We start from the raw sequence: 144,179 nt of genomic DNA on the forward strand, positions 1-144,179 counted from the left end.
CACTATCAACAATAGCCAAATTATAGAAAGAGCCCAAATGTCCATCAACTGATGAATGGATAAAGAAGATGTTGTATACATACATACATACATACATACATACATACACACACTCATATACACATACACACACACACACACACACGCATACACACACATACACAATGGAATATTACTGGGCAATCAAAAAGAATAAAACATTGCTATTTGCAACAATGTAGATGGAACCAGAGTCTATTATGCTCAGCAAATCAGTCAGAGAAAGACAAATATCACGTGATTTCACTCATATCTGGAATTTAAGAAGCAAAACAGATGAACATAGGGGACAGGAAGAAAAACTAAAATAAAAACAGAGAGGAAGGAAAACCATAAGAGACTCTTAAATACAGAGAACAAACTGATGGTTGCTGGAGGGGATTGCTGGGAGGGAGATAAGTTAAATGGGTGAAGGGTGTTAAGAAGGGCACTTGTTGGGATGAGCACTGGGTGTTATACGTAAGTGATGAATCAGTGGCGTGGCATCTACTCCTGAAACTAATACTACACTGTATGTTAACTAACTTGAATTTAAATAAATAAATAACAAATAATCTTAAATGAATATTTCTACATGAAAGAAGTCAGTCTGAAAAAGTAATATACTATATGATTTCAATTACAGTTTTTCGTTATTATTCAAAGATTCCCTATTTATGAATTCACCAACTTGCTAAAATTTACTTGTAACTCCAAAATCAACAGTTGTGGTAATTCTGCAGTTATTCAAACATATGTGCATATTCAGTAAAAAACTTAGTCACTCGACATGCATGTTCCCAGCTGATGTTGGATGGGGCCATATTCTGCTTTCCTGTTTAGCTCTAATAAGTATCCTGACCACATCCATTTGGTGCCACTTTATTTTTAAAATATATTTTTGTGCTTTTTGTTCACAATTTTACTATTTAAAATGGCCCTCCAATATAGCACTGATGTGCTGTTTGGTATTAAATAAAGACTCTTTATAAACTGAAATGCACAGAACACAAGGTTATGTATAGACTGGGAGACCAAAGTGTTGTGACAAGGGGCTTGCAAGAATCTAACTCTGCTTGTCCCCTAGGCACAGTGGTCCAGTACTCATAAGTCTACTGTCTCCAGTGATTTATAAAGACATTAACTACCATTAATGTTAAGACTTGACTATATGTGGAAAAGCAAAACTACAGAGAAAGTAAACAAGGGAGTTCTGTCCGTGTCTGTAGGAGGAAAGGAGGGGGTTAAATAGGTGATGCACAGAGGAAGTTTTAGGGCAGTGAAACTTTCTGTATGTTATTGCAATGGTAGATGTATGACACTATGAATTGCCCAAATCCACATAACTTTGTAGCATGAAGAGTTAATCTTAATATGTGCAAATTTAAGGAAAATAATTTCAAGATCAGGAAATTTTAGGAGAGAATGTGGCAAGAAAATATTAAGTGTATTATAAATATATAAAAGTACCTTGTTGAAAACAAAAAGTACCTTGTTGAACAGTGTAGGTGTAAAAGGTAAGTGACTTTGGAAATGAGTGAACTCTACAAGATTAAAGGCAGAGGAACTGGATATAAGTACTGTATTCAAACTGATGAAGTCCGCCCAAGGGCTACATGTTTACAATTCTTAGATCATTATATATGTGTATGGGAACTGGCCAAATAAAGAAATGGACCACTGATAATGGGGTCAAGTATCTCAGTCTTGGAGCAGGAAGTAACACACAATAAGTGGAAAATACTAGAAAAATCCAGTAGTAATGGATTAGAGTTGGAGACATCATTGTGAACTCATGTTTAGCTATATTATATTAACATAGATACAGATGGTTACATACAGAAATATTTATGTGCACATGCATGAGTTAATCCACACCTATTGATTCCCTTACCCGTCAGTTAAGAGGACTTAGAAGGACACTTCAGTAGCAGCAAAGGGCATACCTCACATCCACAGGTTGGTTTCTAAAACTTTTCTTCAATAAAAGGTAATAGAGTCCCTTGGAGAAATGGTTGATTTTAGACTTAGGGCAGGAAAAAGAGAGGAGCTTGGAGCTTCCTGTAGTGCCAATAAAGTATGTACTCAAAAAACAAACTTAAGAAATATTAAGAAAATAAACTTAAGAAAACCCCTAATGAATAGAATATGCCCACAAGACACATGAGCTCCTAGTGGGCAAGGTTGGAATACACTAAGCAATTGAATCAAAGTGATGTTCATTTAAAACCTAAGCCCTTACTGAGATAAACAACTGAGTTAACAAATGCAGAAAAAAAAATCTCATGTGAAAATAAATTCCAAATAATTTATGTAAATTCTCTGCCCTTAAGGACATGGAACATAATTCTCCTTTTAACTGTGTGCTATGCAACAGTGAGTTCCTTCCAAAGAATATAGTATGGAAAGGAAGACAGAAAGAGTCATTTGGAGGGGAGGAAGTTAATAGACTCCTCATGATTAATATGACATGATGCTATGAAATGACACTTTACCTTTGTGGTCTTTCTCCCCAGAACACATCTGCCTTATCCAATAACAGACAAATACTAAGTGAAGGACATCCTCTAAAATACATGACCACTATTACTCAAACCTGTCTAAGTCATCAAAAACAAAGTTGAGTGAAATATTTAAAGTACTGGGGAAAAAGTCCACTAACCTAGAATTATGCACCCTGATAAAATATTCTTCGAAAGTAAAGAAGAAATAGACTTTCTCAGAAAAACAAAAATTGAGGGAATTTGTTGCCAGTGACTTGCCTTATAAGAAATGCTAAAAGAAGTTCTTTAGAGAGAAGAAAAGTAAAAAAGTTAGAAACATGGGTCTACATACAGACAGAAAAAGCAAACGTTATTTTCAATGTATTATCTCTTTACTAAAATCTTCAATGGCTGAATTGACCTCAGGATAAAATAAAAACCTATTACCCTTCAAAGCAAAGTTCTCCAAAATCTGGCTTCCCCCAATTTATTCAATAAAAAGTATCCCTAATAATGGATTGAGTCTGGCTTTGTTGTTCTCACTACTTTTTAAATAAAACAAAACAAACAAAAAGGAAGAATATCTAAGAGGATATAAAAAAATAAAATAAACATTTCTATTTTCTTATTTTTAATTGACCTAACAGATAATAGTTTATTCAAAATAATAGTAACAACAATGTATTAAATTAGGTATACTTATGTGGCTGTGTGTGTATATATCTATTTATACTTATGTATAAGAAAAATGAATGACAGAAATGATACAAGGAGTAAAGAGATAAGAGGGAAAATTAAGGTTATTTTGTAATTATAAGATACTCATACTACCTGTGAAGCAATATAGTATTATTTGATAGTGGACATAGATTATTTGTAAAAGCATATATACTATGAACTCTAGGACAACCACCAAAAAAAATTAAAAAGAAAAATGTACACTGTATATGTTCAAAAAGGAGAAAAAAAATGGACTCACAAAATATTCACTTAAAATCACCAAAGGGAGAAAAGGAGTGGAAGATAAAAACAGACACAAGAACAAAGGCAGAGAAAACAGTAATGAATATTGTAGGCATTAATTCAGTGTATCAATAATCACTTTGAATTTCAATGGTCTAAATGCACTGATTAAAAGACAGAAATTGTCAGCAAGGATTAAGAAATAAGGCCCAACTACATACTGTCTACGAGAAGTCCACTTTAAATATAAAGACACAGGTTAAAAGTAAATGAATGAAAATATACCATGCTAACACAAAAAAAGCAGGAATGGCTATAATAGTTTCAAACAAAGCCAACTTCAAAGCAAGAAGGGCATTACATTATTATTAAGGGGGTCAATTCTCCAGGAACAATAGAGTGTCAAATAACATGAAGCAAAAACTAATAGAAATGCAAGGAGAAAAAGATGAATCCACTATCATAGTTGAAGACTTCTAAACCCTCTGTCAGATATAGACAGATCCAGCTGGCAGAAAATCAATCAGTAAGGACATGGTTGAACTCAACACCACCATCAATCAACTGGATATAATTGACTTAGACTATAATATATAGACTACTTCATCCAACAACAGCAGAATACACATTCTTCTCAAGATCACATGGAGCATTCACTAAGAGAGACCACACTCTAGGCCTTAAAACACCTTAACAAATTAAAAATAATAGCAATCATTTAGGTTTTCCACTTGAGTGGCTGCAGCTCCAATTGTAAGATCTGGCCTACAGAACAAATGATCATGGAGATCTTCATGGATGCTGAGGCTTCCTCACATATTTATTTTTCAAGTATTAGTGAAAGGTGTATCTTCTGGATCCTCCCAGTGTGGGGGTATGAATAGTTCTTAAATGACAAATCCACTTTAATATTCCCGTCTCTCTAAGCCTCTGAATCTCTTCCTCCGTGTTAAACCAAGGGAGATCTGCCATTTCCAATTCTCTCACCTTTCAGTTCACATTGCAACCAACCAGACTGTTAGAGGCCTTTCTATCTCCATAAGCTGCAACACTAAAGAAGAATTTCTGTTTACTGGGCCCATATCAATAAATTCAGTCTAATCCAACTTTATGTTCCTTTCATCAATATCCCACACCCTTAGTATCCATTTCCATACACATTCCTCAGATTTATGTTTGTATAAATTAGAAATTCAAATAGTTCTTTTGGAGTGTGGCAAACCTCAGCTTGTGTCATGCTTTGTTCTTCACCATTAGGGGTCTGCAGGGACCTATGTCTAGTTACAGATCTAGAAGCATAGAGAGGCAGGGGTGGGTCCTGAGAAATATCAGCATTGTGTCACATGGAACTGCCTCTGGAGAGGCCATTATCACTACCTCATGCAATGCAAGGTAAATTCCCTCAGCTGATGTGGAAAGGTCCATACCACTGGGGATGAAGAGGCCAGGTCTACTGGGGTGGGAAGACCTCTTCCATTGGCCAAAAAAAAAAAAAAAAAAAAAAAAAACAACAAAAACAACCAAAAAACCTAATCGGAATTAAGAATGTCAAAGTCCCCTGCTTCATATGAATCTTCCAAAAGTCCCCATCCCAACTCATAGGATCTCATACCTCCCCAAGAAATATCCTCACTTTAACGGCAGACACCTTCTGAGGCTGGGAGCTCAACTTCTGTTGTAATTTAGTCCATTGCAAAATGAAGTACTGAGTTTGATTTTCAGACATTTCAGCCCTGTAGCAAGAAGAGACAAGGCTCTTGTTCAGGGCACAACTAGAAGCTTTTTGTTCATTTATGCAGTGCTTATGCTGGGAAGTGGAATCCTGGAGCACATTTTTTTTTTCTTTTTCCACTTTGTCCAGTGACATTAGAAGCAACCAAGCAACATAATTATGTTTCTTAGTCTTCAAAAAATGTTTGAAACTATCATATACATAGTCACTTAGCTCTTTTTTTCTTACAAATGATTGATTAGGAGGATAAAATGTAGATATTTTGCATATCTTTAACAGTTCACATCATGGACTATCAGTGTTCTCTTTATTACTGGAAATAGAATCATTCACATCTTTTTTTTTTTCAACGTTTATTTATTTTTGGGACAGAGAGAGACAGAGCATGAACGGGCGAGGGGCAGAGAGAGAGGGAGACACAGAATCGGAAACAGGCTCCAGGCTCTGAGCCATCAGCCCAGAGCCCGACGCGGGGCTCGAACTCACGGACCGCGAGATCGTGACCTGGCTGAAGTCGGACGCCCAACCGACTGCGCCACCCAGGCGCCCCTCACATCTTTATATCTAACCAGATTACAGAGCCAATCCCAGGACCTCAGAACAATTCAGAAAACTCTTCCTTAAAATTCTGTTTTCTCTAGAACCACTCTTGGTACTAAAACTGCTTAGCCAGGGTTCTCCAAAGAAAAAGAACCAATAAGATATAGATAGATAAACAGAAGATAGGGAGGAAGTAAGGTGGGAAGAAGGGAGGTTCAGGAGGGATGGATGGAGGAAGGAAGAGGGAATTTATTACAGGAATTGGCTTCTCTGGTTATTGAAGCTGAGAAGTCCCATGATTTGTCCCTGTGAGCAGAACTGCTGGTGAAGATTTGAGAATCAAAGCAATGGTATAATTCCCAGGCAGAGTCTTAAAGCCCAAGAACCAGGAACACTAATGTCTGAGTGGAGGAGAAATGGCCACCTCAGCTTAAACAGAGAGAAGCCTCATCTTCCTTCTGTTTGTTCTATTCAGGAGAACAAGAGAACAAGTTCTTCCTCAAGAGAATGGATGATGCCCACCCACACTGGTGAGGGCTTTCTTCTTTATTCAATCTACCGATTCATATACTAATCTCTTCTAAATACACCTTCACAGACACATCCAAAAAGAGTATTTTACCTGTGACCTAGGTAATCCTTAGCCCAGTCAAGTTGACACATAAAATTAAGCATTGCACCATACCATCTGCCAATGGCATTCCCCACTATTTATCGAAAAAATTAAAAATATGTCCACACAAAACCTGTGCACAGATGCCACAGCAACTTTACTCATAATTGCCAAAACTTGGATGCAACCAAAATGCCCTTCAGTAGGTGAAGAGACAAATAAAATGTGGAATATCCAAACAATGGGATATTATTCAGCACTCAAAAGAATTTAGTTATCAAGTCATGAAAAAACAAGTAAGAAACTTAAATGAATATTATTGAGTAAAAGATGCTTGTCTAAAAAGACTACATAGTGTACAATTTCAATTATATGACATACTGGAAAAAGCAAAACAATGGAGACAGTAAAAAGATCAGTGGTTGCTAGGGGTTGGAGAGAGGAACAGATGAATAGATGTGGCACAGAAGATTTTTAAGGAAGTGAAACTACTTTATGATACTACAATGGTGGATAGATATGTCATAATTCGTTTGTCCAAAACCACAGAATAAACAACACTTCTATATTACATTAGAGTGACGCCTAATGTGAACTATGGACTTTGGGTGATAACAATGCACCAATGTAGGTTCATCAATTGTAACAAATATACAACTCTGGTATATCTAAGGGGACGTTTATGGGGGAGGCTACATGAGTGAGCGGCTGGAGATACAGAGAATCTCTGCACTTTCTGCTGAATTTTACTGTGAACCTAAAACTTTTCTAAAAAGTAAAGCCCATTTAAATAAAAGGTCATGTGAGCCAAATATTTCCAGCATAAACTACAGACAACAGGCTTATCCCTTTGATATGAAGAATCATATTTAATTTATTTTTAAAATAGTTACAAATTGTTCTTTTTGAAAACCAAAATTTTCATTTTGTGTAATTAAGGAGTCTCTTTAATTCAAAAAGAATCTGGTTATTCAATTTGTTAATTATTTTCAAACTCATAATATTATTATAGGGCAAGCCAGCTATTCGAATTTTACTAAACTTCTATATTAATATAATTATATACACTAGTTTATGATAGTTCTATACACTGTAAGAAGAACATTTAGTATAGCTGCTTGAACTCAAGTGATTCTGAGAAATTTTTGGAAATACTAGTAATACTATCTTCCCTTCATTGTTCGTTATTCTTTGTGACAATGTCTCTTTTAAACATTATAGGCATATACATTTGTATTAGTTAACTATTGCACCCTAACAAATTACCCTAAAACCTAATGGCTTAAAATAACAACCTTTATTTCTCACAGCATCTATGGCTCAGAAATTCAGGTTTAAATTTTATTGTTCTTCTTTCTCAGATTCTTCTCCAAGACTGCAACCAAGTTTTGGGGACTTGAGTCTCAAGACTCAACCAGAGAAGAATGTGATTTCAAATCTCACTCATGTGGTTGTTGGCAAGACTCAGTTCCTTGCAGACTGTAAGAGTAATTTAATTCCTCATTGGTCATTGCTGGATAAAACCTTAGTCCCTTGACATGTTGGCTAAGTAGGATCATAGGGCAGTTTATAATATAGCAGTTTGCTTCACTGTAGTGAGCAAGTTGACAAGATCTAGAGAGTACAGGCAAGATCAGAATAATAGTCTATAGTAGCCTTATCTTAGAATTGATTTCCTCTCACTTTGCTTTATTCTGTTTTTAAAAGCATATCAGTAGGTTCAGCCTATGCTTATGGAGAGTAGATAACAAAGGGTGTGAATGCCCGGAAGTGGGAATTTTATAAGCTGCCTACACAATGCTTGTTTTCTTCTATCAAACAATAAAATACTACCATATAATATACATTACTATTGGACAAGTATAAGTTTATTGAGCACCCTATTGTCCCTATATGAAAAATCAGTTTGCATAGTTAGATGTCAAAATTTTTTGAATAAAGAATGAATCCCTAGGCAATCATTTATTTTCACATTGACTATTAAAGGCAACTGCCATATGTCATCACCTAAACTGAAAAGGTCATATTTCATACAAAAATAAATGTATTTGGAAACTTTTCCTTATAAGCTGTAGAGTGACACTTAAAATATTTAAGAAGGGAAATGTAGTCCTAAGAGGAACTGATTCACTCGAGCAGACAATATATCTCTTTCATGAAGCTTTCATTAATTTCCTATCTCAGTTAACAGTGTAGTCAAATTGGAGAACCCTAAGTAGAAGCCGCAATCCCTAGAGGTCTCTACTAATTGTGATCCTAAGGCAAATCGTTAAGGCAAACCTCCCTTAATTAGATATATTTCCCAAGTTGGAGGCAGAATACTCAACAAGTCTCACGACTGTGGTAAGGATCTTAGCATTGATTTCTTTCTCTTCCACACTCAGTCAATGAAGTAGGACTCCAGTTCAATCAGATGCATTTATTTCTCAATATTGTTAAGTATTCTAAGTAGCAGGCATGAGTTATCTTGAACTTTCCATCAAGAACTATAATTTTCAAAATACACTAATATTTTCATTGATTGGTATAACCCTAATTGTTTTCTTGTACCCAAGCAAGACTCTCTGTCATTCCATTTAAATATAGAGTTAAGCCCAGTACATTTCTTTTATTTTACGGCACTGCAGTAAGGACAAAGAAAAGTATGTGCACATATTTTTAAAATGATACTTCTATTAAAAAGGACTATTTTATGCAATCACCTAGGGTGAAATAACTCAATATTGGAGAACAGTTTACCAAAATGCCTCATGATTCAATCTCATATGTTAGGTGCTGAACTAGAGCCAAATTCACACTGCTCTGCAGTCAGTACGTATAAGCAGAAGAATAGTCACTCTTCTGAGATGACAGACTAAATGCCAAATAAACCAGACATGCAACACAGCTAGCTGAATGCAATATCCTCTTACCTTTGTGAAGATGCAATAGCTTGATAATATATGTTTTTCCTAGAGAAACACTAGATTTATTCTCAACATTTAATCCAATTATTTATTTTTTCTCTTAAATCTAGTAGATGTCTTCCTATCTATCCTATACAAATACATTGCTTGTAATCAATCCTATGCTTGTTTACTGTTGGTTAGAGTGTTTTCTCTACCACATTCTAATGTTTCCTTCCAGGTCGACGAAGTCCATCATTATTCCAATTCTTTCCATTTTTTTATCCTTTAAGCTTACTTGAAAAGGAGTAACTTAATCTAACGGATGAGTTTTCAAGGAGAAACTTGGTTCAATTATCTCAGGCTTCTCTCTCCACTGCTTCTTGAGAATGAACTTCCCATAGAGAAAGCACATTCTGCTGAGATCCTGACACTATCTTCTACAGGGACAGGCCACCACATCGGAAAGCCTGCAGAGATCCAGCACTATTATAGGTTTTAAGTCTCTTTAATTCTTGGATTCACTATTAACAAGAAGGCCAACTTCCTGCAGATTCGGCACATTATTTAGCATCAGCTTATCAGTAATAAGGATTATGTTACATCCTCTGTTGACTTAAAGTTCTTGTTTTGTGTCTTGTTTATTAGCAGCTCAGATGGAGAAAATATGGTATTATGTATTAGACCCATTTAAACAACAATAGTTCCTGTGAAGAGTTACTTTTCATTATATTTTTGTAAGTTATTGCCATCATATTGTAAATTATTAAATTATTTTCTGTAATCACAAACTTGATAAAATTCGTGACAGTTTACCAACTGATATCATTTTTGTGCTATACAAATACCACATGAACTTGAGCATATATTGATTTACTTCTAGTATTTATATCTTGGTTTTCTATTTTATTGAATTGATACCAACTTCTAATGATAAAAGATAAATGCCATTCTTCTATTGAACTTAATAGGAATGCCTCTAGAGTTTATTACTCAGTATGATCCGTAGCTTTTTTTTGGTTTGAGACAATTTTTTTAATGTTAAGAATATATTCTCCCGGGGTGCCTGGGTGGCTCAGTCGGTTGAGAGGGTGAGCGTCCTACTTCAGCTCAGGTCATGATTTTGCGGTCTGTGAGTTTGAGCCCCGCATCGGGCTCTGTGCTGACAGCTCAGAGCCTGGAGCCTGCTTCGGATTCTGTGTCTCCCTCTTCTCTGTCCCTCCCCCACTCACACTCCGTCACTCTCTGTCTCTCAAAAATGAATAAATGTTAAAAAAAATTTTAATGTAATTATACATATATATGATTAATTGATTAGTTAAAATATTCACACTTTAACATTTCATTTTTAGGGAACCATCATGGAAATGTTGGTGTAACTTTATATATATATATGTATGTATATATACACACACATATATATATGTATGTATATATACACATATATATACATATATACACACACACACACACACACACACATATATATATATATACACACACACATACATATATTTTATTTATTTTTTGACAGAGAAAGAGCATGAGTGGAGGAGAGAGGCAGAGGAAGAGAGGGAGAGAATATCAAGCAGGCTCCATGCCAAGCAGAGACTGATGCAGGGCTGAATCTCACGACCATGAGATCATGAACTGAGCCAAAATCAAGAGTCAGACATTTAACTGACTGAGCCACCCAGGTGCCCCTTAAAAACTGATATTCAGGACTACCACTCAGTGTATATTTTAAAATAGAAGGCTGAAAACCCTTGAATTTGACATTCATTTCTACAAAATGTGTAACAACATACATGATACAAAATGTGCAAAATGTTTAATTGTGGTTATACTGGATGGTTGCAAGGAAGACATTTCATCCCTATAGACATTAAAAATAAAGTATCATATTAATAGTTTGTAATTATGTTTTATGTGTTTTAATATTTTCAAAGGTAATATATAAGTAATATTATTTTTTATTTGACAAAACAAAAACAACTAAACTGGATAATAACTTATTTTTGCAGCATCGTGCATGCATTATTGTTATTTATCAAAATCAAGTTTCACAGTAGGCAGTTTTAATTCTGTTTTCAGAGAATACAGAGAAAAAATATGGTGGAGCAGAGATCAAACTGTGGGCTCTGATTCCAGAGTTTGTGCCTTTTTTTTTTAATGACATACTTATTCTCATGTATTGCATTGATTCTTTTTCACTCAGGAGAGATGTGATCTCATGTTATCTCATCTGTCTTACTTTCTGATTCTCTGAACTGGCATACAAATGTGAAGCATTTACTATAACTGGCTTGCCATCATTGCCTACAGTTCTTTGTTAATGAGTAATAAAAACATTTCTTTGATAATAGTGACTGCTACCATCCACCCCTGTCCCATTTCTTTCCCTCTTTTTTCTGCATGTTAGAAACACGTGTCAGTTAACAGTCTGGGAGGGAAAGAGACAAACCCTAGACATTAATGGGACAATTATAAGACTTTCTAGCTTGTGCACACCAGGATTCATTGAGTCTGGGGTCAAAGTGAAGAGAATGTTCAAAGTGTCATCCTACCATTTATCAAGCAATCACAATATTATTGAGCAAGTATCATATGGACAAAACTCTGGACAACTGTCTTGTTTCTACTTTAGCTCTACTTGCTGAACTAAAGACAACTTTCCCATGATTCAAAAAGTAATCTATACAACAACTACAGTATGTAAATTATATTTCAATAAGCTGCTCTTAAAAAGAGAAGTAACCTATTATTCAAAATCTTTACTCTTTAACTTTTTTTCTTTTTAAATAACTGTAGATTCATAGAAAGTTCCAATGACAGTACACAAATCCCACATACTCTTCATTCAGTTTCCCCTATGCTTGTATTCTATATAATGATAGCACAATATTTGAGCCAATAACTGACACTGGTATGTGTGTATCTAGTTCTACATCATATACCATATGAGTATGTTTATAACCACCACCACAATCAAGATAACATTGCATCATAAAAACATCTCCTTTATGCTACTCATATAAAGGCATACTTTCCCCTCACGATCCCAAATTCCTGGCAACCACTAATGCATTCTCCATCATTATAGGTTTAAGTTCTTTAGATGTTTATGTAAGTTGAATTATGAAATATGTGATCTTTTGAGATTGATCGTTTTCACTCAATATCATGCCCTTAAGATGAATCCCAGTTCTTTCATGGGCCAATACTTTTATTGCTGAGTAGTAATGCATGGTATGGACGTACCACAGTCTGTTTAACCATTAACCTACTGAAGGTCGTTTAGGGTGTTCCTAGTTTTTGGTTACTACAAATAAAACTGCTATAAACACTTACCTACATAGATTTATGTGAGTATATACTTGCATATCTCTGGGATAAATGTTCAGGACTGTTATTGCTGAATGACATTGTAGCTGCAGGTTTAGTTTTTTAAAAAGACTGTCAATGTTTTCCAGAGTGGTGTACCACTTTACATTCCTACCAAGAATGTATACAGATTTAGCTGTTTTGAGTTCTTATCAGTATAGCAGTTATCATGCTTTATTTTAGATGTCCTAAAAGATGTGTAGTGAGATCTCATTGGGGTCTTTCTTGGCAATTCTCTAATGACCAGAGATGCTGAGTATCTATTCATGTGCTTATTTGCCAATGCTATATCATTTGCAGTGAAATATTTCTTCACATCTTTTTTGCCCATTTCTTTTTTTAATCTCTTTCAATTTCATGTATATCAGTTCTTGCGTATATTGTTTTATTTCTTCTGCTTTCTTTTCCTCTAATTTTCTTTTTTTTTTACTTTCTTGAGATAAAGACTTAGAATAATGACTTTTCCCCTTTTCCAAAGTATTTAATGCTATAAATTTCAATCTCAGCATTATTGTAGCTGTGTCCCCTCTAAATTTTGATGTATTTTCATCTTCATTCTGTTCAATGTATTTTTTAAATGTTTATTTGTTTTTGAAAGAGACAGAGACACAGAGAGAGAGAGAGCATGCATGCACTCAAGCGGGGACAGAGAATCTGAAGCAGGCTCAGTGCTGACAGCAGTGAGCCTGGCATGGGGCTTGAACTCATGAGCAAGATCATGACCTGACCTGACCTGAAGTCGGCCGCTCAACCCACTGAGCCACCCAATCACCTCAGTTCAGTGTATTTTTTTAAATTTCCCTTGAGATTTCCTCTTTGCCCGTGCATTGTCTATAAGTGTCTTTTTCAGATATTTGGAGATTTTCTGAAAACCTTTCAGTTTTTGACTTATAGTTTAATTCCATTGTGGTAAAAGAACAAGTCTGCATGATTTAAATTCTTTAAATGTGTTGAAGAAATGTGTTGTTTTTGAACAATTTTGCTTTATGGTTCAGAATATGATCTATATTCGTATGTTTTCTCATTATTCTCTTTTTCATTTTACTAGTTTATTTTCTAACCTTTTCTATGGGTTAATTCACCATATTTTACCTTTACCATTGCTTTTGAATTACATTACATATGCTTGATTTATCACAGCCTTCTACTATAGACATTTTATCAGTTCACGTGATGTATAAAATGTGCTCTCTCTTTACATGGCTTTACCCATTCCCATTTATAAAAGAATTATTTTAAATTCCCCATACATGGGGCGCCTGGGTGGCGCAGTCGGTTAAGCGTCCGACTTCAGCCAGGTCACGATCTCGCGGTCCATGAGTTCGAGCCCCGTGTCGGGCTCTGGGCTGATGGCTCAGAGCCTGGAGCCTGCTTCCGATTCTGTGTCTCCCTCTCTCTCTGCCCCTCCCCCGTTCATGCTCTGTCTCTCTCTGTCCCAAAAATAAAAAATAATAAAAAAAAAATAAAAAATAAAAAAATAAATAAATAAATTCCCCATACATTTCCTCCAAATGAATATGTTCTCTATATATTTAGAACCACATGAGATATTTTGATTTTTGCTTCAACTGCCAAATAAAATTTTAAAAACTCAAGAAGTAAAGGAAACCAACTGTATGTACTCATATTTTTATTTACTGTGTCATTCAGATAGTGTGCTTTCTATTGTTATACTATCAAGTTCACTCATTCTTTTCCCCTGTCCATTCTGCTTTTGAGACCATTCACTGACTTTTTAAAAATTTAAGTTATTTAACTTTTCCAGGTCTAAAATCCCCGTTTTATTCTTCTATTGTCTGTTTCTTTGCTAAGACTTTCTGTTTTGAATTTATTTAAAAGATGTTTAGAATTTTAACTGAAGCATTCTTATGATGGCTGCTGTTGAAATCCTTCTGTTGACTAGAAGTCTGAGAGACTTCTAGTATCTGTTTATCTCAATGTCAGAATCTGTTGTCTTTTCTCATTAATTTGAGATATTTCCGGTTCTTAGAATAAGGAGTGATCTTTGAGTGAAACACACATTTTAAGTCATCTGTTGTAAGTGATTGTTATTTAAATCTTGTGCCTTAGTGGCTTTTCTCTGACACTGTTCCCACTGGGGGAGGGTGCTGCACTTAGTTACTGCCAAGTGGGGGACTGAGTCCAGGTTCTCCCTTTGGACTTTGTTGATAGTGGCCTCATTATTACTCCTAGACTGGGGATCAGGATACAGGTTCTTCACTGGGCCTTCACTGCTACCTACCAACTTGGCTGTTTGAGTTTTTACTGTTCCTCACGCAGTCTCCATTAATACCCCATAGGAGAAGGGTGGCCTCACTGCTGCCATCCTTAACTCTCCACTGGACCTCCTCTGATGCCTACTCAGGGAGGAGAGTGAGGAGTGTCTCCCCACCTTTTAGGCTGAGGTGGAAGCTCAGGCTCCCCATATAGCCTCTACCTTGACACTATAGGAGAGTCCTTATAACCATCCAGAGGCAATGAGTGTTCTTGATCTCAACTCTTCCTTCTCTGACAATACTCTGGAACTGGCTATAGCCTAGTGAGGGTGGAAGTTTAAGCTCTCTACTCAGTTTCCTTGGTGAGGGGATTGCCATCTTTATTTCAAATTTACTGGAGTAGAAGTCATTTTTTTGAAGATTTGTGTTTCCCAGGCTGCCTCTTTCTTGGTCCTTTGGCTAAAGAGAATAGGCTTTTCCCTTTTGTTTTCTTTTCTTTTTCTTTTCTTTTTTTTTTTCTTTCTTCTTCTTCTTCTCCTTCCCCTTCTTCTTCTCTGCAATTGTTAACATTTCTAGGTCATGGACTTCTCCAGTAACTGCTGTGGGATACATGGAAAAAAAAAAAAAACAAAAGGAAAGAAAATCCAGGGAACTCACCCCCAGGTTATTCTTCAGATCCTGAAATCCTACTTGGTTTTTTTCTTCTTTTTACCTTTCAGATTGTTCTTATGTTTGTTTTATATGTAATTATCAGGCATTTCGGCAGTACACAGCAGAAGGAGAAGGGAAAGATATCTACTTAATATTCCCAGAAGTAGAGTCTTTTAAGTATTTTTTTTCTCTTTGTCTTCATAATAACTACTATTCAGTGGCCACTTTAAAATAGTGATGGAGAAATAATTTCTTTTAAAATTACATTTTCATGTAATGTATGGCTCATTTTCCCCATTCTAAGATATTGCATATAATATCAACATATTTAGTCTCCAACTATGCTGTGAATCCAATTTAGAAAAAAAGAAAGATGCCTTTCTCTCTTGGAGCTAATGAACACCCTATACTTACTATAAAAATACTTTTCAAAACTAAAAAAAACAACAGACATATTGTTTTAGACACAAAATATGTCAGTAGGTACTCAAGAATTTAGCACTAGGCTCTGAGTTGCCAGTGGAATCCATATTTTAAATAACTGTTGAAGAAGCCATAAGATTTAATGTATGCTATAAGTTGATTTTTTATATAAGAACCTAGCAATTGATTAACATGATTACTCTATTTACATTTAAAGTCCACATTTACTTCGAATTCTCTTAATCTGTACTTAACTACTGTCTACAATATTCCTTTCTAAATACCAAAGAAGTATGAAGAGTTCCACATCTCACCTTTTAAAAATCTTTGATTCAAGGTTCTTTCACTTTTTTTTACCAGCATTCTTTCATTGACTGTTTATACAATCAGATTCATAAATGTTTAGTTTTTGTCTTTATCATAGATATTGTATTTCAAAATTCCCGGTTACTTTTTCTCACATCTGTCCTTTGGTAACTACATGGCACTGTGACCAAATACCATATCATCATTATTTGTGGAAAGGCCATGCTTTCCCCCAATGAATACTTGGGCATCTTGTCAAAAATCAACTGGCCTATATGCGTCAGTTTTGTTCTATTTCATTGAACTTTATTATATTTATAATTTATTATACTTTATTATATTTATTACTATTATTTCATAATAAATCTGATAAGTCCATCGACTTAGTTCTTTTCTCAATTTACTTTGACATGTAGGTTATTAGTATTTTCAAATATATTTATAATTAACTTGTCAATTTCTACAAAAAAAATCCACTGAGATTTTGCAATTAGCACTAAATCTATAAATATGAGAATAGTATAATAATAGTGAACCTTCCAATACATGAATATAGTGTAATTCTGCATTTATTTAGCTTTGCTTTAGCTTTGATTTTGTTTTTGTAATTTTCAGAGTACAGGTCTTTCATACATTTTACCAAATTTACTTCTAATTATTTTGATACTTTTGATGCTACTATAAATGAAATTTTTACTTAATTTTATTTTCTAATTATTCATGTTTAGAGTTTAGATATATAATTAGTTTTTATATCATAACTTCAAATTTTCCAACTTTGCTAAAGTCATTTTTTAAATTCTGATATCTTTTTATAAATTCAAAATTTTCTACCTTCAAAATATCATTGCCTATAAATCTTCCTCTTTAATCTTCAGAGTTTTGTTTGTTTGTTTGTTTTGTTGTTTGACTCCAATAACTGGAAACTCTAGTAAAAATTCTTGCCTTGTTCCTGATATTCTTGGGAAACATTCAATCTTTAATAATTATTAATGAGTTTGCTGTGTTTCCCAGATGCCATTTTATAAGTTAAGGACATTCTCTTCTATTACTGGTTTTCTGAGAGTTTATCATGAATAGGTGTAGAATTTTAAGGACAGAATTGAGCAGGTAGTCCTAATTCTAGTGTGACAGCACTGTGCTGTTTCCTTCTACCAAATCAATCTTTGTGTTTCCTTTCTCCCACAGCAAAACCAGTTTCTCAAGAGCATCAACATATTTACCCATTTCTTTAATCTTACAAAAAAAACCCGACAATAAATGCAAAAAAAATGCAACTATTACACATGTAGTATGAACAACAGCAAACTCACTAAAAAATGGCCAAACTTTCTTTGTAGTTCTGTATCCAATTGATGGGGTATAGTCAGGGAATCAAGTTGAAAATTTCCTTGGTTTAATTCTATTTTTCTTCTCTGAGGAAAAACTATCAATTTGATATAGTTAATTTAATATAACTTATTTTTGTATACCCTTTGGTATGTGACCAAATCAACACAAAGTCATTCTAATAATTCAAAGTTTAGTGTTAAAGATATATATTTGTCTGTTAACTCTTTGTCAAATTATTTTCTAATTGTCAGTAATGGAGAATCTATGACACCCTAAAAACATCCTATTTCTTTCTGTGGGTAAATACAAATATCTTTTGTTACAAATTCAAGGTGGCTGATTATTCTGGGTGGGTGTACCATTAAGAGTGGCATCTAGTTTTACGCTTGAAGAAAAAATGCTGGGTTTGTTTGTTTGTTTGTTTGTTTCCTATTGAAGAAGGTAAGCAAGCTAGTCCTAGTTTAAACCACATATATTTGAATTTGTATCTCTAGGATTAGATTTCCCTGACTAGGGCTGGAATAGACTTATTGATGTGGACATAATCAAAAAGATCCATTTTTGTTGCACAAATATCATATTCATATGTGTCTTTTGGATACTATGTAGTTCTACAAATAGCTCTGTGTTCTGTGGAGTTTTATAAATGCCAGAAAGTATCATTATGGTATTCCTGGTTTCCAAATGCATAAACAAACTTGTACCCAGATGCAGCAACATTAAATGCTATTAACAAAGTTCTCTCTAATCTAAAAGGATAGTGGCAAATGTGTTTCTGAAGAGAATGGCTGGTTTTTAATCTGTAGTGGAAATAAATCTCTCACTAAAATTCGAGGATACATTATCATGCTACTGTGTAGGGAGCAATGAAAGTAGATGAGTTGGCAATCAAATTTCATGCTTCAGGGCTTGAACTGTTTTTATAGGGGTTATAATGGGATCTTTTGAAATAAGTGAAGGAATTTTTCTTGCCTTAAAAAGTCTAGAGTTATCTATGTAGATCATGGTCCAATCTGGAGTTTAAAATGTACAGTTAACATAACTATTCAAAAAGAGAATTTGACAAAGTTAATCTGACTCTTGGTTTCCCTCAAGTGACAGAAAAGCATGATATGAAACCTTTTTGGACACAAAAGGATTCCATGAAATTATTCAACTGGCATTATTCCTCATCTCAGAGGGAACTGACATCTCACTCTTCCCTGTACTTGTAACCAAAAGAAACATCTTTATTCACACAATAAGGCTCACCTTCTGCTCTCCAGCTGCATAGATCACAGCTGTATATAGAATAATCCATAGAGAGCAAGATGGAAAAAAAGAAGGTAGTAAAGAACTTGTCACCTATGTACCAAGAATCAGTGTTGGTTCTGTCCCATGAATGGCTAACTTTCTTTCCCTTAAGAAAAATATACACATTTTCTTATAGATTCATGGTCTCTTTAAATCACTTCTTATGTGGAAATAAATAACAATCTTATAAAAATAAATTCTTGATTTATTTGCTCTATATGTCTGCTATAATTTACGGTAACCATGTTATATATTCAATAATCTCATGAAATCTCATGATCTCATGAGATGAATAATCTCATGAAATTACCTTACAAGATAACTGTGTGTCTTACTCCACTCTGATGTCTAAACACCCAAAGTGTCTTTATCCAAATAATATAAATAATAACAATATTTTATTTTTAAGAGACTAAGATTATTTGAAAGAAAAAGACTTTTCAGGAGGTATCCAGCAATTAAAATATATTTGTAAGAGGAATCTTTTTGTAGAGCAGGTATTTAATATTCAATGTGTATTTCTTAGTAATAATTAAAATTTTTGATCAATTTAGCTTGTACTCTACAGTAGCATGTTAAGCTTCACATTAGAGAAACTGAGAAGTAATAATCAGTAAGCTATTTACTCATGGTCACGTTAATGTAGTAATACATGCTACTTCCCAGTATACCAAAATTGAAATTGTTCACCGAAGCTTAACACACAATTCATCAACATTAGAAAGTTATCTGGCCATATTAAGAAAGAGTTCAAATCCAAGGTAAATCATCCATACACCATTTTGTTCTTTTCTGATTAAAATATTGTAATATGTCTACAAGGCTGTTCAAAGAGAACAGACTCTATTTCAAGAACTTTCTAGTGTAAATCGCATAGATCCTGAGTTCATAAGTCTTGTACCTTAAAAGTCATGTCTTAGTTCTGATAAATACATTTAAAAGAAAATAAAACTAAAATAAGTTTATTATTAAAAATTATACGCATTATAAAAAATTAATTTGTCTTGCTAAATTAAAGAAATGTTACTTGTGTTAAACTCCTGTACTAATCAGGAAAAAGTGTTTTCTATTGTAAATTTAATGGTAATGGAGAAAGCTATCAATTATGCTTACTTTTTTTTTTAATTAGTGACGCTTTTTATCTCTACCATAGAATTGCATGTATTAAAAAATACACTTAAATTTGTGATTAATTGTTTTATATATTTGGGTGCTTCTGAATTCGGTGCATAGACATTTATAATGCTGAAAACTATAGAAAGCTTATGAGGGAAATTGAAGAAGATACAAAGAAATGGAAAAACATCCCTTGCTCATGGATTGGAAGAATAAATACTGTTAAAATGCCAATACTACCAAAAGCAATCTACACATTCAGTGCAATCCCAACAAAATTGCACCAACATTCTTCTCGAGGCTAGAACATGCAATCCTAAAATTCATATGGAACCACAAAAGGCCCCGAATAGCCAAAGGAATTTTGAAGAAGAAGACCAAAGCAGGAGGCATCACAATCCCAGACTTTAGCCTCTACTACAAAGCTGTCATCATCAAGACAGCATGGTATTGGCACAAAAACAGACACATCGACCAATGGAATAGAATAGAAACCCAGAATTAGACTCACAAAAGTATGGCCAACTCATCTTTGACAAAGCAGGAAAGAATATCCAGTGGAAAAAAGTCTCTTTAACAAATGGTGCTGGGAGAACTGGACAGCAACATGCAGAAGAATGAAACTAGACCACTTTCTCATACCATTCACAAAAGTAAACTCAAAATGGATGAAGGACCTGAATGTGACACAGAAACCATCAAAACCCTAGAGGAGAAAGCAGGAAAAAAACTCTCTGACCTCAGCCACAGCAATTTCTTACTTGACACATCTCCAAAGGCAAGGGACTTAAAAGCAAAAATGAACTATTGGGACCTCATGAAGATAAAAAGCTTCTGCACTGCAAAGGAAATAACCAACAAAACTAAAAGGCAACCAACGGAATGGGAAAAGATATTTACAAATGACATATCAGATAAAGCGCTAGAATCCAAAACCTATAAAGAACTCACCAAACTCCACACCCGAAAAACAAATAATCCAGTGAAGAAGTGGGCAGAAGACATGAATAGGCACTTCTCTAAAGAAGACATCCAGATGGCAAACAGGCACATGAAAAGATGCTCAATGCCACTCCTCATCAGGGAAATACAAATCAAAACCACACTGAGATACCACCTCACACTGGTCAGAGTGGCTAAAAGGAACAAATCAGGAGACTAGATGCTGGAGAGGATGTGAAGAAACGGGAACTCTCTTGCACTGTTGGTGGGAATGCAAACTGGTGCAGCCACTCTGGAAAATAGTGTGGAGTTTCCTGAAAAAATTAAAAGTAGACCTACCCTATGACCCAGCAATAGCACTTCTAGGAATTTACCCAAGGGATACAGGAGTGCTGATGCATAGAGGTGCTTGTACCCCAATGTTTATAGCAGCACTTTCAACAACAGCCAAATTATGGAAAGAGCCTAAATGTCCATCAACTGATGAATGGATAAAGAAGATGTGGTTTATTTATACAATAGAATACTACTTGGCAATGCAAAAGAATGAAATCTGGCCATTTGTAGCAACGTGGATGGAACTGGAGAGTATTATGCTAAGTGAAATAAGTCAGGCAGAGAAAGACAGATACCATATGTTTTCACTCATATGTGGATCCTGAGAAATTTAACAGAAGACTAGGGGGGAGGGGAATGGAGGAAAAAAAAAAGTTACACAGAGGGAAGGAGGCAAACCATAAGAGACTCCTAAATACTAAGAACAATATGAGGGTTGATGGGCGGTGGGAGGGAGGGGAGGGTGGGTGATGGGTTTGAAGAAGGCACCTGTTAGGATGAGCACTGGGTGTTGTATGGAAACCAATTTGACAATAAAGTACACACACACACACACACACACACACACACACTTAAATCTATACTTTTTACAAAAAAAAAAGTCTGTCCAAAAGTTATTTATCAATACTTTGAAAAAACTGTCATTCTGTATAATCCTCACTATGAGGTGCCACATTTTATCAGGTGTGTGTGTTTTGTTTTGTTTTTTAAGATAGAAGCCCACGCATAACTTGACATGATTTTAGCATCTACTCTTGACATGTGCAAATGATAAGATAAAAATGTCCTATCATATTGTCTGCAAAAGGTTGCTGACATTTTATTTTTCCTGTTCTCTTTTTTCTTTCTTCTCCTCTTCTTCCTCATTCACCTTCTTTAAACACACTAATACCTGGATATTGATAAGATAAATATTTCTAAGCAAATGATGGACTTGCATATATCCTTGGATTCTTTTCCAAAAGGATAATTATTGCTTACCTATTTTTCCATTAAATATGATACTCCCTGAATTGACATTAAAAGTCATTCACGAAGCACACAAATATAAAAAAGGTACACAATTCTATGTAGAGATGACGATTCAGTCTTGGTAAGTTGTATGTTACTCTACAGCAAGCATAAGAAAATAGTCACTGGAAATATTTGTGCACCCAAATAGAATTGTCTCTGTTTTATGTGGTCCCATGGGGACTTGTGAATGCATAGTCCCATGAGTTCTCAGAATTTGGTGATTTGGAAAACAATCCCTGGGTAGTAACCGTAATAGGGTGCTAGAGATGTGGACAAGCTCCTAAACGGGAAAGCTACAGACTTGGTTTCAATGTTGGAATGAGTCAGGTGGAGATGGCAGAGAACTTGCCTACCAGCTCTTTGATGCCCTCAGGGAGATCCTAGTCAGCTCCACAAGAGGGCTTATAAGAAGCAGGAACATCAAGCAGAAGCTGGGGAAATATACAGGAAAATTACTTCCAGGGAGAAAGAGGGAAGAGGGAATTTTTGCCACCAAGCAGGGGATAGGTGGTAGAATAAATACATGTGTTCCAGGTTGGTGACCATAATGCAGTGAAATCCGTAGTAGTGCAGTGGTATCACATTGTTTTAATTTTATCTGATGAAATATGTGGCACATCTTCTCAAATGCTCATTTATTTTTTAAAAAAAAATTAATGTTTTTTTATTTCTGAGAGACAGAGACAGAGTACGAGCAGGGAAAGGGCAGAGAGAGAGGGAGACATAGAATCTGAAACAGGCTTCAGGCTCCAAGCTGTCAGCACATAGCCCCACATAGGGCTCAAACTCATGAACTGCTGGATCATGACCTGTGCCGAAGTCAGATGCTTAACCAACTGTGTCACCCAGGCGCACCTCAAATGCTCATTTAAATCTTAATATCTTCTTTGGTGAGTTATCTGTTAAGGTCTTTAGTCCATTTTTATTTGGGTGATTTGTTTTTTTATTAAGTTTTAAGCATTCTTTGTATATTTTGGATAACAGTTCTTTTTCACGTGTATCTTTTACAAATATTTTCTCTAGGTCAGTGGCTTGTTTTCTTATTCTCTTGATAATATCTTTTAAATGGCAGAAGCTTTTAATTTTAATGAAGTTTTGTTTTTAATTTCTTTCATGGACCAGGTTTTTGGTATTGTATCTAAAAAGGCAACATCATACCAAAGATCATCTAGATTTTTCTCCTATGATATCTTCTAATAGTTTTTAATTTGTTTTAATAATTATTTATTTTTGAAAGAGAGAGAGCATGAGCCGAGAAGGGGCAGAGAGAGGGAGACAGAATCTGAAGCAGGCTCCAGGCTCTGAGCTGTCACCACAGAGCCCGATGAGGGACTCGAACCCATGAACCGTGAGATCATGACCTGAGCCAAAGACTAGTACTTAACCAAATGAGCCATCTAGGCGCCCCTCTTCTAAGAGTTTTTAAAATTTTGTGTTTGACATTTAGGTCTTTGATCTACTTGGAGTTAATTTTTGTGAACAGTGGAAGGTTTACATATATATATGTGTGTATATGTGTGTGTGTGTGTGTGTGTGTGTATACATATATATGTATATATGTATTTTTGCATGTGAATGTCCAGTTGTTTTAGCACCATTTGTTGACAAAGTACCTTTGCTCATCTATCAAAGATCAAGTGACTATATTTATAGAGGTCTATTTCTGGGCCTCTATTCTGTTGCAAAGTCCATTTTTTTCTTTGATTGTGCAAATACCATACACTCTTGATTATTATAGCTATAGTAAGTCTTGAGATTGGGTATTATCAGTCCTCCAAGCTGGTTCTCTTCAATATTATGTTGCCTATTGTGGGTATCTTGCCGGATATAAATTTTAGAATTAGTTTTTTCCTTATCCAAAATATTAACTTACTGGAATTTTTATTGGTATTGAATTAAATTTATAGAACATGAATTGACATTGACAATAATATATCTTCCTTATCCATGAACAGTGAATATCTCTCCATTTATTTTTAATTTGATTTGGTTCATTTGTAATTTTCTTCCTATAAATTTGTATATATTTTGAAAGATTGATCCCTAAGTATTTCATTTTTTTGAGTGCCAATATAAATGGTAATGTGCTTTTAGTTTCAAATTCCTCTTCATTTTTGTTGTTCACATAGGAAAATAACTGGTTTGTATTCTAACCTTGTTTTCTGCAATCTTGCTATTACTCATTAGTTTTAGGAGTTTTGGGGTTTTTCTCTGATTTTTAAGATTTTCTATGTAAATAATTTTGTCATCTGCAAACAAAGCAATCTTATGTGTTCTTTCAAAACTGTGTAACTTTTACTTACTTGTCTTGCCCTACTGCATTAGTAAGGACTCCCAGAACAATGTTAAAAGGAGTGGTAAAGGGGTACATCCTTTCCTTGTACCTGATCTTAGTGGAAAAGTTTTGAGGTTTTCACTATTAAATATGTTAACTGCAGGAATTTTGTAGATAATCTCTATCAATTTAGAGTGTTCCCCTCGATTCCAAGTTTACGGAGAGCTTTTATTAGGAATGGCTGTTGAATTTTTTGTCAAATGCTTTTTCTGCATCTATTGCTATAATCATATTAATTTTTAATTTTTAATTCTATTGGTATAATAAATCATTTCAATTGACTTTCCCATATTGAACATACGTGGGATAAATCTCACTTTAATATATAATATATTTAATTATATATAATTCTTTTATGCACTATTGGATTAAATCTGCTTATATTTTTTGAGAACTTTCAGAAAATATAGCAAGGCCAAAAGCTGTAGGACAGGCTGGCAAGATGAAAACATAGGTTGAAATAAATACTGCAGTTTTGGGGTAGAATTTCTTCTTCTCTGGGATATCTTAGTTTTTACTCTTAAGGTGTACAGCTGATTGGATGAGGCCCATCCACACTATCAACAGTAGTCTCTATTACTTCAAGTCAACTGATTTTACATGTTAATGGTACCTACAAAATACCTTCACATTAATATCTAGTAGATTAGTGTGTTTGACTGAATAACTGGTTACTATCATCTAGTCAAGTTAATACATTAAACTAACCATTATTGTCCACTATTGCAGTCTTATTCTCTGACCCCTATGAAATTTCTGGACGATTTTCTGTTTGATTTCTTGCCCCAACAAGTATCTTATCTTTAGGTGACCTGCAATGTCCACATTCCCTGACTGTCCTCCACTGAAATCACTATGGTTTCCATCAGTGCTCCCAGGCGTGATCTTTCCCAAGCTCCCACCAAATCGAATCAGTTCCTCTGTGAGGGCAGGTCCTCACTGCCTGACCTGCCCTGACAGAAGAACTGCACAAAGGAGCTGGGTGCAGGGAGAACATGTGTGCATCCCAATCTGCAGAATCCCACTGCTCTTACCAAAGGTCTCTTGGAAAAATGTGTCTCAATTTTCCACAACTTAAACATGAGTAGTCAGACAAGGATGACAAGAAAGTTGAGGAAGCCATCTAATAGAAGAAAGGGCTTAAAACAAGTAGATCAAAAATATCTTGGAGAAAGCAGAAGCTATGTAAGAAAAAAAATTAAAAGAAGACTAGCATTTCAAGAAAATCATAAAAGTATAATAAGTAAGCATTCAGGGAACAAATAAAACACACCTATTTTAATTAAATTTAGAGGTAAAAATGAAAAGCTAATACGAACTGTGGAAGATAAAGTTAGAAAATTCCCATAGAAAGATAAGCAAAAAACAGAGAATATAAAGCAGGAAATGACAGTTAAGAAAATTACATAATTGGTCAATTAAAAAAGGTAGAAATTAGAGCACAAAAAATTAAGAAGGAAAAATAATAATAATAAATAATAATTCAACTTCTGTTTTTTGCTCAGAAACACGGAATGCTGGAAAGACATTCGCTTATAAACTAACAACAAGAACAAAACTGGACAGGCTGCAAAGAAACACCTTCTATTTAATCCTTCAGAAAACTTAGTGCTTAGGGGAACCAACTTGAAATGGGGAAGTGGGCTAGAGACCAGAAGGGGAAAAGTAGGCATTCACTTACTTAGAACAAATGTTAATGAATGACATATAAACCAAAGTGTAAGTTCAATTCAAAATTATTGATGAATTGCTAAGAGCCAAGGATGAACTAATGTGAAACTGTAAAGACACCAGGAAAGACAGATTTAGCAGGGTTCCCATACTCTATGTGCAAAAGTGGGGCTTGTCAAATATGAATTTCATTGTAGTGTGATCTGCATGGGCCATTTCATTGGGCATTTTCTGACGTCACTGTTTACAGGTTTAAGCTCTTGGTGTATTTAAGTTTCCCAAAGAAGACTTTTTCCATATTAGATATTGTAAATTCTTAAGCTAAATTGCCAAATTTCTAGGAACTCTGTGGATTAAAACATCCAAGAATCTCAGGGTTCCTGGTTGGCTCAGTCAGTCAAGTGTTCAACTCTTGGTTTTGGCTCAGGTCCTGATGTCAGGGTCTTGAGATAGAGCGCTGCCTCGGGCTCCATGCTGGGGATGGAACCTGCTTAAGATTCTCTCTCCCTCTACCACTCTCTCTCTTTAAAAAAATAACTAAACTAAACTAATATAAAATAAAATAAAATAAAATAAAATAAAATAAAATAAAATAAAATAAAATAAAATAAAATAAAATACCCAAAGACCTCATACTTCAATGTGCAAACTTCACTTACCTCCTTTGTTATCAGCACTGTAGCCTGGCCTGTAATCTGACTGCTGACTGGCTGTTTTACCTTTACCTGATACAAAATTTCTAATCTCCTGCCTAGATGTTGTTCAGGGTGCTGTATGTATCTAACTGCTTTTTAACAGACTTTCAATCATTCACTTTTCAGGCTCATTTTTACTTTTAATTCCACTGATATTCAATACTGACAATATTTGAGATTTTTGTGGATGATAGAGTAACTGGGTCTTAAAATATTTGCTGTTTTCTAGACTAGGAGGGTGTTCTCTATCTACTAACATAATTTTGCTCTTGCCTACACGAACATTTCTTTATTGTTTTAACATTATCTTTATTATTTATAAAATTAAGATCACAAAATGAGTTAACTTTGACTTGAGCCATATATTCATTACATATCTTCTACTAAAGCAACGCTTGTCAGCGTATTTTAAAATTAATATCAAAAACAGGAAAAAAGTTGACAGATTAAACTGAAATACTAGTGCAAGGACATGTGCATAAAAAATATATAAAAAATTGTCTCTTGGACTTGCATTTCTCTAATCCTCAGTATTTTAATATCAAATAAAAGTGTTTATCTAGGTTAGCAGTCCCCAAACTTTTTATTTAAAGTTCTCCAATCTATGAAGCAGAGTAAACAGTACCAGGAATGGTAAAACTTTACCTGGAAGTGGACCACTCCAAATTGAGTAGTAAAACAAATTTTATACTTATTTCGTACTCTATCAATATTGGTTGTAATCTGAAATTACATTACTTCCATATTTTTCTAATGTGATTGTTTTTCAATGATACTATGTCATGTCATTGCATTGTTTCTAGCTGCTGATATTCTAAAACGTAAAATCCAGTGCAAGTACTCGCTTCAGAGTTGATAGCAATTCATATGAGACAGTTGAAACACTGACTGAATTCACGGAACTGACCTCCGGAGCTTGTGTTTTTAGTCTATATAGAACTTTGAGAATTTTGATATGGTGATTCTGTTTCTTCTATAATGACAGACATTCTGTAGCAATTTATCATTAGAGGAAGAGAGAAGGCAAGAGAGAGAGAGAGAGAGAGAGAGAGAGAGAGAGGGGAATATTACCAAAAATTGCTCACAAGCATGAAAATCAAAATGTCATTGATAAATCGTTTAAAGTTAGATCAACAAGAGATGCAATAAACTTGTGTTTTTAAGAAAATGCTTTGTTGTAAAACAATGGCCTAATTGTTTAATAATTATCATGGGCATGTGGGAATGAAGGTCAGACAAGATTCTAACTGCCTGGATATCAGATTTCATTTGATGTTTGTCTGCCAAAGCTTTTTCTAATCTCTAGAGAACACTGAAACCTACATTGGAGACATTTGTTAGAGTGACCACACTTCATTGAAATAGGAGAACCAAATTCCTGAAATTTCAATGGTCAATAATGTGTTCCTTCAGGCAGTAATTTCAAACTGTAATTTCAAATCTTATTTATAAAATCATAAAGAATACTAAAATGAAAGAAATAAATAATAAATGCATGCAATACACTTTTGCTTTTTTAGTAACATGGCTGATAATTTCCAAACCTTAGACATTTTTCCTTTAGAACACAGTGGTTTGTTTAGTCCCTTTACCCCCTGCTATTTCACCTTCCTTTTACACACACACACACACACACACACACACACACACACACACACACACTGTGGTTAATCATTGTATAAGAATCTGTAGGACAAGAAATAATTTTTCTCCCCATTAAAAAAAAAGTTTATGTACTCTTAATTACACATAATTTCCATCAAAGTGCTAATTTAGTGAGCAATGAGAAGTTCAGTCTCCTGATATTGAATGGATATGTTATCAGAGAAAACACAGGAACAGAAATAGGAGACAAGTGAAATTTTCATTTATTTTGAAGATATGACATGTATCAGTCATTTTTCTTTGAAATTATCTTATATTATAAATCCATTTTTTGAAAGGTATGGAGACTGACAGGGATTTTAAACTATGGGTTAAGAAAGAACTGGAAGGACCAACCAGGATCACTACGTCTCATTTTGTGCACTTGACATTTGTTCCTTGATTGAATCTTCAAGGGTGAATATAACTACTGCCTGTTACTACAACTTTCCCAAGACCCTTACCAAAAAGAATATCTCTCCTCACAGCTTTGCAGCACAGTTTCTAAGTATCCACTATTTCCATGAATCTTCCTTATAATTTTCAACTTTCAAACTCAGTGAAATAACTAAGTATAAAAAGTATTGACATACCCAAATATTTTAAATGATTTAGGCAAAGTGATGAAATGATTCACAGTTTTTATCACAGCAATAGAAATTGACATTCAATAAATGAAAACCAAATGTTTTTGGTATACTGCATATCCTTTATAAAATTAATATTATATCCTCAACACAGAGTACCCCTCACATGGATACAGCACTTTGCACATAACTCAAATGTAATATATTCTGACTAAATATTAATTAACTTATGGAACATGGGACATTTGAAATTTAATTACTTAAATATTGGACTTTGACTACATTTCCATAATATTCAATGAATCAATTACAAGAAAGAGGTTTGAATTATTTCCATAAAAATTTGCCAAAAGCTCTCTCAACATATATATTAAAATTATTGCTCTAATATTCAAAATTTTGTATTAATCAAATATTTGTGCTAATGTGAGAAAATATCTTGTAATTTAGATAATGAATGACTATTGTAACATCTTTTGCCAATAAATGACTGAAAAGAATTATTTTTTCATGCCAAATGGTTTTTATAAATGTCACATTTTCAGCTCTATAATCTATTAAAAAGCAAATAAAAGTTATTAGTAACACTAGAAAGTAAAGGGAATAGTTTCAAATATAGAAGTCACATTGTCTTTTAATTGATTACACAAATCTTAATACATATTTTATATAAGAAAAGATTGTTTTAATTAATTTAGTATAAATGAGACATACTTGTATTTAGATGTAGTCTGCCAGCTATGTAATTTTCAGGTTGAATTCTAGTTTTCCCAGAATCTCTCGGGAAAAAATTTTAGTTTCATGATTGGGAAATGTTTTAGCATTCCTCATATTGACTTCACTCTTGGGGCCTAATTTAACAAAAGTGGTAGAGGCATAATCAACATTTTTTGGACTCCATGTTACAACTTGTTTTTCTTTTCATTGTGATTATTTTAATACCAAAGGAATTGTTCATTTGGTCTTTAATTTGATGTTCACATATTGAAGGTCAGAAGGTCAAACAGTGCCCTTTTTTCATTTCAGCTCTTGCCTGATTTCCAAAATAAAGAATATCCATAATTATACTCTTTCTTTTGTAGCCACAATGATTTTTTAAAATTTGTCTTAAATGTTTATATATTTTGAGGCAGAGAGAGACTGAGCATGAGTGGGGGAGGGGCAGAGAGAGAGGGAGACACAGAACTGTCAAGCAGAGCCGGATGTGAGACTTGAACTCATCAACTGTGAGGTCATGACCTGAGCCAAAGTCAGACGCTCAACCAACTGACTGAGCCACCCAGGCGCCCCCACGGTAATATTGTAAAGAAGATTAAGTAAGAGAACCAAAACAAAACAAGACAAAAAAACAAAAAAAAACAAGAATAAAAAAAACAGCCAACTAATTGAAATAAAACAAATAATCTATCTTGAGTCAACTAACTGCATCTACTATATTCTCTACTTGTAAATATCTCCTGGCTTGATCACTATTTCTATGGAAAGAAATACAAAGCCAGATAGGTGAAAACGGAAAAGACAGACACTACCAAGTATTGATAAAGACACAGATCACTTTTAATATTTATATACCATTGATGAGATTGTGAGTTTATGCACCTATTTTAAAGTCTTTTTAGTAAGTCAAAAAATGGAAATGTACATATTTTATTTGGCATTTCCATACACAGAGTTTTCTGCAAAAGGCATGTATAAGCTTCACAAAGGACAAGTATAAGAATGCTCACACTATCTTTAACATTCCCAAGCTGAAAAATAAATATTGACATAAAATGGATAAATAATTTGTATTATATTCATTCAATGGAACCTAACAGCACAGTAAGAATAAATAAATTACAACTACAACTGCACACACTACCTAGATAAATCACACAAATAAAATATTGAGTTAAAGAAAAAAGACACTCAAAAGTACATACTGTATTATTCTAATTGTATAAAATTAAAAACTACACAGGGTTAATCTATGAGGTTAGAAGTAAGGACAGTGGTTACCACTGTGGTACCAGGTTGGTGAATAAAGAATAAGGAAAGGAGCAGGATGAGGCTTAGGGCACACTTTTGCTTTTTGCCCGGATTTTGATTCCCCAGGTGTGGTCAGTGTATGATAATACGTCAAACTGTATATTTATTATTTATGTACTTTATTTTGCATACATTATATAGTAGTACATTTATATAAAAAGGGACATTTAAATGCCTCATTGGAATGAAGCATATATGTATTACTCTAATATAAAAGTTATTAAAATTTTGCTAAAATATATGCATGGTTATGGATACACTAAAATATGCACACTTAATTATATTGTTACAGTGAAGATTATATTGGGATCATAAGTTATTTTCTTCAAAAGTTTTGCCAAAATATAAGAAATTATTAGAAATACAGTATTTCTTAAACTAAACAATATACTTCTCCAGAATGAATACCAATTAATGATTACCTTTATGTAATTAGTGTCAGAATTGACTCTTCGTAAAAGTTTTTGGGGATTAACATTAGTTAAAGAAAACAAGTTTGGGTTTGAGAACATTTTACACTATGGACAAAATTTACTAATTTACAAATATTTATTGTATGAGAGGCTTAATGTCTCTTCATTTTAAAGAGACACATAGTGACCTAGCAGCACCCATCCTTGAATAGCTAGATTATACTTCCCCAGAGAGGGATGAGGAATACATACACTGAAAATACACACACACACACACACACACACACACACACACACACACACACACACACAAAGAAAAAGAAAAATTTGGGCAATGTTTTGTTACAAATGCAAAAACAAAAATACGACATTAAAAAAATCATTGGAATAAAGAAATTAGAAACTTGGGATCTAGTTGGAACACTACCTGTAGAACTCTAATAGTACTTACGTGTCATAACTAGCTATTTATTCATTATTTCAACATACATTTATCAAATATATGCTACATAGTAAGCATCTCTAGGTGTGAGGATTTAAAATAGATTATTCATTTGTTTTTTCATCGATGGACAGACATGAAAATAATTAAATGCAGTGAGATAATAATGAAGGGTATGCAGAAAGATTCATGAGGATGTACATGAAAGAATAATAATGGGGTGAAGGCCAAAGTCCAGGTGTGAGTCTTTCCTCCTTCTAGATCACTTGTCTCATTGTATTATGACTCCTGCTGAGCATCTAAAGGACAGGGCTACTTGAAATATCCTTAAGGAAATATATGATCCTGTCTATATGTTGTCCAATGACTGTTCATGCTGTTTCCAAAGACTCTTGATTTATAGATTTGGTGAGGTTATGGCTTACACTTTAAAAGGACTGAACAGTTAAGATTATTCTCATAAAGTTCACAAAGGAACAAAACATTTACTTCCCAAAATCCATTTTGGAATTATATTCTAAAACAAACAAATACTAAAAGTTGGTTTTGCAAATTTTAAGTGAAGAAATGATAATTTCTAATAAAAAGTTTCAATTAAAATCCAACCTGTGTGTGTAGATGCATGTATATATATGTATATGTTCAATTTTTTAGCTATTTTGCATCCTTTCAATAAATTTTCATTAACTGACACAATTGTTTTTGAACACTTGTCTCTAAATTCCAAACCAGGATAAAATAGCTATCTGATCTCTGAGATACACATCAGGGACCAGTCCACTGTCTTTATAAATTGCTATTCATTGGCTGTCTTTTCTGTTTCAATCCCATCAAATAAAGTATTTGTATCTGACCAGTGTCTGTCAGCAAATGAAACTCAGTATAACTGAAATGAGAAGCTATAATACAGTGAATGTGCCCTTCAAACAAGATTGCAAGAGTCTCTTTTTAATGATTTTTATTCTTTGCCTTCTTCCTCTTTGTTCTCTTCCATTCCTATTTCTTTCTCACAATATTGAGACATACACAGAACGACATTTCAAGAATGGAGAATTCAGTCATGTACCATGTTTGCACATAGCTTTAATGTGATTGTCTATGATTCCGTAGGCAAACATAAGAACACTGAATTGCACACAAAGTCTGTAGTCCTATCATCTGTGGCTACAGATGGAAAACAGCCTGCACAAACAGGAGGTATTGCTAACCAGTGGATTTCCAGTTTCAATATGTTTGAGCAAATCTTTGGGTAACAAACACAAAGATATTAGCAACTGGGCTATGTTGAAGAGGTGTCAGAAGAAAGTACTCTCAAGTCCAATCCTAAACATTTTCCATAACATCCAAGAATTATTTGAAGAATCTTAGTATATTTGAGTCACCTGCCTATGTACTTAGCTTATTTCCTTAATTATCACTGTAGCAGCACACATGTTGCCAATCACCCTTCCTTTCTCTTTGAGTTTGGCATGGACTGTGAGATGACCAGTAATTCAAAGAAACAAAACAGGGGCACCTGGGTGGCTCAGTTGGTTGAGTGTCCGACTTCAGCTCAGGTCATGATCTCACAGTCCATGAGTTCGAGCCCCGCGTCAGGCTGTGGGCTGATGGCCCAGAGCCTGGAGCCTGCTTCCGATTCTGTGTCTCCCTCTCTCTCTGCCCCTCCCCCACTCATGCTCCATCTCTCTCTGTCTCAAAAATAAATTAACGTTAAAAAAAAAAAAGAAACAAAACACAACCTAAACTAGCTAAATGTTCTTAACCACTACAAAACTTAGAATCAGGATACATTACTGCTTATGTCTGATATCATATCTTGTTTGCCTTTATTTTCTTAAAAAAATTCTAACTCTTGCACATTCAAGGCCATGAGCAGCAATGCAGGAAAGGAGAAATTTTCCTGGGGTTGTTCTTCTCTTTTCCCCACCATTTCTCACCTAAGTGACCACAGTGACCCTTGATGCTCTTTGATAATGAACCTACTCAACTGTGACCTGCTACCTACCATAGCTGTTTAACAAACACAGCCTTTCCATTTTTGAGGTGTTCCTGTCCTACACAGATCATTCAAAAGGACATCCAGTTTCAACTTTAATCCTCAGGACAACATCCTCCCTCAGTGACTTATTCAAGCAGGCAGGGGAAATCTCTGTTGGGGTAAGGACTTTGCCCCTTAGATTGAAATGCTTCTGGCTGTTGACAAAATTAGAAAACCAGCTTCAAGGATGAAGTCACTTTGTTTTATTTAATGCTACCAGGAGGGACAAATTTTTAACATCAACACCCAACAAGCATACATATCCCGTTAGGTTTCATCAGTCAACCCCTTCCTTATAGGACACGTACAGCACTTTACCTCTGAAAAACATTTCTGATGATGACCCGAATATCAAAATTAGGCAACAGCCAGAAAGCATTTCCTTTCTTTTACATTTTTTTGTCAGTTGCCCTGAGTCTTTTCATTTATCCTGGCAGAGGTTTGTCTCTTTGCCTTTAAAAGTTAAATCCACCTTCATCGCACAATGTAGAAAGAAGTAAAATTAAACTGCAGTGTGTTCCAGAGGAGAAAATCTACTTTATTCATCTCTCAGCCCTACTTTAACTTACACTGACCTAATTACAGCCCACACCAGGAGAGGCGAAGGAGCTGAAGGAGCGCTTCTGCCACCTAGTGGTCAGTGTCCTGCACTGTGCACTGAGACCCCCACTTTTTTGCTTTATTTTTGAAATGTCTGGCACATAAGTGCAAATGACCTTCTCTAGTCTTTGCATGGATACCGAGGATATGCATCACACAAAGCTCTGTTCCTTTGGAGATTCACAATGTAATGGTCTTCTAAAGAACTCTATTTAGAAAAGGTTGAATTAATGGCTCTTAAGATGAACTATAGCTTGGAAACTACATTATCAAAACGTATGCCAGTTCATGAAAGTTAAATTGAAAATTATAATGCAAATATTAATAATCATTAAGGCAATCTTTTAAGTGTGATGCATTGAATGTACTATTTAGGGAAGTTAGCACCCTCCCCACTAAATCAATTATCCTTCCTTGTAGCAACCGCATGTTTTAGCTAGCTGAATGATTTCTTCAGCACCACAACTGGCTTATTTGTTTGCTTTTGAGAGTGGTAGTGGACATTTAAGAATGCTTCGTTCTTTTTTCTGGCTTCATTAACGAGCTATTGATCAGTGACTTGAAAGAAAAACTTGGATGAAAAATGTAGTGGCCTTAAATCTCCAATGCTAATTAAAACCAAGGAAAGGAAGGAACATGAAATGTACTTACAATGCCCAAATCTCAGGCCAGCTGATCTCTTCCACCAAAGCGTTAAAGCAGCGGCCACGAGCTCAACCTGGCATTCCTGCCTGTATCACAGAGCAGGGAAATGCCCCCGCGCAAAAGTCCCTGTGGAGAAAAATGAAGGAAATGTCTGTGTACAGAGTGAGCAATCAATTCTGGAATCATTAGGGTAAGTAATGGTCAGGCTCACATTTACACTTTTTTCCACAAAGCCTTCAAAGTGGTGTGATAATTTTTAGTGTTTAAGTATATTAGGATGCTCTTCAACACTGTGGCTCCAGAATGCTTGTCAGATTAAATCTAAGGAGAAAATTAGTAAAGAATTTTCATTATTCATCATAAGGACTGTTAAGTATGTACTGCTTTTGAGATTTGGTTTAGGGTAGTGGTGATACAAGAGAGTATCTACATGATTTAGGACTTAACCAGAGCTGTTTTATTTTATGAAAACTCTGGGTGTACTGAAATTGATATGGTCATTAATTCATCAAATGTTTACTGGAGACTAAACTATGAGCCAGTCCCTGTAAGAGACATAGGTTTAGACATTATAGGCAGAAAATAACATGACCAAGGTTTTCATGGGGAATAGTTCAACTTTTTGTCTACTATGCACCCTGTAGACTAAAATAAGAAATGTACAATGTTTTGTACATTATCTAAAAATCAACCTAGTCTTTTCAATTCTGTTGTCCTTTCTTAAGTCAACCTTCTTTAGTTTTAGCCTCAATTATTTCAATGGCTTCCTAACAGGCCTGCCTATGTTCATTTCTTCTTTGTGTGCCCCACAAATGCATATGTTGAAATCCTAACCCCACAGTGTGATGGTATTGGTTGGTGGAACGTGGGGGGTATGATTAAATCAAGAGGGTAGAGCCCTCATGAATGGGATTAGCACCCTGTTAAGGAGACCTCAGAGAGCTCGCTCACCCTTTCTGCCACGTGAGGACACAGTAATCTAGACCATCTGTAACCTAGAAGAGGGCTCTCACCAGTATCTGTGCATGCTGAGATCCTGATTTTGGACTTCTAGCATCTAACACTATGAATAATATATATTTTTTGTAATTTATAAGCCACCTAGTCTATGATACTTTGTATTAGCAACCTAAAAAGACTAATTCATAATCTGAATTAATTAAGGGAATGAGAGTTGTATATATCTGGGGAAGGGCACTCCAGACATAGGAACTACCAGTGCTGGCCTTGAGATTGGACCTCCTTTGCTCTAAGGCCAGCGAAGCTGGATGAGATTGAAAAAGAATGTAGAAGTTGAGGCAAGAGAATTAACATGCTTCAGATCATGTAAGGTCTTGTTGGCTTTTATAAAAACACTGACATAGGGGTGCCTGGGTGGCGCAGTCGGTTAAGCGTCTGACTTCAGCCAGGTCACGATCTCGTGGTCCGTGAGTTTGAGCCCCGCATCAGGCTCTGGGCTGATGGCTCAGAGCCTGGAGCCTGTTTCCGATTCTGTGTCTCCCTCTCTCTCTCTGCCCCTCCCCCGTTCATGCTTTGTCTCTCTCTGTCCCAAATAAATAAATAAACGTTGAAAAAAAAAATTTTAAAAACACCGACATATTCTCAGGGAATTACAGTGCCTTTAGAAAATTTAGATCAGGGAAGTGACATCATCCCAATAAACAAGATCTTGGAGATTACTGTGTTGAGAATTTACTTATTGTGAACAAAAATTGTATACTACTGGGGAAATGCAGATAGGGTATAATAATGCCTTGGACTGCTGTAACATGAGAAGTAGTTGGATTCTAGATATATCTAATGATCCATCGGTATTTCCTGAAGAAACATGTCTGGAATATAGGAAGAAGACAAAAGTGAAGGGCGTGACCTCTGTGGTTTGATATTTAAAACTGGAAGAAAGGAGTTGCCATTAATAGTAAACAGGAAAAATGAGGGAGAAACAAGTATTGAGAAAAGATCAGTACACATTAAGTTTGAGATATCTGTTTGAAACGTAAACGAAGATGAGTTGGCAGTTGTATATCTGCAGCTATAATATAGAGTAAGAGATCTGGAGATATACTTGGACTTTTCAGATTACAAATAGTATTTTAAGCCATGGATTGTATGAGGTCACCATCAGAGACTACAAAGAAATAAGTAGCAAAAACAGAATATTAAAGACATCCACAACTCTCAAGTATCCCATCATTAATAAATCAAGAAGAAAAGCACAAACCTACAAGAAGATTAAAAGGTATGGCAACCAAGATAGTAAAAAACCAAGATGGTTTTGTTTTGGAAGTCCAGTGACAAGTTCCTTATAAGAGGAAGGAGCAATCAGCACGTCAGTATAGCTTATCGGTCAAATAAGGTTAATGCTGAGAGTTGACCATTAGATTTATCAACCTGGAGATCATTACCTTGACAAGATCAGTACTGGTAGAGTATGAGAAAGACAGCATGACTGGAGAGGATTCAAGAGAGAACAAGAGAAGGAGAGGAAATGAAGAAAGTAAATATATGGTATAAACAAATATAACAGTATAGTTGCAAGCATTTAACAAATCAGTCATGATTACTATGAACCTCAAGAAAGAGCATAATTAATCACTGTGCCTCTTCAAAATTAAGCAGATAATAAATTAACAGAACCTGAGAGATGCAAAAATATCCACCTAAGAAAACACTTGTTTTGTTGTTGCTGTTATTAGCAGTAAGTACTCTTTATATTCTTTATGTTCTGTGTTCTTTATATTCTTCCAACTGCAAACTTAGATACAGCTGAGTTATAGATTTTCACAGATGACCTTCTGTACAAGAATCGCCACTGAATAAACCATATATAAAAAAATGTCTTGTAACTTGCAAGGTAATTAGTATGAAAATGAGAAAAAATATATAATGCACATATTCCTTTTAAAGAAAAACAATTGATTTCCCAAAACAAGTTAATACAAATGGCTTATTTGTCTTTCATTTGATAAACTAGTAGAGATAAAATAAAATTTACATGTCAAAAGATAACATGAAGCAAAAAAAAAAAAAAGAAATTTAGACTGTGATTTACCACTTAGCAGGGATTAGTATCCTTAGAAAGGTTCTTGTCTTCAGAACCTATACTTAACAGAATAGAACACAATTCCTAACTGAGAAGAGGAAAATGTTATGCAGGGAAAATGAATATGCAATTTTAGAAGCAATCACAAAATATAAACATAAATAATAAAAGCACAAATCCTGTATTAAATTTGCAGGGCCTAAAGTATTGAGGCCAAAAGATGAAAAACAGAAATGGTCAATTAAATCACAGAAAGCCAACTTACTAAAAAGCTGGCCATGGTATCTGCATCTGTCCCCCAAAGCATGCTGCTATGGAAGAACCCCATTGGTAGTTCAAACAAGTTGCCTAGAAACAGATTATTTCATGATCTTATTGTGAAATATCATTTAGATTTTAGCCAAACACTTTATGGACTTTTACTTTAAGTTAACTCTGTTTTAGAGCATGAATTTGAGTCTAGTAAAGGGAAATGAAGATTTCACATGAGTATCTTAATCCTTAAAAGCAAGAAAGCTTTCCACTGAAGAAGGAAGAGCGTTTAAGGACATGACTTTCCCAGACTTTGGCCTATAAATATATTAGATCCTCTTTTAAATCCTCCTTTCACTTAGTCTTAAGTCTGTGAAGCTGGGATTTACTATTTCACCTATCTGGAAAAAAAAACATGTGTCCACCTTAAGGTTTTTTGAGTTATAAATAGACTCAATTGAAATCAATTTTAAACATTAGCACAGAGTCTTGGCAGGATGGACTAAAACATACACAACACACATTGAAAAAAGAAATAAAATAGAACATTTGTTTAGTATTAAAAATTCATTAGTATATTTGAGGGAATAAAATATATTCATAAACTGTTTTAAATATTTAATGCTAAAGGTTTTACTACCAAATAAATTCATTAAAGAGTAATCTTAAAATGATGTGTTTTTTTCTTTAATAAATATGCCAGGTTTAATTATCCCAAACTAAATAGTATAGAAGGTAGTGAACATTAAATCCATGGCAATGTTATTTTTATGTTGTATTACCTTCATTGATATCAATTTAATTAAAGTGTGCATTGGCAAGGACCAAAATGACTTAATTGTTTAAAACAAAGCTTTTCTTAGTCATTGCCAAACCTAAAAATTAAACACTCCCAAATGACACTTTCTTTAATGTTTTCTACAAAACTATTCCATGGAAATAAATTTGGGAAAAAACATAATTAGTGCATTTTATTTTTTTTATCCAATAAATAGCCATTTTAAATTGTCATTTCAGAAAAATACTATTTTTAGATGGATAAAGAATAAAGTTCAAAATGAATACCTAAGAAAGCCCTATTTTCCACAATTCTGTTTAGGTTTCATTTATTAATAAAATTCTCTTGAACTACTGTATATGCATTCATTTGTCTTCTGTTTGATTTGCTTTTAAATAGAAACAAAAATATGAAAGGTGAGACTTGTACTTCTTACAGGCGTATTTTTTTTGTATTCATTTTTTCATTTGTGTATTCCTCGCTTATAGTTGGGTCACTGGAACTTAGTGAACAGTAAATATTGATTGAATATATGTATGTTTGAATGGCTAAATAGTTTGAAAAATGAATGGACGAATGAAAAAATCACATCCTCGGTCATTTGAAAGATGAAAATATTCAGTCTTAGAAATGTTAAGTAATTTGCTTAAGGAATTATTAATGGAAACACTAAAGACCCTGCTACCAAACTGAGGAATTGTCACTGTAACACTCTTCTCTTAGTATTAGTAGAAATACTACATAAGCAAAATAGGGGTAGCACTCTGAGGAGTGGCAATGCTATAGAAAGACAAGATGGTTTAAGTAGTATCCTAACACCTGCTTAGACACTGACTAAAATGAATGAGGAGACAGGCAGATCATGAATGAAGTAAACAGAAGCTAGATAATTTTGATATCTGAAGATACCAGGGGAAATAAAATAGTGTTTTAGATACCTCATAAGAGAAATCTATAAAACCTGACCTCTAAATGGGGGCACCTGGATGGCTCAGTTGGTTGAGCATCTGACTTCGGCCCAGGTCATGATCTCATGGTTCATGGGTTCAAGCCCCACATCAGGCTCTGTGCTGACAGCTCAGAGCCCGGAACCTGCTTTGGATTCTGTGTCTCCCTCTCTCTCTGCCCCTCTCCAGCTCACACTCTGTCTCTCTCTCTGTCTCAAAAAAAAAAAAAAAAAAAAAAAAAACATTAAATGGATAAATGAGATAAGAGTGCTAGAAATCAAAAGAGCCTCCAATAATTTTTGATAGGGGATCTGGAGAATGATATCTTCATTTTGATTAAAGAGGAAAAAAGTGACACATTTTGCAAAATATGATGATTCCAAGTTTCCAAATTCCATGTTTTGAAGAAAGTGAAGATACCAAAATAAACATGTCTTGTAGGAATTAGTTTAAAAGCACAATTTTTTTTTAAGTTGAAATGGTGAGTCTGCTAGTGAAACATTGATCTTCATATACATTGAAGAAATCCTTGATGTCCTCAAGTGAATGAATTAATAATACACTGACTTGCTTTCTGTTCCCCAAGGATGTCAAGATCTCTTTTATCTTTGGGCCTCCATATTGTTACATCTTCTGCCTAGAATTGTCTTGCACGCATCTTCTAGCTGATTTTATCATTCAGCTCTCAACCAAAATATCATCTTCTCAGAGTGGCCTTTGCTAAGCTTAGTATGACTTCCTATATGCAAAGCACCGTTATATGCAAGACCCATTTAAAGAATTTTACATATATTAACTCATCCAAGCCTGATGAATAGCCTATGATCTAAAGACTATCATAATTACATTTTAAGAAAAAATGAAGACAAAGAAAGTATAGGAAAATTTTAGTAAGTGCTAAAAAGTGGTCACCTTAGTAAGTAGAGAAAAATGAGGTTTGAACCAAGGCATCTGTGTCTTAGTACATGCACTCAGCAACCAATGAATGCTGCCTAAGTACTTGTTAATCGTTACTGACAATCTTTTAGAAAGCACAACACTCTGAAATCCCTGCATTTATTTATTTCCTAGTACATTTTCGGCCCAGAGAATCTGTATCCATAAAGACAAAAATGCCAAAGGCCTATATACCTTCACTAAACCTGTATCAGTGAAGCAGGAAGGTTGCAAGTTATCTTATATTGCATTAGTTTATATATTCATGCCTTTTGTCATGTGATTTTGCAGCTCCTCCCATTATAGAGATGGAATATGTTTCCCTGTCTCTTAGACCTGTGTGATGTGCTTTCGTCAATGGGAGTATTACTGGTAGTAATTTGACCAAAGGCTGGAAAAGCATTTTTGCAATATCTGTGCTTTCACCATGAGATTAAGTACATGAAGTACATGGTTTGGCTAGTGTGCTGGCTCATCTCAGTCTACCCCTCAGCTTATTTGCAAACTCATGAGCTAAGTAATAATACTTAGCTGTTGTGGTTCGTACTGAGAGTTAATTAAGAAATTAGTACCAAAAAAGGGGTACAGCCACTATAAAAATCTAAATTATCTGGCATTGTCTCTGCTACAAGTAGCAGGCCCTGAGGAGACAGAAAGGGCTAGGCAAATGTCAGAGCAACTGTTTTAGGAGGATTAGAAATTGGAGACATGTGTTTTGTAGTGATGAAATATTTGGTAAAACTCACGTGAAGTGATGTAGAAGATTGAAAATGTACCTAATGAGTTTTTGGAATTGTACAAGAACTGTGGGGAAAATAGAACGTTGACAGCTTGGGCTTTGCTCTTTTAGCTACAAAAATAAAAACTAAAAGTAAGAGATGGGCTCAACAATAATTTGGTAAGCATTATTTTGAGGGCATACACAATCCAGAATTTGCCAGATTGGAAAATACACCTTTTTCTCATCTCTAATACCTGCAGTAAAACAAATACTCTCAAAATGAGATAGAGACGGGAGGTAAACAGCCTCTCTTCAATATTATGTTCATGTAGGCCAATGAAACATACACACACACACACACACACACACACACACACACACACCCCTGTCAGGTACTAAGATATATTCTACAACTTTACGGAGGTATCATTGATATACAAAAAAATACTGCACATAGTTAATGTGTACAATTTGATGAGTTTGAACATATATATACATCCGTGACACCATCACTATGATCAAGGTAAATAAACATATCCATCACTTCCAAACTTTCCTTGTGCCCTTTGGCTTTTTTGTTTTGTTTTGGCAAAAACACTTAACATGAGTTCTACCCTATTAACAACAGTTTATGTGTACATCCCATATTGTTATCTAAAGGCATTATGTTGTACATATCTCGAAAACCTATTCATCTTGCATAACATTATAGCCACTGAACAAGTCCCTTTCTCCACTTCCACCCCATCCTCTAGAAACCACCAATCCATTATCTGCTTCTGTAAGATTCACTATTTTAGATATCTTAGAGGGGGAAATCATACAGTATTTGTCCTTCTGTGACTTACTTCTTTCACTTAGCATAATGTCTTTCAGGTCCATTACTGTTGGGCCAGAATTAAATTAGTATGAATGGCTTATAAATAAACAATTTGGAGAAAAGTGGTTAACTGGAAAAAAACAATGTATACACTCAGTATCAGAAGAAATGGCATATGAAATAAAAAGTCAAATGTAAAACATTCTCTATTAAAAAGAAAAACATAGATAAAAGAAATATATGAATTACTACAAGATTTACAGAGTATGTCAAAAATATCAGATTATTTAATATGTGAGGAGTTCCTTAAAAAATACAAGTAAACATCTTAATTATAAAATGTACACTACAAACCAATGAATAAATAAATTTGTGAAATATAAACTGGAAGGAAAATACAAAAGCATATTCAACCTCATAAGTATTAGTAGAATGGAAATTAAAATTATTATTATATTTTAAGCTTTTTGTCCTTAACTAATGAATGCTTTAAAAAAAATGGGTCTATCCATTCAGGTCACAAATTAGTACCTAGTATCCTATCAGTCATGTGTGTATATATATATATATATATATATATATATGTATATATATATATGTGCATATATATATATATAGGTACATATATATGTGTGTCATATATATATGTAACATATCTTATCAGTCATGTGTATATATATATTATATATATATATATATAAAATACATATATGGTACCTAGTATCCTATCAGATACATATATATATATGTGTGTGTGCATATATGCATATATATATATATATAGTCACAGTACCTTTTGAGTGTACTATGTATTCTCACAAAACTGAATGCTCACTTTATTAATAATAAATGCTCACTAATTAATAAATGTATTAAAGGAGATTACCAGCAATATATGAAAAAGAAGTCTATTAAAATATCAATTGCTATTATTTATAACAACCACAATTTGGAAACAATATGAATAACAAATAACGAAGGATATAGTAAATAAATTGCAATCTTTATCAATTTCAGCATAATATATAGTTGTCAAGACAAGCATTTTTTTTATTTTTTATTTTTTTGAGAGTGTGCACATTCACATGGATGCTAGCAGAGGGGGGAGGGGCAGAGAGAGAGGGAGGAAGAGAAAATCCTAAACTGGCACCATGCACAGCATGGGGGCTCAATCTCACAATCCTGGGATCATGACATGAGCCAAATTCAACAGTCAAACCCTCAAATGACTGAGCCACCCAGGTGTCCCAAGACAAGTGTTTGGAACTATTTTTTTAATGTTTATTTATTTTGAGAGAGAGAGAGAGAGAGAGAGAGAGAGAGAGAGAGAACAAGTGGGTGAGGGGCAGAGACAGAGTGAGAGAGAGAATCCCAAGCAGGCTCCATGCTGTCAGCACAGAGCCCTACACAGGGTTCAATCTCATGAACTGGGGGATCATGACCTCAGCTGAAATCAAGAGTTGGATGCTTAACCAAGAGTTGGATGCTTAACCCAAGTGACTCTCTGAAGTATTTTTGAGGTATGTTTTTGAAATATCTTCAACTGTTTTTGAAATATTGCTTCATGAAAAAAATCAAAAGAGAAACGGTATAGCTGCATTTTTCGCAACTGCATATACAGTAAGAAGTAGATATAGAATGGAAATCAAGATAGAGATAGAGACAGAGATTAAGGAATCTAATTAAGGAATCTAAGCTTAGATGGAATGTTTATAATCAATGTTATTGAATTATAATTTTCATAAAATAAAATGCGCTCATTTTAAATATACTTAGATGAATTATGGCAAAGACATACACCCATATAACCACCTTTACCTTCAAAATAACAGAAATATTCCCATTACCCCCCCCAAAAAATCTTCTCCTGATCCTTTATTTTACTGAATCATTTTTTTAAATTTTTTCAATGTTTTATTTATTTTTGACAGACAGATAGAGCATAAGTGGAGGAGAGGCAGAGAGAGGGGGAGACACAAAATCCGAAGCAGGCTCCAGGTTCTGAGCTGTCAGCACAGAGCCCGACGTGGGGCCTGAACCCACAAACCTCAAGGTCATGACCTGAGCCAAAGTCGGACACTCAACTGACTGAGCCACCCAGGCGCCTCCTGAATCGTTTTTCAAAAAATTATTTTTTAATCAATTTCAATGATATATAACTAACATAAGATAACGTGGCTTATCCACTATAATTAAATACATTATTTTTCCATTTGTTGTCAATAAGTATTTTGTGGGAGGAAACTTTGTAACCCTATAAAAGACTGTGCCTCATCAAACTTTCACAAACTACTTCTAGCACCATTGTTTATTGTTTATTTTGGCTAAATTAATTAACATAATAGTTGCAAAATGTAGATTTTCTAACTCCATTCTTTGTAGAACATTTAATAACTTCTACCCTGAGGGAGAGATTTCTCTTCTACATGTATTGACAGATATTGATCTATCTCTCTACCTATTATCTGCATTATATGGAAATGCACACATTCAAAAAGATTATCTCATTACTTTCCACAATTCTCATTCAGTTTTAATTTGGACTTTTTGTTCTCAGAAATATTTATATCATTCAACTTACAGAATTTATAGACCAAACAAGAAAAATAATCCTAAGATGGTCATGAAAGTAAATAATATGGAATTTTTTTTTCAAATTACCTTCTAAATGTGCATACAATGCTTCCAAAATAACCTTTCCCAGTTAAATTGGCAGAAGACATACAGATGGCTAACAGACAAATGAAAAGACGCTCAACATCACTCATCATCAGGGAAAAACAAATTAAAACTACAATGAGGTATCATCCCACACCTGTCAGAATGGCTAAAATTAACAATACAGGAAAAAACAGATGTTGGGCAGAATGCAGAGAAAAGGGAACTCTTGTAGACTGTTCATGGGAATGCGAACTAGTGTAGCTACTCTGGAAAACAGTATGTAGATTCCTCAAAATGTTAAAATAGAACCACACTACCATCCAGCAACTGCATGATTATTTACCTAAAGTATACAAAAAATACTGATTCTAAGGGATACACTTACCCCAATGTTTATAGCAGAATTATCAACAATAACCAAATTATTGAAAAGCCCAAATGCCCATCAAGTGATTAATAAAGATGTGGTACACACACACACACACACACACACACACACACACACCAGAATATTACTCAGCCATAAAAAAGAATGAAATCTTGCCATTTGCAATAAGATGGATGGATCTAGAAACTGTTTCTATCTAGAGTCTATTTCTTTAAAATTCCAAAAAAATGTACTATAAAGTTCACAATTATAGTTGGTTAAATAAGTTTTATCTCTTTACTAATAAATGATGACAGGTTAACAAAACAATGGTCCCATGTCACAGTGAAAAACACATAAGAATTTTTTTAAGTTTATTTATTTAGAGAGAGAGAATGTTCCAGTGAGTGGAGGAGGGGCAGAGAGAAAGAGGGAGAGAGAAATCCCAAGCAGGCTCCAAAATGTCAGCAGAGTCCCACATGGGGTCTCACGAACCACAAGATCATGAGCTGAGCTGAAATCAAGAGTCCAACGCTCAACCAACTGAACCACCCAGGAACCCCAATCCCTAAGAGAATTTAATCTCAATGTGTAACAGATCAGCTAATAAGTTTCCTCATTTATAAAGTGGAAATGATAACCATAGTGCCTATTTTACAGGACTGTTATGAAGACTGAATGAGGAAACTAAAGGAGAAAAAGCAATAAAGTGCACACAACAGTTCCCAAAATGTAGAGTCATTTAAAAGCTATCCTTATTATTAGATGATATTGCTTAATATCATCTGATGATATTGATTTGATATCATCAATATTAAATATTCTTCAGTGGTTAAGGTAAAAGATTGGTAAAGGGTTAAATGGCTATTAGGTATAGTGAAAATATCGCAAAATTTAAAATCCATCATTTTGTATGTGAATACTAGTTGTGCTTCTTAGTGATGTTACTTGTTTGCTATGTAAATTTACATGAAATTATTTAACTATCTGCACTATCATGTCCCCTTAGCCATAAAATGGAGATGATAATTATTACAATATGTTTTTACCTTATTTGAGGATTCTTTTAAATTCACTTCATGAAATTTATACTATAAAACATTCCAAAATCAGAAACATGTAACACAAACCCATATATTATTATGTAGACTTAGCAAATATTAACATCTTGACATATCTATTTAAGCTTTTTCTTTTTTTGCCTTAAATATAATGCTATAGACACTCAGAAACTACCCAGTATGAACCTACACAGAGATAAGCACTACTTTAAAACTGGCATGTATGTTTCCTGTCCATTTATTACACAGATAATGTATGTCATTTAATATAGTTTTAAAGATTCATAAATGACATTATTTTATACATCACTTACTAATTTGTTACACATATTTACAGATACTGATAAATCTAATAGTCTAAATAAGCATCTAAATGCTAATCTAAATAAGTGATTTCAATTTCCAGGTATTGTAAGTGTAATTATGATTATTATCATCACCAAACATGGAAGTGTTATACTAGGTTTCTGAAAAATAAGATCATGTTGCGGGGATTTTTAAGATGTTCATTATAATCTAATGAATGATCAATTTTGGGAAATAATCCTAGAAAAGGAGTTTCAAGGATGTGCTTGAAAAGAACATGTCCTTAAAATACATGCTGCAGGCAGCATCCAAGTTATTCTCTTGTTATTCAAATATTTTTATACCCACACTGATATTTGCAAACTGTTTATCAACTTCTGCATTATTGTGTTATAATTTCCCAAAGGATTTCTGAATTTTTGTTTATTATTCCTTATATTTGGTAAAGTTTTATTTGAAACATTTTAAGCCTCCCTTATTAAGTGCACAAAGATCAAGGATTATTTGTCTCATATATTATTTATCTTAGAATCAAGTAATGATCCTGATATCCAATTACCATAAGCTTGTCTGCTATTAAAATTACTATGATAGCTTATTTGATTGTTATTGATGTTATGGTTGTTGTTATTACTATTATCTCAGAATATCTATTGCTTGCTTTTGCTTTCTGCTTGTCTGTGACATTTTCCGTTTGTCTCTATCTCAAATCTAATCTTAAAATATTTCTTAGTATGTGACTTTATTCTGTATAAATAATACACTGGTTGCTAACATGTTTGAATTATGTCCATTTGTTGTTTTTGTTTTTCTAGTGCCTCTTGTTTTTTTTTTCCTCTTTTCAGATATTCCATTGGATTTTTAAAGATTTTGTTTCTTGCTCCACGTATATTTTTTGTTTAATTTTATTTTTTCCTCAACTAATAGATTGGAAATGGCATATCATTTTCTTTTTTCTTAAGCAAAATTTAGCCAAAAGTTAAGTATGCCTTCTCTGGAATATTAATATGGCTTTTTGGTTTTAGTTATCCGAGAATCAGATCACATTTCTTAAAAAGTCCTGCCTATCTACAACTGTTACTCTTGTATCCTTCACAAAATTACAAGAAGCTTAAAGTTTTTTACCTTGGATTATATCCTTTTTTCATATTTTTGCAATATAATATTTTAATTATAATGTTTTGAAATCCCACATTTATCATTTAGAATTATCAACATATTTATTACCAGTGCATCAGCCACTCCTTTTTCTTCCTCATGTGGTAAGTTTTCTTTTTAATATATATATTTAAAACTACCTCTTCAGTAGAGATCCCTAAGTGGTCATTTTCTTCTATGCATTAAGCTATCTTTATCGTCATTCTGACCACTTAGCAATATATTCTAAGTCAATTACTTCTCCCTCAACATTTGACATATATTATTTCTGTCTCCTATCCTATATATTTTTCTGATGAGAAGTCTTGCTGTTAAGTGTTTCATCCCTATGTAGATATATTCCTTTACTTTCTGGTTGATTTTGAAATTTCTATCTTTTCAGTATTCACTCTGGTACTTGTAGGGATGAAATCATTTTTACTAATCTTAAACATTTATTATGCTTCTTAAAACTAAATATTTCTGTTTTCTTTCCAATTCTGAAAAATTTGCATTTCTTATATCTGTGAATATTACCTCTACCTTTTCTCTCTAATTTTATCTTCTACATTCCTATTGCAGATAATTTGGTCTGTAGCAGCTCTTTCACATTTTCCTTCTCTTTTTCTAATTTATGTTGATTCATATTAAACTTTAACTTTAAACTGTCTTTTTGTTTTGGCTGTTTAATTTTTTGCTTTCACATGTCCAACTGTCCACTCATTGAATATCAGTGATACACAGCTATAGACCTGAAAATATGGGTGTATATACATAGATATAAATATAGATGTAGACATTGATATTTTTCTAGATGACTTAGGTAGTTCTTATTAAATGCTTTTGTCCTTTTCGTTCCTATAATTTCTATTCATTTTAGTATATCTTTGTTTCTGCTATAATGTCAACTATAATTCTATTCCTCTATTCATTCCTTTTTCATACACACTTATTTTATCATTTCTTATAAATTATTTCATTATATACATTTTGGGGATATTAATTATTCTATCTGTAATTTCTATTGACTCCTCCTTAGTGTGACTTTTTAAGTCTTCTGACTACAGTTCTAAATGTGTGCTCTTCTAACAAGGTTTAGTTTGGGTTTGTTTCCCTCTCTGGGTCCTATGCGAACTGTTTTGTGGACATGATTCTACAGAATGGTTTGTTTCCTTCTACTGGGACCAGAGCTAATATTGAAACTGTTTTTACTTTAACATTAACTTACAGTCATAGATTACTACACATCTTGGATGAAATTAATTTGGACTTTTGGATCCCACATCATCATGTGGCTTTAAGTGAGAGTTTAATTTAATCTTATTGGATCCCTGCCTCCCATACCTAGTCCCCAAATCTCTCCTCTCAAAGTCTGTGGAAGACTATCCACTTTGTAACTCCTTCAGTGTACTGAGTGAGGTTTCCTTAGTCATTTTCTTATAAAGGGAAATTCCTCACTATATAGGGGTTTCAGTTTCAGTTCTGAAGGGATAAGACTGCATGCAGATTTCCTTATTTAAAACATAGTTGCTTGCCGGTAGGGTAATCCTAATTTTATTCCAGGATCCAGGTCATTTCCTAGTCATATCATGAGCTTTCCATTCCCAGTTTGAGTTCACCCTTCAATCCAGCATCTATGGTTTCCTTTTTTTTTAATTTTAATTTTTATTTTTTTGTCTCTTGAGCTCAACTTTAAATGGCAATTCTATTTTACCCAGCATTTCTATATATTTTAAGCAAGGAATTTTTGATCAGGTCAGCCATCCATGTTGCTGGAAGCCATTTCCATTTATTTTTCACTTTGTCAATTATGATTATAAGAAACAGCTACATAAGCAAGATCAAAAGCAGCGGAATTGCCACAGTGTGAGATTTCAATGCCTTTGCAAAATGGAATATGAAAATGTATGCTTAAATTTAATTCAGGAAAGGGACCTGAGCACCACCATACACTTCCAGCTTTGCAGCATCACAACCGTAAGAGTTCATTTGACTCTGTTGAATCTGCATGAAAGAAACAAATTAAGATACAGCAGCATAAAATGTATCTTGCCTTCACATTTTTACAAAATTGGAAGGAGACTTAGAAATTTTGTACTCCAAGGTCCTAATTTAACAAGAAAAAAAAATCACAAAACATGAGCAGCACAGTGTCAAGTTCTGGACTAGGATCTGATACCAGTGTCCCTTCTAGTTTGTGACTCCTTAAATCTAATTAAAAAAGAAAAAAATCCTCAAAGTCGCTAGGAATAACCATATTCCAATAACCATTACCAATTCTAATTCTGGAAACAACTTTCAATTTGGGTAAGTTAATTGAAAGCTAGATTCCATCCACTTCCTGCTAATGTTCATCCATCATAGTAAGCAACTCATGGGCAAAATAATCATTGCATCAAAAACCTGCAATTCTCATACAAAATTAAATGTGGGTTTTTTGGGTCAAGTTTTGTGTTTTCATTCAGGGAATTTCCTTCCAACTCCTAAATCCTAAAGAGTGTGTGTGTGTGTGTGTGTGTGTGTGTGTGTGTGTGTGTGTGCGCGCGCGCGCATGCGCACACATATGTGTGATAACCCTATAAAATATTACACAACTTTGGAAAGGCTCCTTTAACAAAACAAAAAACGACTGAAAAACTCTAGTGTATGAATTACAATTCTTCTTAAAGCTAAAAGAATTGTGGAGGCAGAAACCATAAAAAGAGCTATAGTCATCCCAAATGTAAGATATGAAGACACTGTGCTAATATATGGAAAAGTCTAAATATAAGGAAATTGATAAAATAGTACAGACTTTAAGATATTTAATATTTTATGAGGATTATTTTGGTTTCATTCACTTTGTTTTTATTATCTCCAAATTACTTACCCTCACCCTCACATCTAAAAGTGGAGTCAGTTTGTGTTCTGAAGAAAATTATGGACCTTATACAAATTTGAAAAGTACAAGTGTTGGTGCATAGAGGCAAAAATGTTACCACACCGATTTACTATACCAAAATAAGAAATTTGTGTGTGTGTATGTGTGTATGTGTCACCTGAAAATTCTTACACTTTCATCAGGCCTCAGGTGAGATGTCACTTCCTTCAAAATTCATCTATGAGCCCCAAGACTGTACTACACAGTCCTTCATGCATGTCCACAAGTCCCCATACTCACTCATCACCTGAAGTTATAACTGTCATCTGTGTTTTATGTCCCTTAGTAGATATTGTACCTTTCCTAACTCTGTACACCAGCATCTGGCAGGGAGCCTAAAACATGGCACACAGTGAATATATAACTGTCAAATGACTTTGTGTGTACTATTTGGTAAAACCAATCTCTAGCTGAATACTTATTAATTAAATCACAATGTTATATAACAGGACCACACGAAGCTTCTAGAGAACACAAGAAGGAAGCAAGCATTCGGTAATTTCTAATAAAAAGAAAAAATAGGTAGTTTAGTTTATTTGAATCTCGGATATAATTTTCGCTGATTTCTTTATCACTGAAAGAGGGTCTTACTAGGTGAGAGAAGACAGGATGAAAAAATGTGAAAATATCCATAGAGACAGAACCTATAAGAACAGAAAGTACATCAGTGGTTGCCTGGGCCAGGGAGGCTAGGATTAGCTGGAATGGGCACAGGGGTAACAGAAATGTTCTATATCTTGACTGACACCGATGTATAAATTCATCAAAACTCATCAAAATATGTGCTTAAAAGTAGTGCCTTATACCTCAATTAAGTTGAGTTTTTAAATGCCTCAGTAATTTAAACAGCTTCTCAATAACGTTTCCAGCAGAGAAAGTATTCAACAGTTTTGTTATTGGAGGAAAATGCTATGAGATAATATTATTTAAAATTTCTAAATAGTAGTAATAATGCTGAAATCAGTTTAAAGAGCCTTTTTATGGTAGCTTGTATATAAAAGGAAATTAATGGGTCCCACACTAATTTTCTTCAGTGATTAAATCACCAAACTACTGATCTTCCCCTTGTTTATTCATAGACCATCAGGTAATTAGAACTGTCTCTACTATATCATCTGCCAGCTGTGAAGAGAATGAGAACAATAGTTATTCAGTTCAGCAGGATCATTGTCATTCATATAGGAAAACAGGACCTTTGCAACTGTTAAAAATAGGACTAGGTATATTTCTTCTTTTTCTCCATACTTATGTAATAAAAAGCCGTGACCAACTGGAGACTTGGCTGTTTATGTGCATATATAATTAATTAAAACTAATTTATTTAATAGAATCAACTAATATTATTATGGCACTGAGGGCAACTTTAAAGGGGAAAAAAAAATCTCAACCAGGCATGAATTCCAATACCTAGATATCTTATAGACATTCCTTTTCTAATATATACCAATCTGTATCTAGAAAATTTATATCAAGTGTCTAACAAATACTATGTCAAAGCAAACTGAGCAAAGTAAACAGAGTTGGCTACTACCTCCTAATACCATGACTTATTAAGATTTAGGATTTCAACATCAGAATTTGGGAGAATACATTCTGGCCATAGCAAGAATCGATCACAGCTTTAAGTCTCTTATACGAGAAGTATTTTTACTTCCATTGCCTCAACATCAATTCTACTGAACACACACACGTACACAAACACAAAAAACTCATATTCAGAAATAGTAATTAAATATAAAGCATAAGAATATTAATAAATATGACACTGATAAGGCATGGGATAGAGTGGTAGAAGGTGACGCGAAATTGACTAAAACCATCCTTTCTTTTATCTAGATGTAATTTACATAAAATAAAAATCTTAGCACTCCAGCCAATGAATTTTAATACTTGAACAAACATATGTATCTTCCACCTAAAATGTGATAAACACATTCCTGTCACTGCAAAAAATTCTGTTATGCCAATTTCTGGTAAACCCTAACTCAAAAGTGACTACTTTCTGATTACTATCACCATGGATTAGCTTTGTTTATTCTTAGAATTTGTATAGATGAAATTACATAGCAAGTATTTGTGTGTGTCTGATTTCTCTCAACCAAAAAAAAAATGTGTTTGAGATTCACTGTATGTTGTGGCTATATCAATAATAAGCCTAGCACTGATAATATCCCTTTATCTTCCTTTTAATGTCTATGGGGTTTTTTGATTGTGATATCTGTATTTTTTTAATCTTGCCATCATTAACAGTCTTACCATGAGTTTATTCATTTTGTTAATTTTGTCAATATCAATGTTTAAACTAATTTCATTTTTTTTTCAACGTTTATTTATTTTTGGGACAGAGAGAGACAGAGCATGAACGGGGGAGGGGGGCAGAGAGAGAGGGAGACACAGAATCGGAAACAGGCTCCAGGCTCCGAGCCATCAGCCCAGAGCCCGACGCGGGGCTCGAACTCACGGACCGCGAGATCGTGACCTGGCTGAAGTCGGACGCTTAACCGACTGCGCCACTCAGGCGCCCCTAAACTAATTTTAAAAAAATGTTCCTCTAGGGGAGCCTGGGTGGTTCAGTTGGTTAAGTGTCTGACTCTTGATTTTGGCTCAGGTCATAATATCATGATTCCTGGGATCTGGCTCTGTACCAACAGCATGGAGCCTGCTCAGGATTCTCTCTCTATTCCTCGCCTTCTCATGCTCTTTCTCTCAAAATAAATAAGTAAACATTAAAAAATAAATAAATAAAAATAAAAAATTGTTTTCTTTATGTCACTGATTTTCACCCCTATTTTTATGACAACCTCCCTTAAGTTTAATGTGCTTTTCTGTCCCTAGCTTCTTATTTTGGAAGTCTAGGTAATTCTTTTCTAATATAAGGTATTTATATTAAAAATTGTTATTAATACTATAAATTTCCATTAATTAAAGCTTACCTTAACCCAGAAATAAATGTTATGTTTCCCTTTTCATTCAGTTCAAAATATTTTCTGAATTCTCTTGTTTTTTTCAGTGGTTTGTTACAAACAAATTTTTAATTTTTTAGGAATTTATGAAACTTACCAATACCTTATTTGGTAACTTCTAATTTAATAACATCATCACTACAAAACATGTTTTATGTTTTTAGTTATTTGATATTGATTGAGCCTCTTTTCGTGGTCCTGTCTATTGACTATTTTGGTAAATATTTCCAGATATAACTAGAATATTCTACATTTGGGGGCAGCACTCTCTACATATCACAAGACCACATTGGTAGATAGGGTCGTTCAAGTGTTCTGCATTCTAAGTTTGTGTCTACCTGTTTTAAATATACCAAGGTAAGAATACCCACGATTCTGGATTTCCCTACATTTTTTTTGCCAATTTTTTAATTCACAGGTTTTGAACATCTATAAATAGCAGCAATGATATAATATGACTGTTTTCTTGACAAACTGTATAATATTTCCTAATATATCACTATGATATATCCATATTTATCTCTGATAATACTGTTTTGAAATGTATTTTATCTGATATTAATATTTCGTGTTTTTATGTTCACTATTTGCATGTCTTTTTCATGCTCTTATTTCATCTGCTTCATACACACGCACACTCATGTACACTCACATACACAAATACATTTATTTTTCTAGTGCACTTCATTTCTTCTTGCAGATCTCAACTTTCATGTAGTATCATTCCCAATCAACTTCAAGAATTCTTTTAGCATATCTTTTTGGGCTGATCTACTGGAGACTAATTTATACCTTTTTTTTTTTTGTATGAAAATGTTTTAATTTCCCTTCTTTTTTAAATTTTTAAAATTAATAAAGCAGTTTTAGTGTTGCAGAAAAAATGACCATAAACTATCCCCAGAATGCCCACAATACACACAATTCCCACATTAGTAACATATTGCTTTAGTGTTATACATTTGTTACAACTGATGAGCCAGTGCCAATACACTATTATTATTTAAAGTCCATGGTTTACCTTAGAGTTCATTCTTTGTGTTGTACATACTACAGGTTTTGACAAAGGTATAATGACATGTGCCCACTATTACAGTATCATGGACAATATTTGTCAGTGTTCTAAAAATCCCTTGTGCCAAACTATTCTCACCTCCCTCTTTCCACTCATGGAAACCACTGATATTATACTTTCTCCATGATTTTCCTTTTCTAGAAGGTCATACAGTTGAAATTATATAACATGTAGTCTTTCCAGATTGTCTTCTTTCACTTAGGCATTTAACGTTCCTCTGTATCTTTTTGTGACGTAATAGCTCATGGCTTTTTATCACCAAGCAATATCTCATTGTATGGATGTACAACTGTTTATTTATCCTTTCAAGTACTGAAGGATATCTTGGTTGCTTCCAAGTTTTGGCAATTATCAATAAAGCTTCCATGAACAAAAGTGTGTAGGCTTTTGTATGGACCTAAGTTTTCAACTCATTTGAGTAAGAACTAAGGAGTTCAATTGAAGAATCATATGTTAAGAGTGTGTTTAGGTTTTCAAGAAACAGCCAAACTCTCCTATAAAGTGGGTGTACTATTTTGCATCTGTACCAGCAAAGATTGAGAGTTCTTATTGCTCCATAACATCACCAGTATTTGGTATTGTCAATATTTTGGATTTTAGTCATTCCAATAGCTACATGTGTATTGGCATCTCACTGTTGTCTTAATTTGCAATTCCTTAAGGAAATGTGACACTGAGCATGTTTTCATATGCTGACTTGTCATGTGTATACCTTCTTTGGAGAGATATCTGTTCAAATCATTTGCCCATTTATTAAGTGTATTATCTGCTTATTTTTGACTTTTAAGAATTCTTTGCATATTTTGGATATTAATCTTTTATTAGAGGGTTTTCCTTCATTTTTAAAGGTATTTTCCATGAATATCAAATCTAAACTGCCCTTTCCCTCCAGCATTTAAAAACATCCTTGAGGAGAAGTTAGCCATCATTTCTTCCTCTGTGTAAGGTTTTTAGCCTCCCTGTCAACATTTAGTACTTTATATCTTTGCTTTCAGCAGTTTGATTATAACATCCCTAGTGTTTTATTTTTTGGTTCTACCTGAACTTCACGGTGTTCCTTAATTTTTTTTTTTAGCTTGATGTCTTCAACCATTTTTAGAAACTCTCCTCCATATTCCCTTCAATTGTTTAATATGTTATATTCTTTTTATCTTCACTTTCTAGGGCTCCAATGACACCTATGTTAGGCCATTTTTTATAAGGCCATACTGAGCATTTTATTTTTTTCTCAGTGTTTTATTGTATAATTTTTAATGATCTTTGTTCAATTTCACTCAATTTTGCTTCTATTGAATCTTTTCTGCTTTGAAGCCTATTGAATATTTTTTTCTATCATTATTATTCAATTTTTTTCCATAGTTTCTATCTGCTGATAGTCTCTATCTCTTCAAGCATGTTGTCACCTTAGATCCTTTGACATCATATTATAGTCATTGCAATGTTTCTTCTCTGGCTATTCCATCATCTGGGTCATTTCTGTTTGCTTGTATTGACTATTTTAGCCCTTGTTCATGGACTGCTTATTGTAGCTTTTTAATTTTTCTCTTAACATTTCATTGGAAAACATGGAATTCCATATAAACAAGTCTTAAAAATATAATAATAGCCTTTACTACCAGAAATAAAACTCTCCTTATCATCAGGTTGCTGGTACTGAAATTTGAATTTAAACTTCAGTTAGACTCTCTTCACTACTAGTTTCCAATATTTTGACAATGTGATGAGGAGTTGGTTTTTAAATTTAGTTTTAGATCTCTGAATAGTGCTGTTTGCTTTTCAGTCCCAGTTTCAGATTTTATTTTTCAGCAGCTCTCCCTTCACCTTGCTGTGCTGTTCAAGTATTTAGAGCAATACACTAAATAGAGGCCTGCAGTATCTCTGAGGGACTTTCCAGGCTTGCTTCCTGCCTTCTGTGCACTGTACTCAGTGAAGGTATAGAGTGTCACTGAGTTCTTCTCTCAGATTTCTCACCCACCTCTAGTTGTCAAAGGATCTCTGCTAATCCCTCAGTAAAAGTGCATTCAAGGGATTTATTTCTTTATCTCATTTCTCCTTACCTTCCCCCTCTCTTCATTGGGGAGTTGCAACACTTTCACTGACAGTCTGGTAAGCTTTAGGGCACTTCTTCCAGCTAGCTCACTATACTCTCAGCCTTTAGCAGGTAACTGTCTCTAATTGGAAAATGTTCTGTGCCTCAGGCAGGATCTCTCGGATGGCCTGCTTTACACCCTTTGTTAAAAAGGCTATAAATATGTACTCACTGAAGGTCTGTGAGAAAAAATTTTGTTCAGTGGCTGAATTTTTTTCTTTGGCTGGGACTTCCTGAGATTCTATTGTGTCAATTCAATGTCCATTAAAAACTGGTTTCAACTTTAATGTCAATGAAAAGTTTGGTTTTAACGATATCAGCTGTTTTTTGTTTTTTTTTTTTGTTTTTTTTTCCCCACACAGCCACTTATTGTGGGTTCCTGTCCTTCTAGCTGCTGTGCCAAGGATAAAAATTACTCACTTATGAAGAATTCCTCAATTTCCGGAATCTAATTGCTTTCAATTTTGTCTTGTCCTCAGCTCTCTGATTTGTTTTAAAAAGAAAGATTGTACAGCTTATCTCAACTATTCTAAATGTCACAGAGCAACGATCATTTGCATCCTACAATCTCAAACAGAAGTCAACCCAGATACATCCTCTTAAACTGGATTGTTGCTCATTTTAGTAATTTTGCAGTGCAGTTGCAGGTGAGTGGATAATGGTATGTTACATAGCCAAGCTTCTTTGCTTTCAGGTGTGTATCGTGGCAATAGATAATCACTATTCTATCACTTTGTGAGAAAACGAAATATAGAATTTCTGTATTCCAAAAACATCTTCTGCTTTCCAGATGTGTGTTGACTACATGCTCTGAAGATCCTTCCTGGAAGAAGAAATAGTTCAGAATCCACTGCTCTCCTTCAAATAAGGAAAACATCAAGCCCCCTTCTAACCAAAAACAAAGCTAAACAAAATTCTTGAGCAAAAACTACTAGTTTGAAAAACACATTTTCTCCATTAAAGCATTATTCTTTTTAAAATGAGAGTTTTTATATTGGCTGCTCCTCAACTCCCACCCATTTAATAGTTTCTAGATTTGTCTACTTATAATTTCTATTTCTTCTTCATTGTAAAATAAAAATACAAAGAATTCACCAGGGAGGTGTGCAGACCACAAACCTCTACAGCAGGACAGAGAATAACTTGTGATGAACATCTACAACATTTGCTTTCAAAGGTATAAAGGGAAACATTCTAATACAGTGGTTGTGTGGGGCCTTCCTGAGGAGATGACATTTTTGTAGGGGCTTTTTTCCTCTCTTTTTTTGTTTTTTAATGTGTTGTTTGTTTAAATCAATTTCATCTATTTCAAATGTACAGTTTGGTAACTATATATAATCATGAAACCACCACAAAGATAAAAATATGAAACAGTCTTCCATCACCCTAAAAGTTTTCCCATGTCCCTTTGCAATCAATCCTCTCCCTGTGAGCACAGACCCAGAGGACAACCTGTCCACTTTCTTTCACAAAATTGTGCCTTCTCCATAATTTCATATAAGTAAAATCATAATATTTTGTTTGACTTCTTTAACTTAGCATAATGTTTTGAAGATTGATTCATGTTGCCAATATCATACCTGAGTAGTATTTTATAACCTGAAATAATGTTTATCTTTTCATATTCGTAAGTGGATGGACAGATGATCTGCCTCCCGATTTTGACAATTTTGAATGAAGATGTTATAAACATTAATGTAAATGTACTTCTGTGGATATATATTTCCATTTCTGTTTGACAAATTTCTGTTTGAGAGAGGTTGCTTTGTCATATGGTAATCATATATTTAACTTTATAAGATAATGCTATGCTTTTCTAAGGAGAATGCACTATTTTACATTCCCACCAGCAATGTATTTACTCCAATTGCTACAAATCCTTTGCAACACTAGATATTGTTCTCTTTTTGACTTTAGTCATTGCAGTGGGGGTGTAGCAGTATCCACTTCTGGTATCGATATGCATCTTTCTGATGTATAAAATAACTGGGACATTATTTAAAAATGTGTCACTGAGTTTCCAAATATTGCTTTTCTAGATTTTTGTGTATATCCAATTTTATTATTTTTTGATTGGAGACTATATTTTGAATGCCTGTAAATTTATCAGACTGTATTACTCAGAATGTTACATATTTTGATAAATGTTCTGCATGTACTTAAAAGTGAATCCTGTTACTGCTAGGGAAATTATTCTGTAAATAATTAGTACCAGGCTGGTGTCCAACTCTTCTATACATTTCCTGATTTTCTCTTGCTCTTCTATTAATTTTTAACAGGAGGTTATTGAAATCATCCATTAAGATTGTGAACGTGTCTATTTCTCCTTTCAGTTCCATCAGATTTGCTTCATGTATTCTGAAGCTATGTTACTAAGCAGCTGAAATTTTAAAATTCTGATGTCTTTTTGAAAAATAAAATTATGAAATTATACTCTTCAACCCTGATATGACTCTTTGTTCTAAAATCTACTCCATCTGATGTTTATATAGCCATTCCAACATGTTTTTATTTACTGTAAGCATGCTATATCTTTTCCAACTTTTAAATTTTTACCCATTTGTGTATTGACATATTTTGTGTATTTATATTTTTAATGGGTATCTTTTGCACAGCATATAGTTGAAAACTTTTTTAATCCAACTTCAATATCTGCCTTTTAGTTTAGGTTTTTAGACCACTTACACTTAGCATAATCATGGATGTGTTTTTTTGTTCATTTGTTTCAAGTTTTTATTTAAATTATAGTTAGTTAGTATATAGTGCAGTGCAATATTGGTTCCAGGAGTAGAATTTAGTGATTCATCACTTGCATATAACACCTAATGCTCAACACAAGTGTCCTCCTTAATACCCATCACCCTTTTAGCACATTCCCCACCACCTCCCCTCTAGCAATTATCAGTTTGTTCTCTATAGTTAAGAGTTTGTTTTGTGGTTTGCTTCCTCTCTTTTTTTTTCTTTCTTTCTCTTCCTTCCCATATTTTTATCTGTTTTGGTTGTTTATTTTTTTTTCAACGTTTTTTATTTATTTTTGGGACAGAGAGAGACAGAGCATGAACAGGGGAGGGGGGCAGAGAGAGAGGGAGACACAGAATCGGAAACAGGCTCCAAGCTCTGAGCCATCAGCCCAGAACCTGACGCGGGGCTTGAACTCACCGACCGCGAGATCGTGACCTGGCTGAAGTCGGACGCTTAACCGACTGCACCACCCAGGCGCCCCTGTTTTGGTTGTTTAAATCTACCATCTTTATGTTGCCTGACAGACATGGTTTTGGCTTGCCTTATACCATATCCAAAACATCTAAAACAAATTAACAAAATTATCTTATTCAAATCATAAGATATTGTTGACATTCAATTCATTCAATTAACTGTGAATATTTAATTGACCTATTTTGATATCAACATTATCTTGTTTGTACATATATACTAGTTTGGTCCATTGATTTTGTACACTTTGACCAAATTGGCTATATTTGTATTCCTCCTAGCACTCAACTCTAGTGGTTACCACAAATTGTACTCCTTGGCCTTTTCTGACAAACAAAACAACTTTAATGTCAATGATCAGAATTCACTGAAGATCACTGAGGTAGAGGAACTGTCTCCAAACTGGGTGAGTCTTGAAGTAAAAGAATTATAAATGAAATAAATCCTTGTGTGGCTTTGTGTACATATCTAGGCATACAATTTATCCAGGAATAAAGCATTAAATATTAACTCATGCTTACAATCCACTTAAATTTGGCAATTTCTTAATGTAAGTGTTTTCAATACAATTATACTCAGGTTAGGTTGCGTAAGCCAAAAAGCTAGAATTAATTTTTGATTATTCTTTTTTCTCTCACCGACTAACACATCTGAAATCTGTCCCTTTTTCTATATATAAAAACTCCATCCTACTCTAAATTCCAATCATCTCTTACATGGACTTCCGAAATAGCCTACTAATTTCTCACATTGTTCACCTTTTCTCCTTTAAATCTGGCTGAAAACTTTTAAATCGCTTCCTACAAAGTTTGGAATAAAATTCAAAATCCTTATATCATTCTATAAGTATGATATGCAGTGATTCCAAACTATCATTATAGATCCTGCCTACCTTCCACTTTCTCATTCCACAATCCTTCTACCTACAGTGATTCCAACTCACTGTTCTCTCTATTCCTGGATAATAGTAAGGTTCTCTCCATCTTAAAATAATTTCACTAGCCACTCTGTGTGTCATCTAGTTCTTTACTCAAATACCACCTTTGCAAGAGCTTTCCTGCTACTCAATCTAGATCCCACCCAACATCCAACTATTCATTCACTTAAAATTTACCCCCTTTTTTTCTTCAAAGTATTTATAACTTTGAAGTGTCGTATTTATTGTTATTACCTCTGATAGAATGAAACCCTATGAGAAAAAGAATACCTCCTGTTTTCACACTTTTCCAGGCAGGTCACTAAGTTAAACTTCACTTTGTATTGCAAAGCCTAGAGCATATCTACTATCTATCTTGCTGCCTATCTATCATCTATCTATATAATTTAAGTAATGAGAAATGCCTGCGTGGCTCAGTTGGTTGAGCAACCAACTTTGGATCATATCATGATGTCGAGGTTCGTGAGTTTGAGCCCCGCATCAGGCTCTGTGCTGACAGCTTGGAGCCTGGAGTCAGCTTCAGATTCTGTGTCTCCCTCTCTCTCTGACACTCCCCTGCTCACATTCTGTGTGTGTGTGTGTGTGTGTGTGTGTGTGTGTGCGCGCGCGCGTGTGTGTCATTTCCTATCTCTCTCAAAAATAAATAAATATTAAAATACTTAAATAATGAAAACCTGTTAAGGTTAATATGCAGTTAACTTTTTTCACATATACTCCCTATCATAAAATTTTATGAAGTAGGAAGGCAATACTGTCACTAATTTTTCTGCAGATAAGAAAGCTGAGGCTCTTGAAAAGACAGATGTTTGTATCGAGTTCACATAAGTAGAGCTGATACTTAAACCCAAAGCTTCTGATACAGAATCCTTAATTCATTTTAATATCTAATTATCATGTATACATAGGGACAAGCCTTTATATTTAGTTGTTTTCAATACATTTTAAAATATCAATTTGATAAGAGGTAGGATATGATAGCAAATATCATACTAAATTAAGTTTTTTGTACCTATAAAAGTCTAAGACTTTACCTAGTTTAGCCCTTGTTAAGTGAAATATTTAAGGATAAGAAAATCTAATCTCAACTTTTTTCATAATTTTCACAGGACCATGAAATGTAAGTACCAAAATATCAAACATCTTAAAATCCCAGGTAAAACTCTATAATACAGGCAGTTTGGAACACAAACCTATTTGAAGACACTAACTAGAAACCAGGCTAAACAAATGTATAGACTCAATAATATTGATATTTTAAAGTTTTGTTCTTAGTCTTCTAATGTTTATCCACCCTTAAGAGAACTTTCCATTTGATCACAGACTGAAAGTAAACTAAAACACACTTATATCACACACACACACACACACACACACACACACACACACACACTCAAAATGGAGAAGACAACACCAGAGGCAAAGCCTTTACTGATGCTCATAAATTCACTAAATTCACAAAATTTGTTTGCCCTAAAATGAATTTTATCATTTTATCAGGTACATCATATATATAGTCTTCACCTCAATGAAATTTAGGTTTTAAGACTTGGCTAGAAAAGATTAAAAAGAGAGAAACAGAAAGAAAAAAAAAAGCAAGATAAGAGTTGATCTCCAGTGTATCACTCCAGAGCTCAAAATGCCATTTTTGAGGATAAAAATACACAATATGACTTGTTAAACTGAGACTTTATTCACTGGACATCAACAAATCCTGGGAGCATCTATTCTATATTTTGTAACAAAAATAAAAAATAAGACAAAGAAACAAACAGAAACAATAGTATACAAGAAAAAAAGGTGGAGAGAGAGTATATCTTGATTTATTGACAATTTCATATTGTTGCAAATTATACTGGACAATAATTGAAAAGTGATCATTATCCCTGTATTTGATTACTTTATAAAATGCTAATGGTCAGCAGTGGTTGGTTAATTTTACAATTGCTTTTGGTACACAGGAAAGGGAAATTTGGAGGCCGAGCAAAACAATCAGAGGGCTGGTGTCCCAGTTTAAAGTCAGACGAATGTTGGCTCAAAGTGTAAAAATAGAAAATGCTTTAGGACAGCAATGAAAGCATCCAAACACTGTCTCTCAAGGTGACTAGGAACTCTGTTTCTAAATACAGGATCCTATGAGAGAAGAATCATCTAAATGAGCTATGTGGATGAGAAATTTATCTCTCATGCTCATGACTCATTCAGTCCCTTTTTCAATTTCAAAGGGAACACCAGGCATCAGTTAACCTTTACCGGTGATACAAGGTTATCATTAATAAATAGCCACAGTGTAATAAATAATTACAATGCAGAATAACAGGGTTCAGAGCAAAGTATTTTGTACTCACTGGTTAAATTCTACCCATTCACAATTATAGAAAAAAATTGGAAGTTCTATTTTAATCTTCATTTATCTTCCCAGGATCTATAAAACACCCGATTCTTCTTTTTTTTTTCTTACTTGTCCTATAAGTAATTTTAATGTTATTAATGTGTCAATTTAGCCTAATGCTGTAATTTTTTAAGACAATTCATGAACACACACATATAAAAATCATGAAGCTCATACATGCAAAGAGCTGTAAAAAGTGTTGTCTTTACACTTTAACAAGTAGAACCTGGAGAAACTGCAAATGAATGACACATTAAAACTCACCAAAGAACTGAAGTGTCAGGGCAACCATGTAATCATAAATTTGAAGAAAGACAGCTACCTGCAGGGAGAAACAGGACCTGAACAGGTGTTTAAATGAGGAAGACCTCACTGGACTTCATATAAGCCAATGAAAGATACAGCTGAATCTTCTGAATTGAGCACTGAATGTGAAGCCCCTAGAAGGCTTTACAGAAGGGAATCTGCACTGTTGCAAGCCTTTTCCACATGAACCCCACCTATACTCACAGGGAACACGAGTGAGAATCTTTAGGGAGCTGCTCTTGTGGTGTTAGTTGAGAGGGAAGAACAGAAATCAGTAATGGTATCCCCAACAGATAGATCTTGCCCTATTTTGCCTGTGAACCAAATGCCTACATCTGTAGGAGAAGGAAAAAAATGCCACTTTTGGACACTAGCAGAAATCAATTGTAGTGAGAGAAGGAAAGTGACCAAAAAAAAAAAAAAAATCACTAACCTGGGAGAGAAGCAGGAATACTTACTATGTCCAGCATTGCAGCTGGAGGAGAGCACGAGTGAATGTGTCCTGAGATGCAAAAACACAGTGCTTAACCAGGATTAAGCCTAATCCTGGAGTACATTCTGCACTGGCCCCCACCATTAGGCTAATAAGCATTGAGTAAAAATAATGACAGAATACAGCTAAGAGAGGTTAAAGATGCAGATTGTTTTTGGAGACCAGCACAAACAGAAGACCAAACCCAGGAGAGCAGACATTGGGAAAAGGACCTCTGGAAAACAAGGTCCCAAACGAAACACAAGTTATCAATAGAGGAACTTGAATCCTGTGGTACACTGAGGCTAACCATAGCAACAACACACTTCAGCCCAGCCACTAAAGGCCTGGCAGAAAGAATGAAATACTCATGTCTAAGCATAAAATTACATAATATCTCCAGCTTTCAACTGGAAGTTATGAGGCATAAAATTGCTAAGAAAAAGCACATGCTAAATAGATAAAGCAGTCATCAGAACCAGACTCAGATATGATCAAAAGGCAATTTAAAATAATTATGACTGTGAATATATATTACTTATAAATGTATACTGAAAACTCTAGGACAACCACTTAATTTTTTTTCAAGTACTACTATTATTCTAATAAAGGAGAGAAAGTATAATCATATAAAATACTCAAAACCCCAAAAGGCAGAAAAATGGTGGAATACAAGTTTTTTTTTAAATGAACAAGGGCAATAAATAAAAAACACTATGGGGCACCTGGGTGGTTCAGTTGGTCGAGTGTCCGACTTCGGCTCAGGTCATGATCTCACAGCTTGTGAGTTCGAGCCCTGCGTTGGGCTCTGTGCTGACAGCTCAGAGCCTAGAGCCTGCTTCTGCTTCTGTGTTTCCCTCTCCCTCTGCCCCTAACCCACTTGCATTTTGTCTCTGTCTCTCTCATAAAGAGATAAATAAATAAACAAACATACAAACATTAAAAAAATAATAAAGAAATAAAAATTAAAAACACTAAAAAATATGGTGGATGCTAATCCAACTATACCATTAAGCACTTCCAACATCAATGGTCAAAATACACTAATTAAAAGAAATTGTCACAGTTTGTCAACAACAACACCTGAATATATGTTGTCTACAAAGACTCACTTTAAATATAAAGACACCATGTAGATTAAAGGTAAATGGATGTAGAAAAATATACCATGTTAACACCAATAAAAAAAGAGCAGGAGTAGCTATACTAATTTCAGACTGAAGCAAGGAAAGTTATCAGGGATAAAGAAGAGCATTACATAATGATATAGGGCTCAATTCCCCAATAATATATGACAATCCTTAACGTGTCTGCCGAATAACACAAGATCAAACTATTTGAGGCAGAAATAAATAGAACTCCAAGGAAAAATAGATGAATTCACTATCATAGTTGGAGACTTCAACACTATTTTCTCAAAAATAGAACAACACAGTAGGCAGAAAATTAGTAAGGATAAAATTGAACTCACGGTCACCACAAATCAATTGGATATAATTGGCATCTATAGACTACTTCATCCAATGACAGTGGAATACACATTCTACTCAAGTTCACATGGAGCATTTGCTGAGACATACCACATTCTGGGTCACAAAACATACCTTAACCAATATAAAAGAAGAGAAATAATTTGGGTTTTCCTATTAAGTAGCGTGGTACCCACTGTAAGGTCTGGCCTACACAGAAGAGTGATCATGGAGCTCTTCAACTACACGGAGGCTTTCTCACAAATTTATTTCTCAAGTATGATGAGAAGTATGTCTAATGGGTCCTTCCAGTGTGGCTGAGTAGGTCTTAAATAACAAACTTACTCTTGTATTTCAATCTCCTTAAGCCTCTGAATCTCTTTAAGTTAAACCAAACGAGGCTGAGCATTTCTGGTTCACTCATGATAAGCCATCTGTTGGTCCATGTTTCAACGAACCAAATAAACTGTTAGAACCTTTTTGAACTACTCAAGTGGCAAGTTTAAATGAAGGATCTCTGCTTATTGGTCTCATATCAATAAATCTGACCTGATCCAACTTTATGTTCCTTCCACCATTATCTCAAACCCACCGATTCTCACACATGTTTCCCAGATTTTTGGTTATACAAATTAGAAAACTCAAGTAGTTCTTTGGAGTATAGAACACTTCAAGGGTCACACTTTGTACCTCATATTCAAGGGTCTGTTGTGACTTACCTCTAGCTACAGGTTTAGAAGCAAAGATAGGTAAGTGTGGGTCTGGCTAGAGGCAGCATTATCTTACATGGCAACTGCCTCAGGGGAGGCCATTAACATCTCCTCAGGAAATTCAGGATTATCTCATCCAATGAGATGGAAAGTTCTTTTAATTGCATACATTCATACAATGTTTGCTCTAAGGCCACAACGGAATTAAATTAGAAATCAATAACAAAAGATAACAAGAAAATCCAAAAAATATTTGGTGATTTAACAAACACTTCTAAATAATAATGGATGATTCAAAGAAGAAATTTCAAGAGCAATTAAAAAATATTTTAAACTGGGGCACCTGGGTGGCTCAGTCAGTTAAGCATCCTACTCTTGATGTAGGCTCAGGTCAGGATCTTGCAGTTCTTGGGATCAAGCTCCTCATCAAGCCCTGCATCAGGATCCATGCTATCAGCACAGAGCCTGCTTGGGATCCTCTCTCTGCCTCTCTCTCTGCCCCTTCCACGCTCATTCTCTCTCTTTCTCTCTCTCTCAAAATAAATAAACTTAAAAAAATTTAAACCAAGTGAAAATGAAAACACAATTTGTCAAAATTTCTGGTATCAGTGAAAGCAGGGCTTAGAGGAAAATCTGTAACATCAAGGCATATATTAGAAATGTCTAAAATCAGTAAGTTTCACCTTAGCAAACCAGAAAAAGAAGAGCGAAATAAATCCAAAGTAAGCAGAAGAAATGATAACAATTACATCAGAAGTCACTGAAATTAAAAACAGGAAATTGACAGAGAAAATTCAATAAAATCAAAAGCTTGTTCTTTGAAAAGTTCAGTAAGCTGATAAGCCTTTGGCCAAGCAAAGACAAAAAAAAAAAAAAAAACACAAATTAGGTAAGATGGCATCACTACAGATCCCATGGACATTAAAAGAATAAAAAAAGAACACTATGAGCAACTCTATACCCACAAATTTAATAACCTAGGAGAAATGGACCAGTTCCCTGAAAGGCACAATATGTCAAAACACACAAGAAGGAAAAATGCAAATGGGCTTATAACTATTATATAGATAGAAACCGAATCTATAATTAATAACCTTCCAAAATAAATAACACGAGGCTCAGATGCATTCAATGGTGAATTCTACTAAACATTTAAGGAAGAAATGATTTTACACAATCCCCTTCACAGGATAGAAAGACTGAATGAAAGCTTCCTAATTCATAGGCTAACATTACCATAACACCAAACCCAGACAAGGACATTACAAGAAAACTATAGACCTGTATCTCTCTGGAACACATATTCAAAATTCTCAACAAAATATTAGCAAATTGAATCCAAAAATATATGAAAAGAATTGTATAGGAAGACTAAATGGGTTTTAACCCAGGTATGCAAGGCTGGTTCAGTATGTACAAACCCATTAATGGAATATATCACATCAACAGGCTAAAACTGAAAAATTAAATGATAATGTCAGTATATGCAGAAAAGGCATTTGGCAAAGTCCAATAACATTCATCATAAAAGTTCTCAGTAAAGTAGGAACACAGGGGAAGTTGCTCAACTTGATAGAGAATATAAGCCATACCTCAAAGATACTGTGGTTTTGGTTCCAGACCGCTACAATAAAGACAATATTGCAAAAAAAGTGAGCTAAATATTTTTTTTTTTCATTTCTGAGGGTTTTGTATATAAAAGTTATGTTTACTTTTACTGTAGTCTTTTAATGGTGCAATTGCATTTTGTTTAAAAAATGTATATACCTTAATTTAAAACATATTATTGCTAACACATGCGAGCCATCATTTGAGATCTCAATGAGACATAATCTTTTTCTGGTCAAAGGTCTTGTCTCATTGTTGATGGCTGCTGACTGATTAGGTTGTTGGTTTCTGAAGGCTGTGGTAATTTCTCAAAGTAAGACAACAACAAAGTCTGCCACACTGATTGACAATTCCTTTCAATGATTTCTCTGCAGCATACTAAGTGTTTGATAGCATCATACCTACAATAGAACTTCTTTCAAAATTGGAGTCAATCCCAGCTATTGCCTTATCAACTAAGTTGATAAGCTATTGCCTTATCAACTAAGTTTATGTAGCATTATAAATCTTTTGTTGTCATTTCAACAATCTTCATGGCATCTTCACCAGGAGGAGACTCCAAGAAACTACTTTCTTTGCTTATCCAAGAGAAGCAACTCATCTGTTCAAGTTTAATCATGAGATCACAACAATCCAGTCACATCTTCATGCTCCACTTCTAATTCTAGTTCTTTTGCTATTTCCACCACTTCTGCACAGTTACTTCCTCCACTGAACACTTGAAACCCCCAGGGTCATCCAGGGTTGGAATCAACTTCTTCCAAATTCCTATTAATGTCGATATTCTGACCTTGTCCCATGAACCACAAATATTCTTAATGGCATGTAGAATGGTGAATCCTTTCCAGAAAGTTTTTAATTGACTTTTCTCGGATCCACCAGAGGAATCACTGTCTATGGCACTGTCTAGCTTCACAAAATGTGTTTTTCAAAAATAAGACTTGAAAGTCAAAATGACTCCTTGATACAAGGGCTTCAAAATGGATGTTGTGTTAGCAGGCATGAAAACAACATTAATCTCATTGTATATCACCACCCGAGCTCTTGGGTGACTAGGTATATTGTCAATGAACAGTAATATTTTAAAAGGAAGCTTTTTTTTTCCCCTAGGTCTCACAAAGGGCCACAATATTCTGTAAGCCATGTTGTAAATAGACGTGCTGTCACCCAGGCTTCCTTGTTGTTCCATTTACGGAGCATGGGAAGAGTAGATTTAGCTTAATTCTTAAGAGCCCAATGAATTTGGGATTGGTAAATGAGCACTGACTTCAATTTAACATCACCATTAGCGTTAACCCCAGTAAGAGAGTCAGCCTGTCCTTTGAAGCCTTGAAGCCAGACATTGACTTCTCCTGTCTAGCTATGAGAATCCTACATAGCATCTTCTTCCAACAGAAGGTTGCTTTGTCTACATTGCAATTATGTTATTTGGTGTTGTTTAGTGAACCTTAGTTAACTGTCTTAGCTAGATCTTCTGGAAAACTTGCTGCAGCTTGGACATGAGCACTTGCTACTTCACCCTGCACTTTTATGTTGTGAAGATGGCTTCGTAAACCTCATGAACCAACCTCTGATAGCTTTAAATTTATTTCTGCAGCTTCCTCACCTCTCTAAACTTTCAAAGAATTCAAGAATTAGGGGCATTCTTTGGATGAGGTTTTGCCTTAAGGGAATGCTGTGGCTGGTTTAAGCTTTTATTTAGACCACTGAGATTTCTTCCCCATCAACAAACAGTAAGGCAGTTATGCTTATCATTTGTATGTTCACTGAAGTAGTACTTTTAATTCCCTTCAAGAACATTTCCTTTGCATTCACAACCTGGCTAACTGGTGCAAGAGGCCTAGCTTTCTGCCTGTCTCATCAATCAACATGCTCACTAAGCTTAATTATTTATAACTTCTGATTTAAACTAAGAGATGCACAACTCTTCCTTTCACTTGAACACTTAGAGTCCATTGTAGAGCTATTAACTGGCTTGATTTCAATATTGTTTTGTGTCAGGGAATATGGAGGCCTAAACAGAGGGAGAGAGACAGGGGAACAGCTAGCTGGTGGAATAGTCAGAACACACACAACATGTATGGGCTAAAAGTTTGCCATTTCATATAAGTGTGATTGGTGGTGCACCAAAACAATTACAATAGTAACACCAAAGATCATTGATCACAGATCACCATGAAAAATACAATAATGAAAACTTTGAAATATTAAGGGAATTATCAATATGCGACACAAAAACATGAAGTGACCAAATGCCATCAGAAAAACGGCACCAACAGATTTGAGAGAATTGCCACCAAACCTTTGATTTGTAAAACACGCAACTATCTATGAAGTGCGATAAAGCAAAGTGCAATAAAATGACATATGCCTGTATGTACAGAGATCCACTTGTTTTTGCAAATATTGCTGGAAGAACTATCTTATTTCTAGTTGACTTGCCATCTTTGTCAAAATTTGACTGACACAAATGTGGCTCAAGTATTGTAACAACATGGTAAATTTTGAAGCCAGACAACATATATCTTACAACTCTGGTCTTTTTATTTTTTAATATTATTATTATTTATTATTATTATTATTATTATTATTATTATTATTATTGATTTCACTATCCTAAAATATTTTCATTGTTACGTATATTTTAGAATCAGCTTATCAACTTCTACAAAGAAGTAACATCTGCTGAGATACTGATTTGGGTTGTGTTGGATCTACAGATCAATCTGGATCAAATTACCATTTTAAAAATGTTGTGTCATCCAACACAGAAATATGGTAAAAATATCCATTTACTTAAGCCTTCCTTAATTGCTTTCAATATATTTTAGTTCCCATTACAAAATTATTAAACATATTTTATTAAACATATCCAAAAACGTATCAGGTTTGAGGCTTTTAATGTTATTGTTCAATTTAAATAATTGTATCTATTGCTAGTATATATACATATAATTTTTAAATATGCTCTGCTCTGTGGTTTTGCAAAAGTCAGTTATTTAGTAGCATTTATTAGATTCCATAGAATTTCTGAACATACAAATTGCTTTTTGCAAATAAAAGCAGAAAACTTTCAAGTTGTACATATATTTTTTATTTCATTACCAAAATATTGAATATAAATAATGAATAAAAATAGTGAAAGTGAAAATCCTTGCCTCTTCCTGATAATACAGGGAAGAATTAAGTTAGTTCCTCCTTGTATATTCCATTTCTCTTTCCTGTGTTCATGCTTTTATTTAAATATTTATACAAAAACATAATCGTCTTTTAAAATTCTTGCTACTTCCATCATCTTTGACATTTCTGGGTGACTTTCTACTGAATGTAAAAAACTGAGTGGTTTTGAGTCACATTTTTCTGCTTCTTGGTATGGTTTGAGATTTCTGATTGGATGCTAACTCCATGAAAATTAAATTGCATATATATATATATATATATATATATATATATATATATATATATATAATCTTTCTACAAAGAACATTAGGCATTGTTTTAGCAGGCAGTTATTGGTAGATTGCTTTTATTCTGTCCTGTCTAGGTCTGTTTTTAAAGCATTTCTAGGGAGGATATGGAATAGCCTCCACTATAGAAATATTTAACTCTACTACTAAGGTGTGAAGGTGTGACCCACTTGGAATCCCTTCTAAATTCTCTACCCTGGCTGACTGGAGCTACAAATGTTCCTCAACATTGTATCTTCTGAGAATAATGAACTTAAAACTCCTTGGTGGCTCCAGGCCCAAAGTGGAAAAATCATAGATCTACCTCATATGCTATCCTTCTCTTAAGGATCATAGTTCCATGTTACCTGTTTTTTTTAAATATCTGAAAATGATTTTTTCATGTATATTTTCTAATTTTAGCTTTTATGGTGGAGGTTATGTCTAGTATTTATTACTCTATCATGGCTGGAAGCAATATTCAACAGTTTGTCTTTTCTCACTAAATTTTTTAAAATATACTTTAGAGTAATTTTAGATTTACAGAAAAGTTGCAAGAATATCACAGAGAATTTGCACATATCCTACACTTAGTTTCCCCTATTGTTAACATTATAATGGCACATTTGTCACAACCAATAAGCCAATATTACTACATTCTTATTAAAGCTCATACTTTACTCAGATTTCACTAGTTTCCCTAATGTCCTTTTTCTATTCTGGGAACATGTCACATTTACGTGTCAGGTTCCCTTATGATCCTCTGGACTGACAGTTTCTCAGCTCTGTCCTGCTTTTGATGACCTCAACAATTTGCTCTTGTCTCCAATTTTCCTTAAACTTTTAAGGAAAGTTTAAAAAGTTTAAAAGTTAAAACTTTTGCATATTAATGAAATAAAGAGTACAATGTTATCCTTTTATCTACCAAACTAATGAAGTAATTTAAAAATTGTAGAATTTAATTTTGATGATTCCAGTATAAAACCACGTATACATTGTTTGACTCTTTAGAGTATCTTATATCTGTATTTTATATGCTCCATGCATAGCTTAATTTCTTTATTGTAGTATTTGCATTTATTACTATCTTATTTCATAAATATCATTGAAAAAAAAGTTTATTTTTCAGATTTCAAGAAGAGCAGCAGTCATCACGGATGGAGAAGAAAGGCAAAGTGGTAAAATATGCTGGAGTCATTTAGCTACAAGAGGGAAGATAATCAAGCTCAAAGGAATCTGATCATGTGGAGTTAAAGGTGTTATTGCAGCCTCAGGGCACAAGGTCCAGTCCAAAGAGCCCAATAAGCTCCATGCCTGCTAGCAATGGTACTTTACTAACAAAAGTGGTGGTGGTTAAATTTTATGTATCTATTTGGCTAGGCTATGGTGCCTAGGTGTTTCCTCAAACAGTGGTCTAGGTATGGCTGCGAAGGCCTTTTTTTTTCTTTTTTTTTTTTTTAGATGTGATTAACATTTACAATCAGTAGAATTTGTGTTAAAGCAGATTCCCCTGCTTAGTATGAGTGAGACTCATCCAATCAGTTGAACGCGTTAAGAGCAAAGAGTGAGAGGTCCCCTGAGGAGGAAGAAATCCTGTTTCCAGACTGCCTCTGGACTCAAGACTACAAATAAACTATTGCTAGAATTTTCAAACTGCTGTCCTTCCCTGTAGATTCTGGATTTCTAAAGCCCCACCATCATGTGGGCCAATTTCTAGAAATAAATCTTTCTCTTCCTCCCTCTTCAACCACCTCCCTTTCTCTATTCTTCCCCCTCTCTCTCTTTATAAATGTGTAAAAAACCTCCTTTGATTCTGTCTCCGATGAATCCTAATACACTATTTAACAAAATTAATTGTAGGGCAACAAATGATCCAGGTTTGGGAAGGAGATGTATTAAGACAGTGGAGAAATGTCCCTAAGAGGAAGCATATCACTTAAGATAAAAAAGTGCAAACCTGTGTTCTTGAGAGAGTGTATTTTCTGCTTCCCTATGACTCCCCTCACTTATTTCACTCAAGTTATGCATAAACAACTTATATAACCAAATATCCTTATTTCTTTATTCTACTTATCATGAAATCCTGCTGGAATTCTAGCAACAGTAGCCCTGGACCTGGCCAGTGTCCAGGGTCCTGTTTCTTAGGTCAACCCTGAAGGAGGAATAAGGTATTAAATAGTGTCAACAAAAACAAAACAGAGAAGAGCTATAAATATCAAACAAAATGAATCTAAGGTTAAAAAAGATAAATCAGTAAACAGGACAAAGATGATCACTATTACTCATAAAGACTACAATCTGCATTAAAGCATTAAAGATTAATGTAATCTTGACTTTGCTCTTAATACGCTTTGAAATTATACTCTTCCAGGGCCATCTTAAGCTCTTTATATATACATTAATTTACTCCCAAGCAAACCCTTAAAGTTATGTGCTATTACAAAAACCATTTTTGTATTTAAAAAAGGAAGGCAGAAGGAGATGAAGTAATTTATTCAACTTTCAGAATTGGTAAGTAGAAGGGTTGAGTTTGAACCCAGATAATCTATATCCACAGGCCACACCCTTAAATATGAGGCAGTACTGCTTACTTACTATGTTTCTTTATCATAACCTCAAATGTGTAAAGAAAAACTATAAAGACTACAAAGACAATTTGAGACAAATGTTATACTTGTTTGATATTGTTATAAACTTCATTTCTAAAAGAAACAAGAACCAAAAACAGCCAAATATACTACCTAAAGTATATAATAAGCAAAACTATATTTCTTTAGCTACCTAACCAACTAAGAGTACAAACAGATAAATTTAGACATGAGAACAAGTATATAATCAAGGCACAGAGAAAAAAATAATTACCAGATACATTATATAATCCTATACCTATAACTAAAATCTAGATAAAATAGCCGATTTTAAGAAAGTATGTAACGACAGAACTACATAAAATTGTGCTAATATAAACAGGACAATAATTGTGGAAGATATTGTTAAATTTGTAAAAAAAAAATACTTCCAAAAGGTCTCAGGCACACATTGTATGGCAAGCTGTTTCAACTTCAAGGGTATTAACAATTCTTTTGTCATTTAAACTTTTGTAGAGCCTAGAGAAAGAATATTTCTCATTTTGTAAAACTAGGATAACAGGATAAACGATGTAAAACCCATACGCTAGGATGCCTTAACAGAAAAAAAAAACTGTAGGAAAATCTTTCATATTAATATAAGCCATAAATCTTGAAAATAAAATACTAGGAAAATTAATATTGATAGGATATGCCATTTATAGGATATACCATTTATAGGATATATGATTAATAAAGGGTCATCCCAGAAATATTAGACTGTCTCAATCACATAAATCAATTAATAGTCTTTTCAAATAGCACAAAAACAAATAGTATGTAGAGTGGAAAACTTACAAAATGATATGACACATATAAGAAAGTAATCAAATTCAAAATTCATACCTGATTTTTAAAAGTAAAAACCCTCTTATTAAGAAAAACAAAAAAAATATTTTAAATGGAAAACATATCAACCCCAAATATCTCACATTTAGAAGTACAAAGTAGAACCACCATAATATCCCTACTATTTTATAACAGTGTCCTAAATGTTTTAGCCCAGTTTCCTGGGCTATATATAGGAACTACATAAGAACTACATAAGAACTACAAGTACTTGAAAGTAGGAGGCAAATCCATAACTACTTACAGATATAATAGTGGCAGACGTCCTTTCAAGGGGCCACCTATCCCTTCTTCCTTGCACAAAACACCAGTCTTTGGAAAAGAGAGTTTCCCTTAAAGATTAGAGAAATGAACTTTGATTTGCCTGAGCCTGTCCCAGTGATGCCGTTCCTCTCACTAGTGATGAACTTAGACTTGGGCAGGTGACAGGTCCTGGATGGTATTCAGAGTGCCTCCTGTGTGTTCTTGGAGTGCTGCTAGTTCCTGGAGTTCACAGATGGGCAGTTCATTTCAGTTTAGATGCAGACGGCTTTCTTTGGCAGATTTACAGGACCAGAATCCTTGACATGTTGAGAACTGAAAGTTACCAGTCATAGGAATCTCATAGAATCATCTCTATAAATATCTCAAAAAGAAAATCTTGAGGGATAAATGTCTTCCTCCACATAAAAGGGTTATCTTTCTTTAGATTTGATTCTTTCTCTGTTTTACTGCTCTTTTCAATCCAGAGTTTCTGTTCTCAGTGTCACTGAGTAATCCTTGGGGATACTCAGTAAGCCAGTGATGTCTTTCCTCCTCTGCTCCTGCTTTCTTTAGAAGGGAAAGTAATTGTGACATAATTTCCCACATACTCTTTATTTGTCCCAAGTACAACCTTAAAACCATCAGACAATATCTATAGCAATTGACACTCAATTACAGAACTCTGATTGGCTAATTAAATCATACTTAGCCTTCTCCATTGCATATTTTATGTACACCACTTAATTATAAGCACTTCTTTCTATATTACTACATAAAATAGATAACACAGAAAAAACATAGTTCCATGGCCTATCCTCGTGAGGCAACTATTCTCGTTGGTTTTTTGGTGGTGGTAGCAGGAGTGGAGGCAAAGTCTGGTGTTTGTATCCATATTGCTGAAGATTATACTTATAAAGTTACTTCTTGATTTTTAAAATATAAATACTGATTATTTACATCCTACAGTGGAAAATTAGAATTTAACATTCTGAAAACTCAGTTCTCTCCAAATATTCTCTTACCTCTGACTCTAAACATATATATATATATATATATATATATATATATATATATATATATATCCATCCCCTTCTCTCACTATGATCCATTATATATTCCTATTTTGGCATTGTTTGATTCTTCTGTATCATTGTTCTCTCTTGATTTGGTCTCCACATTTCATTTTATTTTTTTAAGTGTATTTATTTATTGAGAGAAAGAAAGAGAGAGAATCCCAAGCAGGCTCTCCACTGTCAGCACACAGCCCAATGTGGGGCTTGAACTCAGGAACCGTGAGATCATGACTTGAGCTGAAACCAAGAGTCGGACACTTAACCAACTGAGCCACCCAGGCATCCCTCCATATTTCATTTTATATCACTTCTTCAATTTTTGATGATCCTTCCCTCTCTGTTCATAGACATTAAATTACCATTTGGAACCTTACGAGCCTTATTTATTGGAAGACCTCCATAAAGGATACTTCCGCGAAGAGTTGTCCACTTCACTTACAGATTTCCAAATGGAAGAGTCTGTAAAACTTTTCTCTTTAGCCAGCTTCTCCACAGAATCCATACGTTACAATTTCTTGCCTACGAGGCAAAGCCTGGGCCTAGTCAAGAAATGGAGCTAATGTTGTCACCATTCAGTATCCAGGATTCCACTTAATCCACCTATTTTCAGTAAGAATTCCTACTGTATGATGGGGGTCTGAATGTGTATGGTGCAAACTGGCTTTTATATGAAGAATGATCAGAGATGGACTCTCTGTTGTCAATCATTTCATTGTTTTATATATTTGTTTTTAATTTTGTTAATGTTTATTTATTTTTTGAGAGACAGATTGACAGAGTATGAGCAGGGGAGAGGCAGAGAGAGAGACAGAGACACAGAATACAAAGCAGGCTCCAGGCTCTGAGCTGTCAGCACAGAGCCTGACGCGGGGCTCAAACCCACAAACCGAGATCATGACCTGAGCCGAAGTCAGATGCTCAACCGACTGAGCCACCCAGGTGCCCCAATCATTTCATTATTTTAAACAGAAATAATACTTAACATAGGATACAAAGGTGATAAAAGGACAAATAAGTACAACAAATGAAAAATATTTTTTAATATTTAGCTTATTTCATCAGTCTTTAAGAAGAATAGTGGAATAGGCTCCTTGTTAAATACCAAAGCACATAATTAAAATTCCTAAAACAAACTTCCATTAAAACAGTTCTCAAAATGAATCACTCCCTTAAATAAGTTTAAGTATTGAGGAAATACCTATAATTGTTAATTTCACCAAACTACTAAATTCAAGCAAGTACATAGCCTTGCTAAGATCAGTGATTTTGTTACATTGACTAAATGTTAACTCAAAACTTCCATTTCCCGAACAGATTAAAGCTTAAATCCCATGGTTACTGAATAATGACTCATTATAGTGCAATGAATTGTATGTTTTAAAGATTTTTAAATTATCTGAGCAATAGTAACTAAATAAAAGTGTTGTTTTTTTTTTTTTCAATTCTTGCTTTTTTTTTGATAGGAATAGCAAGTTCATTATTTTCGGGTAGATGGAATAATTGGCTAATTAGCAGCACTTGTTATGTGATGAATATTCAATTACCAAAGTAGAAAAGATAAATGTATCATACCTCAGTAAATTAATTCCTTTTTGTAGAGTGAATTTGCATCCACCTGGCAGAAAACATAAACAGTCTCTTAGTATAAGCCTTGGACAAGTGTGCCAAAATAAAAAAAATTAAGGGGTGTTTAACTATTTCAATCTTTTTTAGAATATGATTGTCCCTCACAGATGTTTTCTTTATAACACCACTGAAATTAATCACATCTGTCTAAAATGTTCTTAGCATTACGAAATATATGGTTTTATAATGCTAAGTACATTAATTAAATCTCCTGCCATATTCAAAGATTCCTGTATTTCATGCAAAAGAGAACTGTAAGGAAATTGTAAAAACTATATAGTTGAATACATGAAGAGTAGATGATGTTTAATGTGAAACCATAATGATTTTTAAAAATATTATGAAGTCTATTACTACCCAGGGCATTTTCAATCAGTTGTCAATTTTCCTCTTTTCTTTCAACTGAATCTACTGATTTCCCTTCTTTTGATATTTTTTCCCCATAGTTAATGAGTTCTCGAAATTTTGGGGTCGGAAAACTGAGATGTGTATCTCCTGATGATTTACTAAGACATCTATAAAACGTATGTTGATTCAGAGAGTTCCAAACCTTCTTACAGTTGTTAGTAGGGGAACAGATTAGTAGCCCTTATTTAGGTTTTGGAGACATCACCATCTCTCACAGTATTCAGTAGAAAGTAAAGCAATTGTGCCACTACATCAACCAATGTTAAGCCCAACATTAAAGCAGGGACTTGCTTGGCCATGTTGAAAACAGGAACAGTAACTTCTAGGTAGTTAACGCATTAATCTAAAGAAGGTTGAATGGTGTGCTGTGAAAAGCCTAAGTTGGGAATCAGGAAATATGATTTTTGCCTCAGCTCAATTGCTAAATCTTTAATCTTAGGCAAACTACAGTATTTAGATTTCCACTTACAAAATGTGGGCATTCCACTGAGAGATTCTACGGATATCTGAAGATCTAATGTACTAGAATGATATGTTTCCTGAATAGACAATTACAAATCTCAATTTACATCCATCACAGGTCTTAAAATAAAGCAGTACCATTTAGACTGGTATTCTGATTTTCCTGAGTTGACTGATCTGTACTCATAAAACAATATTGCATCTACTTAATTGTAGTGGCAATAGCTTATTAAACCTTTCCTTTCACAATGATGTCTCTTTGCAGAGAAATTTGAACATAGAAATGCTTAAATGTATCTAATGCTCATACTGAATTTCATCAGGAAACTTGGTCTTATGATACAAGTAAAAATCAGGAGTATTTAATTAGTGCCTATTTTCATTAACTAATGATCCAATTCAAGATTGATTAAGGTAGAGTGCCACTATTAAATTTAATACAACATTATTTAGAAATGATTGTTAATTCTTGTTTTACTAAAATATAATTGATTAGGGATGGCTTTCCAATATGTTTAAAATCACATGTGTTTTTTATTGCCTATCATTTGTTTTCCTAATTACTGGTGTTTTGATGGACTTACTGGAGAGGAATCATGAAAGTGCATGTGAGGGAAGACATAAATAAAATGGACTTTAAATTTACGACATACCCAACCCCCTCTCTCCACATGCAAGCATGAAGGGAAGGCAGCATGAGGCTATAATGAGAAGACAGGAAGAAGGCTCTCACCAGACATTAAATATATCTTCATGTTGATCTTGGACTTCTTAGCCTCCAGAATTGTGAGAAATGAAAGTCTCTTTTTAAGTCACCAAGTCTATGGTATTTTATTACAGGCTAAAGCAGGGGACCCACAGATAAAACTTCCTTACAATCATGGTTTCTCTACCTCTGATAATAGATGCCGTATGACCAGGGCCATGGGACTCAGAGTAGAATTTAGAATTGATGATGAGAAATATGGCAGCTGGAGTGCTGTATTACAAAAACAGAGTAGCCTGTTGGTCTGATCAAAGGATAATGAATAAAATGGTGAAGTGGAAACACTCCCAGGACAAACTCTGTCTTCTGGACTATTTTTCCAAAGGCCAGTGTTCCTTAAATCTCTCTATCACTGAATTTTCTACATTGCTTTTATTACCCAATTCTGCAGCTGTCATCCCAACTAGACCACATACTCAATGGAATCATGGATTCTCTTTTATTCATTTTTTTTCTTTCTCAGACAATAACTCTTAGCACATAATGAATACTTCATAAATATTTGGTTGATTAATGTACAGTTGAATTAAGGAAAAATAAAGGTCTTGCCTTTATCTCTATATCTCTCATGGGAATCTAGAAGTTAAAATAGTATCTTGATTTCATTACTTTTTATAAATAATCATGCATTTTAGAATAATTATTGGTTTTAGAAATTAAAGATCCGTAGTTCAGACTCACCAAAAAAAACCTATGTAGAAAATCCAAGTTCTCTTTTTATTTCAGTAGAATGCAACAAATTTTCAATTGCATATTGTGGCACATATGGAATTGACAGGGCAATTATTTAAGTCAGGTAAATAATGTACTTGTATGCCAATCACTTTATCACATTTTATAAAATAATCTATTGTTTGATTGTGTCTTACTTTTGAACGTGTAGAATCTTCTTCTTCATAGAAGTAGAATGAGAATGTAAATGGTGTTACTTACAAAGAACTGTGAGATCCTTAGACAAAGCTAAGTCAAAATTCTACCATTCTCATTTACACATATTTGAAATACATTTTTTCAATTTAAAGAAAGAAAAACATCTTTAACCCTATGATTGTTTTACCTAATTACTTCCTAATGCTACAGTATTCCAAATAATAACATTTTTCATTCAACTCTCAAACACCTTTTCACATTTTTAATTCTCACATTGTACAGCATAGAATATAGTGAGATCATCCCCCTCCCAGCTTCATTAGCATTGTAATTTCTTGGCAAGAGAAAAAATCAACCTGATGCACTTGAACTCAACTTCAATTTAAAGTGTACACTAATCTAGTTAAAGCCTCTCTACAAATTTGACATAAATTAATGAAGTTTCCAAATGTTTTGTAAAATATACATAAAATGATATAAGAGATCTAGACACATCCCTTTCCTCATGACACCACCGAATATCTCGTTACTAGCCTGAAAGAAGATTTCATGAAATATGTAAATTTAATAGCTAAAATAGTGAATAATTGATAGCCTGCTTTATAAAATTATTTTATGACTACCAGATAGTTAATATTCATTTTCTTTTCTTAATTGTTTTAATGTTTATTTATTTTTGAGAGAATGAGAGAGAGAGAGAGAGGGAGAGAGAAAGAGAGAGAGAGAGAGCACATGAGCAGGGGAGGGGTAGAGATAGAGGAGACATAGAATCTGAAGCAGGCTCAAGGCTCTGAGCTATCAGCACAGACCCGGATGTCCGGCTCAAGTTCACGAACGGTGAGATCATGACCTGAGCTGAAATTGGATACTCAACCAAGCCACCCAGGTGGCCCTCATTTCATTTTTAATTATCAAGGAGAATGACCCTTTTTGTTGAGGTAAATGCACACACCCATACACCCACACACGGTCAATGAAGTGTTTATTTGTTCAAATAATATTCAGGGATGGACGCCTGGGTGGCGCAGTCGGTTAAGCGTCCGACTTCAGCCAGGTCACGATCTCCCGGTCCGTGAGTTCGAGCCCCGCGTCGGGCTCTGGGCTGATGGCTCAGAGCCTGGAGGCTGTTTCCGATTCTGTGTCTCCCTCTTTCTCTGCCCCTCCCCTGTTCATGCTCTGTCTCTCTCTGTCCCAAAAAAATAAAATAAAACGTTGAAAAAAAAAATTTAAATTAAATAATATTCAGGGATGAGAAATATTTATTAGACTGGGAAAAATAATTTTCCAACAACCCTTTATAAATAAAAGGAGTATAAGGAACCGAACATATAAACCCTAGTAATTACACACCATGGTAAGTGTGTATTTAAGTGACATATTAATCTTGACAAAAACGTTAAATGAACAAAGATACTCTTACACTATGGACTTACCAGGCAATTGTAAATTTGGTTTAAAAATGTGTAGGAAATGTGAAAATAGAATAGCATATTTCCATTCCTAATTGAGACTTTCACAATGCCCTACATCAGAAATAACCTAGATTAAATCATTAGTACTTGGTTACAGGCCATCTTCTGCAATAAGATGATGCTGATTCATGAAAGAGTGTTAAAAATGTAAACTCATCCCTGAAGGAAAGAACAGATATAGTTATTCTGCCTTGCACAGTTTTATATTTTCTATCATGGAAACTATTAAATTTCCTTTTGAAAAAATACTCAGAAGGAAATATTCTCCTTTTAATTGCATTGATACCTGAATATTCCTTAAAATATTTTATCACTTATCTGAAGAATATAAGAGAGTGAAATGAAATTTCATAACAGGATAAAGAATATTTGTAAAAATTGGAACGATGGAAAACATTAGAGCTTTTAACATCCCGCGCTATCTACTTCAAGGTACCTGGACATCAAATGGGGACCCCTCAAAGTTTGAATTCCTTGCAGCGGACCATCTACAGTTTTCCAGGCTTAAAGATCCAGACTTATTTCACAATATTCCAAACTAGTTCTTCCCAGTCCTTGGTCAGTCTGGTCCCCTGACTCCTCCTACACACCACATCTTATTCTAACATTTGGGTATGGTTCATATGGTTTCTCACTCCTTATTTTCTTTCACTTTTTTTCTGCATAACAAAGCACTCATTGTTTATGAACCAACCTAATATCACTGTCTCCTCGGAATCTTCCCTACTTTAAGACGCTTTTCTATGAAGCCTATATTCTCATCACAGCAAACTAGACATATTCAGGTTTGAAAGGGACTATTTGTTTCTTAGTGCTACCATAAAAAAATATCACAAACGAGGTGGCCCAAAACAAGAGAAATTTATTCTGTGGCAGTTCTGGAGGTAATAAATCTAAAATTTATTGGATTTAGGTGTCAGCAGGGCCTTCCTCCATCCAATAGCTCTAGGAAAGAATCTATCCTTGATTCTTCCTACCTTGTGGTAATTGCTGGTAATCTTTTGCATTCCTTGGTTTGCAATGCGTCATTCCAATTTCTTCTTCCATTTTCCCATGACTGTCTGTATATCTGTGTCTCTGAGTCTCTCTCTTCCCACTACAGCACCAGTTATTGGATTTAAGGCCCTCGGTAATCAACTATGACATCATCTTAACTTAATAACTGTGAAGAATCAATTTTCAAATTAGGTCACATTCACACATAAGGAGGATTAGGACTTCAACATATCTTTTTGGAGGACACAATTCAACCTAGAATAGGAACACTCAAATGCATCTACACTAACCATTCATCATTATGACATAGAGAAACCCAAAGTAACTGTGCTTATATAATTTTGTTAACATGAGAAACTCACAATTTAGCAAGTTACAAGTTTTATCTATGGATACTACAGAATTATCGCGAACAAACAAAAAAACCTATCTTCGTAACATAAGGCCTTGTTTCCCTAGTTCTTTTCTTGAGCCCATACAGAATAAAGAGCATTGGCTTGTCAATATTATAGACCATTAAAAGATTAAAGACACTTCATTCCCCCCTAAGACTTTCTCCAGGATACACATTCCTATTTTACTGATTACCTTTTCTTAATATGTCATGAACAGAGTAAAAACCATGACATGTGTCTCTCAGGAAAACTGATTTAGCTCCAATTGTCTGATTTTGACAGAATGTCTCTTAATTGCCTACTTTCATATAGAATTAGAGTTTATTGTATCATAATGGCTTTGATATCAGACAGACGTAGCTATGAATTCCAAATTTGCCACTAGGCAATTGCATTACCATTAAAATTAAATGATTTCTCTAAGCCTCAACGTCCTACTTGGCAAAATCATAATATAATATTTGCCATAAAGAGTTAAAGTAATAATTAGATAATAGATAATTAGCACAGTGCTTGGTAGATCTACTAACTGGTATCTTGTAAAAACATAATTTTTATTGGTCTAGCTAAATAGAAATCTCATTTAACACAACAGAACCTATATTATATTGAGCATGGCCTAGAGCCCTTAGTGCTAATTCATGCCCTGACAGCAACATCACAGCTAATATGGATTTGTACATTGTTTTGCAGACCTAGCTATTCTTATCTTGCTGACTATCAGAGTGTAGGAACAGAACAGTTCCAATCATATCCAGAGTTCGCATGGAGAGGTGTGCTTAAACATTCATTCTTTCACATTGGTAAATGGGGGTAATGCAACTCATCTTCACCACTGCTTACCATTTTAACTTCTCAAAGAACAACCTCTGAAAAAGCTAGAAAATTTTCTGATTTCTCTAAAGAAACAGCAACTCTTACTTGAGCTTTAACCTTTTGCAGGGTCTTAGTTTTCCAATCTGCATACATCTGCCATCAATACTTGACAAAGAGGCAGATTTCTATTTGCCACCTAATATCCATTTTCATATATATATATATATATATATATATATATATATATATTTTAAACAAACAACTTGATGTGGAGAAGTGACACAGCCATCTGAAATGCTAAATTTTGCCGCTAGAATAATCCATTTGATTAAATTCTGGCCAGTGAGATATAAGTAGAAGTGTTTTCAGGACTTCCAAGAAGGGTGTTGAAAGAGACTGGATTTATCTGGGAAACAGATTGAGAACGTAGCCTTAATTCTTAGAGCTCTTGCACATCTCTTAGAATATAAAGTGGCCCTGATGATGGATGTCAAGACGGCTTCATAGATTAGTAGGATGAAGCTAGGTTTGATATCCACAGACTCCAGTCCAGCTTTGGGCTTCTTTATATGGGAGAAAATTATAATTCTATCATTTTGAAACCACTGCTATTTTGTGTTTTCTGCCATATGAAGATCAACCTATTTCAGTTCTTGTCCTAAATCTAACTGGGGATGGACTTAAAATAGACATCTGGCTCACTGAAAAGATGAATTCTTGGCCTCTGGGTCTTTAGATCAATTGTCCCTTTGTTATGAGTTGAATTGTGCTCCCCACCCCACCAAATTCATATATTGAGGTACTTCAGAACATTATCTTATTTGAGGATATGGTCTTTACAGAAGTAATCAAATTAAAATGAGGTCATTAGGGTGGGCTCTAATCCAATGATTAGTATCCTCATAAAAATAGTATATCTGAAGATAGATATGCATAGAGAATACTAAAAGACACAGGGTGAACACAGTCATCTACAAGTCAAGGAGAAAGTCCTGGGACAGATTTTCCCTCACAACTCTAAGAAGGGACTAACCCTGCAGACACTTTGATATCAGACTTATGGGCCTCCACAACTGTGAAACAATACATTTCTGTTGTTTACATAACCCAGTCTGTGTTACTTTGTTATAAGGCAGCCCTCTCAAGTTAATACACCCCAGAATTCCAGAAAGACTTGTGGTTTCCACTTCATCTTAAAATTGCCAACCATTTCTCTTAGGCTTTTCAGTTTATTTCTTTGAATACCATGTATATTACATTATGACTTTTGCCCCAAACTGTCTTTTTAATATTTTAATTTTATTTAAAGACAAGTTAGTTAATATATAGTGTAATCATGATTTCAGGAGTGAGAGTTTAGGGATTCATCACTTACATGTACCACCCACTATTCATCCCAACAAATGCCCTCCTTAAAACCCATCACCCATTTACCTCATCCCATCAATCACCTCCCCTCCAGCAACCCTCAGTTTGTTATCTGTATTTAAGAGTCTTTTACGGTTTGCCTCCCTCCCTCCTTTTATATTGTTTTTCCTTCCCTTCCCCCATGTTCATTTGTTTTGTTTCTTAAATTCCACATATGAATGAAATCATATGATATTTAACTTTCTCTGACTGACTTATTTAACTTAGCATAATACACTCTAGTTCCATCTTCATTGTTGCAAATGGCAAGATTTCATTCTTTTTGATCGCCAAGTAATATTCCAGTGTGTGTGTATGTGTGTGTGTGTGTGCACATGCACGCGCATACACACACACACACACACACACACACACATATACACACACATACCACCTCTTCTTTATCCATTCATCAGTAAATGGACATTTGGACTCTTTCCATTATTTGGCTATTATTGATAGCACTGCTATCAACATTAGAGTGCATGTGCCCCTTCAAATCAGCATTTTTGAATCTTTTGGATAAATACCTAGTAGTGAAATTGCAGGTCATAGGGTCATTCTATTTTAGTTTTTTGAGTAACCTCCATACTATTTTCCAAGAGTGGTTGTACCAGTTTGCATTCCCACCAACAGTGCAGAAGTGCTCCCCTTTCTCTGCATCCTTGTCCACATCTGTTGTTGCCTGGGTTGATAATTTTAGCCATTCTGATAGGTATGAGGCAGTATCTCATTGTGGTTTTGATTTGTATTTCCTTGATGATAAGTGATGTTGACCATCTCTTCATGTGTCTGTTAGCCATCTGGATGTCTTCTTTGGAAAAGTGTCTGTTCACATCCTTTGCCCATTGCTTCACTGGATTATCTGATTTGGGGGCCTTGAGTTTGAGAAGTTCTTTACAGATTTTGAAAAGTAACCCTTTATCCAATATTTCATTTGCAAATAACTTCTCCCATTCTGTCAATTGCCTTTTAGTTTTGCTGATTGTTTCCTCTGCTGTGCAGCAGCTTTTTGTCTTCAGGAGGTCCCAATAGTTCATTTTTCGCTTTTATTTCTTTTGCCTCCAGAGACATGTCTGCTAAGAAGTTTCTGTGGCTGGGGTCAAAGAGGTTATTGCCTGCTTTCTCCTCGAGGATTTGATGGTTTCCTGTCTTGCATTTAGGTCTTCATTCATTTTTTAGTTTATTTTTGTGTATGGTGTAAGAAAGTGGTCCAGGTTCATTCTTCTGCATGTTGCTACCCAGTTTTCCCAACACCATTTGCTGAAGAGACTCTCTTTTTTCCATTGTACACTTTTTCCTGATTTGTCAAAGATTAGTTGGCCATACATCTGTGGGTCTGTTTCTGATTTTCGATTCTGTTCCACTGATCGATGTGTCTGTTTTTGTACCAGTATCATTCTGTCTTGATGATTACAGCTTTGTAATACAGCGTGAAGTCTGAAATTGTGATGCTTCCAGGTTTGGTTTTCCTTTTAACATTACTTTGGTTATTCTTAGTCTTTTCTGGACCCATACAAATTTTAGAATTGTTTGTTCTAGCTCTGTGAAGAATTCTGATGTTATTTTGATAGGGATTTCACTGAATATATAGATTGGTTTGGGTAGTATAGACATTTTAATAATGTTTGTTCTTCCAATCCGTGAGCATGGAATGTCTTCCATTTCTTTGTGGCTTCTTCAATTTATTTCATAAGTTTTTTACAGTTTTCATCAATAGATCTTTTACCTCTTGGTTAAGCTTAGTCCTAGCTATATTATGGTTTTTGGTGCAATTGTAAATGAAATAGATTCCGTGATTTCTCTTTCTGCTGCTTCCTTATTGATGTATAGAAATGCCACACATTTCTGTATGTTGACTTTATACCTTGTGACTTTGCTGAATTTGCGTATCAATTCTAGCAGTTTTTTGGTGGAGTCTTTTGGGTTTTCCACATAGAGTATCATGTCGTCTGCAACGAGTGAGTTTGACGTCTTCCTGGTTGATCTGAATGCCTTTTATTTCTTTTTGTTGTCTGACTGCTGAGGCTATGACTTTCAAACTCTCTTTTCCTAGATTTAGCCCTCTCTCATAGGCCAAGAATTCTGTACAGTGTGTGGGTTCACTGGACCACTAGATCCAACACACTATGACCTTATTTAACTCTATACTCACTTATTTAACTCTATACTAACAACACAGTAATTGTCAATAAATTATTTTTCATAGGTTGGCATTTTAAAAACATATTTCAGAAATCAAATGGTTTAGAAGTCACATATATTTAGAAGTACAAATATATTTTCTTATTTTTAAAATAAGACAAATAACACTGTTTCATATGTGAAGATATCAAAATGTTATATGCTCTTACAGTTTATGTTATTATATGCTGGTATAAACTATAGCAGATTATTACACCTAGTTACATATTAGTACTTCTCTTTAAGTTTCTGGCCTCAAGGTAGTGACTATCACATACAGAATGCTATGAAAACATCCCCAGGAATAAATTAAACAAGAACAATAATGTCTATAATTTTTCACACACTTTCAGTAAGTTTATGGACAACTTGAAGACTATTAATAAATACATTTGCTCATAATACAAAATATATTGCTTGATATTTAAAGATAGGGTATTTGTTTTGTCCATCTCTTGTACCAGTCACTTGATTCAGGGCTTATTTCAGCTAGTGAGCACAGATATGATTGGTATCATGCTGACTGACAGGCATTGATTATGTGTTACTGGTAGTACAATATTTTTAGTATTACCTCTTTGTTTTCATGCAGATCATTATAGATCCATTTACTGCCTACCAATTACTAGCATTAATTAAAGTAGACCCTATGATTAGTCTGCTGGGCTACCATAACAAAGTACCAGAGACTTAAACAACAGAGACAATTCTTAAACAACAGAAACATTTTTCTCACAATCCTACAGGCTAAAGTTTGAGATCAAGGTGTTGGCGGGATTTTTTTTTTTTCTTTTGAGGCCTCTCTCCTTGTTTTGTAGATGGCCTCTTTCCCTATGTCTTCACATGGTCTTCCTTTTTTGTGTGTGTCTGTGTCTTAGTTTCCTCTACTTATGAGGACATCAGTCATATTGGATTAGAGTCCACCCTAATGATCTTGTTTGAACTTAATAACCCCTTAAAAGACCGTATCTACAAATACAGTTACATTCTTAGTCCTGGGGCTTAGGAACTCAACATACGAACTTTTAGGGAACAAAATTCAGTCCAAAGCACCCTGCATTCCAATTCAATTTTTTATGTGTGTTGCTTTTCTAATAGGATTAGATTAATATTCAACCAAACATGATGTTGTTATTGATAACAGACTACCCGTTTTATTGTAAACAATTAAATTACTATCCAAATATATTAAATAACTATTTTGGCACATGACTAAGAGAAGGAAGACAAATAGTAAGCCCTATAGTCACTGTTTTTCTGCCTGGAGACACTTCCCAGACTGCAGTGCAAGAAGTAGTAACTGAAGCAGAGTATAGCAGTATTACTGAGTTAAGGAGATAGAGATCAGGATTCAGGAGGTTTGCATGGCTTTAAAATTAGGACAGAGTGCAAGATAAGAGGGACTTACACAGATGAAGAGTTCCATAAATTTGCACAGTATTTCTTTGAGTCTGTGTTGAATACTAAACTGCATGAGAGTGAAACTATGAATAATGAGCAAAGAATAACTACTAGACAGAAGTACAAAGGCACTAACCATAAATAAACAAGGTTGGCTATTAGATAATCAAATTCTAGCCAGGCATGGTAGAAACTAGTTAACTACCCAAATCATACAATAGAGACCCCAGAAATGCCACACTTTAATATTAAAGCTCTTCTTATAGGTAAGCTAGGTGTGCCCTAACTACTCTTATAACAAAGTACTCTTATTAAAATCAAACTACTTTTATGATTAATCTAGATGTGTTCTAACAAAGTTAGAACTGCCCACTAGAATACATATATGTTTCAAAGGAAAACAACAAAATCCAAACTTTCATCACAATGCCTAGCATCCAATTAAAAATCACCATTTTTACACAGAGACTAGAAAATGTGATTCGTGACCAGGAGAAAACTTAGTAAATATAAGTAGAAGCAGAAATAACAGAGATAGTGGTAGACCAGAATTTTAAAAGAGCTGTTGTAAATATGTTCAAGTGCTTTATTTTTTAAAGAATAGACTCAATGAGGATAGAAACTATAAAAATGAATCCAATAAAAATTCTAGAGTTGAAAAAATACATTTTCTGAAATATGTACACCAAACTAGGAGTTCTCAAATGTTTTTGTAATGGGCCAGATTGTAAATATTTTAGGCTTTATGGCCCATATTGTCTGTGTCACAACAACTCAACTCTGCCATTATAGCACTAAAGCAACATCCATAGATAATATAAAAACAAAAAAGTATGGCTGTGGTTCTTGAAAAACTCTATTAAAAAAGGGGGGGTGACTAACCAGATTTGGTCTGAGGGCCTTATTTGCCAACTCCTTCTCTAAACCATCCAAGCATATCTCCCAGGATACTTTTTTGGATAAGAAATTGGAGATATGAAACAAGGACCGCATTTTATGCCTGTAGAAGGATTTTTCTTTGTGTGATGGTAGCTGAGCTTCATGTACTTAAACACTTGGTCCAGGTACAATATTGAATGGCCTCAGACTTTTATTATTCTTTAAGAAAGTTTGAATTAAACCTCTTCTCACACGAATTCAGGAGGTCACTCCAAATCATTGCTTCTGCTGCTGACACCAGAAAAAATAAATTAAAAATAAAACCTCAAAAATTAGGATCATGAATGGTTTAAATTAACTAAAATTCCATGGAGAGTGATGTGGGAAACAAAAGCAAAAGGAAATTACAGATAAAATTAAATTTCTTTATAAACTGCAGCCCACCGACAAATACTTGAGGCAGGCAGAGTAAAACTTTTCTCCAGGAACTCCCTACTGTCTTAATGTTAATGCTTTGCTAGAAGGAAAAACAACCTTAGCTTGCTAAGAGCTAGGCTTCCAGTCTCCTGTATTCTTTAGCATATGAAAATCTCTTTGGAAACCTCCCCTTAACTTTACCTCCCCCAACTCCCAAGTATATATCCAGTCTCTCTTCAGGGACCCAGAGCAGCTCTTTCTGCCCATGGGTTCTGTCCCAGTGCTCTAATAAAATCACCTTTTTGCACCAAAGACATCTTTAAGAATTCTTTCTTGGCCATAAGCTCTAACCACCCCCCCAATAACCCCAAAACCTCATCATTTGGCACTCAACATGGGGCTGCTAGTCTTTACATATAGACTATGAGGTGGTACAAACTTGATGAGTACTTTCTCTTCCTTACACTCATTTCAGCAACTTTTTAAGGAGTATGGTCTTACTGGAACATTTTCAGGTTGATTGCTCAGGCTGCAATACTGTAGGCTGTGGCTACTACACAGGGAGGAGAAAGACTGCCTTTTGCCTGGCTGGAATGGTAATAAGACCCAAAAACTTGATGCCTTCTCTTTATTCCTGTTCTTACACAAAGTTGTCTCTGTTGTGCATGGGACAGCCACCTAAGTGACTAGCATGGTTGCCAATCTTAAGAGTCCTATGTGAGGTTTCCTCCTCGTTGGTCTAATGTGATCCTCTTCACATCCCTGGTCTAGCCACTCCTGGTCATGAGACCTCTGCTCAGTGACAGCCAAAACTAGTACCAGATTGAATTAAAACCCAATCAGGGATTACTTCCTAGGAAGTCAGATGTTAAGGAATATATGTGTTAGAATGTGGCTTAGATCATGATGGATTTCTATTTTTACTGTTTTCCATCATTGCCTTCAACTACAGAATTGTATAATTTTGTAAAATTTTTCCAGTGTTTTCCACGGGTTAAAAATGGCAGGTTCTTTGTGGTCTCCCCCACAAGGCAAGCCACAGTGCCACACAACATTGCCTTCTCTGAAAGGTGAGCCACAGCATGACACAGCAAGGCTGCCAATGGCACAGCACAGCATGGCCACCCTGGTGCAGAGCTGCATGGCCTTCTCAGCAAGGGAAACTGGGTCCATAAACCGGCACTCATTTGTAGTCTAGAATCCAATGGGGAAGTGGGATGAGGGCCAGCCTACCTCCTACAGGGGCCTTTTTTTTTTTCAATGTTTATTTTTGGGACAGAGAGAGACAGAGCATGAACGGGGGAGGGGCAGAGAGAGAGGGAGACACAGAATCGGAAACAGTCTCCAGGCTCTGAGCCATCAGCCCAGAGCCTGACGCTGGGCTCGAACTCACGGACCGCGAGATTGTGACCTGGCTGAAGTCGGACACTTAACCAACTGCGCCACCCAGGCGCCCCATACAGGGGCCTTTAAAGGCAGTGGTGATCAAACTGATTTTGTTCCAGGGATGCCTTGGGCTGCTCTGACACCTCAGGAATCTCTGACATGTTCTGTGCATGGAATACCACCTGAGAGTCGAGGGGGATTTTCATGGTAATGGAATTTCTCCACTTTTCTCTCTCTAGGAGGAGCATGGGAGCTGCTTCTTCCATCCCCAAGGACTCTCCCTTGGGATAACTTTTAGCCCATTAGAAACATTTTGGATTGCAAAATTTATGAAAGAACCAATCTTTAACACTGCATGGCCTCAATAGGATCTAGCAGTTAGATCTCTTCTGTAAGGTACAGGACAAATGCACAGAGGTACCCCAGGTCCAGACTTTCATTTCTCTTAATCAGGACCCAGATCTAAGGGCCTCTTATTATCTAAACAGGCCTTCCTTTCTATAAATCAAGACCCAGAGTTAAGGGCCTCTTAATCTAAACTGGTCTCCTCCCAATAAACCCAGGTTGCTGGAAGAAACATAGGCATTGCCTGACGAATGGGACACTGACCCTCTCACTGTTCCTAAGAGTGGGGGCTTCTCCCTTATTCATTTCCTGGGTAATGGTTCTAACTGGAGCCAACTGTGGTTAGTCTGCCTCAGGATAGGGATTTTAAGGAATATTCCCAAGCAGCTGTCATAATTCCCTATGTTTCAGAGAAATTCCTGGTCTTCTCCAGCCTGACCTGGACTGCATATTTCCACTTGTTGGTGGAAAAAAAATATGGCGTCTGCTCCTCTGTCAGAGCTGACATGGTTTAGAACCAGGAACCCTCTTTCTCTACATGCTGGTGGCATCTCACCTCTTCTGCCTCCTCCTGTTTCTGCATCACCTTGGATGTGGCCTACAAACTGGTTCCTGTACTATCCTCAGTATCTCAGGCCCTATTGGCTCCTCCTTCCACCCTCAATATCTGGGAGCAAAAAGCATTCCCACATGGACCCACCACTTCAGATTTCCCCACCAGTGTCCCACGTAGAAACTGACAATGGGGAACAGATTGTATTCTAAGTGGGTGCAGCTTATTCGGTGTTTAATGTAATTTGTCAGTTTAATTAATATAGATATGTCTTAAGAGTTATCAGCATTAACTATGGAACTTATTCTATCTAGGTTTACTAAAGGTCAAAAAAGCTTGTGTTGTCTCTATTGCAGTTTGTTAACAAAAATGTAACTTAAAAAGATGGTTAATTCCATTTCAAAGTTTTCATGGATAATTAAGATAGCTTTCAATGTCTTTTTTTTTCTGTTTTTGTCTTTTTTTTATATATGAAATTTATTGTCAAATTAGTTTCCATATAACACCCAGTGCTCATCCCAACAGGTGGCCTCCTCAATGCCCATCACCCACTTTCCCCTCCCTCCCACCCCCCATCAACCCTCAGCTTACTCTCAGTTTTTAAGAGTCTCTTATGGTTTGCTTCCTTCCCTCTCTGTAACATTTTTCCTCCTTCCCCTCCCCCATGGTCTTCTGTTAAGTTTCTCAGGATCCACATAAGAATGAAAACATACATAGGGTATCTGTCTTTCTGATAGCTTTCAAAGTCTGTACTAATCTGAAACTTTAAAGCTTTGCTTGCATGATAATTGGTTATCACTTAGGCCTCTTCTAAATAGGATGAGGTGCTAAAGCATTGATTACTGAACATAGGTTTGTGCTTTTGACTTACTGCAGAGCAACTAAAGATATTTGGGTCTGATGGTAAACATGCTTGTGCTTTATAACTTTCTTAGGTTTTTTAACAAACTTCTCCAAGATTTAAATTGTAAATGAATTTGACCAATTAAGTTTATTTGGTATGTTAAACTCTGGAAGCACTGTCAAACAAATATAAGCCTTAGGTTACATTTAGGTAAATGCTATAATTAGATCATATTACAATTCTTAAAGTCTTGAGAAATTTTGGCAATAAGGTCATCACTTAACTTTACAATTTTTAAGTGTTACGTGCCACAGAAATAACCAAATTTCCTTGCCAGCTATATTGTAATCTCTCATTAGTAACTGCACATTTTTTAAGTCTTTTTGTGAGTTTTGTGACTCTTGTTTTAAAACACTACTGGTTCTCTAATGTTTGCTCTTCCAGATTAAGGAAACTTTCTCAAGATATCCATGATATAGAGTAATAGGATAAAGTATTCCTCTGTGAACAAATTAAAGCGTTTAACTTTTCTCTCTACCTGAACCCTCTGAAATTCAAAAACTCTCCACAAGTGTTCTTTCTTCCATGGCAATTATAATTACTTGCATAAGTTCAATGAGAATCTTCTAACAAGACACCATTGAAAATATTGGTTATTTTAATAAGACTTGGACTGGAATGTCATATTTGAGACACATGCACAGACTCAGATATGACTACAGAGCTTTATTTTTCAATGTTTATTTATTTTTGAGAGACAAACAGAACACAAGCAGAGGAGGGGCAGAGAGAGAGGGAGATACAGAATCCAAAGCAGGCTCTGGGCTCTGTAGAGCCTGACGTGGGGCTTGAACTCATGAGCTGTGAGATCAGGACCTGTGCCAAAGTCGGACACCTAACCGACTGAGCCACCAGATGCCCCATTCATACAACTTTAAGGAGCTAAGATTGACTTTATGAAGCATGAAGCCAACAAAGCCCCTTGAAATGTTGGCCTGATAACTTGTTTACAGAGTTCCCAGCAGTCTTATCAGGTGAGGAAAGAATGTCACTTCTTGGCAGGTACAGGAACCTCAGGACACTTAGGTGTGAGAAATTCACCCAAATCAAAAGGTATAGCAAGCATGTCTGATTGCAAGTACTTGGCTTGGCTTCTGGCCTGAAGAGGCTACTAAACGTTCAATCTAGAGATTCCTTATAAAAAGTTTCAGCGAAGCAAATTTTAAAAGATCTCTACGATCAATTAATACTGTTAACAAGCTTATGTAAATAATTAGGCTGAGTAGATTTAAAAGACTCTTATATCGATAATGCAGATGACAGTTGGCTTGCTGATGGCAGTAGTTTCATGGAGAAGGGGGTAAGGAAGGCTGGGTATGCTACAGACAGTCTAACTCAGACTACCGAAGCCAAAGTTCTTCCAGCAAACATGTCTGCCCAAAAAGCAGAATTAATAGCACTCATTCTTGCTTTACAATTAGCAAAGGGCCTCAGAATCAATATCTGTACTGACTCTAAATATACTTTCCTAGTCCCACATGTGCATGGGGAAATCTGGAAGGAGAAGGAGTTAGTATCAACTCATAACTCTCCCATTAAATATGGATCTGAAATAATAGCCCTCTTAGAGGCTATATATGAACCCAAGGAGGTGGTTGTAATTCATCTCAGGGGACATAAAAAGGACAGATCCAGAGAATCTAAATGGAATAACCTAGCAGACTGTGAGCTGCACTCATATAAGGCAAATACTGAGCCTCATACCAGTCTTGACACCAATAAAAGATATATTCCCAGTCTATTCAGATCAAGAAACCCAAGTACCCCAGGAATGGGGATTCTCAAAAACTGCACAGTACTGGTTTATAAATGATAGAAGAATAGTCTTTATAGCCAAAGGCAACTAATGGAAAGTAATACAGGGTATACACCAAGCTACTCATTTAGGTAAAAAGGCCCTGGGACAATTGGTTAAAGATACCTTTGATGGGATTAATTTAACCACTACCATAAAACAAGCCTGTCAATCATGTGCTATTTGTGCATAAGCAAATCCAGAGGGCGCTATTTGCCTCCTGCCTCTTTTAAGGCCACTCGAAAGGCAGGGAATGTATCCAGGGAAGGACTGGAAATTAGATTTTGCACAAATGTCATCATGCAAAGGGTATAAGTACTTATTGGTTTATGTAGATACCTTTACTGGATGGATAGAGGCCTTCCCTTGTAAGACCAAAAAGGCCACTGAAGTGACAAAAACTTTGCTAAGGGAAATTGTCCCTAGATTTGAACTCCCTTGGTCCCTACAAAGTGACAATGGACCATCTTTTATTGCACAAAACTCAACAAATAGCTTAGTTCTTAAAAAATAATTACTATTTATATTTGGCCTCGTATATACAATCCTCTGGAAAGGCTAAAAAAGCTGACCACACCTGAAAGCAGCATCTTACCAAACTAAGCATTGAAACTCAAGAAAACTGGGTTACTCTTTTACTGGTAGGGCTTCGCAGAATGAGAATTGCCCCAAAACAACCAATAGGGGTAAGTCCCTTTGAGTTACTATATGGAAAATCTTTTCTCAATGTAGACCTATCAATAGATGGAGACTATAATGTTCTGTTAAATTATTCACTTGAGGCCAGGTTAATTCATAAATCTCTAAATGAACATGCAAACCATATCCTTCCTAAATTTGATCTGACAGCTACTAGAAATCCACCCCATAGAAACCCAAGAAATACTGTTTATTTAAAGAACTGGAACTCTAATACAGCAGGGGATATAACTGCAAAATGGAAGGACCCTTACCAAGTCCTATTACATATTCCCACTGCAGTAAAGTTAAAGGGGCATCCCTCATGGATTCACATATCAAGAATTAAACTGGTACCTTCCTCATACAGGAATCTAAAAAAAAAAATTTTAATGGTTATATTTATATTTGAGACACAGAGAGACAGAGCATGAACAGGGGAGGTGCAGAGAGAGAGAGGGAGACACAGAATCTGAAGCAGGCTCTGGGCTCTGAGCTGTCAGCACAGAGCCCGAGGCGGGGCTCAAACTCGTCAACTGCGAGATCATGACCAGAGCCGAAGTCAGACACTCAACCGACTGCGTCACCCAGGCTCAACCAACTTCCTCTCATAAAGAAATCTAGTATGCCAGTTGATGTATCTTTTTATTCCTCTGAACCAGTGGAAGACCCCAAATTTCTCTTCAAATGACAAGAAAGAACTAGAGGAAAATTATCAAAGATTTTTTATTTAGGCTTCTCTTTTTCCATTTTCAACCTTATTTTTTTGTCTTTTCCTGTGTCTCCCTGTCTGGTGCCAAGATTCCTTCACCGCCATACCTTCTAGCTGACAGATGATCCTTTCTACTCAAGGAGGTTCCTATATGTGGTCTACCTTGGACCGGCTGCCTCTGTCTTTGGTACTCTTCTATATAAGTACCCCAACTTACCAATATTCACCCAAAGGTGGAGACATCTCTAAACCTCTATACAGCAGGAAGAAGTTACAAAGGAGACGATCTTCTACCCCCAGCAAACTTAAAGATTTAACTGTCAAAATTGTTCAGGGGGGAATGATGTGGGAAACAAAAGCATAAGGAAATGGCAGGTAAAATTAAATTTCTTTATAACCTGCAGCCCCTTGACAAATACTTGAGGCAGGCAGAGTAAAACTTTTCTCCAGGAACTCCCTAGGGTCTTAATGTTAATGCTTTGCTAGAGGGAAAACAACCTTAGCTTGACAATAGCCAGTCATCCAGTCTCCTATTAGTCTTTTTTAGCATACGAAAATCCCTTTGGAAACTTCCCCTTGTCTTTATCTCCCCCAACTCCCAAGTATATAACAAATCTCTCTTCAGCTCTCTCAGCCCATTGGTTCTGTCCCCATGCTCTCATAAAATCACCTTTTTGCACCAAAGAGATCTTCAAGAGTTCTTTCTTGGCCTCAGCTCCGAACCCCCCCAATCACCCCAAAATCTCATCAGAGAGGGGCACCTGGATGGCTCAGTTGGTTGAGTATCTGACTTCAGTTCAGGTCATGATCTTGTGGTTAGTGAGTTCCAGCCCCAAACTGGGCTTGCTGCTGTCAGCCTGTCAGCATAGAGCCTGCTTCAGATCTTGTGTCCCCCTCTTGCTGTCCCTCCCCCGCTTGTCCTCTCTCAAAAAATAAACATTAAAAAAACATAGAATTCCATGGAGACAAGAACACTTCCAAGATGAATTATGTAGAAATAAACAAATGAGAACAGAGGTTGTTTACTCAGAGTTTGCTAGAAGCGAACCAGCCACTATCACAGCATTTGTCTGGGACTCAAAGAAAGGCAGGGGAGTGGAAAAGCTTTATGGTGGAAAAAAAAGCTTTATGGTGGGGAAGGTTTAAATTATGCTTTCATTGGGGGTTGTTACCATAGGGAAGCTGGAGGCAGGCTAACTAGAAATGGAGCATCCTATGTGACTGTTTTGGGGGGCCTATCTGGCTTTGTCCAGTTGGTTCTGATTTGGGAGTGTAAAACTTATGGAAGCTAGTAGTCCCTGTCTAGCTTCTGACTGTTCTGGCCTGACTGCTGCAGAAATTTTTATTTGACTTTCTGGATTGTTGGCTGCAGAATTTGCAGGTCAGATGTCTGCTTTCACATATGGTCTTGCCATTGTCCATTTGTATATTCATCACTCAAGTCAAACTATCTCCAAACATTTCGTTTGCAGATCCTGGGCACTAGCTGAAGATTGGGGTAAATTTATACTACGAGTCCTTGTAAAAGAGAAGCCAACAATTTTTAGCAGCTGTGCATGATGGAGTAACACATTTTAACCTGATGGGTTTCAACCCCATGGCAACACTTCCCCATGATATAACTGCTAAATAGCTATTCTGCAGGAAGCAAGGGGCTGAAGAGTTAATTTGCAAGTTTCTAAAAGAAAGAATAAAATCTCCTGCAGTACTGCCTTCCTGTTTTAGGAAAATAAAAGATCTGTTGGAGAAAGAGAGCCTTAAGTACAGTACAGTTGTCCGCCTTAGGCATTTGCCTGTTTGTGAAGCTGTATGGGGCAGGCAGCTGAAGAGCTAGGCAAGGTATCTCTGAACTCTCAAATTTTCAGAGCTGCAAAGACAAAACCATGAGGGTCTTAATCCTATACTGTAGAAAACTTAGAAGGCCACATCTGTAAATAAAGGTGAAACAAAAGAAGACTATACCTTCTCAAAGCTGTAATGAAGCCCTGACCAAGATAAATCTTTGAATGGACTGAGAAGATAAATAACTGCCTTACTAGCCTTACACTGAAAAAAAAAAAAAAAGAGAGAGAGAGAGAGAGAGAGAGAAAACGGAAGGGGGAAAATACATATATACGAAACCCTATTGTTTGACAAAATATATCACTAATATTCATAAACTTGTAAACTGGTAAGTATACAAAAGTGAGTATATATAACCAATCCAGAGAACAAAGAGACAATGGCAGCAAACCCAGGAATAATCCAGATATTTAGTTACTTTATATAAATTATATGTCAACTGCATATATTGAGTTGTGAATCAAGTATTTTAAAGCATATTTTAGGATATTTGAATTTTTAAAGAAACTAGTTACATTAATTAAAAGTTATATGTAAGAATATGCAAATAACCAAGTAAACCTAAAGTTGGAAAATGAAATGTTAATTAACCTATCATACAGTAAGACAGAGTGCGCACTCAGAGAAATAAATATCAACAAGAGAAAAATAGGTTACTGGAACAAAATAGGCTACAGATGGACTCATGCATACATAGAAATTTAATATAGGATAAATTTGGCAGCATCAATCAATGCTGAAATGAAATATCATCCATAGATATGGAGTAGAGTGACTCACCATATGGGGAAAGTGAAAAGTCATTATTCAATCTCACAGGAAAAAGAGTCCCAAAGAGGTTAAAGAAAACATGCCAAGATAAAATTTCAAAGATTACAAAAGTAAATGAAGGAGGATATATATGTGACAAAGGGGTAAGTGTGATGAGAAATACTTATCACAGAAAATTAAAAAAACAACTATCAAAACAAAAGTGATTGTGATACTTCTAAATAGGTTTCTCTTCAATGAAGAATACCAAAATTAACATACATAGGAAATTGGGAAAAACATTTTGGTTTGCTCTAAATCAGAAATGAAATGATATTTACAATATAAAAGGAATATACGTAAATCAACAAAAATTCTGCAATCCACATAGGAAAATGGGAAAGGATATGAATCTGCAAAAAAGGAAGAAAACACTCAAGAAAACAAAAGAAATGAATAAAAAAGAAACCAGAGATACAATAGATAGGATCAACAAACTCAAAAGCTATTCTTTGAAAGAAACTGGTAATATTGACAAAAATCTGGAAGATTAAGAAATGAAAAAGAAGGCACAAACATCAGAAATTTTTTAAAAATTACTAATTCTATAGATATTAAAAATTACTAGAAAATACTATGAACAAAGCTGTCAAGTTATTTAGCACTGAGATCAAATAAGTTCTGTGAAATATATAATTTCTAAAAGCTGAATTTAGAAAAAAAAGTCCTGCGTAATCCCATAAGAATAAATCAGTGTTTTAGAATGTTCTTATACAGATCAACAGCAGTTTCAAATAGTTTTACTTGGTTATTAAACTCTAAAGGAACAAATAATTCTACTCTTAACTTTTTTTCCAGACAACGAAAAAAAAATGAAACAGTCATCAGCTAATTTAGTAGCATAACATCAAAATCTGCTAAGTCGGTATGAGAAAAGAAATTACTATCCCATCTAACTCATATACAAGGATACAAAATCATAAGAAAATATTTATTAGCCAAATTCAGGAATATATTTTAAAAAGACTATAAATAATAATATATGATATATAATAAAATATATATTATACTAATAATATACATTATTATATATTATATATGTTATATATAATAACTATAAAATAATCATTAAAAATCCAACAAAAGTTGTTACAGAACTTTAAATAAAAATTTTATGTTTGTAACATTATAAAGTTTAAACATTTTTAAATAACTAAATATACAGAGTGATGGATTGCAAAGATGTCAATTTTTACTGAATAGGGCTACAGAATAAATGTAATTCCAGTGCTAATGTCAAAAGATAGTTTGTAGAAATAGACAAACTGATTCTAAATTGTATGGGGAAAGGCAGTTTTAAAAATAGCATATAGCCTTATTTATAACCAGAACATAATAGGAACCCCCAAAATGTGTCTGCACACTCACAGACACACACACATTTGAAACTGGTAGGAAAACAAATTTTATTTGCTTCCTCACCAGCATATATTAAAGAACTTAGAGATGTAATGTAAATGTAAAAGTGTGAACTGCAAAATCTAAAGCTAAAGATTCTTTAGGGGTAAATATAGGAGTAAGTCACAGTAGTGAGAATTTCTGAACCAATATAAAAAAATTACTAAACATAAAGGAAAATATGAATAAATACATTAATACATTAAAGCACATTAAAAACAAATACATTAAAATACTTATTCATCACATTTCATGAGAGAAATTGGAAAGGTAGGTTGAAATGACATTTGTATAAATATGGATATTACAGTCATTTGGAAATAGCAACTTTGAATTTCCAAAGATTATTTCGTTTTTATTTTTTTTAACATTTATTTATTTTTGAGAGACAGAGCATGAATGGGGGAGAGGTAGAAAGAGAAGGAGACACAGAATCTGAAGCAGACTCCAGGTTCTGAGCTGTCAGCACAGAGCCTGATGCAGGGCTGACCCCACAAACCTTGAGATCATGACCTGAGCCGAAGTTGGACACTTAACTGACTAAGCCACCCAAGCATCCTGAATTTCCAAGGATTATTTTAAAAGAATTTGTACTTTTAAATCAAGTTCAAGTCTCTTCCCCAAAGTGGATTGATAACATTACTTTTTTTTTTCATAATGAGACTTTTCATCAGCATTAAAAGCCTGAATTTTATATAAATTCTTGGACGGCTGAGTCATACCCATCAGTTTGTTAAACTTTAGAACCTGTCTCACCCTTCGTAGCTTTTCAGAACTACTACCTTCACTATGAAGTTCCATGAATTTTCCCAATTCAGATTTAGGCTTCTATAGCACTTTTACTTTTCTATCAAAGACATCATGGAGAAGATAAAAAAAAAAAATTGGAAAGCCTTTCTGTATCTTCTACAATGCTCTCCATTCCATTTATTGACCACTTCTTGCAAGTTATTCGTCTACAACTTTTGGATCATGAATTTCATCAACTTCTGGATTTTGCAGACCTGTGGTCCTGAACTTCAGTCTTTTGAGTCTTACTGTTGCATTTTTTTTAGTAAAACCAACACAGGGTAGAAGAACCAAATAACCATCAGAATTCTTGACTTCAACATGAACCTCAATCACAGCCTGTTTGTTGTTTGTTTGTTTGGTTGGTTGGTTATCACAGAGCACAAAAGTATAATCCATCCTATGGAAGTTGGTCAGGCAGTTTTTGCCCAGAACATCCTTGGTAACTAGCATGATTTTTCTAACTCCATCATTCTGCAAATCAGCAAGTCTCCCTTCAAAAACACTACCCTTGATGCAATCAATATACACATCAGAGGCAATTTTGGTTCCTTGAATCCTTCAGATTAGCTTTTTTCCAGCTCTACTTATATAAAACATAGCTGTTGCTTTCACATCATATCAATGTGTCTTTAAAAAATGGGTCAGCTACTTTCTTTTTGGCTCTCTTTTTTGCTGCCTTTTGTAAGATGCTAGTTGTTGCCATTCATCATGGTGCAGCTCTGGGAGCCAAAGCCTTACACCCTTATTTTATTTTGCAACTTTTATGGGCACTGCAAAGTTGCCAACCCCAGTTCATAATCTCAGAAGCAGGAAACTACTTAGACTTTTTAGAGCCCTTGCGTGTGTTTGTACAAAGAATTAAATAACTATCATTGCACATTATTTTCTTGCAATTGCCATTTTTTTTAAATGAAAAGCTATTTAGGGTATATGTCTTGAGGAAATGATAAAGATTATGGTAACAAGGTACTATAGTGTGACTGTGCCATACCCCTGAAAAAAAACCCATATGTTGAAATCAATACCCAATGTGATGATATTAAGAGTTACTTAGGTCCTGAAGGTGTGGTCCTCATGAATGGGATTAGTGCTCTTGCAAAAAAAGACCCTACAGAGTTAGCTCACTCCTGACCCAGAAAAGGGTCTTTACCTAACCATGTTGGCACTGTGATCTCAGGCTACCAGCCTCAAGAACTGTAAGAAATAATTTATGCACTATTTTGTTACAGAATAAGACACACAGCTTATTTAAGCATTATGTTATTTGAAAGTTACTAAAATCATTTTTTCAATACAGTTTGGTGAATAAATATTTCAACCCTTCTTATATCAAATAAAAACCAATCTGGTTCTTTAAACTTAAATCATTAGCTTAATATGTACTTTAGACCCATTCTTTGATTTTACCTTCCCCAATTACTAGCATAAGGATTTTTTTAGGCATGTAAACACCCTTTGGAGTATAAGAATATTTTAAATGGTGAACTGCTATCACTTATTTTACAGTTACTCTTGCCAGTCATTTTATTACAATAATTAGGACTAATAAATGGTCATGACCTTGGAAACCATAGTGTACAAATCAATATAATCTACCAGCCTGTTGGTTGTCATAGAAACTGATCATAGCAAGCATGTTTAATGCAGCACACATTTATGCATAAATTAACAACCCACTAAAGTTTAAAAGTGAGCCTAAGCAAAATCATTTTTACCACAACTTTTATCATTGGTCTCTATTTTACCTCATGTGTCATTCCTTTTAAAACTGGAACTAAAAAAATACATAATATTGAACTAAATAGGTAAAGGATATACCTTTAGAGCTAATATTCAGTAGTTTTCTCATAAGGGAAGAATTCTCTCATTTCAGATTAAATAATGTATCAATATGACTTGTCCTAGCAATCGAAATGCCCTTGCTTCCAATGTATTTAGCTTCCCCCTTCATTGCCTAATTGTACTAATCTGGGGAATAAAAAGTCTTGCAAAATATAACATTGGGATGCAGCGAACTGCATCATCTTAAGGATTTAAAATGCAATTTCTGAAGAATAAAAAGGATATAATTGGAGCCTTGAAACACATAAGCAGAGTTTTCTGTGCAAATAATGAAATATTCTTGTCATTCAAACGTTTCGTCCATAAACCATTCGGTTAAAATTATATGTCATTCTTTTACACAAAATGCATTTCTATAAATTCCTTCTTTTCATTTGTTTAAATAAATTACACCAAAACATAAAAATATAATCCAAAGAGAGCATCCCTATCTCAATACTGAATATTACCAAGTCTAATATAAAATTTAAGGTATGTTTACATTAAAGAAAATCATTAAGGAAAGAAGTTAAAAGAAATAGGAATACTTTAAGAATATCTATGTAAAACATACAATTATATATGCACACATATATGTGTAAGTAAGTATATAAGCATATATAAAAATATACATTCATATAACTGTATGTGTATGTACACATAAAAAGAGAGAAATCTAACCATGTATCATGTACCCATCATTTGGCTTCGATGAATAAAAATTCATGACCAATGTTGTTTTATTTTTATCCCCACTAATTAACCCAATCTCACATTATTTAAAGAACTATTTTATTAAATTTTTCTTTATATGTTTCATATGTGCCTCTTAAACAATCTTTCAAAAACATGATGATAATTACATCAACTGCCTTAAAGTTAGTTCCTAATTATCATCAAATACCCAGTGAGTTTCAGACTTCTCCAGTTACCTCATATAAGAGTTTTGCAGGGGGTTTGTTGGGATCAGGGTACAAATGAGGTCTACACAATGGAATTAGCCAGTGTGTCCCTTAGATTTCTCTTTATGTATTTCTCTTTTTCTCCTTTTATTTTTTTTTCTTCCCTCTGGGAATTATGTGAAAATAGGTTATTCGTCCTACATAGTTTCACACAATCTAAATTTTCCTGATCACCTCTCCATTGTGTCTTTTAACATGTTTTTCTGCCTTCTTATTCTATGTGAATCAACAGATCCATAGATTCACTTTTCAATTTTAGAAAGAATTTTATATAGTAGATGCAAAGCACTTGCATGAGAAGTCCATAATGGCTGGTTTTTGACATTGCTCTATTAGAAACCATTGATGACAATTACCTATATATAATTAATGACTTCAGGGTTGCAAAATAGTGATACACTAATGCTAATACCCTTATTAATTTATTGGCTGAGGTATGTTTAAAAAAGAAACTTTCTCTCATGAAATCTTTGGTTACTACACAATACAGTTTATATAGGAAAATGGGAATTTAAATACTTTTTTAACAGCTTTCATAATAATAAACTATTTTCCTAGCATCTTCCAATAAATTCAATAAGATTGTATATTTATATATCTGCACCAATATTTAAACCACAGCCATTATTTCTCTTTTACGCTCAACTCATATATTAATATCTTAGTTATCTGTAGAATCATTTGAGAACTTAAAAGAGTACTTATTTATAAATACAGTCCTAGGTGGGTTTTTTTGGTAGCTCACTTATAAGAAAGATCATGTGGCTTTCCTTTACAACATACTATTATGCAGAGTTGGATATTAAGGGTTTTATAAATAATTTATATAACTTTAATTTTACTGTATCAACTAGTATTTCCTAATGTATCTTATTATAAATATATAAACTTCTGTGTTGCAAAATATGAGACCTGAAAGGGGCAGATGATGTGGTGTGAGAAGGCTGCCTGAATGCATATTATAAAGAAAAAGATATATGGTATCTGATATATATATATATTTTATTATCTACAATATTATATATAAACTACATTATATATAATACATATGGATATATATGGATAAGAATATAGATCATAATCATTAGAATTTTCTTACATTGAAAAAATATTTATATATTACATACACATAAAATAACATATTTTATCTTTATTATTTAACATCATTAGGTTCATATTTTAAAGAAACAGGGAGTTGTTTTTTGTTTGTTTTATATTTTCCCCTTATATAATTCTTAATTTAAAAACTTCAAAAATCAAAAATTTAAAAAATTCTCATGGCCACTCTAACATTGATTTCTTTCTTAATAGCTAGGATTAACAAATCTTTTAAGAATAAACAGAAAATGAACCAAAACTGAACAACAGGTTTATGATTTAACTATAACTAAATACTCAACTAACTGCAACAAATTTTAACACTATAGTTGTTTATTTACATTGTCATATTACTTCAAAGCATTTTGAAGTTAATTGTTGTAACTTATAAAGAAATAAGCACCCATCAGATTAGAATATAACCTCTATTGCTTTTAAAATCAAGTAGATTGGCTACGTGATTTCTAGGGTCATCATAACGTTTTAAAAATTAAATAGCAATAATAACATTTTTTGGATTATTTTTTAAAGATAAAAATCTACAACTTAAACGATATAAATACAAATAAGAAGTTCTGAGATTTATAAGCTCTTTATGAGCTTAATCAAAAGGAGTACTATGTAGTACTCTGTGAGAATGTATTCTTAACAAAATTTTAATATAATTATTCTGCCCACATGATATACACATCACTATATGTATATGTGATATTATTATAACATCTTTTGCCTTATATTGATTATGGGAGGTACGGTATTTTTACCAATGCATTGTACCTATCAAATCATTCTCTCAGCCCACTTATTCACAAGTGCAGGGAGATCAGTTTTGAGACATGATGAACTAATCACCAAAGAACAGATGTTTGTATTCTACACTGTACTTATTAACTTCTTCAGAAAAACTTTCAGGTTTTATAAGCTATCATCTATTTAATATACTTCCAAAATAATGAGATGTGAAGTAACTGGTCAACTATTACATTGTTATTCAAATTAAAAGGTTTATTTTCTTGATGTTGTCTTCATGTAGAATCCCCAAATAATCTATGCCAAATTATCTAACATAAGTAGAAAATAAAACTCAATAGAATTTCTGAAAAAATTAAAAATGTTTAGTGCATAATATGGCCATAGGTACCATGCAAAGTACTGATTATATATAAAAGGAATGTATAATTTATTATTTAATACAGTATAGTTTGAGAGTGAAAGGGGGTACTATTAATAATTATGCTGAAACAATGTCTGTAAAATAAGTCTGTCTATGGCAGGGCATACTGGTTACACTGAAATAATTAAAACAAATTGGTCCCCACCTCCTTAGAACTTGTTAAAGTATGATAGCCATGTTATACATAAACAAATATAAATTTTAAAATTATTTAAGAGCTGAATAAGCATAGTTGTAAGGGAACTGGGTATGGTACTAACAAGATTTTAACACCAAGCTTGCTACCCATATCAGTAGTGTTATGTGACAATCATATTTACAATTAAAACCTTTGTCTTATTACCTATATTTAGCCTTCCTCTGCTATTGCAATTTTTTTCCACCAGATGGTAGCCAATAAAAGCAGGAAAAAGAGCGATTAACAAAGTTAAAAGAAACAAGATTAAATTGAAACAAAACTTATATAGAGAATTAGATTATAGCTAGAGACGTAGCTCTGCATGTAAAAATTCCATATGTCAAATAAATTAACAATAACATTTTAACCGTTTTTTTTTCAAAACAAATATTGCCCCAATATTGAATCTGTACAAATCCTTCGAGTTAACTTGGATTTTTAGGTCTCTCAGACGATTAAATAATATACACAGGAAAATGCTAAATCTGATCACTGGAGTCCATGGACATTTTTTCATAGGTTATTTACAAGCATGAATATAGACTTTATCACAATTTTTTTCTGGGAAGAAATTTGTATTATTATAAATAAATATTTACTTTTATTTCCAGCGTAGATAATATACACTGTTATGTTGGTCTCAGGGGTGGACAATATAGTGATTCAACAATTCTGTGCATTTACTCAGTGCGCATCACTGTAAGCGTGCTCTTAATCCCCTTCACCTATTTCACCCATCCACTCCACCTACGTCTCCTCCAGTAACCATCGGTTTGTTCTCTAAGAATACAGGCATTTTAAAATTCCTCAATACTTTATGTAAAAGAAACACTGTGATGTTCTAACCTATAATTTTTAGAATATACATTTTCTGACAGTTGTTTTAAAAAATGCATTTATCCTTCTTATCCAGCAAAAATCAGATATGTGGTATTATTTCCTCTGTGTGGAGTCCTCTCCTCTAGCCTTGTTAGTCTTGGTTTGTACATGAAGTATTCATTATTTGCAAAAACCAATTATCATCCCTGTCTGGATACATTAAGATTTTTTCTACAAGTCTTTTCCTCTCTATCACATTTTAAGCAACAGTATACATGAATTATTCATAGTTCCCATATTGCAGGCAAGTTTTTTTTTTATTAAATTTGATCATAATAATAGTTATTACCCCAGTCATGGCAGTTTTATGAGTCTTCTTCAATGCCATTACCTGGAAAGATTTCAATCAAGAAATATAAAAGATGCAAATCAATTTCCATAATAAAATTAAACTGTACCATCTACTCCTTCATTCCAGCAATAGAGCTGATTGACAGCCTCTTCCTGATAGCTGGAGCAGATAACTTTCAGATAAAGAAATGGAGAATGGCAGATTATTTGCTCTTAAGAATTTCAGTGACTTTTTCCTTATTGTTGATATTTGATGTTTGCTAATCTCACTGGAACATAATATTTAACTCAGGGTCTGTGCACAAATTTACTTTCAAGCGGAGTATTTTCCTCTCTAATACTAGTTAATTTTCTCAGGTAGTTGTGCTTATAACAGAATAAACACAGTGTTGAGTGCTAGGATACTGTTTTCCTCCTGCTGACAAATGTAACCTCATTCTGTACAACAAAAATACTGATCTGGGGAAGAAAGAGTGACTAATTTGGTTCTGGGTATCAATTTTTTTAATTAAAAATATCATATTTTTATTGGGAGAATTTTCTCCTACTAAATATATATATCAGCTTCTGCTCTCACACAATGAGAGGTATTAAGCTGGACTCTAAGTTTGCAGATTTAGAGTGGAAATTTTTATGATGAGAGGTCATGATGGCTGAGAACAGAAAAACTGTTGTGAATATATGCATTACATACCCTGGTTTAGAAGAGAGGGTCTGAAGCCCTATCACTACCCTTACTTCTTCCTCAAACCACTGAGTGACTAGATGGGCAACTGGAGTAGCACTCATCTAATCCCACTCCTCCCACAATGTATCACAGGATTTGAGTAAAAGATGAGACAGCAACAATGATCTATTATAAGAATGTCAACATTCTTTAAGGCAATGGGACCAGAGATCTTGCAACTTAATTCTTTCCTGTTCTCTCAATAGTTCTCTCTCACCATTAATAATTAGCAGTGGATTAACATCAAAAATATCTTCAGCTTAGTATCTTTACTCTTCTCAAAACTTCTTTCATAAATACTTGTGTTGTAAGATAGTATTAAAATTTGAGTAATAGAAACAAATTATTTTTAGTGAAGATAGATAATTTAAAGTTCAGTTGGCAGCAGTAGGAATCCTCAGAAGTTCTAATCATATCAGCCCTACTTATCTTCAATGAATTAATTTAAACTTTACTTCTTATCTGATAAAACATAGGAAGATTGCCTATATTTTAATACTTATCACTATAAACAGTTCCTCTTTAATTGTTTATATCTATAACATACTATAAATACTTTCCAGCCATAAATTTTGAATATATATATCCCATGTCTATAACAATGACCAGTCAATGCTTACTGATTTGAATAACTGACTGATGGATATACTAGTTGCAGAGGTAAGCAGCTTCCATAATTGATATATATTTTCCAGAAAGATCTCTTCTAATCAATAAATAATTGTTCCTCTACTGCTATGTACCAGACATAATGTTAATTTTTGTAACCTATGGTGTGTTCACATTTATGCTGTTCATTCTCTAGTTTAATAAATGTCAATAAGTGTCTCATTCATAAAGACATGAAATTAATTTTAATTTAATTGTATCTTATGTTTACAGGGTAAAAGTATTATATTTTCAAAAAAATTGTTAATACAACATAAAGATTTACATGCAAATAATTTGAATATAAAATTGTATACACTTAAAACTAGCTAAGAATAATCTTAATAAAAAATTTAAAAAAATAAATATCCTGTGACGCCTGGATGGCTCAGTCGTTTCAGTACTCGACCCTTGATTTCGGCTCAGGTCAGGATCTCATGATTCATGAGATCAAGTCCCACATGGGGTTCTGCACTGATAGCATGTAGCCTGCTTAGGAGTCTCTCTCCCTCTCTCTCTGCCCCTTCCCTGCTCTCACTCTCTCAAAATAAATAAATAAAGTTAAACTAAATTTCTTGCAAAGTTGTGGAATGTGGGTCACAAAATTAGATGCCATATTCCCTAGTATATAATGAAAGTAAAATATCAAAATAAATTATGCCATTTGTATTACTCATGAACTACAGCCATAAAAGAGGTGACTAAGTTGAGAGATGATTCAGCCATAAGGAGATTTTTGCTATGAATACTGTCCTTAATGGAATCCAAATAATAATAAAAAAGATAATAAATTTTACTACAAAGCTATGGTAATTAACACATGTGGTACTGGCATAAAGATACACAAATAGGTTGATGAAAAATATTTTAAAGTCTAGAAAACAACCCTCACATCATGTCCAATTAAATTTTCACAAAGGTGCCAAGACAATTCAATAGTGAAAAAAAAAGTCTTTTCAACAAACGGTGTTCAGACAACACAATATCCACACACAAAAGACCTCATATCCTGTAACTCACATCATATATAACAGTGAACTTATATCCACCAAGAAGATCTAACAATTGTAAACATTTATACTCCAAATGTGAGAGCACCCAAATATATAAATCAATTAATCACAAAATAAAGAAACTCATTGATAATAATACCATAATAGTGGGGGACCTCAACACCCCACTTACAACAATGGACAGATCATTTAAACAGAAAATCAACAAGGAAACAATGGCTTTGAATGACACACTGGACCAGATGGACCTAACAGATATATTCAGAATATTTCAAGCTAACGCAGCAAAATACACATTCTTCTCCAGTGCACATGGAACATTCTCCAGAATAGACCACATACTGGGACACAAGTCAGTCCTCAAAAAATACGAAAAGATCAAGGTCATACCGTGCATTTTTCAGACCACAATGCTATGAAACTCGAAATCAACAAGAAAAAATTTGGAAAGATAACAAATACTTGGAGACTAAACAACATCCTACTAAAGAATGAATGACCTAACCAAAAAGTTAAAGAGGAAATTAAAAAGTACATGGAAGCCAATGAAAATGATAACACCACAACCCAAAACCTCTGGGACGCAGCAATGGCGGTATTAACAGGGAAGTATATAGCAATCCAAGCTTTCCTAAAGAAGGAAGAAAGATCTCAGATACACAACCTGACCTTACACCTTAAATAGCTGGAAAAAGAACAGCAAATAAAACCAAAAACCAGCAGAAGACAGGAAATAATAAAGATTAGAGCAGAAATCAATGCTATCCAAATGAAAAAACAAAAAACAAAAAACAAAAACAAAAACAACAACAACAAAAAAAGCAGATCAATGAAACCAGAAGCTGGTTCTTTGTAAGAATGATCAAAATTGATAAACCACTAACCAGTTTGATCAAAAAGAAAAAGGAAAGGACCCAAATAAATAAAGAATGAAAGAAAAGTGATCACAACCAACAAAGTAGAAATAAAAACAATAATAAGAGAATATTATGAGCAATGATATGCCAATAAATTCAGCAATCTGGAAGATATGGACAAATTCTTAGAAACATATAAACTACCAAGACTGAAACAGGAAGAAATAGAAAATTTGAACAGACCTATAAAGAGTAAAGAAATAGAATTAGTAATCAAAAATCTCTCTCTCAAAAAAAAAAAAAAAAAGTCCAGGGCCAGATGGCTTTTCAGGGGAATTCTACCAAACATTTAAGGAAGAGTTAATACCTACTCTCTTGAAGCTGTTCCAAAAAATAGAAATGGAAGAAAAACTTCCAAGCTGTTCCTATAAAGCCAGCATTACCTTGATTCCAAAACCAAAGACCCCACTAAAAAGTACTATACACCAATTTCCCTGATGAACATGGATTCAAAAATCTTCAACAAGGGAATAGACAACTGGATCCAGCAATACATTAAAAAAATTATTCACCATGACCAAGCAGGATTTATACCTGGGATGGAAGGCTGGTTCAATATCTGCACAACAATGTGATTCATTACATCAATAAAAGAAAGGACAAGAACCATATGATCTTCTCAACAGATGTAGAGAAAACATTGGACAAAATATAGCATCCTTTCTTGTATAAACCTTCAAAGAAGTAGGAATAGAAGGGTCATACCTCAAGATCATCAAAGCCATATATGAAAAGACTCAACACTAATATCATCCTCAATGGGGAAAAACTGACAGCTTTCCCCCTAAGGTCAGGAACAAGACAGGGATGTCCACTCTCGCCACTGTTATTCAACATGGTATTGGAAGTCTTAGCCTCAGCAATCAGACAACACAAAGAAATAAAAGGCATCCAAATCAGCCAGGAAGAGGTCAGACTTTCACTCTTCACAGATGATAATCTGTATGGAAAACCCAAAAGATTCCATGAAAAAACTGCAAGAACTGATCCACGAATTCAGCAAAGTTGCAGGATATAAAATCAATGCGCAGAAATCAGTTGCATTCCTATACACCAACAATGAAGCAACAGAAAGAGAAATCAAGGAATCATTCCCATTTACAATTGCACCAAAAACCACAAAATACCTAGGAATAAATCTAACCAAAGAGGTGAAAAATCTATACACTGAAAACTATAGAAAGCTTATGAAAGAAATTGAACAAAAAAAATGGAAAAAGATTCCATGCTCCTGGATAGGAAGAACAAATATTGTTAAAATGCCAATACTACCCAAAGCAATCAACATATTCAATGCAATACCTATGAAAATAACACCAGCATTCTTTACAGAACTAGAACAAACAATCCTAAAATTTGTATGGAACCAGAAAAGATCCCAAATAGCCAAAGCAATCTTGAAAAAAGAAAACCAAAGCAGGAGGCATCACAATCCCAGACTTCAAGCTGTATTACAAAGCTGTAATCATCAAGACAGTATGGTGCTGGCACAAAAACAGACACATAGATCAGCGGAACAGAATACACAACCCAGAAATGGACCCACAAACATATGGCCAACTAATCTTTGACAAAGCAGGAAAGAATATCCAATAGAATAAAGACAGTCTCTTCAGCCAATGGTGCTGGGAAAAATGGACAACGACATGCAGAAAAATGAACCAGGACCACTTCCTTACACCATACACAAAAATAAACTCAAAATGCATGAAAGACCTAAATGTAAGACAGGAAGCTATCAAAATCCTCGAGGAGAAAGCAGGAAAAAAACTCTTTGACCTTGGCCGCAGCAACTTCTTACTCAACATGTCTCCAGAGTCAAGGGAAACAAAAGCAAAAATGAACTATTGGGACCTCCTCAAAATAAAAAACTTCTGCACAGGGAAGAAAACAATCAGCAAAACTGAAAGGCAACTGACAGAATAGGAGAAGATATTTGCAGATGACATATCAGATAAAAGGTTGGTATCCAAAATCTATAAAGAACTTATCAAACTCAACACCCAAAAAACAAATAATCCAGTGAAGAAATGAGTAAAAGACATGAATAGACACTTCTCCAAGTAAGATATCCAGATAGCCAACAGACACGTGAAAAGATGGTCAACATCACTCATCATCAGGGAAATAGAAATCAAAACCACAATGAGATACCATCTCACACCTGTCAGAATGGCTAAGAGGATCTCATTTGCACTGCTATTGGGAATACAAACTGGTACAGCCACTCTGGAAAACAGTATGGAGTTTCCTCAAAAAATTAAAAATAGAACCCACGACCCAGAAAGTGCACTGCAAGGTATTTATCCAAGGGATACAGGTATGCTATTTCGAAGGGGCATATGCATCCCAATGTTTATAGCAGCAATATCAACAATGGCCAGACTATGGAAAGAGCCCAGAGTATGGAAAGAGTCCATTGATGGATGAATGGATAAGAAGAAGTGGTGCATATATATACACAATAGAGTATTACCCGGCAATCAAAAAGAATGAAATCTTGCTATTTGCAACTACATGGATGGAACTAGAGTATAATGCTAAGTGAAATCAGAGAGAGACAAATATCATATGACTTCACTCATACAAGAACTTTAAGATACAAAACAGATGAACACAAGGGAAGGGAAGCAAAAATAATATGAAAACAGGGAGGAAGACAAAACATCAGAGACTCTTAAATACAGAGAACAAACAGAGTTACTGGAGGAGTTGTGGGGGGGGGTGGGCTAAATGGGTAAGGGACATTAAGGAATCTACTCCTGAAATCATTGTTGCACTATATGCTAACTACCTTGGAAGTAAATTAAAAAGACAAATTAAATTAAAAATAAATAAATAAACTTGGGGCACCCGGGTGGCTCAGTCAGTTGCGCATCTGACTTTGGCTCAGGTCATTAGCTTCCGGTTCCTGAGTTCGAGCCCCGCATCAGGCTCTATGCTACAGCTCAGAGCCCAGAGTCTGCTTCAGATTCTTTGTCTCCCTCTTTCTCTACCCCCTCCCTATTCACGCTCTGTCTCTCCATCTCTCTCAAAGATAAATATTTCAAAAATTAATAGAAATAAATAAACAAACTTCATAAAAATCATAAATCCAAATGTAAGAGGTAAACTATAAAATTCTTAGAAGAAAATAGGAGTAAATCTCAATGACCTTCGATTCAATCGGCAATAGGCAATAATTGAATAAGCAATAATTTCTTACATGTGAAATATATAATTAAATTGGCAATAATTCAATAGGGAATAATTTTTTATATATGAAATCAAATATCACAAGCAATAAAAGGAAAAGAAAAAAGGTAAATTAGACTTCACATTTAGAAACCTTTGTTAGCACAATAAACTGAAAAATGGGGACAATATTTCCCACTTGTATCTATGATAAGGGATGTGTTTCCAGAATAAAGACCTCTTACAACTCAACAGTAACCAAATAAACTAATTAAAATGGGAATGGATTTGTATAGGCTTTTCGCAAAAGAAGGTACACAGTAGGCCAATATGCACAGGAAAGATGCTCAAAATCATTAGATATTAGAGAAATGTAAACCAAAACCACAATGAATACCATTTCACACTCACTAGGATGGTCACAATAAAAAAGATAAGCAATAACTAGTGTTGGTAAAAACCTGGGAAAATTGGAATCCTCATATATTCTTGGTGAGAATGTAAAATGGTATGGTGCCTTTGGAAAACAGCTTGGCAGTTCCTCACCAAGTCAAACATAGAGAGTGACCATATGACCAGCAATGCCATTGGTATATATTATCTAAGAGATCAGAAAACATTCCCATAAAAAATATGAAAATATTCACAGCAGCATTCTTCATAAGAGCAGAAATATGGAATAATTTAAACATCCATCAACTAATGAATGGATAAATAAAATATATCCATACAATGGAATACTACTATTCAGCATTAAGAAGCAATGAAGACATATACATACTACAGCATAGATGAATCTGATATCATTATGTTAATTAAAAGAAGTCAGTGAAAAATTACCATAACATTCTATTTATAGGAAAAGTCCAGGAAAAAACAAAGAGCAAACGGAACAAAAGAAAACAGCAAACACTGTGATAGATTTTAATACAACCATATCAATAATCACTTTAAATGTGAATGATGTAAAGATATCTCTTTCAAGACTGTGATTATCAGACCAAATAGATGCTGTCTAGAAAAACCTCACTTTAAATATAAAAATACAGATAGGTTAATAGTATTTTTACTTAGAAGACCTTAAAAATGTAAAAATTTAGAAACATGTACTAAATTATGTTTCTACAAAATGGTATAACTACAATGTCTTAATTGGATCAATAAATTAAATATACACCCTGGGTCACTTTTGTTCCATTTTTAAAATTTTGTATATTTTAGTTCAAAAGAACAGAGGATAATATTAACCAGTATTAGGGAAAGCCTAATTTGGGATGATACGTTTTAGGACCTCTTTATGTCAATTTGTTGCTACTCTCAGGTATTTTTTTTAATTGCTTTCCTCTTTCCTCAGAAATCTGAGAGTGATCCAACTGCTTCATTGTCTGCAAAGTGCATTTCAAAGCTTCTTCTCCCTTGTAGCAGCAAGAACAGAGTACCCAAAATATGAGGATTTTTGAATTACTATCCTCAATGTAAGTCATTATGAGCAATTTATTCTAATACATATCATTGAGCTCTAATATAAAAACTATTCATTATAACCATTATCAGCTAATACTATTACTCCAGGCAATAGAAAATTTACTCACATTGTTAATGTTTGTTTTAATATGTTTTAAACCTTAAGAAAGATATTCAGAAAAAATAAATAAAGATTTCTCAAATGGAAATTGAATCCTCTTCTGCTTATTGTTAGAATTTTTGTTTTGTTTTCAAATAAGATCTGGTACTGAAAATTTCTGACAGATGGTAAAATAAGCTCCTGAATCTTCCCTTTACCTGGCATTTCCGTTTGAGGATGTTTCTAAATGAGAAATAAAATGAACCACAAATAAACAGTAGCTATTTTCTACACCAATCCAGTTTTGAAAATCTCTAATAGTTGATGTATGCTTTTTGTTTGTTCATCTTGAAAATTCACCTTAGTTTACTCTATGTATTTCACTTTCCCAGATATAAAAAGAACCTCCGATGGTCTGTTCAATACATGCTACTTGATGGAGTGATTAGCTAGAACTGGAGAAACATTTTGTGTCTGGCTGTTTTACTGAAAATGCTTTTCCTTTCCTACAGGCAAAAATAAGTTAAAACAAGTCAACCTTGGCCAAATATATTTTTATTCAAGAATCTCTGCAGTTGACTTTATTTATTTTTAATATGTATAGAATTACAGATGACAAACACATTTGAGGTTCAACTTTGCAAAGACTTACTCAAGTGAAACACTTGTTTTAGAAGGAAAAAACTAGGGGATAGAATCCCTAAATCTCTGTGAACCCCATTAGTCATGAAACAATGCTATCATTTATTCACTAAAGTCAAAGTATAGACACATAACAATTTGCTGACAAAACAAAAAAGTAAATATGTAAAGATTTCCTTAGGAAGCTTCTGAAAATGTAAATATGTTCCCAGCAGAATGTCTAAAGTACCTAGCAGCTTACCATAATTACAACCAAATAAAATCCCTCAATACTGTGTTGCTTCCAACCTGGATCATTAATAAACTAAATATTCTAGAGCTTTGTCAGAATAGCTTGGCTGAACACTTGTTGACACAGTTGTTTTGTCTTGTTTTTCTATTGTGTTTGCTTGTTTAACTAACAAAGCAGTGCAAGTGAAATTCATTTACATAAGTTAGAATTTTTTTTATTTTCAAAAACCAGGGAATGACTATGTGCTAATTAATATTAAGCAAAAGTATTACTGAATCTTATACTATTTTAAAGGCAAATAGTTCAAAGGTGTGATGTTTGTGTTTATGTGTGCATACTGACACAGCATCAATCAGTTCTGGGAAACAGGTAAAGATTGAGGAAGTGTAAAATCTGCCTCTATGGTCACTGGAAGTATTCAGATGATAGGACTTTAGAATCCACTATTCACTCTCCTTGATCAATCATAAATTTAATATACTGTTACCATGAAACTACTGACAAAACCAACCCAGTTTATTATTTTACATAGTTAGGGGCTATAAACAGGCAACTAATAAGATATATGAAATACATATTTTAACCAAATCAAATTTTAATTAGAAATGTTAAGGGGTGCCTGGGTGGTTCAGTCAGTGAAGCATCCAACTCTTGATTCTGGCTCAGGTCATGATCTCATGATGCTGGGATGGAGCCCCATATAGGGCTCCATGCTCAGGATTGCTTGGGATTCTCTCTCTCCCCCCCGCCCCCACCTCCTCTTTCCTTTCCCTACTCTCCCTCATGCTCTCTCTCAAAATAAATAAAGATTTTAAAAAATGTTAAAATTTTTCCAACAAGTGCTGATGTTTATTGAAAATTTACTGGGATATGTTCTTTAGAAAACACATGAACCTAAGTGACTTGGAAAGGAAGATGGAAGGTCACTGGAAATGACAAATGATTCAGTGCTGACCATATATGTTACAAAATATTATAATATAATAAATATTAACATAATATATCACATAATATCACATAATATATAATTACCATATAAATATAATTCTGCATTAGAATGGAGAACCTTGTATAAAGATAAATTATGACCCTCAATACTTTCTTTTTTTTAGAGACAAGTGTCCCAATAGTAAGAAGGAGAATATTAGTATTATGAATACTTTTAAATATTAAGAATCTTAGTATCTTAGCATTCATTAGGAAAAGCAGATTTCTAATACGGGAATTTTAGAAGAAACTCTGGCTCATCTAGTCAGAAAAATATTCAAAAATGAAGTATTTGATTTCTGACCTTTATTAATATGTAATCCCTCTGATATGAATAATAGCTAATTAGCAGTACTTAGTTTATATTATTATTCTACTTCCATGAATATCCCCAACAGAGATAAGGAAAGCATTCCTATATTATACAACACCATATTTTGTGGAACTTAAATACCCATTTCAGTTAGGACACATATTTATTATGCATTAGGGGTCTTGGAGCCTTCATCAGCACTTACTCTTAAATATGATTTCAAAATAAGCCACAATACTGCAAAACAAAGAATAAATACATTGCATATCTTTGCACCATTAGAGGCTACATGTCTAATATTCTGGTTTGTGTAGTTCCTTTATACCATAATGAAACAGACAGTGGCATTCACTAATTGTTTGGAGTCAGTGTATGGGTTATATGTTGTATATTTGGGAGATAACATCTTTAGAAACACAATATATGTAAGGACCAAAATTGATGGGTACTTTGTATATGTGGATATAATAAATATTAGTGGTAAAAATGAGGTATGGCAGGAAGGACTGAGATAGTCTTTGTGGACTGGAGTTATAGTAATGTGTCCTCTCCTCATTGTAAAACATTATTAATTTAGTGTCAATCAACCATCTCCTCATACATGGGGTTTCAATAATGTTAACAAAACAGGCCAATATAGGATAATAACATGACAATGTCCTATGTTTAACTCTCACCAAAAAAACTGAAAGAACCAGCCTGTAAGAAATTAGATCAAGGTGAAGGGTTTCATATTAACATAATACATGAAAAAAGATGCCAATTTAATAATTGTTGTCTTTGATTTGAATCACATAGAAGATATAATCAAGTCTTATATCCTGAGACAAAATCTGCAAAGTCTACCACTCTAAAACATTTTCTTTTTTCTTCTGGGTTTTGTAACATCACTTTAATCCTAGGAAAAGTATTAGAAACAGCATAGAGGTAACAAAAAAAAAAAAATGAGAATTAAGCTCATGATGTTTACATTTTAAAAATGATATATGTAAATAACATTTTAAAATGATATATGTAAATAATAAGATTTTTTTACATATATCATTTAAAAATGATATATGTAAATAATAAGATTTTGAGATCTTTTTTACATTTTTTACATATTCAAAATATTTTAATGTTAAAAATATGGTTTGACATTAAAATGTATGAATTAACAATGCTTACTAAAATTTATTAATTTGTGATCCATGTTTCATTTGAGATAAGTCATTTATGGAAAGTAAATCTTTTACTTTTCTACCTATGTGATGAGTATACATTTTAGAAATGTATAGAATTTCTAGAATTAAATTAATAGAATAGCATCTAGTAAAGGAATGTTAAATAAATTAACAAGAAAATGTGTTGAATATTATTTTCCACACGAATAAAATTTCCCTGGTATACTTTAAAACATTAAAAACAATATGTAACATTGAAGAGATCAAAAATAAACCATTATGTACACATACACATATTGGGACTGAGCAAACATCTGATTCAAGGATAAGTAAATATTTTTATAAAAATAATGAAAATGTTGCCTTGATGATGTTAGGAACAATGTGGTTTCAGAAAGAATTATGACATACATATTTAAGAAGCATTTGTTCTAAATTCACAATTCAAGAAAGAAATTTATAAAACCAAAGGTAAAACACAAGAACACAATAATAAAGCCACTCAAACAAATATAAAAAGAGAACTGGTAAGTAAGGATATGTCATGACTCAAGTAATGAAAATAAAGAAAGAAAAACAATGAGATATTTCAAGTCATATTAGATTCAAACTGTATAATCATCATTTTTAAAATACCATTATTAGGTACAAAGGCAAAAATCAGGAAAGCCTTCAGATTACAATGAAATCATCAAAAGTAAGATAAAATGAAAGGAAATTATTCAAATGTAGGAAAGGTAATATAAATTCAAATTATGGATTATTGGTATTTTGGAATAAATTCATAGAAGTAATAATAATATTTAATAAAAGCAATCATCTCCTGCATTAAATAAATTCCTAAATTTACTTATTTGCAAGTGTCAAAACAGGGAAGATTAGTGGTTACTCACAAATCTGTTGGCCTTCATTTTATTTATAATAACAAATGACAGAAAAAAAAAGTACATATCTCTGAGAGATAGTTTCAGCAGTTCAAGATTTTATGCTATTTTTATTTATGACAAAAATCAAATATGGTATGCAAGAGTCAGAATCCTTTTTAAAAGATCTCAAAGGGCACCTGGGTGGCTCAGTCGGGTGAGCATCCAGTATCCAACTCTTGATTTCACCTCAGGTCATGATCTCAAGGTTCATAGGATTGAGCCCTGCTTCGGGCTCTGCACTGTCAGAGTTTAGGATTCTCTCTCTCTCTCTCTCTCTCTCTCTCTCTCTCTCTCTCTCCTGCCCACTCATGTGCCCCCTTGTGCACTCTCTCTCACAAAATAAAATTAAAAAAAAAAAAAAAAACTAGGGTGCCTAGATGGCTCAGTCAGTTAAGCGTCTGACTTCAGGTCATGTCATGATCTCACGGTTCATGAGTTGGAGCTCCACATTGGGCTCTGTGCTGACAGCTCAGAGCCTGGAGCCTGCTTCGGATTCTGAGTCTCCCTGTCTCTGTCCCTCCCCCACTCATGCTCTGTCTCTGTCTCTCTCTCAAAAATAAATATTAATATTTTTTAAATAATAAAAAAATATTTAAAAGATCACAAAAATAAAAGACATAACAAAAAATTAACTCTGATTTTTAAAAATCATGGTTGAGGAAACATTAAGTTGCAGGTGATCTAGAATTTAACACTTTCCAGCAAAAAGAAAAAGGCCTCAAAAGTCTGACTACCTTGAAGCATCTATCAAGCTCAGAATAAGTATAAAAGAGTATATATGAAATAAACACCACCTATGTTATATGGTAAACGAGGGCATATTAGCCAATTAACCATATTGATTCAAAAACACTCTTTGCCTATAAAAATTTTGTAGGATAACAGAGGTGTTGAATTCCTCCAATGGGTGGCCAGGTAAAAATGTATTGTGTCTAGGGGCGCCTGGGTGGCATAGTCGGTTAAGCGTCCGACTTCAGCCAGGTCACGATCTCGCGGTCGGTGAGTTCGAGCCCCGCATCGGGCTCTGGGCTGATGGCTCAGAGCCTGGAGCCTGTTTCCGATTCTGTGTCTCCCTCTCTCTCTGCCCCTCCCCCATTCATGCTCTGTCTCTCTCTGTCCCAAAAATAAAAAATGAAAGTTGAAAAAAAAATGTATTGTGTCTGTAAAGGTGAAGATAAAATGAGTCTCAGAGGCTGTTGAAATAGATAATGAACAGATTAGGTAAATCCATAATAGAAAATATTGACTGGATGGGAACTAGATGGAGTCAGTAACTTCAATAATTTGGGGTATGGGGGTCATAATGGGTAGGACCACAGCAGAATGGTCATGGTAATTCACTATGAGGCAACAGTCATTGTTTCTAGGTTTAAGACCTGGGCAAATTGGGCTGTTAGGAATAAAAGCAGTGAATTAATGGGGACATTAACCCCTTCAATAATGCTTATATAAAATCTCTCAATCCCTAAAGGCCTTATTTTACTTTACATTGGACTGTATTAACTATTTTAATTTTTTTTTAACGTTTATTTATTTTTGGGACAGAGAGAGACAGAGCATGAATGGGGGAGGGGCAGAGAGAGAGGGAGACACAGAATCGGAAACAGGCTCCAGGCTCTGAGCCGTCAGCCCAGAGCCTGACGCGGGGCTCGAACTCACGGACCGCGAGATCGTGACCTGGCTGAAGTCCCACGCCTAACCGACTGCGCCACCCAGACGCCCCTGTATTAACTATTTTAATAGAGGGCAGCATGTGGGGAAGGTGAGGGTAGAGAAGCTTCATGGGGTCCCATTTTGTCAAGGCAATTGGTAAGTATCACAGGACTTAATTTCACTTTGTCAATAAATATGTCAGAGTATCCATGCCAACTTTGAGGTTGTCTTAAAATTAGGTGCTAAGATTATCAACAAGGCAATACTCTAGATGGTTACAACAAGGCATATATATTTATTTGTCTTTTTTTAAATAATAAGTAACTCCCCTAAGATATAGTGAACACATATAAATTTAATGAAATCCTAGGGTATAATTCTAATTTGAGTTCCAGAAGTGGTTAAGGCCATGAAAATTTGACAGTTGGTACATTTCAACAGATGTTAAAGTTAATCCAGAACCTATAGGGATCCAAAAACCAACCAATACCTTTTTATCTATTTGTTATATAAATAATTTTAGTAAATTTTGGATTTCCATTTGGGTTAAATTGTGAAGCATTTTTCAATTTAATTGTTTGTTTTGTCTTCTTGTATCCAGATTTCTCTCTTACTTTTATTCATTTTTTTCTTCTTTTTGCTCACTGGATAATCTTAGATGAGAGGGATTGTATTCTACTAATATTTATAACTACTTGCTTCAAAGAGCCTCAACTAAGTATCCTAAGGGTTGGGAAACTCCCCAGCTTAATGGTTGTTATATGGTGTTTGAAGACCCCAAAGTTAACTCAGGCTTGAATTAACCCATTGACTGTGCCACAGTGGTGCCATAGTTTCTTGTTTGTTTCTAATAAACCGAAGGATTAGGGTCTTTATTTCAACAGAGGCAAAGACAGGAGAATGGTCCATTAGAAGAGTTCTGGGCACACAACCCTGAGGCTGGCAGACTGCTGATGGAGGAGTTTTGAAGTCTCCAACTATGAATGTTTCTGTTTCTCCTTTCAGTTACATCAGGTTTTGATCTTTGTGTTTTATTAGGTGTATAGACAATTACAATTGTTATATCTTTTTAAAAAATCAACTCCATCAACATTAGGTAATGTCCCCCACTTTCCCTGTTTCTAGTTCTTATTCTGAACTCTACTTGGTATAATATAAATACCACACTAGATTTCTTTTGTCGATGGTTTGTATGCATTTCTTTTTCCATCCTCTAGCTTTTGTCCTCTCAATGTCTTTATATTATGACTTTTCTATTAATCACATATACCTAAGAATGAATTTCATATTAAATTGCCATTTTTGCCTTTTAATTGATGTTCTTAGACCATTTATATTTAAAATAATCTTATATAGCTAATTTAAAACATACCATCTTGTTAACTGTTCACTTTTAAATTTTTTAATCATTTTTGTTTTCTTCCTACATTTGTACTCATTTGTATTTTTCATGAATCCATGTTATCTCTAAAATTGGCTCTTACTCATAACTATTTTAAAACTTGTAGCAGCTGTCTTAAGATTTATAATGCACAGTTTTCCTTCATCAGTCTACCAATAATAGCATTCAACAACAGTATTCCAATAAGAATATCCCACTTCACACATAGCACAAAAAATAAAAGCAAATAACTAGAAATTTCAAAATATTATTAAAAAGAGGAATATAGTCAAGAGACACACCATATTATTTCAAGTCATTTAAAGCAAAGTCATAGTAATTGAAGGAATATAACATTGATAAAAAGGTGTATAAAGAAATCAATGAAACAGAACTGAGTCAAAAAATATATACATACAGATGACTCCAAATAATTGTGGATTTGTCTACATGCCTATTAATAATATGAAATAAAAAACTGTAGTAATCATGAATTCATTAAATGAATTGAAATTAAAATTATATCAACAGGGGCACCTGGGTGGCTCAGTCGGTTGGGCGTCTGACTTCAGCTCAGGTCATGTTCTTACCATCTGTAGGTTCGAGCCCCACATCAGGCTCTGGGTAACAGCTCAGAGCCTGGAGCCTGCTTTGGATTCTGTGTCTCCCTCCCTCTCTGCCCCTTCCCCACTCAAGCTCTATCTCTGTCTCTCTCAAAAATGAATAAACATTAAAAAAGTTGAAAAAATATATATGTCAATAAAAATTTTAGTTTTGTATGTTTCACAGGTAATTGCTGACAAGTACTCAAAGAAGAAAAAATGACAATAAATATTTTCAAAATGTGGAAATGCAGAAATGCTTCATAGATATGTCTGTATACAGTATAACCAAAATCTCACCCCAGTATAAGAAGCATAAGAATCCTACAAAAATAAATGTAAAATCCAGTAACAGGTAACATTATCATTCAGTATAGGTCTCAAAGGAATCTAGCCTTAGTAGAAAGTGAAAAGCAGCTAAAATCTACCCTGGTGTAGCATAAAACATGAATCAGAGGTATCAGAGTGACCCACACATGCTTGTCAAAACAAAACTGAACACTTTTTAAAGGACATAAAAGTCCAGACATTTTTATTTCAATATCTACTATCTCCAACATCAAATACAAATCACTAGATATACAAACAAGCAGGAAATTCAATCCAAAAAATGTCAACAGAAAAAGTCACTGAACACATAGATAATGGAATTACAAAAATGTTAAAATAGCTATTATAAATGCATATACTTATTTGAAAGGAAACAGAAATGTAATGCCAAGAAAAAGTAGGAAAAAAAAGAACGAAGTGGAACTTCCATATCAAAAATATAATATCTGAAGTTATTAGATTATTGTAAAATAAAATATCCATAAAACATTACAGAGAATAAACCTGAAAAAAAGTGGTGTAACATACACATCATTGAGGGACAAGAGGAAGTTAAAAGAGAAAGTTAAAAGTTAAAAGGTTTGTGGGGCGCCTGGGTGGCACAGTCGGTTAAGCGTCCAACTTCAGCCAGGTCACGATCTCACGGTCCATGAGTTCGAGCCCCGCGTCAGGCTCTGGGCTGATGGCTCAGAGCCTGGAGCTGTTTCCGATTCTGTGTCTCCCTCTCTCTCTGCCCCTCCCCCGTTCATGCTCTGTCTCTCTCTGTCCCCCAAAAAATAAATAAACGTTGAAAAAAAAATTAAAAAAAAAAGTTAAAAGGTTTGTTTTGTTTTTCTAAATAGTGGACAAAATTTTCCCAAATTTGAAGAAAATATACATCAACTGAGTCAAAAAAACAACTAAGTCCTAAACAAGATAAATGTCCACACAAAAATTAGCCTCCTTCTCTGCTGCAACAAAAGCACATCATAACTAAATTGCTGAAAACATGTGAGAAGAAAAATCTTAAAAATAGCTAAAGGAAAAGAAAATATCACCTACAAAGGGACATAAATAAAACTCATTGCAAGCTTTCCATCAGAAACTGTGCAAACCAAAAATACAATGGAATGGCATCTTGAAAGAAAATATTATTCAAAGATGAAGATAAAGTAAAAATTGATTTTCAGACAAACAAAAGCATGATAATTCATTGGCGATGTCCATGCACCAAAAGCGCTATTGACAGGCCTTCACCAGAAGGAAACAATAACAGATGGGAACTTGTACTAACAGTAAGGAGTAAAGAGGGTCAGAAAAGGTAAATACGGGGTAGATACATGAAATTTTGTTTTCTTGCTTATATTTTCTATAGAAGATAACTGATTTTTAAGCAAAAGTAACAGCATTATATGTTGATGTTTATAAACATGTAGAAGAAAAAGGTAAGACAGCAATAGCATGAAGGAGAATAGAAAGGAAATGAAACTATACTATTGTAAGGATCTTGTGTTATAGGTGAGATACTAATAATAATTTGAAGATAAACCTTGAAAAGCTGCAAAATGTATACGGAGATTAACCAATAATAAAAAAAAGTAAATCTAGTTAGATAATGGAGGAAATGAAAACGGAACACAAACAAATGTTCAATGATATAAATGGAACATCAAAAAGAACAAAGAGTAAAGAATATAATGGACATTTAGAATATACAAAGCAGTATAATGTATTTAAATCCAACCAATTTAGAAGAGACTACTGGAATAGATAAGATTGTCAGACTAGTCTAAAACATCTAATTATATACTGTTTACAAGAAATGCACTTTAAATACACCACTGGCTACAATTAAGCCAAATTAAAAAGCTATGTGAGCCCTAAGATTTAAAATCCTGAAAAATAAATAAAAATCCAAGAGTGGCTATATTAATAAGAGACATAATAATTTTCAGAACAAGCAACATCATTGGTGATAAAGAGAAATACTTCCTAATAAAAAGGCGCCAATTCATCAAGAAGTCACAACGGACCTAGGTATGCCTTAACAGAACCTCATTTATATGAGACAAAGACTGATGGAATATAAAGGAGAAATGCATAAATCCCAACTACAGTGAAATTTTTTGACATTTCAATAGAGCTGACAGAACAAGTGGGTAGAAAAGGCAATAAAAGGAAACTCTGAAAACAAAAATTGCATTATTGGGCCAACTGGCATTTATAAACTACCCCACCCAACAAGAGCAGCACCCAGATTATTTTCAAGTACTTGTGGAACACTAAACAATTTAGACCATGTTCTGTTTAAATCAATTCATTGGAAGGGATAAAAGTAATACAAAGTATGTGCTCTGAATATAATAGAACGGTTTGCAGAGAATCAGAAATCCAAAACAGAATTCTATCTGAACTACAGACAAACATATCTCTAAATAACCTTCGGATCAAAGAACAAATCATTAGGCAAATTATAAAATATTTTGAATTGAGTAAAAATAAAAACACAACATATCAAAATGGGTAAGATGATGCAAAAGTTATTAAAAAGGAATTTATAGCTTTGAGTTATACAAATTACATTAAGGATGATCTAAAATCAATGATCTAAGCTTCACAATAAAAACGCCAAAGTAGAAAATTAAAACCAAAATAAAAAAACATAAAAAATAATAAAGACAAAAGTACAAATCAACAACAAAAAAGGAAACAACAGAGAAATCAATGAAAACAAAGTTTTTCTTCTGAAAAATCCATAAAAAGTTGATAACACAAAAAAGAAAAGTTAATAATATCAGTAATTAAAGATGGGTTATAACTACAGATCCCATAGGCAACAAAATATTAACAAGAGAATATTACGAAAATATTTATAACAATATATTTGACTTTATTGAAATGAATAAGAAATAAATTTATATTTTATTAAATTTATGAAAACAATTCATTAAATGTATAAATCTACTGAAATAAATTCCCAAACAACAATGAAGAAACATCGTCTAAATGGCCCATTTCTATTAGATAACTTGAATTCTCAATTACAAATCTTCCCATAAAAATATCTTCCAGGCCACAATGGCTTATTTGAAAAATTCTATCAAACATTTAAGATAGAAATAACGTCAGTCACAGAAAAAAGAATATTCCTATTTCACTGCATATGAAAATATTACAGCATTAAAATTTCAGCATCTGTAATTTAAGTGAAGCTCAGCCACATTTTTTGCTTATTAATGTATTATCCATGATGATTTTCACACCACAGTGGGAGAATTGAGTAGCTGCAAAGAGATCATACATATGTAGTGCTTATCATTGCTTATCACTGTTGCTAGGTACATACCACCAATCATAGTGATACAGTAATAACACGATCCCTTTCAAAAAAGTTTTCTATGCTTTGATTTATAAGAAAAATTGAAACTTGACTTCTCTCGCATATAATGGATAAAAACAAATTACAATTGAATATATGTGAAAATTCATACACATACAAACAAAAGCACACACACACAAAGTACTGGCAATTTTTACTATATGAAATTTGAGATATTCTAGTCATCAAAACCCAGTTAACAATATGAAAAAGTAAATGAAAGAATAACACTTGCAACTTGTACCAGTAAATACATAAAGAACTCTTCAAATAAGACATATTATCCCAAAGAAATAGATACACAAAAATTGAGAATGCAGTTCACAAAAAATATTAAGCAGATAGCCAACAAATTATGAAAAGGTATTCAACTTCATTAAAAATGAAAATATCATTAAAATAAAATTGAGGGGCGCCTGGGTGGCTCAGTTGGTTAAGCATCAGACTTCAGCTCAGGTCATGATCTCACGGTTCGTGGGTTTGAACCCCATGTCGGGCTCTGTGCTGACATCTCAGAGCCTGGAGCCTGTTTCAGATTCTGTGTCTCCCTCTCTCTCTGCCCTTTCCCCACTCACACTCTGTCTCTGCCCCTCCCTCAAAAATAAATACACATTTTAAAAATTTTTTAATAAAATAAAATAAAATTGAAACATAAGCTAACACTAGCCTCCTACTAGAACATCTAATATTAAATAGACTGAAAAATGCAAATGGTAATTAGAATGGAAAGCAATAAATACTTTCATGTTTTTCTAGTTGCAATGTGTTTTAGTTAAATCACTTTAAAAAAAATTAGTGTTTTCTACTAAATTTGTTGAACAAGCATTTCCACTCCTGAGCCAACAGAAACATGTATGCATGTGCACCAAAAGATGTGTACAAGCATATTCATAGTAACATTATCCATAATACCTCTATATTGGAAGCAACCTACATGTCTACTAGAAAAGATAAACTGGTATATTTTTACTAGGTAACTCTATCTAACAATGAAAATAAATGAACAATTGTAGCATGCCACAGCATGGGAAAATCTCACAAAAATAATGATTAAGAAATGAATCCAGGCACACAAAAGTACCTTGTAGGATTGCATTAAAATAAGGCTTAATGATAGGCCAAAAATAGTTTGTTAGAATAACTGGAAAAACAGACATGCAAGATTAGGCACTGGGAAGCAATGTGAAATGAGCTTCTCAAGTATTCATAAAATTCTGGTTCATGCCTATGTGGAAGTCGCACAAATTATTTTACATTGCGATTATTAACCAGCTGTATTGAAATTTGTGTACTTTTCTGTGTGTTATATTTCTAAACTATTTTTAATTACAAAAAAGTATAGTGATTTGAAATAATAGGACTCTTGGAGGTACGGTAGATAGCTGTGGGTTGTAAATAATATTAACTATATCACTATTTATACAATTTTACTTCTACCCTTATATTTATAAGTTAGGTCCACATATATCAAATGGTTTCCTCAAAGCATAATGCAGCTAATCATATTTGCTATATTTGATATGGAATACTCTTATTGAACCATATGATAAAGAAATAATTTACATTCCATAGAAGGACAACTACTTAAGAGCAGTAAGCTTTGTAATTTCCTTTCTCTAGAATGAGTAGTTTCCCTCTTCTACCCTCTCAAGAGGAAAATTTGTGTGCCTAATTCACCAGTAAATTTTCTGCTTGTTATACTGGCCAAGTATTTCCTTCCACATCAACACACATCTATGATCCTAAATATGTGAGCACAGAGCCGGCATGGCATTATTATAGACAAGATATCTGGAAATCGCTTTCAGGACTCATAGCTTGTGCAATCCAAAAACACCCATTGACTTTGTTACATAATAGTATACAAACCTACCAATGATAGAAATCCAAACATACTAGAATACTCTCAGGTGTATCCTTTCAAAAACCAGAAAATTCATGCATGTAATGATATTAATATCAAATCATGTAATATATATGTATTCTTTCTTAAATGATACCACATTTACCCTTACCTCAATAAAGCTTACTTTTTGTTTTTAAATGGTCATTATACATTAATCTTTTGGGTTGAGATATTAAAAGTGTTCCTTTTGTAAGTAAAAATATATAAAGCAACTTATTAGCTAAGGGCAAGCATTTATTTTGGTGTTTTTGCAAAGTGAAAATAACAACAACATATTTGTTGTGTTATCCAATAAAGAACCATATGTTAAGTATATGGCAGACTATATATATGAACTTCCTTGTATGAAATGGATTACTGCTGAAAGGCACATGAATTGCTACAATGTAGTTATTGTAAACTAATCCTGATTTCACACTATTCCAATCATGATCTTTAGCCATCATATTATCACGCCTGAGTCCAAATATGCAATAATAAGCTCTCTAAATAACTAAAAGACTTAATTTAGTCACAGTAAATCTATATCTACATAATAAGAGAAAATCTAAATCTCAATAGTTAGAGAAAGTCTATTTCTACTAATAACTCAATTATTCAGTAGAAATAGAAAACATATAATTCACATGGACAATATCATAAAAATAGTCATAATTACACCTCTCTCAGAGATTCAATGACATTGCTTCACAGGTAAAGCTGCACCAAAGTTTGCTTGTGAAGACCAAGAGGAACTCTGGTAAGGACCTATATTTTGGGGTTCCCAGTTATAATCAATCCATCAATAAACTAAGAAACAGCCATCATACTTTGTATAACATGATACTCCTCGTGATAAAACATTTCTTCTCACCAAGACAATCAGATTGACTTTAAGCAAGTTGAATTTTTTATAATATCCAGTTTTTTTGGCTTCTATACATATTAATGGAAAGATTTAAAATGATCCAAATTCCATTTTTCATAATATCTCAAAAGGATAGCCCTTAGGTGGTTTGCTCTCTCGTGTATTTTCAATTTTCCCTTCCTTACTCAATTACACATGCCAGTATGCCAGTACACTAACATGCTTTGTCCTGAAAAAAACTAAATAAATAAAACCGAAAACCAAAACATATCTCCCAAATTCTTTATTTTTTTTTTTACATTTTATTTATTTTTGATAGAGCCAGAGCACAAGTGGAGGAGGGGCAGAGAGAGACAGAGACAGAATCTGAAGCAGGCTCCAGGCTCCAAGCTGTCAGCACAGAGCCCTACATAGGGCTCAAGCTCACAAACTACAAGATCATGACCTGGGCTGAAGTCAGACACTTAACCAACTGAGCCACCCAGGCGCCCCTCCCCAAATTCTCTTACTTTCACCCTCTTTAATCCCACATCTCTCTCTTGCTTCACTATTAAAACTCTCAAAAATATGGTTAACATACTCATTTTCCACTTCCACCTTGCTTTTCTGGTCTACTTTTACGAAGAAAATGATAGCATCTTCCCCTTTCTTTCCACTTCTCCACACTTTTTCATTTTCAAATTTCTTTTAGTTATTACTTTATATTTTGTGAGATTAATAACATTTACATTTTGTGATCATAATCAATTCTCCTGTACTCTATTGATGGCTTCGATCTAAAAGTTGAAAATAAATAAGTTATATTTACATTATTAGTAAAAAATATTGTTCAACACAGAGCTAACTCATTTCATTTGCTAATTTTCCAATGATGTAACATATAGTCTCTCAAAGAAAATGTTCTAGGGACGCTTGGGTGGCTCAGTCCGTTAAGCGTCCAGCTTCAGCTCAGGTCATGATCTCGCAGTTCAGGAGTTGGAACCCCACATCGGGCTCTGTACCGACAGCTCAGAGCCTAAAGCCTGCTTCAGATTCTGTGTCTCCCTCTCTTTCTGCCTCTCTCTCACTCATACTCTTTCTCTCTCTCACACACAAATAAGAATTTTTAAAAATGTTCTCTTCGAGTCTGCCTTTGCTCAAAATTTGTATTTTTACTTTACATTTGCACCTTGGCTTTTTTCAAGTCCCTGTGCCAAGCTCCAAAGATTGTCTGCTACCTTCCATTTTAATGCTGAAAAAATATTATATACAATAAAACCTTGGTTTGTGAGCATAATTCCTTCTGGAAACATGCTTGTAATCCAAAGCACTTACATATCAAAGCAAATTTCCCCATAAAAAATAATGGAGACTCAGATGATTCGTTCTACAACCCAAAAATATTCATAAAAATTATTATAATACTGTAATATAATACAAAATAATAAAGAAAATACAAAATATAAAGAAAAATATTTAAATTAACCTGCATTTGCCTTTGAAACCTTTATGGCTGGTTTTTGGGAGACAAGAGAGAGGAAGGTTATTGTGCAGGATGACTTTCACTATTACTAACAGATATTGACTATACTATAGTACACTATCAGTAAACTCTTGTCATATACTGTATTTAATGTAACTGGCAATAAAGCGGCAGAGGAAAGGGTCTGTATCTTCAGGCAACCTAACCTAGAATGAAGCAAAGCATTCCTAAGCTCACCTGGTATGGAAAAGCAAAGGACTGTCCATAGGTGCTTTGAAGTGACAAAAAATACACTGAGCCAGTTGGGGGCACTTTCTACTGTTCTGAAAAATAACTGATTTCTGCCAAACACCGTGGCCTGAGACCAAGCATCCATGCATGGGAGACAATCACCCACAATCCCTCCTCAGTCAGAGAGAGAAGAAGAACTGATTCAGGTGTGATCATATGACATTCAGCGTAATGTACTGTTAGTATTGAAAGACACTGCTCATTTATCAAGTTAAAATTTATTAGAAATGTTTGCTTATCTTGCAGAACAAGTTTCTCACAGTCCAAGGTTTTACTGTACTTCCTTTCCTATGTCACCAACAATTTCTAGTACTTACTTATCTTCTTTGTGGATTGAAATCCATAATGATCTTCTTAAATACATCATTTTTGAAAACTCATAGATTTTGTGCTCCAAAGTGTACCTCTTGCTTTCTAGGTCTACTGCCTAATATCATCTTGACATTTTTTTTCTATTAAACTTTTTTTTTTTTCATTTTCAACTTTGTTCTGTTCCCAGCTTACCGAAGAAACTTCCCAAGGAAGATGAATGTCCAAAACTTTGAGTCTCTAGAAGTCTGAGAAAAACTGATTGGAAGCCTGTTCGCATAATTTTAATCTTAAAGATTTTAATCATTTCTCCTGAGTATACCTAAAAATACTGCAGCATCCACTGTATTCTAGCATCAATACTGCTGATAAGCAATCAGATTCCAGTTTAATTCTTATAATTACCCAGTTTTTTTACATTACCCAGTTCCCCCCCTCCCCGGGAAACTTATGCTTGTCTTGACTATTTATCTGAAAACCCTACCTTTCCATTAGCCAAATCTAAAGTACATAATTTATTCTATTATTTAATCTATCAGAACTATTTGCCAGAATTAAGCATGCCATTCTTCTTGAAACATTCTAATCTGTTGGCTTTTAAATTGACATATGCCACTGAAAAAATGAACTAACAACTCCACAAATCCTTACACATATATGCTTCTCCCTTTTTTTCAAATATAATGCATTTTATTTTTTTGTTCAATATATGAAATTAATTGTCAGCTGGTTTCCCTACAACACCCAGTGCTCATCCCAAAAGATGTCCTCCTCAATACCCATCACCCACCCTCTCCTCCCTCCCACCCACGCCCTCCCTTCCACCCACCATCAACCCCGTTTGTTCTCAGTTTTGAAGAGTCTCTTATGCTTTTTGGTTCTCTTCCACTCTAACCTCTTTTTTTTTTCCTTCCCCTCCCCCATGGGTTTCTGTTAAGTTTCTCACGATCTACATAAGAGGGAAAACATATGGTATCTGTCTTTCTCTGTATGGCTTATTTCACTTAGCATCACACTCTCCAGTTCCATCCACGTTGGCACAAAGGGCCATATTTCATTCTTTCTCATTGCTACGTAGTACTCCATTGAGTATATAAACCACAATTTCTTTATCCATTCATTAGTTGATGGACATTTAGGCTCTTTCCATAATTTGGCTATTGTTGAGAGTGCTGCTAGAAATATTGGGGTTCAAGTGCCCCTATGCATCAGTACTCCTGTATCCCTTGGGTAAATTCCTAGCAGTGCTATTCCTGGGTCATAGGATAGGTCTATTTTTAATTTTGTGAGGAACCTCCACACTGTTTTCCGGAGTGGCTGCACCAATTTGCATTCCCACCAACAGTGCAAGAGGGTTCCCGTTTCTCCACATCCTCTCCAGCATCTATAGTCTCCTAGATTTGTTCATTTTGGCCACTCTGACTGGCGTGAGGTGATACCTGAGTGTGGTTTTGACTTGTATTTCCCTGATGAGGAGGAACGTTGAGCATATTTTCATGTGCCTGTTGGCCATCCGGATGTCTTCTTTAGAGAAGCGTCTATTCACGTTTTCTGCCCATTTCTTCACTGGGTTATTTGTTTTTGGGTGTGGAGTTTTGTGGGCTCTTTATAGATTTTGGATACTAGGCCTTTGTCCGATATGTCATTTGCAAATATCTTTTCCCATTCTGTTGGTTGCCTTTTAGTTTTTTTGGTTGTTTCCTTTGCTGTGCAGAATCATTTTATCCTCATAAGGTCCCAGTAGTTCATTTTTGCTTTTAATTCCCTTGCCTTTGGGGATGTGTCAAGTAAGAAATTGCTACGACTGAGGTCAGAGAGGTCTTTTCCTGCTTTCTCCTCTACGGTTTTGATGGTTTCCTGTCTCGCATTCAGGTCCTTTATCCATTTTGAGTTTATTTTTGTGAATGGTATGAGAAAGTGGTCTAGTTTCAACCTTCTGCATATTGCTGTCCAGTCTCCCCGCACCATTTGTTAAAGAGACTGTCTTTTTTCCATTAGATGTCCTTTCCTGCTTTGTCAAAGATGAGTTGGCCATACATTCGTGGGTCTAATTCTGGGGTTTCTATTCTATTCCATTGGTCTATGTGTCTGTTTTTGTGCCAATACCATGCTGTCTTGATGATAACAGCTTTGTAGTAGAGGCTAAAGTCTGGGATTGTAATGCCTCCCACTTTGGTCTTCTTCAAAATTACTTTGCTATTCGGGGCCTTTTGTGGTTCCATATGAATTTTAGGACCACTTGTTCTAGCTTCGAGAAGAATGCTGGTGCAATTTTGACTGGGATTGCATTGAATTTGTAGATAGCTTTGGGTAGTATTAACATTTTGACAATATTTATTCTTCCAATCCATGAGCATGGAATGTTTTCCCATTTCTTTATATCTTCTTCAATTTCCTTCATAAGCTTTCTATAGTTGCCAGCATACAGATATTTTACATCTTTGGTTAGATTTATCCCTAGGTATTTTATGCTTCTTGGTGCTATTGTGAATGGGATCGGTTTCTTTATTTGTCTTTCTGTTGCTTCATTCTTAGTGTATAAGAATGCAACTGATTTCTATACATTGATTTTGTATCCTGCGACTTTGCTTAATTCATGTACCAGTTCTAGCAGACTTTTGGTGGAGTCTATCGGATTTTCCATGTATAAAATCATGTCATCTACAAAAAGTGAAAGCTTAACTTCATCTTTGCCAACTGGGATGTCTTTGATTTCCTTTTGTTGCCTGATTGCTGATGCTAGAACTTCCAACACTATGTTAAACATCAGCGGTGAGAGTGGACATCTCTGTCGTGTTCCTGATCTCAGGGATAAAGCTCTCAGTTTTTCCCCATTGAGGATGATGTTACCTGTGGGCTTTTCATAAATGGGTTTTATGATGTTTAAGTATGTTCCTTCTATCAAAACTTTCTTGAGAGTTTTTATTAATAAACGTTGCTGAATTTTGTCAAATGCCTTTTCTACATCGATTGACAGGACCATATGGTTCTTATCTTTTCTTTTATTAATGTGATGTATCACGTTGATTGATTTGCAAATGTTGAACCAGCCCTGGATCCCAGGAATACCACTTGATCGTGGTGAATAATTCTTTTTATATGCTGTTGAATTCGATTTGCTAGTATCATATTGAGAATTTTTGCATCCATATTCATCAGGGATATTGGCCTGTTGTTCTCTTTTTTTACTGGGTCTCGGTCTGGTTTAGGAATCAAAGTAATACTGGCTTCATAGAATGAGTCTGGAAGTTTTCCTTCCCTTTCTATTTTTTGGAATAGCTTGAGAAGGATAGGTATTATCTCTGCTTTAAACGTCTGGTAGAACTCCCCTGGGAAGCCATCTGGTCGTGATCTCTTCTTTGTTGGGAGATTTTTGATGACTGATTCAGTTTCTTCGCTGGTTATGGGTCTGTTCAAGCTTTCTATTTCCTCCTGATTGAGTTTTGGAAGTGTGTGGTGTTTAGGAATTTTTTCATTTCTTCCAGGTTGTCCAATTTGTTGGCATATAATTTTTCATAGAATTCCCTGATAATTGCTTGTATCTCTGAGGGATTGGTTGTAATAATTCCATTTTCCTTCATGATTTTATCTATTTGAGTCATCTCCCTTTTCTTTTTGAGAAGACTGGCTAGAGGTTTATCAATTTTGTTCATTTTTTTCAGAAAACCAACTCTTGGTTTCATTGATCTGCTCTACAGTTTTTTTAGATTCTATATTGTTTATTTCTGCTCTGATCTTCATTATTTCTCTTCTGCTGGGTTTAGGCTGTCTTTGCTGCTCTGCTTCTATTTCCTTTAGGTGTGCTGTTAGATTTTGTATTTGGGATTTTTCTTGTTTCTTGAGATAGGCCTGATTTGCAATGTATTTTCCTCTCAGGACTGCATCCACTGCATCCCAAAGCATTTGTATTGTTGTATTTTCATTTTCGTTTGTTTCCATATATTTTTTAATTTCTTCCCTAATTGCCTAGTTGACCCATTCATTCTTTAGTAGGGTGTTCTTTAACCTCCATGCTTTTGGAGGTTTTCCAGACTTTTTCCTGTGGTTGATTCCAAGCTTCATAGCATTGTGGTCTGAAAGTATGCATGATATGATCTCAATTCTTGTATACTTATGAAGGGCTCTTTCGTGACCCAGTATGTGATCTATCTTGGAGAATGTTCCATGTGCACTCGAGAAGAAAGTATATTCTGTTGCTTTGGGATGCAGAGTTCTAAATATATCTGTCAAGTCCATCTGATCCAATGTATCATTCAGGGCCCTTGTTTCTTTATTGACCGTGTGTCTAGATGATCTATCCATTGCTGTCAGTGGGGTGTTAAAGTCCCCTGCAATTACCACATTCTTATCAATAAGGTTGTTTATGTTTGTGAGTAATTGTTTTATATATTTGGGGGCTCCTGTATTCGGCTCATCGACATTTATAACTGATAGCTCTTCCTGATGCATAGACCCTGTAATTATTATATAATGCCCTTCATCTCTTGGTACAGCCTTTAATTTAAAGTCTAGTTTTCTGATATAAGTATGGCTACTCCAGCTTTCTTTTGGCTTCCAGTAGCATGATAAATAGTTCTTCATCGCCTCACTTTCAATCTGAACGTGTCCTCAGGTCTAAAATGAGTCTCTTGTAGACAACAAATAGATGGATCTTGTTTTTTTATCCATTCTGATACCCTATGTCTTTTGGTTGGCGCATTTAGTCCATTTACATTCAGTGTTATTATAGAAAGATATGGGTTTAGAGTCATTGTGATGTCTGTAGGTTTCATGCTTGTAGCAATGTCTCTGGTACTTTGTCTCACAGGATCCCCCTTAGGATCTCTTGCAGGGCTGGTTTAATGGTGACGAATTCCTTCAGGTTTTGTTTGGGAAGACCTTTGTCTCTCCTTCTATTGTAAATGACAGATTTGCTGGATAAAGGATTCTTGGCTGCATATTTTTTCTGTTCAACACATTGAATATCTCCTGCCATTCCTTTCTGGCCTGCCAAGTTTCAGTAGAGAGATCCGTCACGAGTCTTATCGGTCTCCCTCTATATGTTAGAGCACGTTTATCCCTTGCTGCTTTCAGAATTTTCTCTTTATCCTTGTATTTTGCCATTTTCACTATATGTTGTGCAGAAGATCGATTCAAGTTACGTCTGAAGGGAGTTCCCTGTGCCTCTTGGATTTCAATGCCTTTTTCCTTCCCCAGATCAGGGAAGTTCTCAGCTATTATTTCTCAAGTACACCTACAGCACCTTTCCCTCTCTCTTCCTCCTCTGGGATACCAATTATGCGTAGATTATTTCTCTTTAGTGCATCACTTAGTTCTCTTTTTCCCCTCATACTCCTGGATTTTTTTTATCTTTTTCTCAGCTTCTTTTTCCATAATTTTATCTTCCAGTTCACCTATTCTTTCCTCTGCCTCTTCAATCTGAGCCGTAGTCATCTCCATTTTACTCTGCAATTCATTTATAGCATTTTTTAGCTCCTCCTGACCCTTAGTCCCTTGATCTCTGTAGCAATAGATTCTCTGCTGTCCTCTATATTGTTTTCAAGCCCAGCGATTAATTTTTATGACTATTCTTCTAAATTCACTTTCTGTTATATTGTTTAAATCCTTTTTGATCAGTTTGTTTGCTGTTGTTATATCCTGGAGATTCTTTTGAGGGGAATTCTTCCCTTTCATCCTTTTGGATAGTCCCTGTGGTGGGGAACTGCAGGGCACTTCCCCTGTGCTGTCTTCAATAACTTGTGTTGGTGGGCGGGGCCGCAGTCAGACCCGATGTCTGCCCCCAGCCCACTGCTGGGGCCACAGTCAGACTGGTGTGGACCTTCTCTTCCCCTCTCCTAGGGGCGGGATTCACTGTGGGGGTGGTGTGGCCCGTCTGGGCTACTTGCACACTGCCAGGCTTGTGGTGCTGGGGATCTGGCGTATTAGCTGGGGTGGATCGGCAAGGTGCACGGGGGCAGGAGGGGCAGGCTCAGCTCGCTTATCCTTTGATGATCTGCTTCGGGAGGGGCCTTGTGGCTCCGGGAGGGAGTCAGACCCACTGCCGGAGGGATGGATCCACAAAAGCACAGCATTGGGTGTTTGCAGAGTGCAAGCAAGTTCCCTGGCAGGAACTGGTTCCCTTTGGGATTTTGGCTGGGGGATAGATGAGGGAGATGGCACTGGCAAGCTTTGTTCCCCGCCAACTAAGCTCTGTTGTCCGAGGCTCAACAACTCTCCCTCCCATTGTCCTCCAGCCTTCCCACTCTCCGAGCAGAGATGTTAACTTATAACCTTCCAGAAGTCCCGCTTGCTGTCAGAACATACTCCGTCTGGCCCCTCCACTTTTGCAAGCTAGACTCGGGGCCTCTGCTCGGCTGGCAGGCTGCCTCTCTGCCCCGGCTCCCACCCGCCAGTCTGTGTAGCACGCACCCCCTCTCCACCCTTTCTACCCTCTCCCGTGGGCCTCTCATCTGTGCTTGGTTCCGGACAATCCGTTATGCTAGTCTTCTGGCAGTTTTCTGGGTTATTTAGACAGGTGTAGGTAGAATCTGAGTGATCTGCAGGACGAGGTGAGTCCAGCGTCCTCCTACACCGCGTCCTCCCTCTCCTATGCTGCTCCCTTTTATTGGAGCCTTATAAAACAATCTTAAAAATGGCATTTAGTATTGAGATACTATGGCTCATTGCGAAGTCTTGAGAAAAGGGTCAGAACTCATTTGTATGAAAATATTTAGAAAGCTTTCCCAAAGCCTGCCAATATCAAATCAAGGCTTAACCTGTACCTAGATTGTACTTTGCAATGTTTACCACCTTGGCTTTGCCAGTTACCCTTGGTAGTTCTACCATAGATGGATTACTTAATTCTTGGGGGAGTATCCTCAAAGTTTTACTGTTTGTTTTGTATGGGTTTTTTTAAATTTTTTATTCCGTTTTTTTAAATTTAAATTCCAGGATAGTTAACACACAGGGTTATATTAGCTTCAAGTATACGATGTATTGATTCAACAATTCTATACATTACTCAGTGTTCATCATGGTAAGTGTACTCTCTAATCCCCACCATTTATTTTACCCATCCCCCTACCCACCTCCCATCTGGTAACCATCAGCTTGTTCTCTATAGTCAAGAGTCTGTTTCTTGGTTTTCCTGTGTTCATTTCTTTCTTAAATACCACAAATGAGTGAAATTGTTTTATCTTTATTTTTGCATATTTATTAGTGGTTTTTATTTTGTAGTTACCATTAGATTTATATATAATATCTTTTGCACATAGCAGTCTATATTAAGTTGATGGTCACTTAAGTTTTAATCCATTCTTTACTCCTCTCCTCCCAACTTTTATGTATATGGTATCATACTTTACATCTTTTTTGTGAGTCCCTTGAATGACTTGTACACACATACTTATTTTTACTACTTTTGTGCCTCTTACTTTTCTTTATTCTTGCTTATGGTCTTTCCTTTCCACTCAAATAGTCCCCCTTTAATATTTCTTGTAGGGCTGGTTTAGTGGTCATGAATTCCTGTAACTTTTGTTTGTCTGAGAAACTCTTTATCCTTTTTGGAATGATAGTCTTGCTGGATAGATTATTCTTGGCTGCAAGTCTTTATTTTTGTGTTTGTTTTTCCTTTCAGCGCTTTTAATATATCATGCCACTTCCTTGTAGTCTGCAAAGTTTCTACTAAAAAATCAGCTGATAGCCTTATGGAGCTTCCCTTGTAAGTAACTGCTTTCTTTTATCTTGCTTTTAAAATTCTTTCTTCATCACTACTTTCTGCCATGTTAAACACTGTTGTCTTGGTGTGGACCTCTTTGGACTGATTTTGTTAGGGGCTGACTATGCCTCCTGGATTTCTTTACCCTCCTCAGATTCAGGAAGTTTTCAGCTATTATTTCTTTGAATAAATTTTCTGTGCTCTTTTTTTGTCTTTTTTCTAGAATCCCTATAATGCAAATGTTATTACGTTTGATGGTGCTGCTTATTTGCCTAAGTGTATTCTCATTTTTCATAATTTTTTTTTCTCTTGCCTGCTTAGCTTGATTACTTTCCATTACTTTGTCCTCCACATCACTGATTTGTTCTTCTGCTTCATCTACTCTCCCATTTATTCCATCTAGTGTATTTTTAATTTCATTTATTATGTTCTCGTCATTAATTGGTTCTTTTTCATCTCACTGTTAAGGGTATCACTGATAACCACCACTCTTTTCTCCCAAGTCCAATGAGTATCTTTATGATCATTACTTTAATTTTTCTATCAGGCACATTGCTTATCTCTGCCTTTCTTAGGTCTCTTACTGTGATTTTGTCCTTTTTCTTCTGGAACATAGTCCTCTGTCCTCAGTTTGTCTAACTCTGTGTTAGGAAAGATAGCTAGATCTCCACTTGAAAGTAATGGCCTTATGAAAAAGAGGTCCTGTAGTGCCCTGCTGTGCACTGTCCCCTGTTCACAAGAATCTGGAGCTTCACAGGTGTCTCCTATGTGAGATGAACGCATGCTGTTGTATGGCTGAGCCACTTTTTCCTTCAATCCAATGGCTCTCTTTGCCTGTTTTTGGGCAGTGGTTAGTCCCTATGGTGTTAGTGGGTCAGTCTGGGGACACCTTGGGCTTGAGCCGAGTCACACCAGGTGCTTGCCAGAGATGTAGCACCACCAAACTGCAGGATGCTTTCTGTGACTTGTTCTCTAAGAAGCTTTTGTTGGTGGGCAGGCATACAGTCATACCAGTTGTCTGTCTCCAGCCCACTTCTAGGGCCTTCATCTGACTGGTGTGTGTGGTTATCTTTCCCTCTTTCTGAGGTAAGAGTCACTCTGTAGTGGTGGTGGCTACTATAGAGGCTGCTTGTATACTGCCAGACCTGCAGGTCTACCCTATATGGGCTCTGGCCAAGTGCATATTAAAGAGGGAAAAGCCATCCAAAGCACAGTGTGGGGGAGAGGTACAGTGGGGCAGTGGTGCTAGCAAGCTTTGCACACCCTGGTCCTCTGTGGGAGGTTTCCTGCAGCACTGGGACTGACATGGCTGTCTGAAGAGGTGGACGGGTGAAAGCCCAGCATGGGGGGCTGGAGGATTAGGGAGAGGATGGAAGTGCTAGCAAGTCCCTCAGGTGGGTGTGTTTACACTGGGGACACAGGAGGGACATGGTACCTGCCAGTTCCTTTGTTCCTGGAGGGGTTACCCAGAGATTTCTGTCCCTTCAGGACATGCTCTTGGATTAGTAAAAAACTCCCTTCTGTAAGCCCCAGGCACCTTTCAAACTGCTGCCTCTAGCTGTATCTCTGTGGGCTGCTTATTGTGCAGTGTTTTTTAGGGTAGGAACTCCGTTCCTTCTAGCCCTCCTGGCTCTGCTAGGGCCCAGTGTGTTGATTTTTTTAATGTCAAGGTTTTAAGTTCCACTGCTTTTAAGAACTCACAAACTTTGGCCCCTCTGGTTTTCAAAGCCAAATGTTATGGGGAGTCATCTTCCCTGTGCAGACTTCCTATTGTGGGGGTATGTTTGTCTCCCCTCCTTGTCTGCAGCGTCCCTCCCTCCCACGGACAGTTCTGCAAGTGCATTTAGTTCCTGAGAGTCCACCCTTCTTACCCTACCTTCTTTGATGTGTCCTCCTCTCTTCATTTAGTTGTGGAATTTATTCTGCCAGTCTTTAGGTCATTTTCTAGGTTATTTATACTGATGAGAATGTTCTCTAGTTGTATCCATGAGATGAGGTGAGCCCAGGGTCCTCCTACATCACCATCTTTCCAATCCTGAGTTATTTTTTGAGAGTTGTCCGAGTGCAGAGCATGGTGGATTTTGCAAAGAAGCACAAAGCACATCCCTGGTCCTCCTGGAGCTCTGTCTAGTCAGGCAGGCGCAGATGTATCTGTTTTGTTTATTTAAATACTTTAATTTTTTAGAGCAGTTTTAGGTTCAAAGCATTTACTTCCTTAATTATTCCCCAGTCTGCTCTGGATTTCTAAATAGCTTAGCCACCGCTACGTTTATTACAACCTTTCTAATCTCTGCCTTGATTTCTTAGTTTCTTAATTAATATTTTGTCTTTTTCTGCAGGACTATCAAAAATTAACTCAAATTTGATCATGTTACTTCTTTGAATATCTCCCTATGGTTTCTAATTATATTTAAGTGCCATGCTAAATCCCTACATTTGGCTTATAAAGCCCTTAATGGTCCAGTCCAATCTCATGTTAAACCACCCTGTACAAGCTGTGCTGCTACAAACACAATAGGCATTTTTTAATTTGCTGAGAGGCACACACACTATACTGACTTTAAGCCTTTGCAAATGCAATGTCACATTCTTAGTGAGTCTATCTCCGATGAATTACACTAAATTAGGTTTTCTACTACAAATCTCTTAACTGTTGCCTTCATTTTCCATCATTGCCTGATTTGTAATTACTGATATAATGTCTTTATTCCCCTCTAGAATCTAAAGTCCAGAGGCCCATGAAATGTATGTAGTTTGTTTTATCATTGATTGATCAATGTATCTAAATAAATATATGAGGAATAGACAACTAAATATTATAGAGGATGCTATAAAGTCAAACTGCCCCTCCTGATATTTTTCTGTATTAAAATAACGCTTCCCTTTTTTTTTCAGAGCCATGTTAGCAACCTGTCCAGCAGACTTCCTGCAAACTCTGTCCAAAAGATTTCACTGGCATTCAGAATAAGAAATAAAAATATCAATGTTCTAATTTAGACTACGCTTAATACAAGAGGAAAAATATTTTCAAATGAGGCAAAGAAGAAAATTAGTATATTACTAATATAAATTTAATAAAGACCCAGATGTGAATGAGGAGTTATAGTGCAAGATGTCAAATAGATGATCATAACCAGATGTGGAGAGAAGGAACTGGGACACCAAATTAGGGTATATTCTGATACCCTAATTTTGCTTTTGTTACTTAAGGTTGTTAAATTAGGTCTTAACTTTCCAAATAGACTGTGAGTTCCTTTAAAACAAAGATTTTTATCCATGTAATAAACTCATTAAGTTATACAACTCACATGTTGAGATGTTTATATTTTAACTAGTATGCATAATTAATGAGTGCTCATTTTAAAAAATCAGTTATTTCAAATAATTCATTAACTATTACCATGTATGAGAAATTTATAAATAATTTATACCAGGTAGTAGGTAAATATAAAAGGATTTGAGGAGTCTTGTGGAAATTAATATCCAGAGAGATATGCTTATGAAGTTATGAGAAGGTCCTCAGGAGCTACCAGTAGACCACCACTTACAAGGTGAGATCTG

Source organism: Prionailurus viverrinus, chromosome B2 (genome assembly GCF_022837055.1).
Source record: "Prionailurus viverrinus isolate Anna chromosome B2, UM_Priviv_1.0, whole genome shotgun sequence".
Lineage (NCBI taxonomy): Eukaryota > Metazoa > Chordata > Mammalia > Carnivora > Felidae > Prionailurus > Prionailurus viverrinus.